Genomic DNA, 144,179 nt, shown 5'->3' with positions numbered 1-144,179 from the left:
GATCAACCTTGCATACTGGGGTTGGTTCTACTCCTTCGGTTGCTGACACTTCTAAATCTGAGAAACCAGCAGTTAAATATGAGCATTGTGGCAAATTATGGCATACTAAGGCCACCTGTTGGAAGATACATGGTAAACCAGCCGACTTTGATGCTAAACGTGCTGCTCGAAAATCGAAAAACAAAGCTAATCATACTGAGGCTGTCACTCCTGCTCCTCCTACTGACACTGGACTGTCCAAGGATGAACTTCAGGCTTTTCGTCGTATGTTACAGGCTTCTGCTACTTCTACTACTTCTACTACAGCCAGTTCTTCCACGCCTCCAGGTTCACATTTAGCCCACTCAGGTGTTTCTTTTGCTGGTCATTGTGCATCGGTAGTCTCCTCTCTCTGGATCATAGACTCCGGTGCCACTGATCATATGACTGGATCCTCCAGCCTCTTTACTCGTTACTCTCCTACATCTGGTAAAAATAAAGTATGGGTGGTTGATGGCTCTCTCTCTTCTATCTCTGGGAAGGGCTCTATCAGTTGCACTCCTTCCTTACCTTTATCCTCTGTTTTACATAGTCCTAAATTTACCACTAATCTTTTTTCCATCAGTAGTCTTACTTGTGATTTAAATTGCAAAGTAATTTTTTTTCCTTCTCACTGTGTGTTTCAGGATCTGGCAACGGGGGCGACAATTGGATGTGGTAAGATGCATGGTGGATTGTACCTGCTCGATAATGGGAGTCCTACTTCACCACCACCTTTGGCTTCTCCTATACATCAAAGTGCGTTAGTTTCTTCTGAACTTCAACAATTGCATAACAGACTAGGTCACCCCCCTTTAGGAACATTATCCCTTTTATTTCCAGCATTAGCTAAAGAATGTCATAGAAACGAATTTTTTTGTGAAGCCTGTGTTTTGGCTAAACAACATTGGTCTACTTATTCCATTTCTAATAAAAGAAGTTCTTCTCCTTTTAATCTTATTCATTCTGATGTTTGGGGTCCTAGCCGGAAACCATCTCTCAAAGGCCATCGTTGGTTTGTTTCTTTTATTGATTGTTATTCTAGGAGTACGTGGGTCTATTTAATGCACAACAAAAGTGAAGTTTTTTCTTGTTTTCAAAATTTTCATAAGATGATTCAAACCCAATACAATGCTACTCTCAAGATATTGCGGAGTGATAATGGTAAAGAATACATGGATGGTCAGTTCCAACACTACCTTGTTGCTCATGGTATACTCCACCAAACCAGTTGTGTCGATACCCCAGCTCAAAATGGTGTGGCTGAAAGGAAAAACTACTACCTCCTTGAGGTGACTCGGGCTCTTATGTTTGCCCATTCTGTCCCTTCCCAATATTGGGGAGATGCTGTCCTGACTGCTGCCTATCTCATCAATAGGCTCCCTACCCGAGTCCTTGACTCTGACACCCCTACTTCTTTACTGCAGGGTTCTTCCTCCTTTGTCGTCCAACCTAAAGTTTTTGGTTGTGTCTGTTATGTTCGGGATACCCGCTCTCCTGGCAAGCTCGAACCCCGTGGGGTCCGTTGTATTTTCTTGGGATATTCTCCATCCCAAAAGGGATATAAGTGTTACCATCCTCCTACACGTTGTACCTTCACCAGTATGGATGTTGTCTTTCATAAAACTCACTCCTATTATCAATCCACACCTCTTCAGGGGGAGACTTTCAGTGAAGATGTGATGGTTGACCTTCCGGTACAGACCCAGACCCAGGCCCAACCACCTATTGTTCTCACCCCTCAACCGACTATTGCTTCCACCCCTCTTCCCTCTGCTGGTGCCCAACAGGATTTTCCCCAGGGGAGAACTTAGACGATGCCTTTGCTGGTCCCCAACAGGATTTTCCCCAGGGGGAGAACTTAGATGATGCTGAAAATCCTATTGGTGACAATTCCCTTCAGGGGGAGATGACTCCAGTCCAACAAACCATTAGGGAATTTCAGAAGAAAATCATCGACTCTAATCTCAAAACCTATTACAAGGGACATTTCAAATACAAGCAGCTCCCATCCACTGCAGCACCAGCACCACCACAGTTGTCGGCCCTGGAACCAGATCAATCGCCAGGTAACAGATCTTCTCCTGATTTACCTATTGCTCATCGTAAAGGTATTTGGGCTTGTACCCAGCTTCCCATTTCTCATGTAGTCTCTTATGACTCCCTTTCTCCATCCTTTCGTACATTTGTCTCTTCTCTTTCTTCTGTTCGTATTCCCCAAAATTGGTAAGAAGCTTTTACAGATGGAAAGTGGAAAGCAGCAATGATGGAAGAAATGCAAGCCTTAAAAAAGAATGATACATGGGAACTTGTGGTTCTTCCTCCAGGAAAGAAACCAGTTGGATGTAAGTGGGTGTTTGTGGTAAAACAGAAGGTAGATGACATTGTGGATCGATACAAAGTACGTTTGGTTGCAAAAGGATTTACTCAGACTTATGGGATCGATTATCAGGAGACTTTTGCACCAGTTGCGAAACTAAACACCGTCAGAGTGCTACTTTCTTGTGCAGTGAATTTGGGCTGGGAGTTACAACAATTAGATGTGAAGAATGCCTTCCTCCATTGAGAACTTGACGAGGAAGTGTATATGGACATTCCACCAGGTTTCTCTTGTGATAAAACTAGCGGAAAGTTTGTAAATTGAAGCGTGCTTTATATGGGTTGAAACAGTCCCCCCGTGCTTGGTTTGGACGATTTCACAAGGCAATGGTCTCTGCGGGTTATAAGCAGAGCAATGCTGATCATACCCTATTGTTGAGATGTGTTACCCGATATTATAAAGGTATTTTTGGTTTTTTATTTATGCTTTATTTATGTACTTTTGAATAAGGGTAGGATTGTAATTTAGGTTGTGATACTGTCCATGTGAACAGTATCCTGAACAGTGTCATGAATAGTATCGTGAACAATGTTTCCCTTTGTAATCTCTTTTATTATTATTATTATAAATAGAGAGCTTGACTGATCTCATTGATCATTCAAGCCATTCACGAAATTCCTGTTTTGTTAACATGGCATCAGAGCCAAATACACTCTGATCTAGGTTTTCAAAACCCACCTCCCTCCCTTTGATTTTTTTCTCCTTCCCTCCATCGAGCTTCTTCCCTTCTTCTTTCTTCCTTTCTTTTGGTTCTTCTCCCATTAGGGCAGCACTACTGAGGTGATCGTAATGATCTAGCTGCTGCCCCAATATACCTCCTTTTTTATGCCTCTTTTTTGGATCGAGTGGAGCTGAAGCACTGTCTGCGATTTGAAGATTCCTATTTTTTTTGGAGATTAGGCCTCTACATTTGTTTCGCCTGCATCTTCTATTGTGGGATCTTTATTTGATATTGTTCTCAGCCCCTATTCACTTCATCAGATTGGTTGAAGACCCCAGCCCCTTATCGATCTCTCTTCTCAGGGGTTTTTTTCAAAACCCTGATATTAATCGATCTTGGGGTTGGGCTGCTGGTTCCTGCTGCATCTGATTGGCTCCCTTGCTGCCTTCATTCAACATCATTCCCAGCCTACATATCTGAGATTTTTTGCTCCAATACAGCCCTTTTCTATTGGGGGTCGATTCCAGAATTTTTTTGGATATTTTTTGGTTGTTTGCTGCTTCATTGAAGATTGGTTACCTGCTGCAATGACTGGTTCAGATTCTTCTTCGGCCTCTTCTAGCATTGATGGCCAGCCCCGGACTGATTTTCTTCCCCTTGCTGCCCCAATCAAACTTGATGGCTCTAACTACCTGAAGTGGTCTCGATCTACCTATTTGACAGTAGCTGGCCGTGGCCTCACTGGCCATCTTCTTGGGACAACAACTAAACCAGTGGAAGAGGGTTCTCAGCTCAACAAGTGGTTATCGAATGATGCGATGGTGATGTCCTACTTGATCCATTCTATGCAAGGGGATATCTGAGACAATTTTCTTCTACTGGACACTGCCCATAGTATCTGAAATGGTGCCAAAGAGACTTATGGTCGCACGGGGAATGATGCACAGGTCTATGAGATTAGAAAGAAGGCTAATGCCACTACTCAACAGGAGCTCTCTGTCTCCAAATACTATGCTGCCCTCAAGAACATGTGGCAGCAATTGGATCATTACTCCGACTATCGTCCTTTCACGCATCGATCCGCTGCCTATCGCAAACACGTTGACAAAATACGTGTCTATGATTTTTTGGCTAGACTAAATATGGAGTTTGATCCTATTCGGGTGCAAGTACTTGGGCAGTCCCCTTTTCCATCCCTAGAGCAGGCCTTTGCCTTGGTTCATAATGAGGAATCTCGTCGGGCTGCTATGCTGCATTCCTCTATTGTTGATCGCTCCGCCTTGCAAGTTACTTCCAGTACTCCTTCTCTTACCACTACTGATGGTGGTACTGCTGTCCCTAAAGGTCCTGTCAAGTGTGAACACTGTAACAGGCTCTATCATACTAAGGCTCAGTGTAGGAAGCTCTATGGGAAGCCTGCTGATTTTGAGGAAAAGAAAGCTAGTGGGAAGTTTAAGCCTAAGGCTCATATGGCTGATTCTCCTACTACTACTGCTGCTGCCCCTTCATCTGACATTGGGCTTACTCAGGATGAGCTCCTAGCTTTCCGTCGCATGCTACAGGCCTCTTCCACTGCCTCCACTACGGCATCTACACCTGCTGCCCCTCCTGGTTCTAATTTTGCCTCAGGTACTCCAGTCAGTAGTCTGTGTGCATCGGCTGTATCCAGTCCTTAGATTATAGATTCCGGTGCCATTGACCACATGACTGGCTCCTCCCATGTATTTCATCTTTATTCTCCATCTCCTGGCAAAGACAATGATCGAGTAGCTAATGGTTCCCTTTCTCCTATTAATGGGAAGGGTTCCATACGCTGCTCACCTACCCTTTCATTAAAATCTGTTTTGCATGTTCCGTCCTTTTCTACCAACCTTCTCTCTATTAGTAGTCTAACTAGAGATCTGAACTGCAAACTGACTTTTTTCCCTTCTCATTGTGTCATACAGGATCTGGAGACGGGGCGCACGATTGGGGGTGGTAAGATGCAGGGTGGTCTCTACTTGACCCGGGTCAGCCTTCCTACTTTGCATTCGGCTTCCTCTCTGACTCATCATTTACATCCACCTCGTCCCCGACCTTCATCTCTAGGCTCGCGACTTGGTCATCCATCCCTTAGTACTTTGTTCCTTTTGTTTCCAAGCTTGATTAAGCATTGTAATAGGAATGAGTTTTTATGTGAGGCTTGTGTTTTGGCCAAACAGACTCGTTCCAGTTATTCTTCCTTAAATAAAAGAAGTGAGTTTCCTTTTGCTTTGGTTCATTCTGATGTGTGGGGCTCTGCCCGTTGTACTTCCCTTTTTGGTCATCGATGGTTTATCTCGTTTCTTGATTGTTATACTCGTGCCACTTGGGCATAGTTGTTATGGCGTCGCCATGGCGTCCTGGCGCTGGAGAAGCCTGCATGGCGACCTACGCCATGGCGTCCTGCTTGATTTCTTCTTCCTATCTCTCTTTCCCTCTTCGATTTCTTCTTCCTGTCTCTCTTTCCCTCTTCGATTTCTTCTTCCTGTCTCTCTGTCTCTGTTTTGCAACTAAGAAGTCGCCAGATTTGATTCCAGGAATTAAATACTCCTTGCTTAGTTGATTTCTATGATGAGTTCTTGCTGGAATTGATAGAACATGATGTGGCGATGCTTTGCTTGAAGGTTTAGACTGGACCGAGAACATGGTATAAAATCTCGCGAAATATCGGCGATATATCGCGATATTTCGTGAATCTCGACATGACCGAGATACGAAACAAGGTCGAATAAAAAAGTACAATAACTGCCGATATATCGAGATATTTCGACGATATATCGTGGAACTCACGTATATATCGCGAGATATCACGATATATCGCGAGATATTGTAAAGCGACAATAGCGTCACATTCAAAATCCTTATAAATTTCATATTTGCAGCTCTTGGTCGATATTTCGACCGAGAGCTGCTGAAAATGAAATTTTCTCTTCTTCCTCCCTTCCAAGCCTCATTAAGCTCCTTGTCACGGAAGACGCTTCGAGGGTCATCTAAGCTCATCATCCAAGCCTATTTTCATTATTTAAGGTAAATTATATTTCTCTAAAACTATTTTTTTTAAAAAACTTTGTACAAATGTTGTTGGATGTTGATGATATTAATATATGTTGACACCGGAGGCCGATCTACATCACGGTGTCGAAATTTTTTCCCATATGTATTTTTTTATTTTTTTCTGGTTTTAAAAATTCATTTTCCTACAACTAAAATAGGAAATAATTAGGGGTAATATGACTTAGATGGTAATGAATTAAATATATGTTAGACACCAATGGCCGATCTACGGCTTCACAAAGGTCGGATTTATTTTTCTCGCTCTTAAATAATTCTTTTAATTTTCGAAAATTAAGAAAAATATATAAAAAATTAAAAAAACAGAAATAAATAAGGAAAAAATATGAGTTTTAAGTTTAAAAAATAATGAAAAAAATATGAAAGTTATTTCTATATGTTTTGAGATGCATTACATGTATATTATGTTTACTAATTCATAGTTTTGTTGTGTTAGGTCAATACTTATATTAACATTATATATAAAAAATTGGTTTTAATTTTGTGAAAAATATAAGGGTTAGGAGAAAAATATTAAATAACTATACAAGTGTATTAGTAATCTAAAAGTGTCAATTGAAGTGCATCTACATTAAGTTTTTTAATTATTTGTGTTACTTACATTGCAAAGAAACAAGTATCATTATGGCGGATCGTGATAGACAACGTGCGAGGGGCAAGCAAAAGGGGGGGAAAGTAGTCAACAAAGGGGGCGGACGGAACAAAGAGAACAGAGGGAACAAGAGAGACCAACCAGCCAAAGATAGGGGTGACATTGCATGGTTACATGGTACTCCCATTGATGGGGATAAGAGAAAATCTATATGTAATTATTGTCACATGCAATTTATGGGAGGTGGGTCCAAGAGACTTAAACAACATCCACCGAGGATCTAAAGATGTTGTAGGTTGTATATGGTCCCCTACAAGTAGCCAGGAGATTGGTGATAGTTTGAGGGGAAGAAAGAAGAGGAAGGGCGACAAGCAAAGGATAAGAGAACAACTTGAGGATACAGTGAGGAGTTCGATGGGAGGAGGAAGACGATACAATGATGATGATGATGACTCCTCCTCCTCCTCGATGATGACATTGCATAGCATCTGATGACATACAAACAAGCAGAGGAGGCTAGGGATTTTAGCGGACTGTTTCAAGGAGTAGAGGAAGTTTTCAAGATGATCACAGAGACAAAGAGTAGGGGGTAGTGGAGGAGCCGGCGAGTTCTGGAGGTCCTAAAACTTTGAATCCTTTTAAAAGATCACAAAGCGAGGGCAACCCCAACACCTCTACCAAGCATCAGCATCACCATCAACATCCGATCCTAAATTGCATAAGAAGAAAGGAAGCAACAACCCAGTAATCAAAGGAGCACGGAAGGGGATGAAGGGATTGGTTAAAGAATCAATAGCTAAGTGGATGCTATACCATACCATCTCAAAGAACATCGCACAAGGCCCCCATTATGATACCAATGATAGATACCATTGCAGGGGGCCAGATTCAAGGGCCCCACCCCTATGAGGTAATGAATGTTTATCTACCTCAACAAAAGAGTGAGATTGATGAGTACATTAGTGAGATGAAGAATATGTGGGAGACATATGGGGTGACTATAATGGCGTATGGATGGACTGGGCCTCTAAGAAAGTCCATCATCAATTTCACGATTTATTGTGATGGGAGGACAGTGTTCCTCAAATGTGGATGCATCCAAAGAGATAAAGGATGCAAAATATATTTACAGATTGTTAAAGGAAGTAGTGGAAAAAGATGTGGGTATTGAGAATGTTGTCCAGATTGTAACAGACAATGGAAGTAACTTCGCGGCCGGTGAGAAGATGATGAACAATAATAAGTACCGGCTCTTCGGACTCCTTGTGCAGCCCATTGCATTGACTTAATGCTAAAAGATATGGGAAAGTTAAAGTTGGTGAAGATCGTGGTTGAAAGTGCAAGACAAGTCACCAACTTTGTATACAACCACTCCTATGCACTCAATCTATCGAGGGAAAAATGTGGGGGTGACTTGGTTAGGCCTGGCATCACAAGATTTGCCACCAACTACATTGCCTCAAAAGCATTGAGACAAAGAAGGCGGTGAGAAGCATGTTTGCTTCGAGGTGGTTTTATGGAAGGGTTCCAAGATCGCAAATGGGAGGGAAGCACAAACAACGATGTCATCCGAGGACTTCTGGACCAAACTAAGCAAAGTGGTGAAAGTTTTAGAGCCGTAATTCAAGTTCTACATGTTGCGACTCGCTCTGAAGGGCCCAACCATGCCAGTCCTATATCTTCAATGGATCGGATGAAAGATAGTGTCTATAGTGTGGGTCCTCGCAGTAGCAAACACTTCTTAGATATCATAAATGCTCATTGGAGAATCAACTTATGCATCCACCGCATAAGGTGGTGAGTAAATTTGTTTTATGTTTACTAATTCATAGATTATTATTTACTAATTACCTATGCATTTGACAATACCTCTATTCTATATGTCATATTTCAAGATACTACTTCAACCCTAAGTATCAATATAACAATAGGCTTGGGTTGGAAACTCAACTTATTGATCTTTGAAAACAAGTAGTGAAGAAGTTGGAGCGGATGGCGCACTACAAGCAATTTGCAACAAATGAAGCTGAGTTCATTTGGAAACTCAACTTATGATGCTTTCAAATAAGTAGTGAAGAAGTACTTACTAATTTTCCACATGGGTATAGATCAAGGTATTTAGGGATGCATTGGGAAGTTTTGGAACGAGGCTGCGATACAAGGCAGAGCACGTGGTGATCTTGGTAATTCTTTTAAGTTTTAAATTACATATGTATTGAAATTTGAAAGTTGAAAGTTGAAACAACATTTGACACATGTCTTTTTTGTTGTAAACTTATAATGCACGATTTGAATGGTGGGTGTTGTATGGGAATCGGCTGAAAACTTAAGAAGAATAGCATTAAAGTCCTTGCCAAACATGTTCTCGCAATCTGGTTGTGAGAGGAGGCTGAGTACCTTTCGCACTCATCCACCTCCAAGTATGGCGCAACAGATTGGGGTCTCAACGTTATCGGCGTAGTGTATGTGCTCTGACTTGAGGCTGAAACCGCAACACATACGCATGGGACATGAGGGACAGAGGGGCACCATTGATCTAGCCTGACATCTTCAAGTTGACTCGACGATGAGGACCCTATTGTGGATTGGGTGAGGATAGAGGTGAGCCAGTCTTGGATGAGGAGGGAGGTAGGCCCGACCCCATGATAACTTCAGATTGGTCGATGTGGACGAGTATATGGCGGCGAGGTCGGATACATGCGAGGAAGCCTCACCATACCATTCCACCATTGGTGTGGCAATGTTGGCCGATGATGAAGATCGTCTAAGTCCTCGAATGATGATGATGGTGATGATGGTGATGGTGGTGGTGATGGTGATCTTGGTGGTGGTGATGTTGGTGGTGGTGATCTTTGGTGAAGAATATGACGGCATGCGAGGCGTTATGTGGTAGGCCAGGAGGCCCAGGATTCGGCACTGTGACCCGCTCCGATTCACTGGAGAGACACGGTTTGATCATGCCACACAGATACGGACCACGGAGCACGTGCCCCGCGCCCCCACTCCTCGAGAGGCCCCTACATACATCAACAGAAGCGTAGGGGTCGGCAAACACAATGCAACCTGATCACATGGACATTGATAACCTATCTAGCTCTGTTGGTGGTTTGAGTATGGGTGATAGGGAGGAGGACCGACCTGACATTGGCGTGCCCCATCTTTTAGCCTTACATGCCACTCCATTGGCATCGGATTATGGTGCATCACAACCTTACGGTGGATATGGATATGGATCATCATCATATGGGCGTTTAGTGGGGTAGGGGACTATGACTACCATCCAGGTCGAGGGGACATACTCGATCATCTTTTTGTAGATAACATCTTTGCATACCCTAGCGGACCTAGATACCAACCTCACTACCATACATGCAGCCAATGCCATCGCCTCTTGTGCGGCGCCAACATCATATCACAATGGATCATCTTCTTCACGGATTTGGATCGATTGGTAACCCTAGTTTATATCCTAGGATAGGTTACCTCTGATCGTGATGATTCCATTTACGTGACACTTGTGGATGACTACACTCGTTTCTTCTCCGATTCTATACCGTGGTCCACATATGTCATTCAAACAGAGAGCAATGGACGTCGACTCGGCGAGGCATGAGTGGGATTGATCCAGGGAGGCACAAGAACTACTATTAGCGCTTTAGCACTTGTAATTTGTAACTTAAGTTGTGATTTCATTAATCTATGTGTATTTAACTATTTATACATTAAGGTCGGCGACGTATGTCAATCAAGGTGCAAGCCCAAAACACCAATTTGAATTCACATTTTTACAATTTTATGGTTTAAATGTGTTTATTAAGCTTAAATAAGGCTGTCCATGAAGTTTCGTGCCTAAATACGGCCAAATACCCCGAGATGGACCCCGAAATATTGCGAGAAAAAATGCAATATTTCGGGAATATTCGCGATATCTCGGATATTTCGGATATCTCGGTAGGCCCGAGATACCGATATATCGCGAGATATAGTACTATGACCGAGAAGAGTTGAAGGAGTTATCTCCTTTGTACTTTGCCTTTTTCCGTCCCAGGTTGAAGATAACCATAAATCCGATCGTGGGTTATTACAAACCTTTATTTTTTCCTTTTTCCTAAAGTACCCTTCTCTTCTTTTATTCCCCTTTATCCATACTTTACACATCCCTCCAAGTTTACCCTTAGTCATTAAATCAAAACCCTTTTATGCCCTTTCTTAGATTCTGCTTAATTACAAGATTGCCATCCTTAAAACTTGAGAAACAATAGAGAAAAAATAAAACATGGCTTGAGTATACATCTATTAAACCATTAAAAATAGAGAAAATAAAAATTAAAACATTGTCGACATGCTCGCAATGGCAACGCCATGGCGGGCGACATGTCGATATATCGACGTGACACCCCTCCACCAACTTGGATCGCCGTGACGCCGTGACGCCGTGACAACTATGCACTTGGGTGTACATGAGCCATAAAAGTGAGGTCTTCCGATGTTTTCAGTTATTTCATCGTATGGTTCAGACCCAATTGAATGCCACCTTGCGCATTTTACGTAGTGATAATGGCGGAAATGTACGTGGAGGGTCGGTTCGACTTTATTTGGTACTGCGTGGTATTGTCCATCGGACTAGTTTGTGTTGACACACTCCCAGAATGGGGTTCTTGAAAGGAAAAATAGACATCTCCTTGAGGTAGCCGGGCCATTATGTTTGCGCGGCGGGTTCCTTCTCACTCTTGGGGTGATGCCATTCTTACCATTGCTTATCTCATCAACAGTGTGCCTACTCGTGTCCTTGATGGTCGTTCCCCCGTTGATCTCCTCCAGGGTTCCTCCTCCTTTGTGGTTCCCCCCAAAGTTTTTGGTTGTGTTTGCTATGTCCGCAATCATCATCCTCATGGGAAATTTGATCCACGGAGCATTCGGTGTATTTTTCTGGGCTATTCTACGACCCAGAAAGGATACAAGTGTTACCATCCACCCTCTTGTCGTACTTTTGTCTCGATGGATATTGTGTTCCATGAGTCCTTGTCATATTATTCCCAGACATCTCTTTAGGGGGAGCAGGATCAGGGTTTTAAAGATGTGTCTGCTATTCTTCCGGCTTCTATTCAGGGGGAGCCCTCTGTAACTTCAGCTCCTATAGTGGCTCCTATTCAGGGGGAGCATAGACCAGTTAGTCAAATCCCTGTTGATAAGGTATATACCCGGGAGCGCACAGGACAAGTTGAGACTACCACCACCACCATACTACCTCCACAATCGTCTGCTCTTGATCCAGATCCAGACCTTACTACATCATCTGGTAAGGATCCTTCCCTTAACTTACCTATCATTGTTCGTAAAGGCGTAAGGTCATGCACCCAACACCCCATCTCCAATGTTGTTTCCTATGATGCTTTATCTCCATCCTATCGTGCATTTGTTTCTTCTCTTTCCTCTGTTTCTATTCCTCAGAAATGGCAGGAGGCGATTGCAGATCCAAAGTGGAAAGTAGCTATGATGGAAGAAATGACGGCCTTACTTAAAAATGAGACATGGGAGCTAGTTGTTCTTCCTTCGGGTAAGAAACCAGTCGGGTGCAAATGGGTATTTGTTGTCAAGCAGAAGCCAGATGGAACAGTGGATAGATATAAAGCTAGGCTTGTGGCCAGAGGCTTCACTCAAACTTATGGGATCGACTACCAGGAGACATTTACCCCTTTTGCGAAGTTGAACACTATCCGGGTCTTACTGTCTTGTGCTGTCAACTTTGGCTGGGATCTACAGCAGTTGGATGTAAAAAATGCCTTCTTCATGGGGAGTTGGAAGAGGAGGTTTATATGGATGTTCCTCCGGGTTTTTCCTCTGATAAGACCTATGGGAAAGTTTATAGGCTCAAAAGGGCACTCTATGGGTTGAAGCAATCTCCACGGGCATGGTTTGGTAGGTTTCATAAAGCCATGGTCTCCTGTGGATACAAACAGAGTTATGTTGATCACACTCTGTTCATCAAGCGAAAGGGAGAAAAGGTCACTCTTCTCATAGTTTATGTTGATGATATAGTTATGACTGGTAATGATACAGATGAAGTTTATCACCTGAAGGCTTTCTTGGGACGGGAATTTGACATAAAAGATCTAGGACAGCTAAGATATTTTCTTGGGATTGAAGTTGCCCGTTCTCCAAAAGGCATCTTTCTCTCCCAGAGAAAGTATGTTCTAGATTTACTATCGAGACTGGTTTGCTTGGTTGTCATCCTTGTGACACTCCCTTGGAAGCTACTACCCGTCTGCAAGAGAAGGATGGTGAACTTTGATAAGGGCGAGATATCAACGATTGGTGGGCAAGCTGATTTATCTCTCCCACACCAGACCAGATATTGCCATTGCTATGAGTCTTGTGACCCAGTTCATGCATGATCCTTATTCTACTCACATGGCTGCTGTTCTTCGTATTCTCCATTACTTGAAGTCAGCTTCAGGAAAGGGGATCCTTTTGTCTCCTCATGACCATCTTCGCATTGAGGCTTACACGATCTTGGACTGGGGTGGTAACCCCGACAGAAATCTACCTCCGGCTATTGTACTTTTGTTGGAGGAAATCTAGTCATATGGTGGAGTAAAAAGCAAAATGTTGTGGCAAGATCTAGTGCTGAAGCTGAATTCCGTGCTATAGCCCAGGGCATATGTGAGTTACTATGGCTTCAGAGTTTACTCCTTGATATCCGTGGTTCTGTTCATCTTCCAGTGATGTTGTACTATGACAACAAAGCAGCAATTAGCATTGCCCACAATTCAATGCAGCATGACCGTACCAAACATGTGGAGATTGATAGACACTTCATCAAGGAGAAGTTAGAAAGTGGGCAGATTTGTATTCCTTTTGTGAAGTCTGGAGATCAACTGGCTGATGTCTTCACTAAAGGGTTGAGTGGGAAGTTGTTTTATCCTAGTCTAGTCAAGTTGGGCATGTGTGATATCTATGCCCCAACTTGAGGGAGAGTGTTGAGATGTGTTACCCGATATTATAAGGGTATTTTTGGTTTTCTATTTATGCTTTATTTATGTACTTTTGAATAAGGGTAGGATTGTAATTTGGGTTGTGACACTGTTCATGTGAACAGTGTCGTGAACAGTGTTTCCCTTTGTAATCTCTTTTATTATTATTATTATTATAAATAGAGAGCTTGACTGATCTCATTGATCATTCAAGCCATTCACGAAATTCCTGTTTTGTTAACACCTGTTTATCAAGAAAAATGGTGGAAAGGTAACCGTCCTAATAGTTTATGTGGATGATATTGTGGTGACCGGGAATAACAATCATGAAATCACCCAGTTGAAGACTTACCTTGGGCAAGAGTTTGAAATAAAGGATCTGAGAAAACTAAAGTACTTTCTAGGGATAGAAGTAGCTCGGTCTTCTAAAGGCATCTTTCTTTCTCAAAGGAAGTACATCCTAGATTTATTGACCGAGACTGGGATGCTAGGGTGTCATCCTTCTGATACACCTATGGATGCTACTACCAGACTTAAAGAAAAGGAGGGAACACTGGTCGACAAAGGTCGTTATCAAAGATTGGTTGGAAAGCTCATTTATCTGTCTCATACAAGACCTGACATAGCAGTATCTGTAAGTATGGTTAGTCAGTTCATGCATGATCCGCATTCCTCTCACATGGATGCTGTTATCCGGATCCTTCGTTAGTTAAAGTCAGCACCGGGAAAATGAATTCTTTTGTCTCCGAATGGCCATCTTCGTGTCGAAGCATATACTGATGCAGATTGGGCTGGTTCCTCTGATAGAAAGTCCATTTCTGGCTATTGCTCATTTGTTGGTGGTAACCTTGTTACATGGCGTAGTAAAAAGCAGAACGTAGTGGCAATGTCTAGTGTTGAAGCTGAGTTTCGTGCTATAGCACAACATATTTGTGAGATGTTATGGCTCAAAAGGTTTATTACAAGATATCGGTTCTCCTGTTCATCTTCCCATGATGCTATATTGTGACAACAAGGCTGCTATTAGCATTGCTCACAACCCTGTTTAGCATGATCGTACCAAGCATGTGGAGGTTGACAGGCATTTTATTAAAGAGTTGGAAGGAGGACTGGTGTGTGTCCCTTTTGTGCAATCTGCGGACCAGCTTGCTGATGTGTTCACTAAAGGCTTAAGTGGGAAGGTTTTTCATCCTATTCTTATCAAGTTGGGCATGGTTGATATTTATGCTCCAACTTGAGGGGGAGTGTTAAAATAGGCTACTTTATCCGATAGGGGTAATTTAGTCCTTTATTTTTGTTAGTTTTATCTTTTAGTTTTATTTCTTTTTCTGTATTTTTTCCCTCAGCCGATCTCTATTTGGGATTCCTAGTTGGAATAGGAATTCCTAATAGGAATAGGCAAGGGGGGCATTCTACTTTCATAATGAGTAGTTGTAATTCTGATTATTATAAATAAAGGGGCTGGGTGATCGATTTTGATCATTCAAGCATTCAAACACACGGCTGTTTAATTTTTATGCCTATTTACTACAATGGCTGAATTATAAGGTCCAAAGTTGGGGATTAAGGGGTTACATGAAATTATTATTTTATTTTATTGGTTCCATGTTGGTGATAGTTGGATAGGGATTTATCTTAAATTTTATTCTTAAGTTGTTAGTCTTCAAGTTCATTTAGGAAATTTAGAGTTTTTAGCTGTCTACTTAGGAAAGTCTTTGTAATTGAGTTAATCTTGGAGATTTTCTTTTATTTATTTCCTTATAAATATGTAACCAATCCCCCCCCCCCCCCCCAAACGGCATGTGATTTTGGAATAAAATAGAATTTTTTTTTTGATAAAGCTGTGTGTGAGCCTCCCCACGATCTCTTCTCTCTCCTCTCTTCCCCCACGGTTGATCTTTTCTCCTTCATCTTTGCGATCTTCTTTTTCTCCCTTTTCCCTGCGGTAATTTTCTGGTAGGTTATCAGATCTAAATCTTTCCCTTCAATCTTTTAAGCAAGCCTACCTCCAGCAGATCCATATATCGATCTGCATGAACTTGCTATTACAGCCACAAATCTGGCCATAGATCCGTATGAGAGGTTTGTGCTCTTGCAAGAACTTAAAGCAGTGCAAGAGTGTCTTAACGAGTGTTGGTGACTTTCGCAACTAAGCTGAAGTCAGTTGTTGCCCATGCTAGAAAATATTAACAAAGTCTCAGATTATTATTAGATAAGTGAAAATGCTTGATCTGCTTGAGGACCTCAATTGGCCTTTTTCATTTGTCAATTTCAATATTGATTTGAGTGATGTAATGATAATGCATGGTTAGCACAAACAAAACTTCCATGAAAAAGAAAAAGGAAAGAAGAATGAAAAAAAAGATAAATTTTTTTCATCATGTACAGCAATTCCTTCAGAGAGAATTATGAACCAATGCTGATCAGAAATAATGGCGCTCTATTTTCCTGGTTTTCATCAGCTATTTTGGGCAGGTCTTCTTTTTCCATTGGAAAATTGTTCCCCAACTTCTCAAATTATTTTCTTTTCTTGATTATAACTGCTCCCCCCCCCCCCCTTTGATTCCTTGATCAAAACTTTAGTGTTAACTTACCAATTTAATTGTTTTGTATTTTTGAGAAGCATTTGCAGATGGGAACACCATATCAGTACTGCCTCCAAAATTTTTGCCCGTTGATGAATTTCATGTGAATGAAAGAGTTGAGGTTTCAGGTGGGGAATTTCAGAAAGATGTGCACCAAGTCACTCTTACATCCCTACAAGGAGCAGTGGGATTTGCAGGAGACCAATCTGATAGGGGTATGTACCGTGATTCCCTAGCAATTCTTCAATGGGATAGTTCAATTTGCACACACACTTATTTTCCCAACTCTCAGTATCAACAAACAATTAAAAAGCCTTCTGTTTTATTGATACGATAAATACTGTGTGTTAGATTTGATGGTGGAAACCCAAAAATGCAGCTGAAAATTTGGATTGGGTATCTCTTGCATCCGAAATCATCGTACAAAAAAAAAAATTAATCAGGAAGGGAAACGGGTTACCTTAGAACCACAATTGTAGTTCCTCCTCCTGATAATAGCTCTTGCACACCCGAGGCCCTAGCAACACCAAGAATCGATGCCTTCAGTGCTAAACGGATTCAAACTCCAAGAGGGACACACTTAACCTCTCTCTTTTAGAGTTTCACAAACCCTAACTCACACACACAAGGAGTAGGAGAGAGATCAAAACATTGGGGGGTGGGAGGAGACTACTAAAATCGTGGGTTGCCTCCTCTCCACTTCTCTTTATAAAACCCACTAATTAGGGTTTCTTACATAGAGTATCATTGGGATTTCCAATCCCTACATGCCAAGTGTCCTATTCCTAGATTGCTACTAAAGGGAGGGAAGAGGTAGAATAAAAAAGTGATATTTATCTAACATAATTATCCCACTATATCTTTAATCTAATTAAAGATATTATTAGATAATTTTTTTTAAAAGGGCGTACCTAGTGCACGAGGCTCCCGCCACTGCGGGTCTGGGGGGGATCATAATGTACGCAGTCTTACCCTTGCTTTCGCAGAGAGGCTGTTTCCAGAGTCCAGATTCGAACCGAGCAACCTTTACCATTGCACCAAGGCCTGTCCTCTTATTAGATAATTTAATACCATTTGAAAAAAATTAATACTGTTTACTCCACTAAAATGTAGATATTCACAATTAATCTAAGTAATTGCAAATTAACCCCTCTACCAAACAACATCACATAGTGAATTATAGGGCATGTAATTTAATTACTGCCAAACCCTAGTTCACATGTCCATATTGTTGAATAATGTACACCAGAATACCGTGGGAATATTCTGGTCTTTTTGAGGTTTTATTTTATGTTTAATGTATTGCCTAATGAAGTCGGCTAAGCTAGGGGTAATTCTGTCTTTAGGATGTAATTCTGAATTTATAAATACAAAGGCTTGCTTGGTCGATTAGATCATTCAAGCATTCTCATTCTAATAGTTTCGGTTAACATGGCAGCAGAGCCAATTCTCTGATTTAGGTTATACAAAACCTGTTTTCTCCATCACTTCCACCTTCCTTTCTCTCTTCTTGGTTCTCTACATCCTTCAAGGGCAGCACTAATGAGGTGATCATATTATGATCTAGATGCTGCCCTCCATCCCACCTCACCGTAGATGATCTGATTTTTTTTTCCCGATAGCTGCTGCCTTCTATCTTCTGCGATTTTTTGGACTGCTTCCATTTTTTTTTTTTTGAAAATCAACCCTATCAGCTTGGGAGGTTGATTGTTCACTTTGGAGCTCCACTAGCAGGCTTCGGACAACATCGATCAAGGTTCTTCATCAACAATTGAAGATTTTTCAAGTTGCAGCTCATTTCCTACATCGATCTCAACTGTTAGGGTTTTGAAAACCCGGACACCATATCGATCTTAGGGTTTCAGCCATCTGATTGCAGAATTTTTTTGAGGGAAGCTTTTCCTCTCCTATTGGTGCACTTGACCTCAATTACAGCCCATTCTATTGAAGTTTTTTGAAGATATTATGTTTCCCATATTTCTGATCGATTCTGCCCATATCGATCTGATTTTCTGTTTCTTTAATTGGCTGGCTGCTTTGGTACCTCGATTACCTCATGATGTCTGATCTTACCATGGCTACTTCTGGAGGTGATGATCAGTCTAGGACTGAGTTTCTCCCTTATGCTGCTGCTATTAAATTGGATGGTACCAATTATTTAATGTGGGCCAGATCTCTCTCCTTGACTATGGCTGGAAGAGGACTTACTGGCCATCTTACTGGCACCTCTACACAGCCTCCTGATGAGGGTCCCCTTCAGGCTCGATGGATTGCTAATGATGCTATGGTCATGTCATTCTTGTTGAACTCCATGCAACCTGATCTCTTTAGTCAGTATCTCCTCCTTGAAACAGCTACACAAATATGGACTGTTGCCAAGGAAACCTATGGACAATTGGGGAAGGATGCCCAAGTTTGTGAGATCCGTAAGACACTCCATGCCACTGCTCAGAAGGAGTTATCTGTCTCCAAGTATTATGCTGCCCTCAAGAGCTTATGGCAACAATTGGATTACTACTCTCGTTTCCAGCCCTCTACCGCTGGATATTGCTGCCTATCGCAAATATGTGGACCAGATTCGTATTTATGATTTTTTAGCTCGTCTTAATGCTGAATACGATCCAATTCGTGTTCAAGTTCTTGGTCGGATACCTTTCCCAACATTGGAGCAAGCCTTTGCTTTTGTTCACACTGAGGAGACCCGTCGGGCTGCCATGTTGTTCTCTCCTACGGTTGAGAGATGAGCTTTTCAAGCTGCTGATTCCAGCCCTATTCCTCCATCTAAGGGTACTGCTTTGGCCACTTCGGCAAAAGAGCCTGTTAAGTGTGACCATTGCAACATACTATACCACACTAAAGCTAATTGTTGGAAACTACATGGGAAGCCTACTGATTTTGAGGCCAAACTTGCTCGTGCTAAAACTAAAAACAAGGCTAATCACACTGAAAGTGTAGCTACAGCCCCCACTGCTGAACATAGTCTCTCCCAGGAAGAATTACAGGCTTTCAGGCATATGTTACAGACTTCCGTTGCCTCTACTACATCTCTTCCTGTCGGTTGCTCCACTCCATCAGGTTCCCACTTTACCCATTCAAGTATTTTTTTTGCTGGTCACTGTGCATCGGTTGTCTCCACTCCATGGATCATAGACTCCGGTGCCACTGATCACATGACAGGTTCTTCTAGCCTTTTTAATACCTATTCCCCTACTTCTGGCAAGGATAAGGTCAAAGTAGCTGATAGCTCCCTTTCATCAGTTTCCGAAAAAGGATTCATTAGCTGCTCCCCTTCTCTTACCTTGTCCTCTGTTTTGCATATTCCCAATTTCACTACTAATCTTCTCTCTATTAGTAGCCTTACAAAAAATCTGAATTGCAAAGTGATTTTTTTTCCCACTCATTGTGTTTTTCAAGAACTGGAATCGGGGAAGACGATTGGATAGGGTAAAGTGCATGGTGGATTGTACCTGCTTGATGATGGACTTCTTCCTCCAGGAGCATTACCTTCCCAACTAAGTCAAACTTCTTCTTTCTCCTCTGCACTACACCAATGGCATTCTAGATTAGGCCAACCCCCTTAGGAAATTTATGCCATTTATTTCCAGATTTGGTTAAACATTGTAATAAGGAAGATTTTTTTTTGTGAGGTTTGTGTAGACTTGTTTAACTTATCCTATTTCTAATAAAAGAAGTTCTTCTTTATTTCACTTGGTTCATTCTGATGTGTGGGGTCCTAGCCGTAAAGTTTTTATCTCTGGTCTTCGGTGGTTTGTCACATTCATAGACTGTTATTCCAGATCCACTTGGGTCTATCTGATGCACACAAAAAATGAGGTTTTTTCCTGTTTTCAGCATTTTCATAAGATGATTCAAACCCAATTTAATGCCACTCTCAAAGTCTTAAGAAGCTACAATGGGACAGAGTATATGGAAGGTCAGTTCCAAAAATACCTTGCTGCCCATGGGATTTTACATTAGACCAGTTATGTTGATACTCCAGCCCAAAATGGTGTGGCTGAGAGGAAAAATCGCCATCTCTTGGAGGTGGCTAGAGCACTTATGTTTGCTCGAAATGTTCCATCTTTTTATTGGGGGGATGTTGTCCTTACTGCAGCCTATTTAATTAATAGGCTGCCCACTCAGGTTCTTGGCTCCAAGTCCCCCTGTTGAGCTATTACATGGCTCTTCTTCCTTTATTGCTCCCCCTAAGGTGTTTGGCTATGTTTGTTATGCTAGGAATACGAAATCCTCTAGTAAACTTGAGCCCCGTGGTCTCTGCTGCATTTTCTTAGGTTACTCTGCTACCCAAAAGGGGTACAAGTGCTATTATCCTATTGCCCGACGTACCATGGTCAGTAGGGATGTGGTCTTTCATGAGACTCTCTCCTATTATTCGTTCCCACCTCTTCAAGGGGAGAGTTCTAGTGAAGATGTGTTGACCATAGACCCCCCTTAGAGATGTTCATGATGAGTCTGCTCTTGTTCCTCCCTCTTCTGTCCCTATACAAGGGGAGGTTCCTGCTCTTGTCCCTTCCTCTTCTTCAGGGGGAGATGTTCCTACACAGGGGGAGATTATCGAAATTCCTACTCAGGGAGAGATCACTCCAGTCCAGAAAACCATTGGTGAATTTCAGAGGAGGATTGATGCCTCAAATTTGAAGGTTTATGCAAAGAGCAGAACCAGACACAAGCAACTTCAATCCACTATGACACAAGTATCCATCCAGTTGCCAACTCCGGATCCAGAACGGCAGAATCTACTTCCCGACCTGGTAATACTTCTTCTCTTGACCTACCTATTACTGTTCGCCTAGGTGTTAGGGCTTGCACTTAGCACCCTATATCTCATGTTGTTTCTTATGAATCTCTTTCTCCATCTTTTCATGCTTTTGTTTCTTCTATTTCTTCTGTTCGTATTCCTCAAAATTGGTAGGAAGCTCTTTTAGATGGAAAGTGGAAGGCGGCAATGATGAAAGAAATGGAAGCCTTGAAAAAAAAAATGACACATGGGAGCTTGTGATTCTTCCTCCAGGGAAAAGGACTGTTGGATGCAAGTGGGTGTTTATGGTGAAACAGAAGGTGAATGGCATTGTGGATAGATATAAGGCACAACTCGTGGCAAAAGGGTTTACTTAGACATATGGGATCAATTACCAGGAGACATTTGCCCCGGTTGCAAAGTTGAATACTGTTTGAGTTTTGTTATCTTGTGCAGTCAATCTTGGATGGGATTTACAACAGCTGGATGTGAAAAATGCTTTTCTCAATGGAGAACTTGATGAGGAGGTGTATATGGACACATTGTACATAAGCCACATTCAAGCAATTCCACACAAAATCTTCTCTCTCTCTCTCTCTCTCTCTCTCTAACTTCATTTGATCCCACTGGAAGAGGATTCTCGTAATATGTTATTTGTTCTTGTACCACTTATTTTGGTTTGATTAATCAGATTGCTTATATCATATTACATGTTGAACTGTTCCATCAAGCTGGTTCCCGCACCACCTAAGCCAACTAAACTCAACAAAGACTTAAGCCAACTAATTGGGGACAGCTACATGGATCCTGTTTTGCCTAAACTCTATTTAAGGCCATGTATTGTTGTCCTGGTATACCCTCCAGGGAAAGAAGGAAAGGGAGGGAGACCGGGAGAGTATGTTGACATTTTATATCAATTGACTAAAGGAACATAGTGAAGGGGAGCAATGTTGTATGCTATGCTTTCCAAGTCTCATCTTTGTAATTCTATAACTAATATTTTCCTTCCTCCATTCCTTATTCTATATCATAATCTAAAAATAAGCATTATTTTTTTTTTGTGCCACTTCTGTTCAAAAGCTATAATCTTAGATTGAATATCTTGATTTACCTCCCAACCCTAAAAGGAAACAAAAGATCAATCCTTAATATCATGATGCAGGAGATGCTGTTGCTGTATGCATAGTGTTGTTGATCTATATTGATTATATGCCTCCCTAAAAAGGAAAAAAATATTGATATATCTTATATAATGTTGCAGGAGATAATGTTGCAGTATGTATTCAAGCTGATCGAGATATGCATGATGTTGTTGATTCAGCAGTACCTGGAAGAGCTCATGAATGGGATGTCTTAAAAAGCATTATATATGGTGGTTTAATTGAATCAATTACAAGCCTGGGTGTTGTATCTTCTGCTGCTGCTAGTGACGCTACCACATGTATGTATTTCAAAAGAATTTGTTCAACTTCAAACAAAATCAGATTGATTCCATTAAAGCTTCTAATCAACTTTAAGGCTATGAATTTGAGATGTGTATAGGATCCACTTGTTATTGTGCATTACATTATTATTGTTATTATTAGCGTTAGTATTATTACTATTACTATTATTATTATTATTATTATTATTATTATTCATCACAAGTAAATCTGGAAGGTTTTTTCTGAAACGTACTAAATGAAGACACTTCGAGTAATAGTGTTCCGAAAGACTGCAGTACCCATCAAGACACCACATGTCATAGATATATATGAAAGATTACGGTGTCTGAAGTAAAAGAAGCTTTAAGAAGGAAACTAGGCAAGCAACACAGCCCAGATAAGGTCCCAATAGAAGAGTGGAAGAGCTTAGGAATCTATGGTTTATCTTGGGTAATCAAGTTGTTTAATAAGATTATGAGCATAAGAAAAAATGCCAAATGAATGGAGGAGAAGCATAGCGGTTCCAATTTACAAAAATAAAGATGATATTCAGAGTTGTAATAATATAGAACCATAAAACTAATGACTCATACTATGAAATTATGGGAGAGGGTTATTGAAACCCACCTGAGACAAGAAACTACTATTATGGAGAACCAATTTGGTTTTTTTCCAGAAAGATCCACGATAGAAGCTATTTACTTAGGAAACTCATGGAAAGATTTAGAGATTGCAAGAAGGATCTCCATATGGCCTTTATTGACCTAGAAAAATCTTATGACAGAGTCCTTAGAGAGTCAGTCTGGCAAGTTCTAGAGAAGAGAAGTGTTTCAAATAAATATGTGGACATAAATAAAGATATGTATAATGGTGCGGTGACAATTGTAAGAACTGGGGGGGTCATGGTAGTGAATTCCCAATTAAAATTGGGTTTACATCAAGGATCAGATTTAAGCCCTTATTTGTTTGCGCTCATCATGGATGATTTAACCAACGACATTCAAGATGAGGTTCCTTGATATATGCTCTCTGCTGAAGATTATGTTTTGGTTGATGAGACAAAAGTAGGGATTAATGCCAAGTTGGAGTTATAGAGATCAACCTTGGAATCAAAAGGTTTTAAGAGAAGTAGAACTAAGACGGAGTATGTGGTGTGTAACTTTGATAACACTAAGACTGATAATGAGGTGATGAAAATTGATGAGATGGAGATTTCGCAAAGTGATTATTTTAGGTATCTGAGTTCAATCATTAGTAAAGAGGGTGATATAGAGGATGATGTTTCATAGAGAATTAAAATAGGATGGATGAAGTGGGGAGGTGCGTCTAGAGTGTTGTGTGATCGGCGTATTCCATTAAAACATAAAGGAAAATTTTATAGGATAGTCATACGAGGGGCTATGATGTATGGTCCGGAATGTTGGATAGTTAAAAACATCATATACATAAACATAGCGTGGCGAAAATGAGGATGTTGAGATGGATGGTTGGGAAAACTAGGAAGGATAAATGATGCAGATTCATCATCGAAATGGGCTTATTTCTTTAGAAATAAGTCTAGGGTTGGGATACATATATGTTGGGTCTTTGATCCCCAAGGGTTTTCTATGTAATAGGCCACTTTAATGAGCCTAAACTAGGGGTACATAGGTTGCATATAGGATTAGCCCAATACTTTGTTTATTTTTCATGTTTTAGTGTTTTAAATTGAACCGGTTGAACCACTGGTCCAATTTAAGTGAAATGTTCCTATTGGCTGATAGGGTCTTATATCCTATTGGTTACTTAGGAATCTTCTTAGTTTAAGGTTTTAATTGGTTTTAAGTTGTTTTAATTAGTTTTTAATTTCAGTCTTACCCTTTCATGATTTATGAAGGAGGGATTTAGATTGTTATAGGATTTGGACTATAGCCATATTATAAAATAAAAGAAATCATGAGAGGCTCCCCACAGTTCAGATTAATTATTTTCAGTCATGTTTGCATGCCATTGCTGCTGCTGCTGCTCTGCTCCTTGGTGAGTGTGCCTAGTGGATCTCAAGGTGAAGGGATTGGTGGACTCCGATCAACCCCTTGCATCTGTTAAGATTGGGAGGTCTTGTTCAAGCTCATCTTCAAGCTGCCATTGAAGAACCTGCAATTCCAGTAAGTTGATTAATGTTTTCAGTCATTCCCTTCTTCTCCTAATCCTCTACAGCCTACCCTACATTCGCCCCTTTTATTTTATTTGAATTCCTTAAACTCTAGAAATTATCATCTTCCCCATAATCCCCATCAATTCATATAAACCCTAGACCTTCATTAAGTTGTTCAGCTCAATTCCCCCATTAGTTTACCTTCAAAATTCAACCACAGCTCCTACACATCAACCCTTCCACTCGACCTGAACCCTAGGCCCATCCTCCCCTCAAAAACCCTAATTCCCCCCCCCCCCTTCACCTCCATTAGAATCCAAACCCTAAATTACAGATCAACCACTTCCAGCCCTCATCTAAACATCAAACTTTGGCCGAGTGACCTCCTCTGCCATTGGGAAACTCGACCTGAATCCCTGCCCATAACTCCAACTCTAAACCCTGAAATTCACCACATTCATCTTCCCCCAAAACCCTAACCCTAATTTTCTGATTTTGTAAATCTTCACTCAAAGCTCACCCAACCTACATCATTAGGCTTCTAAAAACCTGCCGAGCTTTACTAAATAAGATCCCACCCCATTACCCTAAGTATAACCCTAGTTTTGTCCTAATTTCCTCAAATCTGCCTCAATCGGCTAGTTGTTTTAGGAAGGTCCTGGTTATTGGCTCCTAGTGGATTTGTCATCTATCTAGGACTACATTAATAAAGTAAAGTATGATCATATTAGAGCTGATTTGGGAGTAGTTCCGATACATGATAAGCTATGAGAAAGTCGTTTGAGGTGGCATGGTCATGTTCAACGGAGGCCTTTGGATGCCCCAGTACGGAGGAGTGATTTGATCCAAATTGAAAGAACTAAAAGAGCCAGGGGCAGACCTAAAATGATCTTAAGAGAAATGGCGAGGAGACATGCATAGGGCTATGTATCAAGTATGGCCTCGAATAGAGCTGATTGGAGGGCAAGAATCCATGTAGCCGACCCCATTTAATTGGGATAAGGCTGAGTTGTTATTGTTGTTGTTTATTAATGTATGTCATGAGTCTAGATTCAATGTTTCTCGTTTGTGTTAGGATAGGGATGAGTCACATCCACCCAACATACCTTATTTGTTCTCTTTTCTCATCTATAAATAAAGTGGGCCTCTGTCACCTCTTGACCAACCAAATCATTATGATATTCAACTTGGTGTCAGAGCCCAAAACCGTAGAGAGGTTTTTTATTTTTACACCCCCAGAAGGATCACCATCACTAGTTCTCGAGACTCTGGCCTCTCCGGTCAAGCATGGTTAACTGAACATGCACCAACGCATCGCACCACTTGTGACTCTCTAACATCACCACGAACCATTGTTGATCGATGCATGTCGCACCACCACCTACAGCCTGCTACCGCTAGTCACCGCTATGCCTCTTAGGCCTCCTCGCTGGCATCGCCAGCCCTTGTCGGCCCCTACCAATCCACCACTGGTGTCAGCAGCCTTGTTGCCCTCCTTCTGGCCCTATGCCCTTGCCGCTCACCCATGAGGCCTCCAGGCCCCTTTCCACTCACCTGCGAGGCCCCAGGCCCCTCGTCGCTCATCCGCTGGGCCACCCAAGGCCTGTACCTCGATCGCTAAGGTCACCTAGGCCTTTACCGATCTTCTGTTAGGTCCTCCTAGGCCCTCAGCCTCACCATTGCTCTCCTAAGCCCTATTACTTGCTACCAGGTTACCACCTTCCCTCATATGGTCTCCAGCGCCCTCGCACCACTTCTACTTCTATGATACGATAGTCACCACATTGCTTCTCTTTATTTTCTCACATATACTTTCAACACCCTATCATTTTGCTTGAGATTCCGACTCTATGGCGGAAAGTAGCAATACTATCCCCTTGGGAGGTCTTGGGGGTAGTGAGGTAAGTTGTGTTGGGACTCATGGCCATAAATCATCCCTCCAGCTGGGACCAACAAAATTGAACGGGTCTAATTTCCTTGCCTGGTCAAGGGCATATTGGTTGACCATTCGTGGAAATCATTTTTTGGGGTACCTGACGGGTAATACCCCTATACCAACGGAAGGCACTGCCAAAAATATATGGCTAGCTAATGATACATTGATTATGTCATTTTTGCTCAATTCCATGGAGCCTCATATCAATGCCAGTTTCATTCTTATGAATTTGCAAAGGAGTTATGGGATGCAGTACAACAGATATGTGCACAGACCAGTAACTATGCACAAATCTATGAGCTCTGCCGACAAGTTCATGATACTGCTTAGAAGGGTTTGTCTCTTACATCTTATTATGTTGCTCTGAATGCTCTATGGCAACAACTGGATTTTTATCACCATGTTCCCATGGCATGTACTTCTGATGCCACTACTTTTCAGAAAGAGCGTGAAATGGAACGGGTCTATGATTTTCTTACTGGCCTAAATCTAGAGTACGACCAGATTCACGTTCAGATTCTTGGCAAGGATACATTTCCCACCCTCCTGGTTTAGTACTTGCTTCAACATGAAGACCGCCACCATTCTGTTATGATGCCACCTGTTGTGTGGCCTCGCTCAGCCCTGGTTTCTACACTTGCAAATGGGGAGCCTTTTGCTCCTAAGGCAACTTCTAGTACTAGAGAACCAGTCAAATGTGACTATCGCCGCAAACCCCAGCATACCCATAAGACATTTTAGAAACTATATTGTCGCCCTAAAGGGGGTCATGGTGGGAAACAGTGTTATACTCGGTACCAGACACATCTCACTGAGCCTACTGATACTTCTCAGATTGGACTGCTTGTTCCTGCATCCGTGTTTACAACACCCTTCTCTTCAGATCAGTTACTGGCACTTCAGCGCATGATGTCTCAGCTTGGGACCACTCTTTCTGTGCCTAGCCCTACCTCTACTTCCAATCTTGTCCAGTTAGGTATTTTTCATGTCTCCTCTGGTTCTAGTCCTTCCTAGCTCTTGATCTTGGAGCCTCTGATCATATGGTCCTTCAACCTCTTTTGTTCATACCTACCTAGTTTGGGTAAGGACAAGTTTTGTGTGGCAGATGGATCTTTATCCTCCATTTCTAGTAAAGGTTCTATGAAATGTTCTCTCAATATATCCTTGTCATCTGTTTTACATGTACCTAACCTATTTGCCAACTTGCTCTCTATTTTCCGTCCGTCTCACAGTTGAAATTAATTGTGTCTCATTTTATTGTACCCACTGTCTTTCTAGGATCTGGTGAAGGGAGCAACGATTGGCTATGGTAAGGTGCGAGACGGCCTGTACTACTTAGTTCCGGATCCTCCTATTGACTCTCTACTCATACCCTTTGGGCTGATAGTGTTCTACAGCAAATACATTGTTGACACCAATGGCTTGCTCATCCTTCATTCCGTACTTTAAGTTTAATGTTTCCTGCTTTAATAAAGGGTTGTAGTCCAGACACCCTTCATTGTGAAACCTGTGAGTTAGCTAAACATACCTGCACTTCATATTCTTCAAGTTCTAATAAAAGTGACATTCCATTTTCTGTTATTCACTCAGATGTATTGGGACCCTTTCGCATTGTCTCTAGATATGGTTTTAAGTGGTTTATTTCTTTCATTGATAACTGTACTCGTTTAACTTGGGTTTATCTTCATCGCAATAAATCTGAAACTTTTACCTGCATTTGTTCCTTTCACACCATAATCCGGACCTAGTGTAGTGCCCAGGTCTGGATTCTTCGTTATGATAACGGAACCAAATATATTGACAATCATTTTCATTAATATCTTGATGAGCTGGGCATCCTCTTCCAAACTTCCTGTGTTTGTACTCCGGGACAAAATTGAATTCCTAAGCGGAAGAATCGTCATCTACTTGATGTTACTCGTTCCCTTCTCTTTATAATGAATGTTTTGAAGTATTATTAGGGCGATGTTGTCATCACTGCGGCCTATCTTATAAACGGAGTTCCTTTCAGCGTTCTGGACTTTAAAACCCATGGGAGTTTTCTTCTGGATCCTTCCTTGGCTTCTCATCTTTCTCTTCAAGTGTGGGTGTGTTTGTTATGCTCACAACTCCATACCCTCCCGATCCAAACTTGAGCCCAGGGCTTTCCGTTGTATCTTCCTTGGGTACTTTGGCCCCCATAAGGGTTACAAATGCTATCATTCTCCCTCCCATATTCTATTTTTTTGCCATGGATGTTACATTCCATGAATCTGAACCTTACTATCATTCATCTCTTAAGGGGAGAGTATATTGCCAGATACTCCTCCAGGCCTTTTTGTCGATACTGTTTGTATTGAGGGGAAGAGAGCACAAGCAAATAACAGTGAAGGGTGATACTTGGAAAAAGGACTTACTTACTTTCTCCAGCGCAACGACCACACAAAACAGCCCACGACTGACCTACCATGCCAACGGTACTCCCTGATCTTGATCCACCTCCTTCACCTCATTCAGGTAATACTAATTCTTCCACTGGTACTAATGCCTTTGACATTCCTATTGCTATTAAGAGAAGAGTTAGAGCATATACTAAACATCCCATTTCTAACTTTATTTCCCATGAATCCTTGTCCCCATCCTATCAGGCCCGTGTTTCCTCCATATCCTCTATTTTTATTCCACTAGGCTGGAAAGATATATGACTAATCCCAATTGGAACGACGTTATGATAGACGAAATGCAGGCTCTTAAAAAGAATGGCACTTTGGAACTTTTTCCCTATATAGAAGGGAAGAAGCTAGTAGGATGTAAGTGGGAGTACATTGTGAAGCATAAGGCTGATGGAACCATTGAGAGGTACAAAGCAAGGTTGGTTGTCAAGGGCTTTACACAAACCTATGGCATTGACTATCAGGATACTTTCACCCTTGTTGCGAAAATGAACTCAGGTCGTGCTCTACTATCGTGTGCTGCCAATCTAGGTTGGAATCTCTAGTAGTTAGATGTCAAGAATGTCTTCCTTAATGGCGACTTGGAAGAGGAAGTATAAATGGACGTTCAGGTTTTGAAGCATCATCCATAGCTGGGAAGGTGTGCCGGTTAAGGAAATCTCTCTATGGCGTAAAATAATATCCACTGGCATGGTTTGGACGATTTTTGAGGGCTATGCAGAAATTTGGCTACAAACAAAGTCAAGCTGATCACACTTTGTTCATCAAACATGGAGATGATAAGGTCACTTCTCTCATTGTATATATTAATGATATAGTAGTGAGTCTAGTGACACGTAGTGATGAGGCAAAAATCTCTAAGATAAAGGCCTAATTAGCAAAAGAACTCGAGATTAAGGATTTGGGACCTCTCCGATATTTCCTTGGAATAGAAGTCACTCGATCGAACAGGGGCATCTTTATTTCCCAGAGAAAGTATGTCCTAGATCTTCTCAGTGAGACAGGAAGGCTTGGATGTAAGCCAGCTGACTCTCCTATTGAAATCAATCATCATCTCAGCAGCAAGGGTGGTGGTCCAGTATATAGAGAGAGAGTTATCAGAGATTAGTTGGGAGGTTGATATGCCTCTCTCATACTTGGCCAGATATTGCATATGCAGTGGGGATTGCCATTCAATTCTTACACAATCCACAGACTGCACATCTCGAGGCAGTATACAGAATTCTGAGATACTTAGAGTCAGCCCCTGGAAAAGGCCTCTTATTTTCCAACAATGGCAATCTAAAGTTGGAAGCTTTTACGGATGCTGATTGGGCTGGTTCTATTGATGATCGCCATTCTACATCAAGGTATCGTACTTTCCTTGGAGGGAATCTAGTCACCTAGAGAAGCAAGAAGCAACCAGTAGTGTCTAGATCAAATGCTGAAGCAGAGTATTGGGCAATCGCACAGGAAGTCTATGAGCTCGTATTGCTCAAGGTATTACTCAGTAATTTGGGAGTAACTATTGCAGAACCTATGAGCTGTATTGTGATAACAAGGCAGCAATTAGCATAGCTCACAATGCGGTTCAGCATGACAGGACCAAACATATTGAAATTAACCAACACTTCATCAAGGAGAAACTCGAACAAGGCACCATTTGTATTACTTTAGTTACCTCGGCAAATCAGTTAGCTGATGTGTTCACAAAGGGTTTGCATTGTAAGGTGTTTCATTCAATTGTATGCAAGTTGGGCATGAGAGACATATATGCACCAACTTGAGGGGGACTGTTAATGTATGTCATGAGTCTAGGTTCAATGTATCTCGTGTGTATTACAATAAGGATGAGTCATATCCACCTAACAAATCTTATTTGTTTTCTTTTCTCATCTATGAATAAAGTGGGCCTCTATCGACTCTTGACAAAACAAATCATTCTGATATTCAATTTTGTATCACAAGTAAATCTATAAAAAAGAACAATATAGTAGTACAGGCGTACAGCAGCAGTCTTCTATGAGGGAATCAGCTCAAAGAGCTAACCTGCAACATTATGACACCATTCTTGAGCAATACACGACTTCCAAAGGAATAATATTCCCAATACATATTAGGGTATTTCTGGTACTAATCCTTGGTGGGTCTGGGCTTTGCCTTTAGCATTGGTGCTCTTTGCTTGTTACTGTACCAACTTGTTATCTATAGGCTTGTAATTGTAGGATTCTCCCCCTCTCCACCCCTAGTGCAGGGAATCCCCAACCAAGATTAAAAATAAACTTTTAGTCAAGTTACTAACACAATAATGTCTTTGTGTAATTCAGTACATTCATGTACAATATAAGATCTTAATTCATAAGGGGGAATCCGAATTTAAGTTTCTACTTGTGAGTTGACAGTGTTATCTGAGAAATGTCATGGATAATTTTTATGCTTTTTGAAATAGTGGATTGCTTTTGTAACTGCATTTTTTTTTCAGTTCTACATGATGGGAAGGTAAAGTGGGTCAGTAGTTACTTTCTCAACTCAAAAAAAATAAAATAAAAAGGATCTTTTTCTATTCTTCTTTTTGGATTGTACTAATTATAAAAATTAGAAGGTTTACATTGATGATCCAAATAGAAGGGGCTTTTGGATATGTGTTGTGGTTGCACCCCAACCAACAACTGCTGTGTATGCTCCAAGAATGCTCCAAATTTTGTATCTTTTCAAAATTGGTGTTCCAATGTTTCAATTCTGCTTGGTGCACCCTCGATGATCTGGTAACTATGGTTTGAAGGATATTGTGGACTTCGACTGATGCATTGAGTTCCCAGTTGTTGATTATATTTGTTGACTATGCTGCAATTTATTTGATTAATTTAAAATGAGGTGGTCTCACCAATAAAATCCTGTCAAATGTAGAATAATAAATAACATATAGAGTGAGAAGATATATCAAAGTGAATGCCAATGGTGAAATTATTTGCTCATCAATTGAGCCTTCTGTGCAAAACCTTATTGTTCCAAAATTCTTAGTCATTTAGAAATATTATGTTTCTGTTTATCTGTTACTGTGTGATTGCTTGATATTATGTTTCCACAAGGATGTGTCACCTTCTAAAGAAACTGAAGTCCAGAGCTCTATTGATCACAGATATGTATCAGAAATATCTATACAACAGATTGTCCAGTAATTATTTCTTGTATATGGATATTTTGTTTATCGATACCTATGATATCTGCTGTTCTACAAGTTTCATAAGATCTTTCTTTTTCATTTTGATTGAATCCATATTTTTCCATTACCCAAGTTTATATCTATAATTTTGTTTAGACTACTTTTTTTCTTAAATTATCCTCATTTTGTGATTTCACAGTGAATATTGTAATTCTGGGATTGGCAAATCTGATGAGTGGACTCGTCATCATTTTGCACAATGTGAGTAATTTTCCATTGTCAGCAATATTGCTTTATATGAACTACTGGAAATCTATTACGTAGGAATAAAGGAATATCTAAGATGCAGCATGTGATGGCCACCCAATATGCACTTTGTAGAAAACCTCAGTAAGTTTAGAGAGGAGAAAAGAGAGAAGAGAAGATGGAAGAAGAATAGATTGTAATGCTTGAGTGATCTGATCGATCAGGCAAGCTCTTTATTTATAATAAAGAGAAAAATACAAAGGGGACAGAATTACCCCTACACTAGCCGACTCTATAAGAGGAGCAGGCTAAACCTAATAACATAACAAATAAACAACCTAAAAGGACTAGAATACCCCCACGGTATTCTGGTGTACATATTCCAACACTCCCCCTCAAGTTGGCGCATATAAAGCACTAATGCCCAACTTGAACAAAATAGGAAGAAACAGAGTTGCAGCAGAGTCCAGCTTGACACAATGGCGGATGGATGAAGCTGCCAAATAATCTTGGACATAGTAAATCTTCAAGAACTAGAGAGAATTGATCTTCAAAACTTGGAGACTTGATCAGCAAACCGGGACAGGATTGTTCTGCAAAGCCTGGGAAGGGTCGATCTTCAAAATTGAGAGAAGCACCGATCTTAATAAAGGCAGAAAAAAGGGCAGACACAATCTTCCAAAAAAGGCAACTTTCATCGATTTTCAATAACTGTTTAGTAATGAATCTCGGATCTTCACAATAACATATAATCTTGAAGATAAATAAATAGGGCAGCAAACATTGGAAAAACCTTAGTCAACCCAACTATAAATCCTCAAATAGGCAACCAAACAAGATCCCAAAAATATCTTCAAAACTTCAATCTCCCCCTCATGGCAAATTCAACCCAGTAACAAGAGATACCCAATGGCAATGATGAAAAAAACTGATCTTCAATGTTTTGCACAAATGTTCTGCGATGTCTACAAGGTTCTGCAATGTCTGCAAGTTTTTGCAAGTTCTGCAATGTTCAGCAATGGAATATTCAATCTCCCCCTCACGTGTAGTGGTACACGCGGACAAATAAAGGAGATGATATGCGGAATAATGGCAAAACTGTAATTTTTCAGAATTTTCCAAAGGTGCTATAGGTAATTAAAAAAGGAAGGAATGGCAAATTATAATTTACCAGAAATGTCCAAAGGTGTTATGGGTAAATACCAAAGGTTTGGGATTTGAAGGGAATTAGAAATATTGAAAGGAGACGGAGTTGGAAAAAAAGGTTGGCATGGCTGTAATTTGGTTGAAATCCACTTTTAAACACAATCCAGGCCAAAGGGCAAACTGGTAATAAATCAGAATTTACAAGGGTCAATTAGATAGTCAAATAGGGGAATGGTAGAATTGCAATTAAATTGAAATCCAATTATGCAAGCAATGGCATTCTAGTAAATAACCAGAATGTGCATGTTGTAATATAGATGAAAACTAATTGCAAATACCACCCAAGGCAAAAGGGTAATTTTGGAATTGAAAGTCATCAAAGGATGTGAGGGCTTTAATACTAAAAGGAGGAACAAATTTGTAAAGAGGGCTTAAGAGATTATCTGGTAAAAAGGGAAGAACCAAATTCGTCTCCCACCTCCTACGATAAACAGAACCCAGCGACAACGTTGCCACATCGGGCCAAGTCAGGGGAAGATCGGCAGCGGGTCGCAAAGAACCATCTAAGCAGTAGCAGGGGATAATCAATTCAGCAGACGCCATCAGCAAAAAAACCCAGAGATTATTTTACCAGATCCTTCAATTCAGAAAATAGACTCAGCAAGGCAGGTTGACAATTGCACATCGATATGAGCAAATAGCAGCAACACTTAGACTCAGCAGTTGCAGCAACAAAATTCCAGCAAAGGATCGATACCACCAGAAGTTAATAGCCAACAGCAGAGAACGAGAGCCCATTCAGCAACTTACGAAACCCAACCACAACTCCAAACTCTCCTCCTCGCAACCGAGAAAAAGAACAGACGGTGATCTGCAACCAGACGGAAATTGCAGCAGAGAACTACGTAACCGCGAACATCAGCAAAAAAGACCATCTAATCTCCTCCGATAACAACAGGATAGCAATCAGGTTTCCAATAGACATCAGGTGTCCAATCGAAGAACCAAGAACAAGAGACTAGGGTTTTATAACCCAGAAACAGATCTTCAAAAACAAGAGAAAGCCGTTTTGAGTAAAAAAAGTACAGCAGCGGCAGCCAGAGGCGGAAAAGAAGGGAATTCGAAGAATCAACAGCGGCAACTGGATTCAGCAATAAAAGAGATATTCAAAGTATTAGGCAGAACAAATGACTGTGGAAGATTAAACAAAAAAAAAGGATAAAGATTAAATGGGCAGGAAACCCCAGTTCTTCTTTTCTTTCTATGAACTAGGGTTTCTCCATAAATCGGAGAATTTTGAAACGACTCTCAAAACTGCAAACCAAGAAGAGAATTAATCACTAGTTACAACAGCTCTGATACCATGTAGAAAACCTAGGACCTGTAACTAGTAACTTTAGAGAGGAGAAAAGAGAGAAGAGAAGATGGAAGAAGAATAGATTGTAATGCTTGAGTGATGTGATCGATCAGGCAAGCTCTTTATTTATAATAGAGAGAAAAATACAAAAGGGACAGAATTACCCCTACACTAGCCGACTCTATAAGAGGAGCAGGCTAAACCTAATAACATAACAAATAAACAACCTAAAAGGACCAGAATACCCCCATGGTATTCTGGTGTACATATTCCAACACACTTAATGCAGGAACAAAATAGAGCTGCATAGCCCTGAGAAGCAACAATATAGGCGTTATAAAGGAAGAGATGACCCATAAAAGATAGATGTTCATAAAAGAATTAACAAATCTGATGGGCCTGACAAGACGTGTCTCTAAAAACAACCTGCCTCTGTCATTCTTATCACTTCTAAATATTTTTTTATGAAACTAAATAAATATTATGGAACACAGGCCATGAGACAATATATTTCCGTTGCTTAGTCTAGGATCCTAGTAGCAATGATAAAATCTGAGACACTGCAGATTCCGAGACAGATTGACTGATCAAGCCCAAAGCAGGTCAATCTTTATCAGAATGCCAGTAGAATCGGCCAGTATTGGATGGATTGGTGCTGGCCAATCCTGAGACGGATCAGCCAATATGGCCGACCAAATCTCAAGATTTAAATCCTTGCTCAAAGCACCAAGGTATGGTGTGGTCTAAAAATGAGCAGGAAAGTAAAGGGGAACAACTTGTTTATAATAAATTTTCCTTTCTTCACCCAGAAGAGGGAAAATGGCAGGTCCAGGAGCTGAAGAATAGAAATTCTTTTGGTATCTCTTATAATGTTAATTAACTGGATATGCGCCCATCATCAAGAATACAAACTAACATGGTGTTCCTTTCTTCATTTTGGATATAGTTGTCTCTAAAGGATTTTTGTCTGGCATGATTCCAGTTTTCTGCATAATTATTTCTGAATATGATTCCAGATTAAGGAACTGAAGAATGATTTCAATGAAACCACCAGTCAAGAAAATTCAATTATTGATCGATACGAAGAAACACTTGGAAGGAGAGAGAATTTCCGATTGCATGCAATAGTTGCAGTGCTATCATACATTATATTTGGATTATTACCACCTGTTACATACGGCTTTTCTTTCCGTAAGAGCGATGATGAGTTATACAAGCTCATTATGTGTGGTGCAGCTTCTCTTGTGTGCATTATTCTACTTGCAATAGGGAAGGCCCATGTTCGGAGGCCACCAAGGTCTTATGTCAAGACAGTACTTTACTATTTGCTCATGGGGTTGACAGCCTCAGGCCTTTGTTATGCGGTAGGTTTGCTGATCAAGAGACTCCTAGAGAATTCAGGTTGGTTTGAAAGCCTTTCAGCTCCTTCCACTGCATTTCTGGAGAACAGATCAATCAGGTCTGGATGGACATTGACATCTTATTGATGAAAACAAGTATAGGGAATATAAGTTGTTGGAACATCAGAGTTATCACATAATGTACAAGACACAGCTAATTGTGGCAATGACCATGGTCAAAAGCCAGTAGTTTCATGTAAAAGCTTCTTTTTCTTGTAGCCATGCATGCATGTATAATGAAGAAGGCTTTGTCCATGACTGAGAAACTATGCTTCAATTTTTCCTCGGTAACTTTGTTCTTTTTGTTATTTTCTAGTGACATGTGAACTCAATTTATGGTTGACACTTAAAGAGACTACATTACACAACACCTGCATGTCAGTGAAACTAGGTTGGAGATTCCTATTCTGAAAGGGTTCATTAATGGCATCAATTCTGGATGGTAAATACCCTCCAAATTCCTCTGTTTTCCAATTTAAATGCCCTACATCGTATGCAACCTCATGCTTATAGTCTGGAAAATTCCTGAATGGTAGTTAGATCAGTAAATTTTTGGAGTGACCAGTGGATTCCATCCCTTGATCATTAACAAATCTTGTGCTATAGTTCTGCTTGAACATTGTATACATTGGGTGAGTGGTGCAATAAGTTTTTGAGCATATGGAAGTGCCATGAAATGTAAACCTTCCCTCAGTCCTTACCAAACCAAGAGGTCCAAGATTTAAAAAATACACCTACCTACCATCTCATGATGTAGAGACCAGGTCGCATTCATGGTTTACACTGAAATCAATAGAAGATGCATCTAGTTAAAAAGATATCGATGGGGATGGATATGGAAAAATAGAACTCCTGAGGTACTACTCCTGCTACATAATGAGTTTTTTCTTTTGAAATGTGTCCAAAATGAGCTGGCATTTTTTTTTTTAAATTTCTGTGCATCATCTACATTCCAATAGAACATATCCAATAATATTGTGTATTTGCTTGGAAGTTTTGGAAAAATTCTGTGTTGGGTGTTAATACCCTGTTCTTTGAGATATTACTCAACATATGATGTGTTCATTTGTCTTTGCAAAAGGACATTTCCAAATGTCACCAGGCATTTATATAGGTGAATTGTTATTGTCACGAAGGTCTGTTATTTATCTAAATGTCACAATGCATCTATTCTGCCTCATGGAGAGATGAAATGTCCATTTTGACTGTTGGATAGAAAGAACATAGTCTAGATTAGCCATATGTCAAATTTCAAAGTCTAATTGCATCAAATACCCTCTTTTGTATTAGCACACATTCCTTTGTACCAATACTCTAGACATTATTGTGCGTTCTCCCAACTTTAAATGAATGGAAACAGATGGTTTAATGAAGCTTCTTTTTTTTTTTTTTTGGTGGTAAACATTTACTAAAGCTTCCCAACAGATAGGACTACTTATCTTAGCCGTGGAAACTCCTGAATACTCTAATGGATGTAGCTAACATGCAACTTGGTTTACATGTCAGAGATACTTTCTTCCTTCTTTAATACTTGTTTTATAGTTTACTGTAACTACCAAACTAGAGGTGTCAATCGGTTGGTTCGGTCTGGTTTCAATCTGGCTGAATTGGTCTTTGGCCAATACTGGGCCAAACTGATTATGAGACACAAGTTGATCCATTGAAGCCTATTGGCTATGATCTTAGCAATAAATTTGTAGAGCATATTGTGTAAGACTATTGCTCTATAATCACTGAATGCCATAATTATTTTAGAGTTAGGAGCAAGGCATATGGAAGTAGAGTTTACTGACTTGGCATATAGGCATGAGAGAAGAACTACTGTATAGCAACAATAAGATCAGAGCCAATGAATTCCCAAGCTGACTTGTAGAAGTATTGAAGCCATTGGGACCAGGAGCCTTGCATCCTTAGAAGCGAAGACTGCTGCTTTGATCTCCTCAATTAAAACCTTTGCCACCAAGGCACCCTTCTGGAAATCAAATAGGGTACAACCCACAAGCAAAGAAAACTGATGCACTCTTCCTCCCAATGAGTAGTCCCAAAAAGTCTAGTAAAAGACTGGGCAATCTGGTGGGGCTCTGTAGTAAGACCATCCTCTCTAACCACTTCAAGAATGTTGCTTCGGTCCTATCTGCAATTGATTTGACTTGTGGAAGAACCCATTGTTCCCATCGTCAAGTTGTAACCAATTAAGTCTGGATTTCTACTTTAGAATTGATTCCTCCACCCTCAAGGCCTCCACATAAGCTGCCTTAGCATCTTTTTCTTCCATTGAAAATGAACATGGTAAAGGTCAAGGGAGAGAGTCTTTGAATAAAGAGGAAATGATCTGCAGATTTCTTGACTCTCATGCACTGTCACTACACACATTTGTATTCCAAACTTTAAATAATTTTTTCACATTCTTCAACTTGGTTGCAGAGCCGGTGAGGGGGTCCATATGGGGTGGAGGGACAGGTTCACCTCAACCTTGAGCAACTAATGTCTTGTAGTCTTGTCAATCCAAGCATCAAAGAACTTGGAAGGGTTTGGGCCTGAAGTCCAAATCAACCAAGATTGATAGTCTAATGGGGGAATATCAAATATGACAGGGCTGAGGAATTCAGCTTCTATTGACAAAAGCTCTATCAAGTTTACAACAGATCCTGTTGGAAGTGGGGAATGCCCGAGAAAATTTTACATCCCCGCATTAAGAAACATTTCATCAACCAAGGTTTGATCAAATTCATATATTGGGGTTAGGGTTACCTCAAAACCCACAAATGCAGATTCTTCGAAGGATTGTAGCACTTGAACTAGCTACTCAGCACGGGCAACAGGGATCAATGCAATAGAGATGCTTTTCCCGAATTAGGATTTCAGAAACCTAACTCTCAAACCTAAGAGAGAGGAGAGAGAAGAATAGGAGGACGAGAGATGTCACATAGTGATGTATTGTATCTCTCCCCTTCCCCCCCCCCCCCCCCAAGCTACATAGATTGCCATCTAACAATCTCTCATGCTGAGTGTACCAGCCAGTAGTGTGATCCTATAGGGTGTTTTCCCATTGAGGTTGCACAAAGTGAATGTAACTCATCTATAGTAATTAACAACAAGTGCAACAACGATTGAAAATAACATGCAAACCCCTCAGTGATAGAAAACATAACATTTAACTTCCTCCACTTTAACATCGTTATCCTCCGCTGTCCGCTGCCCGAACAACACCTGTTGTCTCCTCACATGGGGGCAAAATGACGACTTAACCTCCCTACCGAAGCACACTGCCCAAGGGAGATTAAGTCGTCATTTTGCGCCTCATGTGAGGAGACAACACTGTGCTGTTCGGGCAGCGAACAGCAAAGGATAAAAATTCCATAATGGATTTTTAAGTATGGAAAATACAACCTCTAAAACTGCAATCTATCGAAACAGCCAAGATAAAGAATCTCGATCATTGATTGGACATAAACATTTTTAAAATATTTTTAAATATGATTAATTAATAATAATAACACTTAAGAATGAATTAATTTTGATGAAACATTTAAAAAATTTTAAGAATGTTTTATTGGGTTTATCTGCTATGTTGACAACTTGACATTGTCATTTCACCAGATCACATTGCTGGCAGAAATAAGTAGTTCAGGAATTACCCATAAATCATGAAATAATAAAAATTAAAGAAATTTCTGGAAGAAAAAATTGCATCGGATCGGATTCATGCACTGTTAAATAATTAATTTAAATAGCATTTAGCCCTGACTAGTCTCAATGCATTCAAGTTTACATGGAACAAAAAACCCTCCTATGTCCTTGAGCCTTCAATAGTGCCAAAATGTTTGAATTTTTTCTTCTTTTTACTTTTTCTTGACAAGATATTTTTGGATGATGTCATTATTCTCTAGGTTCCGTTTGTCGCCATGTAAAAAAGGCACGGAAGAAAAAAATTTCTGTAAAATTTGATTTTCCAATATTTACAAAAAAAATAAAATAACATTACATGGAAGAACATTTTCTTGTAAAATATCTTTTTTACAAGATATTTGCCCAATCTTTTTTATCTCCCTTTGATGAGCTTTAATGGTGTTAAATCGAGAATTAGTTGTAAGCGAGTTCTTCAAATCCAGCATTAATGATGTCGGATTCACTCATATTAAGCAGGGTTCATCCATCTAGGGCACTTCGAAGTATCATTGAATCTGCTGGTTTTTTTTTGGTTTTTTTTCATTGGGTTACAATTCTGATCAGGTTTTCTTCTGTATAAATTTCAAAAGAATCTAGAAAGAAATTCAACATGCAAAGTCACTCTTCTACAATATTTCCAAAAACTGGAAATATCAAAGATCACCTAGCCTAGCTCCAAATAAGTAAATCAACAAATAACTGGCCAAAAGAATCTTCATACATTCTCACCAGACGCAAATCAATTCCATAAAGCTATACTTAGAAGGCAAGTAAAGAAAAGAAAAACATAATAAGGCAAAAGTCACGATGAAACTAATGATTAGTATGTGTCTTTCTCTCTCTTTGTTTTAAAAGAAAATTTTCAAAATTTTTCTTTCATTTCTTTTCTTCCACACATAGCCCAAGGAAATCTGTAAAAGGAACTGGGTAGTCAAACAGTATGGTCAAATTCTCATGCTTCCGTGACATCCATGTTCAGTTAAGATTGACAATTCTTGACCTAAATCAATCCCACAGCCAGCCTTCAGATTATTTGATGTAATATATGCATCGCATACCCATACCCCCAACAACTTCTTTCCATTGATTGAGAACATTCAGTATAAGGATCTTAATAAACACGACGGATACGTTGGGTTAGTATGCATCAGCTCAACAACAATGTGACACAATCAATGGCAAAGCACAAAGGTGCAATACAGCTTAAAGAAAGTTTCTTAACCAATGCAACAGATGCTTTTGGTCCCCTGCAGGAGTGTACCTGAACAGGTAGAATAAGAGTCCGACAAAGAACAGTAGATAGAAAGAACTCACAAACATCGATACATGATAAATTCAAATATGCTTGAATTGATGTTTCACTCTACATGAGTACCAAGCATAGTTGTCACGTCGTCATGGCGATTCAAGTCAGTGGAGGGGTGTCATGTCGATATATCGACATGTTGCTCGCCATGGCGTTGCCATGGCGATCATGTTGACCATGTTTTATTTTTTTATTTTCTCTATTTTTAATGTTTTAATAAATGTATACTCAAGCCATGTTTTATTTTTTCTCTATTGTTTCTCAAGTTTTAAGGATGGCAATCTTGTAATTAAGCAGAATCTAAGAAAGGGTATAAAAGGGTTTTGATTTAATGACCAAGGGTAAACTTGGAGGGATGTGTAAAGTATGGACAAAGGGGAATAAAAGAAGAGAAGGGTACTTTAGGAAAAAGGCAAAAATAAGGGTTTGTAATAACCTACGATCGGATTATGGATTTATGGTTGTCTTCAACCTTACGACCTCAGCCTGGGACGGAAAACAGCGTAGCACGAAGGAGATAACTCCTTCAACTCTTCTTAGTCCAGTCTAAACCTTCAGGCGAAGCATCGCCACATCATGTTCTAACAATTCTAGCAAGAACTCATCAGATAAATCAACTAAACAAAGAGTATTTAATTCCTGGAATCAGATCTGGTGACTTCTTAGTTGCAAAACAGAGACAGAGAGACGGGAAGAAGAAATCGAAGAGGGAAAGAAGAAATAAAGAAGAAATCAAAGAGGGAAAGAGAGACAGGAAGAAGAAATCGAAGAGGGATGCAATGGCGTAGGTCGACATGCATGCTTCTCCAACGCCAGGATGCCATGGCGACGCCACGACAACTATGGTACCAAGCTGTACTTCATTGTTGGCATACTTTTCCAGAGAATAACTCTTTCTTGATCATGGGGAGGGGGGTGCGTCATCATGTAACATAGGCTCCAGAAAATGAGCATGGACCCTTAAGTTTAGTAGTTTACAATTTAATTAAAATGCAAGAAACTTACTGCAGTTCTCGAAGAATGATACAATGAGAGAGATACATAAAAATGAAAAGGTCTGATAACATTCACCATCAAAATAAACCAAAAATGCAATATACATCACCTCCAAAGCAGAAAGAGTGGGAGGAGCAGAGTTCTCCGAACCCATAGAGGAGATAATTAGCTAAGGAAAACCTGGACTTCTCTCTTCTCAGCCACTTCTGGATATGATGAGGGTATGTCTCTCCATTTTGTCGAACCAACCCTACTAAATGGTGTTCCTACTGCATCTTGTTCAAAGGAGATTTTCTCTGAAGATATTGCAAACCGGAAATCATCAGTTGTAGGCCATTTCTTGGGACGCCAGCCTTCTTTCGAAGCAGTTAAATTGGCCTTATCCAAGGTATGGAAACTCTCTAGTTTACTGGAGTTCTTTCTCCTTATTTAAATTTAGTCTTGAAGAAGATATGGTGAAAGTTCTTGAAGGAGGACCATGGCATGGTCACAAGAAAACTTTAATCGTTCCACCTTGGAGTCCTTCAATTTATCTGCAGAAAATGGATCTTAGATCCTTACATGTTTGGATTTGTCTCCCAAACCAGGCCCTTCACCTTTGGTCTGCCAAGGCTTTGAGTGTTATCTGCAATACTATCAGGAGGCCACTTTTCATAGACCGAAAAACCAGAATGAACAGTTGGCATTCGCTAGAGTATGTAGATCGTCCAGCCAGTCATGAACCCACCCATCCCATCCCCATATCTATGGAAAGAGAGGATACCATCATGCAAGAAGTCAGATATGAATGGTTGCCACCACGTTGCTCGGAATGCCTCACTTTTGGACACTCCTCTACTCATTGTGCAACTTCAAGAAAGGAGTGAAAGGTTAAATCTAGTGGTTCAGTAGTTGATTGCGGAGCACCACCAAATTTGGTGGCCATAGGTGATAAAACACCAGCGATGGTGGCTGCAAGCAATTGCAACAGGGATGAAGGAATAGGGAAATTTTCCATTCAAATTCATAATTCAAAATCCAACTCTAGTTCAGGAGAATCTCAATAAGGATTTCTGACTTGGAAGGCAAAACCATCAAGATCAGCTACAAACATGCAGCTCCAAGGAAGAAATCTCGTGAATGGGAATCGGTATGATAAGCTAGAGGGAATTGAGGAAGATATGCCAGCTGGGGGGGAGGGATATTATATTGGATAATGTTTGTGCTCAACAAGAGGGTATGGCGGATAGTGCTGTGACCACATCAGGCTGCAGAATAGACGAGTATTATATCACAAGAAGAAATTGGGGGATCCAATTCGGTGGAAGGTCAAAAAGGTGGCCTAGTGGAGTTGAATATAAAAATGTTGATGGGCCCTTGTATCCCCTAGCTTCTAAGCATGGAGGTATTATGGAGGATAATATTGAAGAGACAAATTACAATCCTACTTCCCATTTTAATGGGATTATGGCTGGGCTACCTCTAGTTTTTGAGATGCATGGAGCCAACTGTTATAAATACACTGAAAAGTGGGTGTCAGGATCAATCTCAAATACAGAAGAAAGTGGGTACTTTTTTTTTTTTTTAAACCCGAATTTTACCTGGGACCCGGGCCAGCCCCTAAAGGTTTATTGATAATCCACGAGAACAATAAAGAATACATGGGGGGGACATAGCACCTTACCCCAACCCATAGAGCCAACACACTCAAGTCCTTACTGTCACTCCTTCCCCCCAACAAGGGGAGCAAGACATAAGTGCTATTTCCTGAGAATCGGCAGTCCAGCCTTGTCCTCTCGAAGAATATCCTGGAGCATCCCGGAAGGGAGACAGCCCCGATGCAAGATGTTAGACGACCCAGAGTCGCAAGCAAGGTTTGCCAAACAATCAGCCGCCCTATTGCTTTCTCGAAACGCAAAGGTCACAAAAGCCCGGGCATAAGAAAACAGCTCCAGCACCTCCCGGAACCAATACCATCCCTTCCACAAGGAACACCTTTTTTGGTTAACCATTCTGACTATGGACTCGGAATCCGAGTTAACCACCATGTCGAAAATACCTAAGCCCTGGCAGAGAGCCAGACCATCCCTCAATGCTCTGAGCTCAGCTATCGAGTTAGTACAGGCACCATAAAGTTTGAAAAGGCCGCTAGGACGACACCGTTCGAGTCCCGATGACCCCTCCATGCCCTCCAAGGGACAATAGCTGAGCTAGTACAGGCACCATAAAGTTTGAAAAGGCCGCCAGGACGACACCGTTCGAGTCCCTGATGACCCCTCCATGCCCTCCAAAGCCCAAATTGTCCCTACAAGCACCATCCACATTGAGTTTTACCGAAGTGAAGGGAGGACACCAATAAACTGGCAAAGGGTGTGCCAGCTTGGGTGTAGGGGCCAAAAGCCCAAAACACTAACAACCTGTCTCTTATTGACCCCAACCGTCCAACCCTGGAGAGTAGCTGAACCTCCTTTACCCAGGTTTTGATGCGTTCCACTATTGAACCAGCAGTGCAGGAGAAAAAAGAGAAATCAATGATCAGGGTTTTGAACCTACAGTTCCACATTCTGTCCATCATAGCACTTCCAACTCTGGTTTTCCAAATCCTAATCGGCCCCCTGCTAAGGGGAAGAAGAAAAATAAGAAATCTTCTGCTTCTATGATCTACTCTGATGTGAGCCTGGAAGTTGTGTGAGGGAGACTTTATTACGCATCTTTCCCCCATCCTGAGTCTGGAATAGGCCCTCAGTGTAAGGCTGATAATTCTTTTGTTGCTTCTTCAGAGGAGCTTTCGGAGTCTGTACTAAATGATGCCATCATGGATCCAATCTTGGAATCTCCTTTCCTTTGCATTCCTGATTGGCAGCCTTATTCTTCAGCCTGCCTTCTGCATGACTCAAATGCACCTTCGAAGCATCTTAAAAAAGATGATGATTCTGATGCCCATTACATCTATACTTATAGGAGAAGTTTCCGCTTAAGATTTACGCCGTACTTACTACCTTAGCTCCAAGGAATGGGAAACTTAATCTGTGATTGACCATATCCCTTCCCTGATTTTGATGTTTCATCCATTTGAAGATCGTTCTCTTTCTTTTGTTTGGGATTTTCCCTTGTCTAGCCAATGTGGCTGAAGTTTTGCTTTTGTTTTCTTTTCTTCAATATAATTTAAATCATTCACCAAAAAAAAGGGTCCACAAGAATCCATCCTCAACATTGAGAAACCATTAAGAAAGAAAGGAAAAAGTAAACCAATGAAAAGATATATTGAAAATAATTTGAAAGTCTAAGGGCTGATTTGGTATGATATCAATTTCAATTTCGGATTGATTTCACGAAATAGTCAACAATTAAATCATTGGTTAAGAAATTGAAATTGTTTTGGTTGCATCAATCTGAAATATTTCAAGAATAAGAAATCCATTTGATAGTTCAATTTCTGAGAATAGATTCTCTGTATTTCTTTGGTAGAAGGTGGTGTCGGTGGTGGTGGGGATGGGGCAGGGGGTGCTGGTGGTAGTGGTGGCGGCGGTGATGGTGATGGTGGTTGCGTGGTGGTAGTGGTGGTGGTGACTGCGGCAGCAGTGGTGGCAAAATAGAGTGGTATTGTTTTTATTTCTTTTTAAACATACCAAATGATACATTTACCCCCGTTAATAACACATGCTCATTAAAGTGGAGCACAGAATAGACTTGAAATTGATTTCAATTTCAATATTGAAACAGGTCCTCAGCTATTTCACTATTTCAGATGAAATTGATTTTGATTTCTCGTAAATAAGATGAACAAATCATACTAAACACCCTAATTTCAATTTATGACTCCATGAAATTGAAATAGAAATCATACCAAAAACAGCCCTAACTTGATTTAATTCTCAAAATTTTATTTTTTCTTCTTTAAAAGAGCATTTATAAGTATGCTCTACATATAGCTAATTCCTCTGATCTGAATCCTTTGAAAAAAAATACAATACAGAATCAGACAAGAGACTTTCTGCTGAACTAAAAAAGTTACTCAAATTTTTATTTCTACTTCCTCATGTCACTATGCCTGGAAGTCAGTTTCATGCGTTCATCTGGCTGAACTGCATGGTTATGCACTTGCTGATTATCCATCCAGTGGCAGCACATATGGGTGTTCATAAAATCACGTCAAGATTTAACATTTCCAAAACAATTGGAGGAACTTTTGGAGACTCAAAACCATTTACCACCAGTCTCTACATCTAACAAAATTGGTACAGTGATGCAACAACACACACCCAGGACTGGTGAACAAATAAAACATGTCACTAGGTGCTGAGCTAAGGAAAAATAGCTTGCAAAATGGAAATATATCCAACAACCACTGTAAATAACAACAGAATATATGAAATATTCCTCTAATGAAAGAGATGCAGAAGCAACAATTACTACCCATATTATAAAATAAAATGATCAATGTACTGCCATTATTCTTTCTGAGACCCTAACCAAGATGTCTACTGAAATAGATTTCCAAGTCTAATACAACAAACAGATTCTCATTTTTATCTATATCAAATGCCATCTACTTAATCAAACAAAGTTCCAAGTCCATGCCCAACAGAGGGAAATATCAACTGGACACACTCGTTCCAACATACAACAACTCAGCCTTATCTCAACTACATGGATCCTAATCTCCAATCAGCTCTATGCAAAGCCATACAAGATTCCAGTCCTAAGCTATACATGTCTTTCCTCACCACTTCTCCTATGGTTATGTTAGGCCTACCTCTAGCTCTTTTAGCACCTTCAATTTGAAATAAATCACTTCTCCGCACTGGAGCATTCTAAGGCCTACGTTGCACCTGTCCATGCCACCTCAGACGAGTTTCTCGCAACTCCCAGGTCTGACTAATTTGTTCATTAATTATTTTATCTTTTCTAGTTTTACCATTCATTCACCCCAACATCCTCATTTCAGCCACATTAAATTTGTTTAAATATTTTTTCTTTACTGCTCCACATTCAGCCCCATATGTCATTGCTGGTCGTATAACTGCTCTATAAAATTTCCCTTTGAACTTTGAAGGGATATGTCGATAACACAGCACTCTAGATACACCCCTCCATTTCATCCACCTTATTCTAATTCTTAGTATAATATCACCCCTATTTCTCCTTCTTTATCCATGATTAAACCTAGGTATCGAAAGTCATTACTTTGTGGTGACTCCTTATCATAAATTTTCACCACCCCACTCTCAATCCTATTGTTACTAAAGTTACACATCATATACTCAATAAAGACCATATGAAGATCTTTCTTATATGCTCTAAATCTTTCCATTAGTCTCTTAAGAAAATAAATAGCTTCGGTGGTTGATCTCCCTAGCATAAAACCAAATTGGTTATCCGGAACCTTAGTTACTTGTCTCAGACACACTTCAATTACTTTCTCTCATAATTTCATAGAATGGTTCATGAGTTTAATTCCTCTACAATTATTACAGCTTTGAATATCACCTTTATTTTTATAAATCGGTACCACAATGCTTCTTCCCCATTCATCCTACATTTTTCTTGTGCTCAAAATCTTATTAAACAACTTATTTAGCCACAATAAATCCACAAATTCCTACACTCTTCCAAACCTCTATTGGTATACCATCTATGCCTACTACTTTACCTATTCATCATTTTTAAGGCTTCTTTTACTTCAGCCACCCTAATTCCTCAATAATCAACCAGGAAAGTAATAAAATTTACCTGAAACTAACCCAGGTGGTAGCAGAGAAATCAGGCTTTATCTCAGGCTAATAACTCACAGCATGAAGCACGGTTGGGAATGAGATTCTAGGGATCAGATTAACTAGGGCAGAGTATTCTTCGCCCAAAGTTTCAGACTAAACAGATTTATCATGAGTGAGATCGATCACTTCTTTCTCAGTTCAGTTTGGTAGACAGTTGCAGAAAGAAAAAAAAAACAGAATAATACTAAGAAAGGAAGGAGAAGATTAAGAAACACAAAGGAATAAGAAAGCACAGAAGAAGAAGAGCGTCAGGAGATGGGAAAGGATATCAAACCTGAAAACAATATCTCAGACCTGGTTTGAGTGAAGAAGACGGAAGAAAGAACACCAGAAAGTTCGCACAGCAGCCCAAAAAAAAATGCACTTCAATCTATTCAATCCATTCTCCAAGATGAAATTACATTCCGATATAGAAAAGAGAGGGAAAAAACTCCTATATATATATAAAGAGAGAGAGAGAGAGAGCAAACTAGTTAATATATTATTGTTTCGTGTAGTTCCTCACATCACTCAATTGTTTTGGTATGATTCACTACACACATGTACATTGCTGAACCATAGCAATCTACTTCCCACACACCATTGCTGTGGTCATTGATCGAGATAGCTTAAACACTGGACCATCTCTGAGAAGGAACAAACACCAAAATTTATATTGACTCCACTAGTCCACTTTTAAGCTTCCAGTCTGCAAGTTTTTCACAGGTATCAAACTAGAATTCGCTTTCAGTGTATTCTATACTTTCTCATAAATCTAGAAGGAAAAAGTACTAAATAAAATTTCATGTACCTCATCATTCAAGCTTTATAATGCATGCTATTTGATGCATCCCGTAACCCCACAAACTGCTGTGCGCTGACAATAGAGTAAGAACTAAATTGTTGACCTCTCATTTTGATGCAGCTGCTCAATCTGTTTTAATAGTTCAAGACATCCATCAGGCTCATCTCTCTTCAACAGGAATTCTATATTTGGTGAAAGTGCAATGCCATTCTCAACGTTATGTTTTAAGATGTCAGAAATCAGTTTTTGTGCCTCTTGAACCTTCCCTTGGTTACGAAGTCCATCAATCAAAGGATTGTATGATGACAACGGTGGTGTACAACCACTGCCAAGAATTTGATGTAAGATTTCAAGGCAATAATCAAATTTGCACTCCCTACAGTAGTGTTCAATAAGATACGAACAAACAGCTTTGTCAGGAAAAAGACCACGTTTCAACATATCTCGGGTAAGACAATCGGCTTCGGCAATTCTTCCTTCCTTACAAAAGCCTATAATAATAATATTATACATATCTGCAGTAAGCCCACCACATTTCTCAAGCTTATCTCTAAGTTTAAAAGCATTGTCTATGTCAATTCCCCTAAAGACTTGATTGGAGAACCAATCATCATCTTTCTCTTTCAAAACTAATGACTCACTATCAAAATCGGGGTTGGGACTTGCTGCGTTTACCTCAACACCCTTGCTTGACGAATGCTGCCCCTTCAACAGTGCGTAATAGATATTACAATTGGGCTGCCATCCATCTTTGATCATGACACCTAGAATGTCAAACGCACGGTCCAATCTTCCAGCCTTAAGATGTGCTTTCACTAATACAGTGTATGTCACACGATTTGGAAGCACTCCAGAACTAGCCATACCAAACAGAAACATCTCTGCTTCATCCATTCTTCCATTTTTGCAAAGACCATCAATCAAAACAGTATAAGTATAGACATTTGGATGGCATTCAGCCTGCTTCATAAGCTCCAACACTTTGAAAGAAGAGGCAATATCACCAGCATGACAATGTCCATTAATCACAATGGTGTAAGTGACTACTGAAGGAACTAAACCATACTTAAGCATTTTCCCAAACATTGCATGTTCTTCAAGCAGCATGTTTTGTTTGCTGAGAGCATCAAGAAATGAATTGAAAGTGTGAAAAGTTGGTGGACAGCTGTTCTTGACCATTTCTTTGAGAATCATAAATGCAGTCGCTATTTTACCTATCTTGCAATACCTGTCAATTAGGACAGTATATGTCACTTCATCAGGATGTATTCCCTTCTTTGTCATTATACATAAAAGCCCATTTGCTAGCTCCAATTTTCCTTGTTTGCATAACTCAAAAATAAGAGCAGTGAAAGTAAAACTATCAGGTCCAAGGCCAACTGATTTCATTGAATTAAATATATTAAAAGCCATATCGAGATGACCTTCCCTACAGAACCCATCAACAAGAATGTTGTAGGTTACTGTATTGGGCATCAACCCATTATCAATTACGCTTGTCAATAGCAACAATGCTTTGTGGGGCATATGAATTCTGCACAATCCTTCAATGAGCTGATTATAAGTTCGGATGTTAGGCTTGCAATTCCTTTTCTCCATCATATTAAGAAGTTCAAAGGCTGACACAACCCGACCTTCTTTGCAGTAACCATTGATCAGTGCGTTGAAGGTTACTGCACTAGGAAATACGCCATCTTCTAGCATCCTTTTAAACATCTCTGTGGCTCCATCAAGTTTTCCAACTCTGCATAATATATCAATCAATATGGTATAAGTGTGAAAGTTTGGTTTACATCCTCTTCCAGTCATCTCATCAAACAAACTTAAAGCCTTATAAATTGAACCATTATCACACATTGCCTTGATAAGGATGGTGTAAGTATGAATAGTTGGTGCAAAGCCCTTTTTCATCATTTCTTGCTGCAATTGAAAAGCTTCTCCAATCATACCTGCTTCACACAGGCCATATATCAGTATTGAGTAAGTAACAGAATTGGCACTACAACCTTCGTCCTTAGACATCAGCTCAAATACCCGAAATGCTTCAGGAAGATCATTTTGCCTGCAATTTCCCAATACTAAGGAAGTATAAACATGAGTATCAAGATCAAATCCAAGCCTCAAAACCCTAGAAAAGAACATTTCAGCAGCTTGTACAAACCCACTCTTGCAAAGTGCATTGATCATGGTCTTGTAAACAATAAAATCAGGAACAAACCCATCAACCAACATTCTTGAATAAGTAGAAAATGCTGGGACGCCCATACTCAACTTAGCTAAGGTCATCAAGAGTGTGCTATAACAAGGATAGTTTAGCCGAAACCCCATCTTACGCATATCATCAAGTGCACGCATTAGCTTAACAATCTCCTCTTCTCCATTACCACAACCATTAAGTGTTGAAATTATCGCCTTTTGTGCAATAGAAAACAGATTAGCTGAAACTAATGATTTCAATAAGCTGATCCTGTTCTCCAAATCATAGCAATAAGTGGATTGCTTGCAGACCCACTTGAAAAACCGAACTGCGAGTTCAACATTAGCCCCTTGAAGCTCTATAACCTTGGAAGCTACATCAGGACTTAAATGAGAAACCAATGACTTCAAAAACTTGTTATCTTCCCATTTTGATTGGCCAATCAAACTAGAAATTTGATATGAAACGTCATTTACTGTTTCTGAGCTACTTCCGCTGGCCCGAAGTGGAACACAATAGGATGAAAGCATAAAAGAAGGCACCGTAGCATATGAAGTTCTTAATACAACGCAAACGATTGATGCAAATCAACGTGAAGACACAGGAAGAGAAGAACATAGAAGAGATTAATAAGACCCAAAAAGGGACCAAAACCCATAAAATTATTTCCATGTAAAACAAGAAAATGAAATATTTCAGCTGGAATACAAAAAGAGTTTTAAAGACTTACAAGGGTTTCCTCCGCAAGATTTCTAATCTGGAAATATAATGCATCCCCAAGTCTTCCTCTTTGAAGATCACATAATGAAGTAGCGACTTCGCTGAAGTTCAATCAGACCCAGGTTTTGAAGGACTCTGCTTCTCACCCCAATGCCCCTCATCGTCCCTTTCAGCAAGTCACGAACACTAAGTGAGCAAGCCCAACAATCGGGTTTGCAGAATTTCCAGAGCATGACTTTAAGAGCATAAAACATGGGTTTCATGTATTGAAAAATCAAGCAGAACAGAGGTTAAAAGCAGGTAATAAAAACCGACGGCGATGTCTGATACCAGTAAACTGAAGTAGCTGTAACGAACCATCACTGTAGACTATAGACCATTCCCACCCATCAAATTCAAAACGCTCCGCTTGCTTGCAAGGGAAATTAAATGGAGGGAAGTGAAAATTTTTAAATCGAAAAGTGAAATTTTTGTTGTTTAGCAAAACAAACTAAGAATTACTTAAAACAAAAATTCGTTAGTATCATCCCCAATAAATCTACATGCCTGAAGGTCATTCTGAAGCCGTAGAAATATAATTATATAATAGTCCTAGTTTCTTGAACAAGGGGGAATAGAGGGGCTTGCAAGAATCGCCTTGGGGCGTCCTGAAAAAATCAACCTTTATATGGAGTCAAAAGATGGTCATTTTCAAGTGTCCCAAGGCGGTTATGTGTCTGGAAGTGGTCGCCACGCTAAGCACAGACCGGGTAGTATTCTTTCTCCCTTAAACAAAATATGTACATCCAATATTAGCATTAATGACAAAACATCTAATAAAATCCAAAACTAATCTAATGGCCATCCTCCTAGTGCCCTTGCATTAACCATTGCATCTAAAAATGAAATTTTGGTAATCCTTATTTAACATGATTGTATAAATTATTTTAATTTCCTACCGTATTTAGTAACAATATTTTTTAGATGTAATTTTTATTTTATTTTATTTTTGGATATATACGAAGTAAAATGAATTTTTATAGCTAAATTATAAAATAAATTGGAGTTAGCTATATAATCATGTGAGGTAATGATTACAAATATTTATTTTTTAAGTTTTAAAACTTCCTTCCCTTCCCTTCAATTTCCCTTGCTACCAATCAAAAGAATCAACTCTTTTAATAAGGAGTATACAATAGATTTCACCAAACATAAGTGTTGGAATAGAGGGTGCCAAATTAAATTGTTAACCATTCCAGAAGGAACTTGGGACTACATGTTGCACCATAAGCGTAGTACCTATAAGGAAATCAGTCAGTACTAGATCACGCTAGTGAGTACAGGCTGGTCAGTAATCCCTCGAACAACACTTACACAAGATATGCAACGGAAGAATGCACTCTCCAGTCAATAGGGTTCAAAATCCTAACTCACAAAAAGGAAAAGAATGAGAGAGTGATGCATGGGACTAGAGAAAAAGACCCACTAATTTCTTATGGAGCACCCTTTTCTCCTCCCTAAGATTTATTTATAGATTTAGGATTGCAAAACCATGTTACCACTCAACTTGCCAAGTGTGGGATCCTACTCAACTATCTTTATATGACATTATCTATAGTTCTCAAATAAGATAATTACAAAAAATAATAGCTTAAGTGGATATAGCATTTTAGTCTCGTAGTGATAGTTTCCTTATAATTTAGTCCCTCCACTTGACAATATCACATAATATCTGTAACCATCTCCATTTTTGCGCCCCAAAGCAAGTGTGATTAGGGGCAAAAATGGTCTTCATGAGTTGTACAACATCCAAAATCTAATGTACTCATAATTTGAAATTGTAGAGTTTGGACCTAGCAGAAAATACCGGTGCAAACAAAAGAAGCTTCAGTTCAAAATTCAGACTCTGAACCCGTGCAGAGAGAAGTATCTTCAGTTCCTTCGCTCTCCTTGTTGCTAGAACTTCATTCTTTTGTACTCCTTGGTGGTAGAACTTCATTAGGTTCTTTCGTACTCCTTGGTGGTAGAACATTCATTCGATATCATAGGCCAGCAGAAACATATTGGTGCAAATATAAGAAGCCTAATTCTTTTGTGTTCCTTGCTGCTAGAACTTCATTCGATAACATAGCAGTGGCCAAAATCCGGTAGTTGGAGGAGAAAGGTGTTTGAGTTGAGGCATAAGGAATGAATCTAATGGTATAGTGGATCGGATTGCAGTGAGGTGTTATTTTCAATCCTAGGGAAGATGGTGAGTCGTCTTTTCTTTTAACAAAAAAAGGGTAGTATTGTAGAAAATTTGGGCACATGAAGAGGGAGTGTTTGAAATAAGGAGAGAAGAAATCACATTCTTCCAAAGTTATGGTTATTGTTTCATGTGATGAAAGAATTTTAGATTCTGAAAATTCTTTTCATGTTTACTCTAAGAAAGAATTTTTTTGACAAGTTCCAAGAGATCAAAGGAAGTGTGTCACTTAGTAATGGATCTATTTGTACGTGATATCAAGGGTATGAGACTGATGAAGATAAGAATGTTTGATGGAGCAATTCGTACTCTTGGTGATGTGAAGCATGTTTTAGAAATGCATAGAAATCTAATCTTCATTGGTCGATTGGACTCCATGGGATTTAAGACTTCAATTGTTGATGGAGTAATGAAGGTCTCACGTGGATGTGTACTTATGATGAAAGGAGAAGAATGTAAAAGCTTATATCAATTGTTGGGAGTACAACAGCTAACGGTATTTTCATTACCCCAATGACTGAATGTAAACGAAGTGCACGAGTTGGAAGGAACATGTGTAAGGTTTCTTTTGTTGATAATATAGAAAAATGATCGATGGCATTTCAATTTTTCAACATCTTCAAGGTGGAGATTGTTAGGGTTGGTGGATTTTATCTAGACTGGCAGATAGATTGGTTCAATGATCTAGTCGGGTTGTTCATTAGAGTGGAAGATTGGTGTCTCTAACTAGGTTGAGCCTTTGAAGAGAATGGAAGTTGTTGGTGATTAAAGTCATTAAGCTAGGTGAATTTTTTTAAGAGACTTTGGAAGAAGTGTGTAGTGGGTTTTCTTTAAGGAAAGAGAAAGTAACAAGATAGAGGACACTATAGAGAAGTGAGAAGCTAAGGGTGTAAGACACCAGGAGAGAGAGAGAGAGAGAGAGAAAGGGTGTCCAGAGTTGTATTGTTTTTCTTCTCCTGTTCTTAGTGGAAGATTGTGAGAGAGAGAGTGTGTGATCAAGTAAGAAAGGGAAGAGAGAAAGGGGTGTACAAAGTTATATTGTTTTTCTTCTCTTGTTCTTAGTAGAAGATTGTCTCACTCCGTGGATGTAAGCGGTATTGTTAAACAACATAAATCTTTTGTCACTTATTTATGCTTATTTTTCTTTTTTGTGCTCGTTGATCCTACACATATGCTCTTGTGTGGTGCATACGAATTCATAAGGTGCTCACTTCAAAAAGAGAGTCGTTTCCACCCCAACATGGTGAACAATGTTTTTAAGTTTTTCACTTCTCTTATTTCGTTTAATGTCTATATTTTGTATCTCTTCATTAAACATTTCAACTTGTTTCCGGATAATGTTTGTGTCTTTCAAGGACACCCAAGTTTCCCTTTTAACTCATTGATTGCAAGAGAAATAAAAGAAAGGGAAGGAAAATCAAATCAAATCATAATAACTAAATTAAAAGCTTTTGTAACTATTACTTAACATGATATCTCAGGCCTTCATTCTCAATTATTCACAACTTTGCCAAGAAGCTTTCGGACTTGATCCATGGTACACAATGGTTTTTTCTCAGTGCTTCTTCCAATTATGTGAAAACTATCATTTGCCCCTCTCAAACCTTACAGTAGTGAGAGTCTCGTGCACTGGGTTGCTCTTTTTTATCTTTAATTCGGCAATGGATATCACCTACCTCATGAGAATGTTGCAGACAAATGCATTAGGCAATTATCTCAATCTAATATGTTCTCTAGTTTAAACCTTTTATCCTCTATTAATTGGAATATAACCAATTGTTATAGAAAAGTAAATTTAGTAGTGGAATCTTTTCGAAAAAATGCTATGCGGTTAAGGAATTCTTATTTTTGGGATGGCCATCCGGAATTTGTATCAACTAACATATCTTGGAATGCTCAAGAGTAACCTAGGTTTCGGTTTGATAGTTGATCTTTGGATCTTTTAAACTTCAGTTCTTTCAGAAAAAAAGAAGAAAAAAAAAACCAATCTTTGAACCACCTACCTTATCATTCGTATCAAAAGGAAACTGTCTAATTGGAAATGCAACCTTTTATCACAGGCAGGACGAACGGTACTAATCAAATCTATTCTTAACTCCATTCCCACGTTCCAAATGTCTTGTTTTCTCTTTCCTAAATCCTTGTGTTCCACTCTTGATTCTATCAGTGCATCATTTTGGACAGGATCCTTAGAAAAGAAACGAACATTATGTCCTATTTATGGTCCAAAATCTATCAACCTAAATGGCGAACTCGGAATTAGATCAAGCTATACTCATAATAGAGCCCTCCTCTTCAAATTAGTACGGTGTTTCCTAATCCAACCTGACGATCTTTAGTCTCATATCTTACGGGCCAAATATGCCCGAAATAGGCCTCTTTTGAACCCTTCCATTCCACTACTTAAAAGGATCTCGGACTTGGAACAGCTTACGAACGATTTGGCCCAACTTGTTGTCAATTCTTTGTCAACGGATTGATGATGGGAACTCAACAAACATTTGGAACGATCCTTGGCTTCCAAGCTTATAATCCCACCACATACCACCGAATATTTCCTTTCAACAAAATCTGCTACAACGCACTTAAGCATCTCAATAGGCTAACCCTATCCCCAAGAAAAATTATTATGGAAAAAAATTTGGAATTTACCCTTGCATCCAAATTTTTTTTTTTTTTAAATAAAATTCTTTGGAAAGTTCTTGTTGGGGTTCTCACTAGTCACTACCAAAATTAAAATAAAAGCTTTCAAGAATATTGATGATTAGTGCCCATTGTGCTCTCTCTAGAAGTCAAAACTGAGTGGCATATACAACTCTCATGTTCCTTATCCAAAAGGATATGGGCAGAAGGTTCTTTAGGCATCAAAACTGACTACCTTCAAGGTTCTAGCCTTAAAAGACCCTACTTGTTCCCCCCCCCCCCCCCCCCCAAAACACTATCACCACACCACCACCACCATCATTCTACCTCAATCTTGATACCAAGGACAAAGCAAATACTGAATTTTTTTTATAGCAGTTTTGAACCAACCACAATGGCAAGCAGATGGGGTTATGTACTTATTTCTAACCAACAATTTATTGCAACATTCTATAAACTTTGGCAATACAAGAAGTTCACAAGAAGCTGAGGTCCGGGGACTCGCAATTTATTTTCCCTGCTCACAACTTAGCTTATAGGGCCAGACTTTTTAAGGACAGTAGCTAAAAGACTGGTGGTTTTTCTTTTCATCTGGGTATGCCTGGAGATTAAACATGTACATCACTTTTTTAATTAATCTATTATTTGCTTACCTTTAACCAAAAAAAAAAAAAAAAAGGGTACTACTTTTACACTTTAAGTCTAATAACAATTAAAGCATGATAATAGACAATAAATATGGTAGCTCATGTTCTAACATTCCATGTATCCACTAACCAGCAAAGAAGCCTATGGTTTTGTCAACTCCCTAGTGGATCACTAGAAATCAATGCAGAAGGAAATGCTTCCAGCCGATCCATCATGACAGAAATAAAGATTTCCACCAATGTGGACAAGCAATAACTAGATGTATGGACAATGTGTCAGTTTGATCTGTACTCTATGGTTGTGCTAAATTGATTGATATGGATAGAATGGGTCAATAAACACTGTTCAGATCAAACAGCTCTAACCTGTATTTTCTCACCTTTGGGTCAAATACTGACCCAACCTGAAGGAGACCCCGGTACCAGATCAAGAAATCCAACCGCCCACATCCAGTTTGAGGTTCAACACATTGCGTCAAACATGTAAGATATGGATATTCGATCAAACACATGAGGGGATAGTAATTATCATGTCACTATTTCAAAGAGTGAGAACTACATATAGTATCAAACAAATATCAAAGGTAATGAAAACAACAAACTGCTGCAAAGTCAGAAAAGGCTTACAATGAAATCCACAAGAAAAGTGTTTCCATTGAATATTCTTGACTGAAAGGAATAAATTATCAGCAAAAGGCCCCAATAGACAAAATGACTATAAAATAAATACTACAGATCATGATGGACAATTAAAGCTCAATTCTCATAATCTCAAATAGCTATGGCATGAGATGGAAGATTGGCCTTGCGCCAGGCCCAATAGTTTGACCTCATTGGATCTAGAGTTTCCAACACAGAACAAACTTTTATTGCCAAGTTTGAATCAGTTGAATCTGAATTTGAATTGGTCAAACCTTCAACTACACTTTTTAACTCTTCACTTGGCTGGAGACCATGGCAGAGTATATCCAACAGCAGGCTCAAGGCAAAAGTGTTGCCTCGAATACTTAGAACCTTCAGACAGAGAGAAGACACTTGAGAGTCACTGACTAATAGTTCATTGTCACCTTTGTATAAGCCTCGAAGGTATCTCCATGGACTTTCATTATCAGGGTTCGATAGAATGACTTCAACAGTGTATCTTACTTCAGACTCTCTCATGGCTGGCAAGCCTCCCAAAAGAGGAGATCTTGTTATGACAAAATATCTCTGTTAAAAAACACCAATTAGTCTAAGCTCATCAAAAATTGTGTTCAAATGTGTGAAACTGATTTTGTTTACAAGTAGATAAGAGGATCTCCCAAACACATAGGATTAAATCTTCTACTCATTAGTTTTTAAAGATTCCAATAGTTCATCATCAAACATCATGTCATCACAATAATGAATTAATGATAACAGATAATAGAACTTATGCATAAAATTTTAGCACTCGCACACATTCGGGATAGGCTTTTTCCAGAATGACAGAAAATGGAATGAAATGATCTTATTTTTTATGGGGTAGCCAAACATCATCAAGATAATGGCCAGAACATCCATGTCTAATAGACACCAAGATCTATAATAAAGCACAACTTACATGTAGCACATATGCAGGTAAGTAAACCTCTTTTGGTAGAGAGCCTAGAGGTTTCATGCTGAAAATGGGTCTGACAAGATGGCAATGCTGTAACTCTTTTATTAAGTGCTGATAGTGTTTTTATTATGATCAACACTAAGCATGCAAGAGATCCAATAGATGAAATCCAAACATTTTAAACAGCTAAAGCAATGTGCAAATCAGGTGCCGACTGCTGAGGAAACTGCACAAACCGTGCACATGCCACAAATACTACTTCACCCTTGGTACACTTTTTAACATCTATCAAGCAGGGGCCTCACATTTCTTCCATACCTGATTCCACGCTGAATTGTTATAAACATCTTCTTCGAGGAGCTGTAGACAATAATCAAGCTCATCTTCCCACCCACCTAAGGCCTGAAGAACCCACTGCATGCAACACATTCTTTGTTAGTCCGCAGTTCCACTTTAATGTAATTTAAGCTAAGATCCATGGATTCTCATATCGAAAGAAACACTTCTTTTATTCTCAAGTAAATTGCTCAAAGAATCTGACACGGTTGAGTCAATGAAATTGTTTTACATCTCATCTATCAAATCTTTTACAAATGAAAGTCATATACATGGATCCATGGAATCAACAATAACAATAATACTGATTATAATATAATAAAAATGCTGTACGAATAAGAACAAGAATAATAACGATGCTGACAATACTATACCTGGCCATGCATTAAAAAAATAGTGTTTGGATTTTAAGACCACTGAAATCAGTTGAACAGTGCCTCATATTCTAATTTTTATTTCTATTTCCATGCAGATCTTTAAAAAATTGCAATATACTGGATTGTTTAGAACATTCAGTCAAATAATTTTGGCGAAGGTAAAACAAAGTATAACCAATGTACTAAAACTCATGAAAATCTCGGTTTTACCCAAGGTCGAGATGAGATGGCATACGAAACGAGAAAGTGCAATATCTCGTCTAGATCTCGACCCAAACTCCTTTATATGAATGCTAAAACTTGAGATCTCAGTGGGAAATCTTGGTATACAGACACCTATCTATGCAAACCTTGGGATACAGACACTTATTTAGGCCTAATATCATTTAAGTAATTATTCATAAATAAGCAAATACCCCCTATTTGAATCCAATAAAACTAGTTAAAAAATCAACTTCCAAAAGGGGGGGAAAAAAAAGTCAAAACCCCCCAGTTCAAGAACAAAAACTGGATTTTCGGCAGTAGATGCAATTTTCAACTTTCTAATGCTGGGGTTTTTCTCAAATTTAAAAATTCCATAAATCTTAATATGGTAAAACATTGCTAAAAACCAAAAGTGCGGCAAAATATTCATTTGTTTTGATGTCCAAAAAAACATTTTCATTCAGAGTGATTTTGACAACATTCGAGCACACCAAATTAAGTTTGACCGGTACATAACTCCTTTAATACAAATCAGATTTAAGCAATCTTGGACTTGTTGGAAAGCTTTATATGATAAACCTAATTTGACTGATTTGAATGTAAGTTCAGCAACTATGACTTTGAATTTGTTCTTGGTTACGCTAATTATATTCTAACCCTTATTTTGAGCCTTTGTAACTTGGTTGAGCTTTAATTCTTCCTAATTGAAGCTCAATTGAGTTCATATGTGCTTATCATCATACTAATAATCTTCCCCCCTGTTCTATCACTCTAATTTGGCGTTTGGGGCAAAACCACCTGAGTTTTTTACTCAAATTCGAGCACTGCAGCAACCACCAGATGGTCAAGCTAGGCTCACTGCAGTCGTCTGGTCCCTGTGTGCTTGACCATCCGATTCCTCCCTGCTAAACTCTGTTTTGCTGATTAGGGTCTGGGCTTCTTGGGGTTTAACCATTTAGTCTTTTAAGCTAATAAACACTATTTTCCTTAGAGATTAACACTACGGTGAGGCCTCACGAGGGTGGACTTTGGGAATTGTTTGCGGGAACTCTCACGTATTTGAAGGTGAGTGGGAAATGATTTCTTTTTATGGAGTGTTTATTTATTTTATATTATGTATGAAACATATGTTGAAACATGCATCATGTGTGATATGATTCATATATTTGCATTGGCATAATGATCTTGGGTTTGATAGTGAGAAGCATTGAATGTGATTGTGATTTAGAGATGAGCATGGGATGGTTATGCATAGAAAACCATTTATATTGATCATTGTATGAGGGTTGGTATGGCTTTGTATGGGCATCGATCATACCTTCAATCATGCGCATTACATCATGATTAGAATGCATATGGCTAGAGCATACCTACACTACACCCCTTACCAACAAGGGGAAAGGTGTTGGTAACCGATAGTGATACCGACGGAATTGTGCACTATTCTTGAACTCAGATGGCAGACGGAGTTGCTCGTACCTGAGGGAGAGCTAGGGTTAACATAGGGGTTTTGTCGGGCAAGACGTACACGTGTCTAGCAGGCTTCCATTGCAACAGAAGTTGTTGTAGTATATGACTTAACATGAAACTTAGGCATTATGCTTGTTAGGCATTGTTGATGATGTTAATATCAAATCACGCATAAATTATGGACTATATGTGTTTGTTTGTGTGATTCCACTCATTGGGCTCATGGAGCTCACTGCTCAATATATCTCTCTTTTAGATATGACAGGTAGTGTGGCGATGATGGATGTGGACCCTTCATCCTAGTTTGTTGTCGAGCAAGAAGCAAACATTGGAGGAGCTGAGCAGGATGAGCACGGTGATGCATGTGCCTGTGTCAGTTGTGCCTTCAGTGGCTATGGTTTGATGTAGTTGACGTTGGATATGTTAACACAATCTCTTTTATGTAAATATTCATCTTGTAATATTATGTAGATATAATGGATGTTAAGTTTGAAGAACTGTATGGTACATAGACTCTACCATTATAACATAGAACTCAATTAATGATGTTTATATTATAGTATTAATCTTCCGTTGCGTTACTTTGATTCTCTTAATGATTACTTGAATATTAACTGTGAGGTAGGCCACAGAACTGAGATCCTGGTGGTTTTGGGAATTTCAGTGGACATTTAGTCACATAAAAGCTTTCCAACAAGTCCAAGATTGCTTAAATCTGATTTATATTGAAGGAGTTATGTACCGGTCAAACTTAATTTGGTGTGCACGAATGCTGTCAAAATCACTTTGAATGAAAATATTTTTTTGGACATCAAAACAAATGAATATTTTACTGCACTTTTGGTTTTTAACAATGTTTTACCATATTAAGATTGATGGAATTTTTAGATTTGAGAAAAACCCTAGCATTAGAAAGTTGAAAATTGCATCTACCGTCGAAAATCCAGTTTTTGTTCTTGAACTCGGGGGTTGACTTTTTTTCCTTTTGGAATTTATTTTTTATTTTTAATGGATTCAAATAGGGGGGGTTTTCTTATTTATGAATAATATCTTAAGTAAATGAAATACAAATACAAAAACATTTACTTCAATGATGTTAGGCATAATAAGTGTTTGTCCTGAGTCTGTCCTGGTTTTTGGCATAAGTGTCTGTCTTAGTTTCCCACTAAGTGAAACTCCTATTTGGACTTTGTTTTTTACAAAATCTGATCGTGCCATTGTATTTAAATGGCCTAGAATAGGCAGAGTACCAAGTTTCAGACCCAAACTAGGTCTAAAACCCATCGAACCCAGGTTTCGAGTTGAAAAAAAATGCTCCAACTCGATCAAGATCTCGAGATATCTCGAGTCAACTCGGTTTTTCCCAAGGTCGAAACCTGGTTGAGTTCCGAGTGTTAGTTCTTTGAGTGTAACTGATACCTTGATAGCATGACACACTAAAGGAGTAATATCCCGGCATAATGGAGGAATTAATTTAAAGCCCAACCTGTTATGTAATACTCATGTCAAAATAAAGGGTAATTTGGACTTTTCACAACCTGTCACAAATTGTGAACCGGCGGCCAACTGAAGATCTTGAGTTTTGATCCGCGATCATTGGATGTTCGAGGTGAGATGATCTATCTATAAATTTCGTATTTATTTTTCGGTTGATGTAATATCAAATTCATAGTTGGCTTGATGGTTGTCTTCGCATGAGGTTTTAAAGAGGTCTAAGTATTGATTCTTGAGGGTAGCAAATAAGGTTATTTTATTTCTTTTGCTTTGGGAAGCATGGTGGGCCCCACTTGATAACTACCTTGTGAGAGGAGGACTCAAATTAGGAGTGTTCATCACGTACAAGAAGAGGGGGAAATTCCTTGTGAATTTGGGGAAGTTGAGATAAAATAGGTAAGGATTTCAAAATCATAGGGAGTGGTGTTAAATAAGTAAATAAATAGATAAATAAGGAAAAATAGAGATATAGAAGGGATTAAAATCGTGGGGGTTAGGAGAAAGAAATTAATTTAAAAAGGGACTCCTACCCTAGAGGGAATTAGAGGAATAATAGGGAAATCCTTTTAAGCCAACCGTGGGCACGCATAACCTGCCGCTCCACGCCTTGAGGGGAAAACCAGAGAAGAACGAGAAAGAGAGGAAAAGAGAGAGGTCGTGGAAGAGAGAGAAGGGGAAAAAGAAGAAGATCAAGGAGGGGATTTACCTTTTTCTCCATCGATTTCTCAAGCTTGGAAGATTCCTTCAAGCTTAGGCAGTGTGACTTTGAAGAAACTGGATTTGCTGTTAAAGACCGTATACCTAAAGGGGTTAAGATATTATTTTGATTTCTTCAAACGTGTAAGTGCACTTTATGATTCCATGCTTGTATTCTTAATTCCTCTTCGATCCTCTATTTGATTTATTCTTCAATGATCTATGCTCTATTTGATTTGACCTCCAATGAATCTGTGTCTATTTGATCTGGTCTCTAATGATCCATACTCTCTAATCGATTCATTCTATGATGATCCATGTCCCCTATTCGATGGTGTTACAGTATAATTTATTATGAACTTTTATTGGATCCATGATAAATTACTAAATTTTTTATTTGATATATGATGATCTATTCCTATCAAAATGCTGATTTTATGTGGATACATCTTAAGCCAACCTATGAGCTATTCTAATCGTAATTCGGTTGATTTGGGGAGCCTATCTTTTGGTTATTTACCATAGTGATTTTATATGGTGAATATAACATGTCATGATTTAAATTCCTATAACAATATTAGTATCGTGACGTATTTTCACGCATGTGTTTAAAGGGAGAATTCTTATGAAATTATATTGCATGTTATTTTGTGAGTTGGGGGTTATGTTCTCCTACATTTGGATTAAAAAAAAAAAAAGAAATTATTGATTTACACCTAATGGTAATGACATGTTGTTTAAGGTTTATTACGTTACAAGCCGTATCACGTTATGGGGCACCATGTCATGATCCTAAAGGATATATATTGATAGCCATAAGAATTGGCATTGGTGGAACCTAGAAATGGTTAAAGGCTGTATCACATTACGGGGCCATATTTCATGTTTACCAAGAATTAATTGGAAATGTTCAAGAGAAAATTATTTTATAGCATGACCTCATCTTTGTTTATGATCTACTATTTCGTTATTACCATGATTTCTATCTAATCTCGACTGCTGCTATTCCTCAATTAGTGTCTCTAATTTGGAATACTCGAATGGTTATTATGTCGTGTACTTGCTAAGCTTTTGGAAGCTTATCCCTTACAAATTTCAGATAATGAGCCCTTAGAACCTGAAATCACACTTGGTGGATGGGCGACCAAAGAGGAGGAGCCACATGATGATAATGATGGACCTTACTATATTTTTTGTTAGAGGATATCAGTGATTTTATTAGGTTTGAAATTTCAGGAATATGAATTAATTTGAGACTTTTTGGGAAGATTTGTAATAAGGTGTTAGTTTAAAATTTTAAAGATGACTGTAACAAGGTAGATGTTGTTGGATTATTTAAAGACTTCTGTTGTGTTTTTATGAATGGTTATGATTAGATACGCTGCTACTAAAATTTGAAGCTATGACGATTTTTATTTGGTTCACGCTCCGGTTCCTTTTCGCTAAGACTATCGATCTTGTGGACCGTAAACAACCTAAACTCCTAGACGGATTTGGGGGCGTTACAAAAGGGCACTCTGACCATTCACCAGTTCTAATTAATTAATATTTTTAAGATGATGAAGTCTTCCAAGTACAGAGGTAACACCCTTGGCATGGTTGAAAGGCCTCTAGCTATTGACAGCGGAGACCCCCGAATTGAATCCCACCTCATTTGGGGGGTTTCAATTGGGAGGATAATGCAGTGCTAATTCTGATCAGTGAAGATCCAGTGGGAGATCAGTTTGCGGCAAGATTGTGGTTAAAAGGAATAAGAACCAGATTAGGAGAAAAACTAATAACAGAAAAACACAATTCAGATTTGGCTGAAATCCTGGTCGAGAGGAATGTTCTAAGGATGGAACAGTTCTGCAAAGTATAGTAATGATATGACGGTCAGATGCTCACTGATGGAGTAGTCCTACTGAAAATAGGTTACTTAAAAACTGAAGAATCGCAGAACTGATTCAGGGCTTCAAACCAGATTTTAGGAAACCAATAATGAGCAATTTATATGTAAGCAGAAACCAGTACTCGGAACTAGAATATCAATTTCAGAAAGCAGAGATTTGAAGAATCATGCTCAAAATAAGATTCTGAAAATCGATGGCAGAACTGAGCATAAACAGAAACTGAATCCATAACAGTATTTCTGAAATCAATTCTAAAAAACCAAATCAAATACAGAAATTTTTGAAGAATAACTGATTTCAGAATTGAAAGTGAATTTAGGGTTTTTTTTTTAATTTATAAAAAAAAAAAAAAAAAAAAAAAAAAAGAACTGAAACTAGAATAGAAAAGATATGATCAAGGATTTAAGTCTCGGTCCGTATCGTATCGTCTCGGCCGATACGTCTCGGTATCGGTCGTGGTCGATACGATACAGGCCGAGACGTATCTTTTTTTTTTAAAATGCAAATGTCTCGACTGTATCGAGACGTATCGACCGAGACATACTGATACGATATGATACGATCGATACGTATCGATACAGTCGAGAGTTTTTAAAAAAGATTATTTTATTATAGTTAAAAAACGAAATGTATCGAGACGTATCGAGTCGTCTCGATATGTATCGACCGATACATATCGAGACGACTCGATACGTATCGTTAACTTAAAAAACACATGGTCATTTCATTCTTTTCACCTAAAACTCGATTTCTAGCAGTCCTGGCGGAAAAAAGGTCTTCCCAGCTTTGAGAAACCCTTCCAAAAACACATTTAAACTTGTTTTTTGGGTAAGATTTCTTGAGGGCTATCAATTCTTTGCCAAAAACGAACTTAGAGGAGCTGAAATCACATCATTTGGTGGATCTAACAGCCCACATTCGAATTCAAAAGCTGTTCTTGAAGGGTTAGGTAAGTTTTTTGAAAAAAACTTGAATCTTTTGCTTTAATCTTTGATTATTGGTATGAATCAAAGAGAATATGTTAAACAAACATAGAAATTGCATTCTTTGTATGCATTTACAAAGATTTGGTTTCAAATCCATGTTTCTTTGACCATTTTTACCCAAAACCGAAAATTCCTTCTTTAAAATGAAATTTTTTTTTTTTCTTCTTAACTTTAAAACAAATGGTAATGTTTATAAGATATGGAGTACATTATGTATAGTGTATTTTCATGTATATTTTGATCATTTTCATGCGTTTCTACACCGATCGATACGTATCTCCGATACAATACGATACGTCTCTTAAAATCGCCTGACCGATACGATACCCGATACCGATACTTAAATCCTTGGATATGATCGATAGTTGTCATGGCGTTGGAGAGGGCCCAGACGAAAGGCGCCCGCATAGGCAACCAAGGAGCCTGAAACGACGCCTTGACAACTATGACATGATAAGGAATCACCACCTGATCTGCAGGGCTGGAATCACCACCAGTATCCCAATCTTGGAATCACCATCAGGGAGCCTATTGAATTACCACAGCAGGGAGCATTCTGAATCAACAGAACCAAAGGAAAAGGCCAAACTTTATTCATCAAATTTGTGTACAAGGCATAGCCCTTACCTATGCTTAAATAGAAAACTCAAAATAGTAATCAAACTAGGCCCAAAACCCCTCCACCCAATAGCTTACTTTGGAGAAAGTCTACCATTGCTACTAAAACTCAGCTATAATAAAGGAAAACAGCTTAAAACAAGGCTAGACTCATCAAGACCTAATCCAACCCAAATACAAAACTTTAATAACAATTAAAAAAACGAAGGACTCTAACTACACTTATAAAGTAAATCTCGTATTCATTCCTTTTTTTTTTTTTTTTTTTAACCCGAACTTAACTGGGACCCAGGGCAGCCCCTAGAATTTTATTAATCAATCAAAAGAATCAAAGAATACAAGGAGGGGACATCCCGCCTTACCCCTTTCCCGACACTTAACCACTCCGGTACACCCTCATTGAACTGACCCATACAAGCAAAAGAATAACCTGCTAGAACCTGAAAACCGGCAACCCAGCCTTGTCTTCCCTAATGATACTTGCAAAGCTCCCCCCAGGCAGGCTGTCCTGGAAGTAGGTGAGTGAAGCGCTTGTATCACAAGCTTTTCTGGCCAGCCAATCTGCCGCTTTGTTGCTTTCCCGAAAGGCAAAGGACACTGTGGCCCACGTCTGAATGACCAGTGCCAAAACCTCCTGGAACCAGTACCAGCCTTTCCATAAGTTACATCTCTTGAGGTTGACCATACTTACAGTAGTAGCCGAGTCAGAATTTACAACCACGTCTGCAAATCCTAGCTCCTGGCATAATTTCAAGCCATCCCTTAACGCTCTGAGCTCTGCTATGGCATTAGTGCACTCTCCATAGAAATTTGCAAAGGCTGCCAGCACCATACCTGAATGGTCCCTAATCACCCCTCCTCCCGCACCAATCCCCGGGTTTCCTTTACAAGCTCCGTCAACATTTAGTTTCACGGACCGCAAAGGGGAACGCCAATAGATTGGAAGGGGCTGTTTCATCCTTGCCCGAGGGGCCACACGGCCAAAGCACTGAAGAATTAAGGTATCCCTAGGGGACTCCAATCCACCAACCTTGGGGGGAAACTGCACCTCCCTTATCCATCCCTTGATACACTCAATGATGGAGGCAGCACTACATCGTTTCTCCTCATGCCTTCTGTTATTCCTCTCTTTCCAAAGTTCCCAGACAATCAGCGCCGGCAATATGCCAATGATGTAGCCACTGCGGCTCTTGCAGCTCCCTGCGCCATGCCAGAATAAAATCCGACTTCTGACATCCTGTGTGGGCAAATAAGGGATGTCCAAAAGCCGTGAAAAATACTCCCAAACCTTCGTTGCCGTTCTGCCAGCGCCCAAACAGTGGTCCGCAGTTTCCCTCCTTGGCTGTCCACAACAATTGCATCTAGATGCTAAGGGGATGCCAAGGGCCATAAGAGCATCATCGATGGAATTTTACCCACAAGGAGCTGCCAAGCAAAAAACCCCACCTTCAAAGGCACCAACTGATTCCAGATCCATTTAGCAAAGGATCTTTCAGAGTCCCTCTGCCTGACTTCATTCCATGCTGATCTAGAGGAGAAACGGCCATCACACACCCGAGTCCAAATCAACAAATCATCCCTGTTAGAGAGTGTAAAGTCTCCTGACCTGATGCTGTCCCTGATTGCCTCTGAATCGATGAGGCTTAGGATTTCCTCCTTCCAGTTCCCCTCATCATTAACCGCATCTTTAACACACAGGTTCACATCCACAAGCAAACCGTTATCCACGAAGTCTATAAGAGGGCCAACTCCCTCCCAGTTATCCAGCCAGAATGAGTTATTGCCAACCCCAATCAACCACCTGGACCTCTCCATAACAAACCCCTTGAACTCCATGGTGCTACGCCAGGATTTAGATCCAGTCCCAACCCGCCCTGCCAAGGTGACATGCAAATTTTTGAAATACTTAGCCCTGAAAAATTCACTCCACAGTGTATGCTCTGACAAAACCTTCCAAAACCCTTTCAACCTGAGAGCAGTCCCCACATCCTGTAGCAGTCGAACACCAAGTCCCCCCTCCGCCATAGGCATACAAACCTTCTTCCAGCTTACCCAGTGTCTGCGGTTGCCCCATTCAGAGCTGCCCCAAAGGAAGCCAGCAAAGATCTTGTACAGACTGCGCAAGACCGCTTTCGGAGGGTCCAAAGTGGCCAAAACATGAATTGGCATGGAAGAGAGTACATGCTTCACGAGCGTAACACGACCCCCAGAGGACAGCAACCTACCCTTCCACCCCGCCACTTTACTTCTGATCTTCCCTACCAGCCCATCAAAAAGATTTATCTTCATTCTTCCCGCACATAGGGGGGCTCCAAGGTAAGTGATAGGAAGGGACTTCCTGGGGAACCCAGTTACCACCCCGACCATATGTGTTGCAGCCATCGAAGCTTTGTTGCCGAGTACATAACAGCTCTTCTGCCTATTAACCAGCTGGCCAGAGAACCCTTCATACTTGGTGATGAAGCCCATAATCTGCTTAAGCGATCTCTTCAATCCCCTGGAAAAAATAATGGTGTCATCCGCAAAGAGGCTATGTCAGATTCCTGGACATCCCCTCGGAAGCCTATAGTAGGCCGCCAGGCCATCAACAAACAATCCTTTTAAACCCATGCTAAGCACCTCCTCTGCTAGAACAAACAGTGCGAGAGAGAGGGGGTCTCCCTGTCACACCCCCCTGGAAGATTTAAAGAAACCCAACTGTTTGCCACCCAAAACAACTGAAAACCAGCAGTTCTCGACCCTCTTCTTAATCAGAGAAATCCACGCCTCACTAAAGCCAAACCTTTCCAAGACAAGCCAGAGGAACTCCCACTCCAAGCGGTCATAAGCCTTGGCCATATCCAGCTTAAGAATCACATTGCCACCCCTTGCCTTTCGGTTCAAGTCTTGAACCATCTCCTGGACAATGGCAATGTTGTCATGTATGCATCGTCCCTGCACAAAAGCACCCTGCTCCTCTGCCACCAAAGACGGAAGTAGCCCTGCCAGTCTAGTGGTAATGATCTTTGCCAGGATCTTGTAGGAGAAGTTACACAAGCTAATAAGCCGAAAGTCTGCCATCACCTCCGGATTCTCCTTCTTAGGGATGAGCACCAGATTGGCTGACGTAAAGCTTCTTGGGAGGGCCCCGCCTGAGAAAAATCCCAAACAGCCTCCCACACATCATGCCCCACTAACTCCCAACAGGCCGAGAAGAAAATCCCAGAGAAGCCGTCAGGGCCGTCTGACCTTCACTAAGGAATGGAAGAATTTCGTGTTTCGGTCCCCCTCCTTCAACCAGGTTGCCCGTGACTTTTGCCTCCAGAAAATTTCCTCTTGCAGCAGAAACCCCTGAAGAGCCTCCCTGGCTGCTTGCAAAGCCCCCCTAGCCTCTTCACTGTTGCACTGATCCGATTCTGCCTCTGCCCTGCTAACACAGTCCTCTACATCCCTGACCCTCTGATGGATGTTGCCAAACACCTCTTTATTCCAATGACGCAATGCACCGCGAAGACCATTTAGCTTTAGATACAAAGCACAAAGCGGAGAACCCACAACCAGCTTTTCCCACTGGCTCTTGACAAATTCCATAAAATTCGGATGTAACAGCCACATCTGCTGGAACTTAAAGGACGAAAAACCTTGGTCACCACTGACTGCAAAGGATACCCCAATAGGGGCATGATCTGAACAAGTCCGGTTAAAGTGAGTGACCTCAGTCCGTAGGTAAGTCCCAGCCCACTCTGCATTAACAAAAAAGCGATCCAACCTAGCCAAAACCCTTCTGGTACCCTCCTGGTTATTTAACCAAGTGAAAATACTGCCAGAGTAACCCGCATCCAAGAGTCCAGCCCCACTAACAAAGCTGCCAAACTCCTCAAGGGAGTGAGAACAAGCAGGGCGACCCCCTGCTTTTTCCATCAGGGCAGCCACCACATTAAAATCGCCCCCCACCGCCCACGGCTCATCAATAGATCTGGAAAAAGCCTCCAAGCTAGACCACAATTCCCTCCTCTCAGCTGCCGTGCACAAACCATGCACAAAGGAAATGAAAAAGCTTCCCACCCCTGCATCAACACACCGAAGAGTGACATACTGGTTGTGCTCCTCCACCGCTGTTACCTGCACTGACTCCCTCCAAAAAATCCACAATCTGTCCAGGGTATGCAGGGAATCCAGCCCAATCCTTCTCATAACCTTCTGCCCCTTAGTCTTCTGTGCTTTAGGTTCTGCATTTGCAACAACGTCAATCTTATGCTAACTCACTAAAGCTTTCAGCCGCCTTGAGGTTGGCTTGTTTCCTATTCCTCGAGCATTCCAAAACAAACAATTCATTAGGAAACAGTTTGGAGTGGCTCTATCGATCCCATGGATCTTGTGATACGCTGGCTTGGCTCCACCCTGGCTGGCCTACCCCGCCTTGTCTTCCTGTTGTAAACCTTTGCCGCCCTGAGCAGCATAGCACGAGTAGATACCTGCCGTGTTCGTCTCTCTGCCCTCGCCCCCGAAGGCTGCCTATTTTCCTCCCCCAGCCTTTCAACTGTTCGTCGAACTCTGCTTTCGATCACAGCGTTGAATCTTCAAAAACTTTCCAACAGGGCCTCTCGGTCCAAGGTGGGAACAGGCAACTCGACCACCGGGGAATCGTCCCTGGTTCGCCTAGACGGATCCCTGTGTCGAAAGAAAACCGCAGAGTGCTCCTCCACAGATTGCGAACAACCTCCACTAGCAGCTGACCCCCTGGGCACCCATTCAGATTCACCTTCACGCACCCCTAAATCCTCCTGAGAATGCAAATCAAACCCCAAGTCACTGCCCAAATCGCACTGCCCATTATTCACGCCAACTCCAGCCACAACGATTGGAGCCTCCTCTAAGGAAGGAGCTCCCACGGCAAAAGGTTGAACCCCCGTCATCCCCTCCGGCACCGGCAGCGCAACATTCCCTGCTGCCAATCCTTCCTCGATCACCCGTGGCTCTCCAATGGTAGGGACACTCACCGGAAGCTCTCGACGATCCTCCTCAACACCGCCCGTCGCACCCTCCCTGGCCGTTGCACAAGCACCAGGTTGCCTCCATCGGCCAGACCGTTTATGGGCTCCTTGTCACTAGGCAGTCATCGACAGCCTCCTCTCCTCACCTCGAGAAGTTCCTTCCCCAGACGGAACACAAACTCCATTGCTGCCCCTGTTGCCAGTCTGAGCATGGAGCGCTGGAACTTCCACACGTCGTTCCCGCAAGCTCGCAGTGACATCCGGCTGAGTTGCAGGCCCTGTTGCCGATCGAGCTTTCCTGCAAACTTCCTTCACATGGCCCAACTCTGAACACCTAGCGCAGTACACAGGCAGCTTCTCGTAGACCACCCTCTAGTAGAAACCCTCAGCTCCACACCCAATGCAAACCTTTGATGGCAGCTCACCCCTGCGATCAACCTCCATGCAGAATCTAGCCTCAACTGTCCTTGTAACAGCAGCAGTCGCGCCATCTACCTTCAAGAGCTTCCCTATTGCACCAGCGATTGAAGCCAGGAAATTACCCTGGTAAAGATTAATGGGCAAGCCCGGCATCGAGACCCACACAGGAACCAGGGGTGACTCCCAACCAGAAACGAACGCAGACGACCACTTCAGGAACCGAAAGAGAAACCCCTGAATACACACTTGCTCCTTCACCCATACCTTCACGAAGTCTGCCATCGCCGAGAAACGCAGTAAGACATGACGCCTGTCCAATGTCGAGACCACGACATTACCCTGTACAAATAGATTCTTATGGAGGAAAGCCTTAATCGCGTGCAGCGAAGGTCTTCCATGACTGCATTTGGCGATCAGCGTGGTCGAAAAAGCCTGCTCTAAGAGATCGATTTCCTCCTTCAAGAAGAACACTGCAGGCTCTCCATAGAAAGACGATGGCTGCTTCACCGAGATGTCCACTTAGGACTTTGCAGAAAAAGAAGGGGCCAACGAACGAGACACCACTGTCGCAAAAGAGGGAGCAGCCCCACCCGAGGCGACCCCACGAAGAGGAGGATCAGGTAGGTGCTCCTCCCGAGGAGGGGGACCCTCCATTACGCAGTTCGCAAAACTCCAAACCCTAGCCTTCACCACCATAGCCTAACGTGCACTCCCCTCACTCTCGCCTGACACGAACTTTTTTGAAAACCCCTCTCGTATTCATTCCTCCTACCCATATTTTAAGCCCATTAAAGTGGACTATAACAAAGAAACCCCTTGGACCAAAGGCCCAACATGTATAGAACCCAACCCACTAAAATAAGCCCATTTCTGTGTTTTATCTGCATCTGAGAAAGGGTCTTATGGGTTGGGTGGGAATTACCCTTGTACCAAAAATCTGCCAACTGCTATAGAAACAAGAGCTTTTGAGAGTCAACATTCATTAGCTGAATGTATGCCTGAAACTGAATCGCAGGCTTCCCTGCCATATATCAATCAATAGAAGTCTACTATAGAAACAAATCAATTTAACTATATAGCCTTAATACATCAATTAAATCGGAAGACTGCATAACCATAACCAAGTCCCAATTTTGCAGGGTTTCAGGAGGGATAGATTAGAATTGGTCCCAACTTAGGAATTTTTTTTTCCCAATGTGTCCCCTCAGACTTGAACCCTCGTCTTCAGAACGGTAGTCCCAAATTTTTACCATTGCACCTAGCAACAACCCTAATAAGTGGACAGGCCTCACACCAAAAAATTAAAAATAAATGACAAGCTGATGCAGTAATGCTTTCTTGGACCGGCACAAACCCATTTGGAAGCCCAGACCAAGAGAAACCAGGTCAAAATCTGGTTTTGGTTCAGTAGGATTTTTAGGCATTAATTTGGGTTGATCAGGTGATCTTTTATTTTATTCTATTTTATATTTGGGAAGTAGATACGTTGGAGTCCTGTTTTAGTGTTAGTTTCCTCATTGATTTCTAACTCTATAATTAGGAGTTTTTATCTTTATGCATGTAACATGTAACCCTACGATGGGGATTAGAGATTGAATATTGAATGAAATTTGAGTTAAGGTTTCCTCTCACGGTTGACAGTTGTGTGACTGTTACATTCTTCCCTCTTCTATTTCTTTCTCCCACCTTCCTCCCATCTCAGGTACATTCTGTTCTCTTATTCCTTTATTCTTTCTCCCCGCCTCTTATATTTTGGTTTCTCTTACCTCCTATTTCCCCTGCTGTGGTAGTATTGTGGGTTGATAAAAGGATAGTTAGAACTTGGTGGATCCTTCAAGATTTGGACTGATTTTTTGGGGTTTGCTTCCATACTCTAGGGCGACCTAAACCCTAGTTCTTTAGCCCCTCTCAATATCATTGCTGCAAAACCCAAGCCTGAAACCACCGCTGGTTTTGTTCCTACCACCAACTCTTGATTTCAGAACTAACCATTTGATTGCTGGTAGATTTCTGGGATTGATTTTTGTAAATCAATAGGGCTTGGTGTTGAATTTTGTACTAAAATATCAGATCTATTGGGCCTCTTAAGGAAGAGATCTCTCATTTGAAGCAGGTGCTCCCTTCCGCTGGACTGTTTCATGAGGTTGAAGAAGATATGTTCTTCTAATTCCTCGTAAGGGCAATAATTATTAAATTCACAAAAAGAACCCTGTTTCTTTGAGTTTGTTTCTATTTTATTCCATCTCTATCTTAAATTCCAGAATTGTTCTCTTCCCTTCAGAAGTTAAATTCCTGATTTGTCCCCTATTCTATTACCTTCCTCTTAAGAGCCCTACTCGTCTCCAAATTACAGGACAGAATTTAGTGAGCGGTAACAAATCTTTCAATGGATTGCTTTTTTCACTTCGTTCGCCATCAAAAAGCCTATGGTACCAGTTCATAATTTCATATTTGGTCACCCGAAGCATACAACGCTTACAGTGCCTTTTTTTTTTTTTTTTTCAAAACTCGTTATATCCTCTGGCTGACAAATGTTTCTTCGAGTTTGTTTCTATTTTATTCCATCTCTATCTTAAATTCCAGAATTGTTCTCTTCCCTTCAGAGTTAATTCCTTATTTGTCCCCTATTCTATTACCTTCCTGATGCAGATACATCACCAAAAGAGTCTTATTTTGATGGGAATAAGTCTAGGGTTAAGTTATATACATGTTGGGCCTTTTGGTCCCATGGGTTTTCAATGTAATAGAACACTTTTATAGACCTAAAGTAGGGGTACATAGGTTGCATACGGGATTATCTTCTATACTAGGTTTATTTTCATATTTTAGTGTTTTAAATTGAACCGGTGATTCAATTTAAGTGACTTAAGTCACTTTTTTTTTTATTTAATGTACTTATGTTTTTCTTTGGGTCCACAGCTCCCATGAATTAGTCAAGGGAGGTGATATTAGAGTTAGCTGGCTAGGAGTATTTACACTCATAGGCTGCATAGGAATTGGGCCTTTGGCCACTATAAATAAAGGAATTCGGTGGAGAGGTTTCTCACCTCTGAATTTTGAAAAATCTCTCTCTTTTGAGCTGCTGCTCTACAACTTGTTCTTCATTGCTGAAGATTGTCTTGTGTGTGATCAAGACTGGTGGGATTAGTGTTTGATCCAATCGATACCTTGCAGTCTGAAACCCGGGTGGTTCTTTTGAAGCTCTCCTTCAAGTTACTTGAAGATTTCATCCTCAAACAAGCTGCTGCAAAGAGTAATCTGCAACTACAGTAAGTTTGAGACATCCCCATCCCCATCCTTCTTCTAATCCTTTACAACCCCAAACCTAGCTTTCCTCCTTATTATTTTCAAGTTTCTCATACCCTAAATTCCCCACAGACCTAACCAGCCATCAAAACTTCAACCACAACACCCCCTGCCCATAAGGAGAACTCGATCTCCCTTGCTGCCCTTTCCAATCACTGAAATCCTAATTTCCCCCATCTCAAATCAATTCCCAAAAACCCTAAAACTACCATAGATCAAACCCACCATCAGAAATAGCCCAAACTTGGACCAAATCTCTTTCTCACTCCTAGGGAAACTCGATCCAAAGCCCTTCCCCAAATTCTCATCATAAACCTTAGATTCCCCTATTTTACTCTTTTCAAAAACCCGAAACCCTAACCCTATATATTGTTGTTAATTCAAATCAGCATATTTCCATCCATCAAATCATCTAAGGACCTTCATTGTTAGACTCCCCTATACTTACCTAACCTAACCCTAACATCAAACCCTAACCCTAATTTCACAAAACCCTATTTTGACCTAGCTGATTTACCTGTTCATAACAGATCCTGATTGATTGGCTCCTGGTTGGTCTCATAGTTGTCAAGGCGCCGCCTAGGCTTCCAGGCGGATCTCTAGGGGCCTAGGCGACTACCGCCATAGTGTAGGGCACCTTGCACTAGCTTAATTGGTATCAGACCAGGTTCTAGCATTTATTTATGCCAAATAACATTTACGTAAATGTTTTTATATTTGTATTAGATATTATTCATAAATAAGCAAATACACCCATATTTGAATCCAATAAAAATAGTTAAAAAACTAAATTCCAAAAGGATAAAAAGTCAAACCCCCAATTCAAGAACAAAAAACTGGATTTTTGGCGGTAGGTGAAATTTTCAACTTTCTAATGCTGAGTTTTTTCTCAGATTTAAAAATTCCATAAATCTCAATATGATAAAACATTGCTAAAAACCCAAATTGCGGTAAAATATTCATTTGTTTTGATATTTAATAAAATATTTCCATTCAAAGCGATTTTGACAGCATTTACGCACACCAAATAAGGTTTGACCGAAACATAACTCCTTCAATATAAATCAGATTTAAGCAATCTTGGATTTGTTGGAAAGCTGGTTTTGTGTTCTACATAATACAAAAAGTCTCATGTAAAAATAAAATCATTTGATCAGTCAAAATTCTTAGAGAACAATAACATTTCTCTAAATCGAGAGCAGTTTAATTACTTATTGATAAAATCATATTTTCTAAGAATAGTATAAACCAAATGTATGTTTTGATTGTTTCAAACTTCCATTAGCTTGCTTCTTCAGTTCTGTTGTCTCCTAGTTCTATATTGATTTTTTATGACTTGATGTGGCTTACTGTTGATTTTTTATGATATAAGGCACATATTGTAGCATACTAAATATGTTATAAAAGAGGGGAAATAAAAATAACACGCCTTGTCGCCTAAACGCTTAGGCACCCCTCCACCGCCTTAGGTCGCCTTGCCGCCTTGACAACTATGGTTGGTCTCCTACCAATCTAGGACTACATTACTTCCTTTGAAGGGCCTGACTTGTTTCAAAATTACAGAATTACCATTACTTTTAATTTTTGAGTAGTATATCACTTGGGCATGGTACTAAAACTTAGAACTCGACCCCTTGGAAAACCGAGTTGACTCGAGATATCTCAAGATCTCGGTCGAGTTGGTGCATTTCCAACTCGAAACCTGGTTTCAGTGGGTTTTAGACCTAGTTTGGGTCTGAAACTTGGTACTCAGTTTATTTTAGGCAATTTAAACACAATGGTACTATCAGATTTTGCAAAAACAAAGTCCAAATAGGAGTTTCACTTCGAACCTTAAGTTGGTAGGCGACGACGTACTAAAATACCCTACTCTACACATAATTTAGTAATAGAAAGCAATCAAAGCATTCAATTAATGTAAAACAACTTAAATAAGCATGAGAAATGTTAAAGTGTACAATACATCAATCTGTTTAACAATGTCACATAAAATGTGATTGATTAATGAATTCAGTCCCAACAAAATCCACATAGAATTCCCATGTCATAGTGTTGTTGTAATTTTGCACATAGTTTGCCACAGCATTCATATAAATGTTGTCATCAACATATTCCAAGTCCCCTATCCTAGAGTATAGAAGACGCGGTTACCATGAGGCGTTGAAATTCGGAGGTAAAATAAGCTCACAGCCGTCACAGGGGAAGAAAAGAGGTTCTGGATGGAACTCGATCGAGAAATCTCGAGTTCTGTCGAGTTACGATACTTTTAAAAGGATAAGATGGATCAAGATCTGGGTCGACCCGAGACTCGACCAAGATATTGCACTTTTCGAACTCGTATTAAGTCTTGTCTCGACCTCACAGAAAACCGAGAACTCGATCGAGATCTCGCAAGTTTTAGAACTATGCACTTGGGTAGGCCCATAACGACCTACAGTCAGAAATTTTGAATCCCATGTTGCATTAATTGGTATTAGAGCCTAACATGGCCATGGGTGCCTATATTTTTCAAGACCAGAGATAGTTTGCCCAATGGAAGAACTGCTTTTTTTATTCATAGATGAACGGTGAACTGAGAATTCTGTTTCATGTCTGTGGTGGAGATGTTATCTAAGACAAATGAGATCAACATTAAATCTAAAGGTGATGTTTTCATCGAATTTTTAATTACTCAATATTTCAATGGTGCTTCTTGTGAGTTATTTGAGTGTCTTCTAAATGTATTATTAAAGTTGGCCGACAGTTGTTGGAAGCATGAAAAGTTGTAGTCAATCGTGATAGAAATTTGTGTATCCTAAAGCCTTGCCATATATGACAAATGATTGTTTTTCAAAGACTGATTGGAAGTATGATCAAAGACAAAAAAGACAACGCCAGTAATACAGACACAAGAATAACAGATAATAACGGCAGAGGAAGACGAAAGATTGTGGTTCATGAAGTGGGTAAAACCCTCTTGTGAAGAACATGAGGTTGTGGGTAATACAACAAGACTCTACTGCAACGATGGATGTTCTACCTATTGGGTTGGTTATTCCCCATATATTTCAAGAGGATGTGCCATCAATTCCTCATCATCTAAACCTAGTTTGTGAAAAGAGTGTGGAGCATGAGAAGTGCTTCCCAACTCTCCTATTCATGCCCTTCCACTAAACTCGAGGGCGATTTTATCTCAATACCGGGGGAATTGATGCAGTAGCACTTTCTTAAACCGACAGAAACCCGATTAGAAGCCCAGACCAAGACGAACCGGATCCAAATCTGGTTTTCGTCCAGTAGGAAATTTAGGCATTAATTTTGTTTGAGTATGCATTCTTTTGTTTCCTTTTTAATTCTGTTCTATATTGGGGAAGTAGATACGTAGAATTACTGTTTTTGTGTTAGTTTTTAAATTGATTTACAACTCCATAATTAGGAGTTTTAACTTTATATATGAATGGAACCTACCCTAATGGGATTAGAAATTGAATATTGAACAAAATTTGAGTTTGTGTTTTAACTCTCACGACTGGGAACTGCGTGACTCTTCTGTTTTTCCTTCGTCCATTATTCCTTTTTCCCACCTTCCTCCTAACTCATGGACATTCTGTTCTCTTATTCATTTATTCTTTCTTCCTGATTCTTAAATTTTATTTGCTGTTACCCTCCTATTTTCCATGTTGTGGCAGTATCGTGGGTTGATAAAAGGATCGTTAGAACCCAGTGGATCCTTCAAGGTTTGGACAGATATTTTTGAGGTTTGCTTCCATACTCTAGGACGACCTAAACCCTACGTCTTTAGCCTTTATCAATATCTCTGCTGTGAAACCCAAGCCTGAAACCACTGTTGGATTTGTTCCTACCGCCAGCTCTTGATTTCAACGTAGTTCTCACGGCGTCTAGGTGACCCAAGGCATTGGAGGGGATCTGAACATAAGGCGACACCAACAAGGCGCCTAAACCCCCGCCTAGGCGACCAACGTGCCTGGACATCTAGGCATTGCCTACACAACTATAGATTTCAGACTTAAATCATTCAATTGCTGGTTGATTTCTGGGATTGATTTTTGTTAAATCAATAGGGCTTGGTGTTCCAATTCAGTACCTAAAATATCAGATCTATTGGACCTCTTAAGGAGGAGATCTCTCATTTGAAGCAGGTTCTCCCTTCCGCTGGACTGTGTCATGAGGTTGACAAAGATATGTTCTTCTAATTCCTCATAAGGGCAATAATTATTAAATTCCCCAAAAAAACCCTGTTTCTTGAGTTTGTTTCTATTTTATTCTATCTCTATCTTAAATTTCAGAATTCTTCTCTTCCCTTCAGCTTTAATTCCTGATTTGTCCCCTATGCTATTACCTCAGTCTTACGGACCTGATTTTCTCAAAATTACAAAATTGCCATTACTTTTAATTTTTTAGCAGTTTATCACTTGTGTGGGCCCATAGTGACCTACAGTCAGGATTCTGAACCCCGGGTTGTATGATCTATGTAGCAACAACCAGCGCATACTCTTGGGTCATCAATCAGCAGGGAGCGACATAAATTATTTATATGAAGTACGGTTTAATACTTCTCAACCGATGGAAGTAACCTAAGAATGCACGACACACTGAAGGAATCTGCCCATTCAGCAGCTCTAACGCAAGCAATTTTTCTTTAATATATTTTATCATGATAAAGCTTGGCAAGTGCTATGGAAACAAGGACTCTGAAAAGTCAACACCAATTGGTCGAGTGTATTCTTGAAACCATAGTTGTCACGGCGGTTAGGCGACCCAAGGCGTTGGAGAGGGTAAAAAATCATGGCGACACCAAGTAGGCAACCAAGGCGTCCAAGGCACCCAAGTCGACCAAAGCGCCTGGACGCCTTGACAACTATGCTTGAAACTGAATCGTATGTACTCCCTGCCATACAATGACCAATAGGAGCCTACTACACACAAAAAATGGACTTAAAGACAGTCTTTAATAGACCAATTAACAGGAATGACTTGGCACCCAAAAGATAAAAATAAATGACGGGCTACTTTGTACCATATCTATTTAACAGGAATGGCTTGGCACTCAAAAGTTTACTCTTCAGTTATGTAGTATTAGATATATGAAGGGATCATTTTTAACATACTTACATACCTGCCTATGAGACCAGGCATGATAATTTTTGGCATCAAGTGAAAGAATTTTCCTCGTGAACTTGAGCTCCATGCTTCTAGCTTCAGTTCCCAATTTCTCTGCAACCCACCGCCTATGATGCCTACAGAAATCTAATCATAAAAGGTTAACACATCTATTAAATGTTCTTTTTATTGCTACCAATTATTACTTTGTAATTGAGCAGATTGGCGACTATCCAATTAAGCAGTTCAAAAGAGAAAAATTGACTGGAGGCAAAAAGTTGCTTAATGATGCTAAAGATGCCAATGTAGGGGGGATCAGAAATTCTTGGATTATCTTATTTGAATGAGTCTGCCCCCATATGCTACATTCAGGAGTTACCTGCTACTTGAATGATCTCAATTGACAAGGATTATAGGTGCAAAACTACACAGAATATATATTAATTTTTTTTGCTCTAGTCAATTTTTGAGACATCTCTTCTAGTTCTGATCAGTTCGCTTCCAAACTTTACAGTTCGTGTTCCATTACATTCTTCATTGATACGGGTCACGAGATCATAGTTCAATCCATATATTCATATTCCATAACCGTGCCTGAAATCATTCCAATCGCACCCTGCTAGATAAGGAAGTGATGCAGGCAAAATATGGTGGACCCCCCCCCCTAATGAGGACATCAGCCCCATTCCCAAAGACTTTCGAAAAGTCTACCAACAGAGACTGCGCAAACAACTTCAGTTCGGATTGGGTTCACTTTGGATGGATGGAGATTTCGTTCGTGATAGGTTGTGGTGCTGATTTGGAGTACCCTTTTGCTGGTCCATGTTAGTTATTATTATAATTTTTGGTTCATATGTATTTTCGGTTCAGGCCCATTGGGTTCAGTTCCTTTTATTTTTGTTGAGTCAAGGCTGTCGGGCTTCTAGGCCTATTGATATGTTCCACCAATGGAGACCAACAGCCTAACTGTTGGTGTTTCCTTTTTCTTTGTTGTTTGGTCTTCCCAAGTGGAGATCAACAGTCTTTTTATTTCTTTGCTCTCTTTATAAGAGTTGTACAGGCCATTCGGCCAAGTATGATGAAGATGATGATGAAGATGATGATGAAGCTGATGCATGAAGATGAATTGAGTTTATTTGTTGCGTTTGTGCACTCCTCCTCTCCCTCCCCCCCCCCCCCCCCCCCCTCCCCTCTGATTTCTTCTCAGATTTCCCCTCTCCTATTCTGTCCCCCATTATCCGGTATCAGAGCCGAAGGATCCCATCTTCTTCCTTTCCCTGTGATCTCTCCTCCCCATTCTATTCTTCTTCCTTCCTTTTTCTTCTCTATCCCCTCTTTCCTGTTACAGTTTTGCAGTACAGTGAAGAAAAACAAAAAAAAAATCAGTCCTGCTGTCATACAAGATCAGTCCCTGATTTATTAAAACTCGAGGACAAGTTTTTTTAAGAGGGGGAAAGTTGATGCAGGCGAAATATGGTGGACCCCCCCCCCTAATGAGGACATCAGCCCCATTCCCAAAGACTTTCGAAAAGTCTACCAACAGAGACTGCGCAAACAACTTCAGCTTGGATTGGATTCACTTTTGATGGATGGAGATTTCTTTCATGATAGGTTATGGTGCTGATTTGGAGTACCCTTTTGCTGGCCCATGTTAGTTTCTATTATAATTTTTGGTTCATATGTATTTTCGGTTCAGGCCCACTTGGGTTCAGTTTCTTTTATTTTTGTTGAGTCAAAGCTGTTGGGCTGCTAGGCCTATTGATATGCTCCACCAATGGAGACCAACAGCCTAACTGTTGGTGTTTCCTTTTTCTTTGTTGTTTGGTCTTCCCAAGTGGAGATCAACAGTCTTTTTATTTCTTTACTCTCTTTATAAGAGCTGTACAGGCCATTCGGCCAAGTATGATGAAGATGATGATGAAGATAATGAATGAAGATGAATTGAGTTTATGAGTTGTGCTTGTGCACTCCTCCCCCCCCCCCCCCCTTTCTTCTACTTCTTCTCAAGGTTTCTTCTCTTCTTCTTCTTCTTCTTCTTCTTCTTCTTCTTCTCACGGTCACTTCTCTTCCCCCCCTCCCCTTTGATTTCTTCTCAGATTTCCCCTCTCCTATTCTGTCCCCCATTAGGAAGATTTCTGTGAAACTTTGCAGATCACTTGGATGTCATTTAGGAAAACCCGACTTGAATTCTGCAGCCATCTGATTAATATTTTTGGAGTCATTAGTTTTCTCCCTCTGAGTGACATTACAGCCCTGTCCGGTTCTGACCCTTGTGACCAACAAGCCCTCTTCTTACGTTGCTGAATTATGGTTCTTCAGCCTTAGTTATGCATTAACCCATGCCTGCCCCCATTGTGATTCTCCATCCTCATTCCAGCTACACCATTACCACATCGTCTTCCCCACCTCTGAAATTAAGGTTTATTATACTTTCTAAATACACATCTGATTCCCACTGTTGGAAAAAATGCTAGCTGTATTATGCAGGGCCATAAGATCCAGCCTGCAGGTTGTGGGCCTAAAGACAGAATATAGGAATAACCCAAGTGAAGATTCCAGCTTGTAGGCTGACCAATCTCAGATCTGATTCTCTAAATCTAATGATTCAGATTTTGACAATATTGAAGATAATCCAAATAAGTGATCAATGGATATGAGAGATAGAATTTGGAAGATCCCGATCTAATATAAAGAAGATAATTTAGACAAATGGGTGAAGAAGAAAGGGGGACTTAAGATAGAAAATGAGAAGAGGGAAATGGGAAAGAAAAGATATCGAAGAAGAAGAAAGAGAAGAGGGAAATGAACTAACACAGTGGGGGAGGAGAGAGAAAAGAAGCCAATTTAGGCAGCAGCCATGACCAATCAATTTTCATTCATTCAAGTCAAATTTGGAGAGTGTGGGAGTAGGTTACATATAACTAGAAAAAAGAAATCCCAAAGAAAATCAATTACCTACATAATAGCCTCTTGGGTCTGGAGAAAGATTTTGAAGCTCTACCCTCTTGCTTATGGAGCCGTTACTTCCCTGATTGATGATGGTGCCTCTACTCGCCTTTGGCTTGACCATTGCACCTGAGGGGTGTTTTCCTCCTCTCAGTCGGAGCCAGAACCATTTACAGTATGGGCTTTAGTAAGGATTTATTGGTTATGGATATTCTTCATCATGGTGATTGGGCTCCTCCACCCTCTATCTCCCTCCTGTTGACCACAATCTGAAACGCACTTCCTTCCGTCCCCAGAAGAGGCCCATTGGTTCTGGAGATATTGTTGTTTGGTTCCCTTTTTCTTCTGACCTCTTCAGTTCCAAGTCGGTATGGGACCTCAGAAGAGCTCATGAACCTTTGTCTCCTTGGCACAAGTTGGTTTGATTTAAGGATCACATTCCCCACCACAGCTTCACTGTTTGGCGGGCCTTCTCCAACTGCTTCCCAACGCAATCCTTCCTCATTCACGGCAAATCCCTACCTCCCCATCCTGTTGCCTTTGTTGGAATGCTATTGGAGATGTCAATCATCTCTTCTTTGATTGCCCTTTCTCCTCTTCAGTTTGGAAAGGGCTTCTGGCGAAGTGTTGGCCTTCGAGTAGATTCTGTCCTTTCCAAGGGAATGGATTTGGGCGGACTTGACTTGTGCTGGGAAGACTATCTGTGATGTGGTGGTCAAGCCTGCCTTTGAGGCTACCATCTATCATATTTGGATGGAGCGCAACCTCAGAAAATGGACTCCACTCTAGATCTTTCCAACAAGTTTGGGACTTTATAGCTTTTGAAGTCCATAGTAAGGTCCCCTTCAACCCCTCCAAATGTGCTAACACCCCCAAGGAACAGGCTTATTGCTGTCTCCTGGGGCCTCCCTCTCTCCTTGCTTCAGCCCCCCTACCTCCTATCTGAGGATTGGGGCTGATTCTATGTTGCTTTGTCTCTCTCTTATTTTGTTATTCTTTTCCCCTGTTCTCTGGGGCTCCTTGTATCATTCTCTCCTTTTGGTAATGAATTATTTATTCACCCAAGAAAGAAAAAAAAACTCTAGACAGCTAGCTTTCAAGCTAAGGACTCCAACATAGAAAGCAATTTAGACTAACATTCCTAAATTGCAGCTCACGTATGGACTATGAAGGCTCAATTTTTAAAATAAATTAAAGACAATTCCCAGACTCCACGTGAACTACTACAAGACCCTTCTAACAGCTAGATCAACTCCAAACTTTTAAATAACAAAACAAAACTATAATTCTGCCCTTATTAAAATGAGAAAATGAAAATCATACCCCTGATTACAAAAAATCAGACTACAAATTAGAATGAATCTAAGTCACCCAATTTGGATCTTGGAGTGCCTTTGTGTTACTCCATTGAGCTGATCTGAAGATATCATTGATGTATGCATATAATGTTCTTGTGCAAAACAGCCACCCACATCTTATCACAATGGGTCCATCTTTCCTCTTCACAATGAATATGTGATACTGATTGTCTGTTACAGGGGACACCTCACCATGCCCTGCATGTCCTCAATCTCCTCTCAGGGTTTCTGCAAAATTTGGATAAAACTAATTCTCTCAAATGTCAACTCGTCCACCAGATACCCTTTTTAGATTTCTAAAAGAATTTTTGCAAACTCTTTCTGTTGCATGGTCACTCACCATCAGATCACAGGTATAAAGTTTATGTGAAGATACCCAAATATATTCAAAATATATGCATTGGGACCTATCCTAAACACATCTTGCAATCAACAATATTTTCAGCATGTTCCACCTTATAATTATTGGGAAAATCACAAGATTCCCTTCCTCATGCTCACGTTACAGTAATTGATTTCTCAAATGCAACTGGAGTTTATCATGTTTCAGTATGTGTGATGCAAATTCATCACCGAAATAGGCTTGTTTTATTCGGAATAAGTCTAGGGTTGGGTTATGTTGGTTGAACCATGGGTCAGAGAGAGGGAATAAAATAATGGAATGACTTGTATTAATGAGAGAAAGGCCCCTCTATTTATAATAGAGAGGAAGTTACAAATAATAGAAGCTAGGCGATGTGGGACTAAAACCCACATAGCCGACATAAGCTAATAACACTTAATAACATAAAATTAACCCCAAAAGGACCGGAATACCCCCACGGTATTCTGGTGTACATTATTCTAATACTCCCCTCACGCTGGATTATACAAATATGAAAGAAGGAAGATCCAGCCTGAACTAAAGAAAAAAAACTCTCTACTAAAGAAAAAAACTCTCTCCATAACAATGCTAACACTCCCCCTCAAGTTGGCGCATACAAGGTACTAATGCGCAACTTGAATAAAACGGGAAAAATAAGTTGTAGCAGAATCCAGCTTCAGAATGAATGCAGCTCCCAAATAGACCTTCAAGAACTTGAAAAAAAAATAGACCTTCAAACTTGGACAGACTTGATCAGCAAAAAAGGCATCTCTCACCAATCTTTGTCCAATAATGAATCTCTGAAATATAATCTTGAAGATAAGTAACTAGGGTAGCCGTCAGATGAGTCAAGCAGCAGTAAAAATCAAGCAGCGGAAAAGATCAACCCAATTTGTAGAACCTCATATAGGCAGGCAACAACCAAACATCTTCAAAAATAACCAAACATCTTCAAAACTTTTAACATCAGCCTCCCCCTTAACCAATAACAAAGTAGATACCCTTTGGCAATGGTGAAACCTCTGACCTTCTATGTTTTGCACCAAGTGTCCCTGCATGTTCTGCTCTCTGCAATGGTTGCAGGTATACTGTATATAATCCCCCCCTCACGTGGAGTGCACGTGGACATACGAGAGATGATTGTAGAGATAGTGCAAAACATAACAGTCCAGAGTTTGCCAATGGCTGCCAAGTATAATGGAAAAAGAAGAAAAGGCAAACAAGAGAATACCATGATCTTCCAAAGTGTTTATGGGGAATGCCAAGGTATGTTTCGAGAGGTGGTGAAGGAAAAATAGCAGTGGGATTATGAAGGAGTAGTAAATTATGCAACATAAAGTTCCAACCATCTTCCATCGATCAAACAAACACTTTTGATGGAAACCCCTGCAGGGGAGAAACTCCCAACTCCAATGGGCAAATCTGAAAAGTATACCGATCTGATTTGAAGTAAGGAAATGCTCCATCTTTCAAGGCCTGATCAATCTTCAAACAGGGAGGAGCAATTGTGCGAAAAACTCCAAGGTAGAAACTCCCACATGCTAAACAGTACTAACGAAGATATCCGGACAGCAGCTGAATGAAGAAGCTTCAACAAAAACTGGATCAGATCTGAATTAGTAACAATGTTAGGATTCAAGCTCCAAAGTATGCTGGATTTAAACCAGAAAGGCTCCACATAACTGAATAGGTTCGTAGGGGTAGCCAATAACCGTAGAACACACTGTTGTAGTCCCAAAGAAGCTGATCTCCAGGGTAGCAGATTCGAGTCTTCCATAACGAAAGAAATTCGATCTCCAATAAGAGGAAACTCAATCATAATCATAGGGCAGCAGTATGCCACTTGAAGGCAGCAGTAACACATCAACCAGTCATGCTGATGGAAGCCAATCAATAATACCAGCCAGATAGGTAGTAAAGCTCAAAATAACCAACAAAGACAAGATAAATAACCAGACAAATCCGTAGGCAGTTGAAGCAGCCCTCCATAGAGGAATAAGTAAGTGAAATAGGGTATAAATTAAAGAAACCAAGCCAACAGAATGAATTGTAATTTTTACTAAAAAAAACCTGATGAATGATGCTGAATAATGGGCTGAATACTCCTCTGATGTTTATAAAACTCTCCTCAAAAAAATCAACAATAGTGGACTGCGATCGATTATAGCCAGGGTTTTTTACAAAAACCCTGAAAGTGAATATCGATTGTAGGGAAGGGGGCTTCAACAAAAGTGAGGATGACTTGTCAAAGGTGCAGGCTTATTGTAATACAGGCTGACCTCAACTGCTGGAATGGATCTCCAGTTCAAATGAACAATCTTCTTGGTAATTGAGACTTGATCTTCATGTGGGAGAAATACCAAAAATCGCAGAAAAAGAGGGCAGCAGCTATGTTGTGCAGTAGACCTTCTTCAAGTCATAAATAGTTGAAGTAGAATGTCCTTCTTGATGGTAGAAACACCAACAAAAAACTCCAATAGCAGTAGGTAACCCTAACCCAAAAAATCGATTAATGTTAGGGTTTTGAAAAACCCTGAAAAATAGAGATCGATTGGGGTAAGGGGTCTTCAAACACTTGGAAAGAGGCAAATACTGAGGTTGAGTGGTCTCTGTAGGTGGAGTAATCATCCCTCAAAAGGCAGCAAGAACTCAAACTGGTAATCCTAATATCGATTTGAGTTAGGGTGTCAACAGGGAACCATAAAAGGCAAGATGTAAAGATTCTGCTGTAGGGACAGATCCAGCCATCAGATTATGTTCAAACTGAGGTCGATTAGGGCTTGGATTAGTTGGGAATTATCCCTTAAATTAGCTGCATCTGACAAAGGGAAACCCCAAAATCGATTAGAGCCAGGGTTTTGAAAAACCCTAACAAGGTGAAATCAATTTGGGGATCTAGGCTGGAAAAAATAACAATTGATGGAGATAAAGAAAAAGGGAAGTTAGGTTTAGGAATAGGGTAGAATAGGGCTGGAAAAAGGCTGCATAGGGTGTTCCTAAATTAGAGGATCAGGTTTATAGAGATCTGATCTCAAAGAAGGGGAACTCCAAATCGCAGATGAGGCTTCCAGTAGGGTTTTTTAATAAAAAACGATAAAAGAGAAAGGGGGGCAGCACTAAATCATCGATATTATGTCTACCTCATTAGTGCTGCCCTTGTTTTTGGGCTGAAAGGGAGAAGAACTGGAGCAGGAAAAAATGAGAAGGGAGAAGAGGAGGAGAGATCGATTAGAGGAAAAGAAGGGAGAAAATAGGGTTTTTTCTTCTCTCTAACCTAGATCAAACCAGCTCTGATACCATGTTGGTTGAACCGTGGGTCAGAGAGAGGGAATAAAATAATGGAATGACTTGTATTAATGAGATAAAGGCCCCTCCATTTATAATAGAGGGGAAGTTACAAATAATAGAAGCTAGGCGATGTGGGACTAAAACCCACATAGCTGACATAAGCTAATAGCACTTAATAACATAAAATTAACCCCAAAAGGACCAGAATACCCCCATGGTATTCTGGTGTACATTATTCTAACAAGTTATATACATGTTGGGCCTTTGATCCCATGGGTTTTCTATGTAATAGGCTACTTTTATGGGCCTAAAATATGGGTAATTAGGTTACATATGGGATTCCTTACTTAGTTTTATTTTTATGTAATTAGTGGTCATGTGATCACTTAAGTGATCATGTGACTTGGTTAAGTGGTCATGTGACAACTTAAGTTGGGCTAGATTAGGACTCTATAAGTCCAGCCATGTTTTGAGTCTATTTCCTTTAGTATTTTAGTTTCCTAATTAGTTTAGGTTACCTAATAAGTCAAGGATTGGGTTAGGCCTTTCCTTTTTAGTGTAGAAGTGTATTTTTGAGTCTTTTATATAAGGTTGTAAGGGGGTTGGGGAGCATGGAGACGAATTTTGATATTAATGAAAAGCTTTTGCTGCTCTTCTTCTCCATTGAAGATTTTTGTCTTGTGTTTGATCAAGGCTGGTGGGATCGGTGTTTGATCTGATTGACACCTTGCGGTGGGAAGCCCAGGTGGTTCGTTGGTGGGATTGGTATTTGATCCAATCGACAGTGAAGCCCGGGTGGTTCTTTTGAAGCTTTCTTTTGGTGTTCTTCATGCAAGATTCAATTTTTATTCAAGTTTCTCCGTTCAAACAAGCTGCTGCTAAGGATTCTCTGCAACAATAGTAAGTTTGAATCATCCCCATCCCCATCCCCTTCTTCTCCTAATCCCCTACAACCCCAACCCTAGCTTTCCCCCTTGTTATTTTCAAGTTTCCCATATCCTAAATTCCCCACAGACCTAACCATCCATCCATTCAGCCCCATACTTGGACTGAACATCCCTCTCTATCCCCTAGACAGTAGACACTCGATCCAAAGCTGGTCCAATTCTGACCAGCAAAAACCCTAGATTCCATTATCTTCCTCTTTCCCAAAACCCCAAACCCTAAACCTAAATTGCTGCCTATTCAAGTTTACATACTTCCCTCCATCAAAACATCTCAGGACCTTCACTGATAGACTCCCCTACATCAACTTGACATAACCCACACATCAAACCCTAACCCTAATTTCACCATAAACACCTATTTTAGCCTAGCCAATTTAGTGTTCATAGCAGACCCTGGTTCACTGGCTTCTAGTTGGTCTCCTACCAATCTAGGACTACATTAATGTGGCCTGCAAATAATCAAGTTCAAAGTGTGCTTCGCTAGGATAAACAATGAACCAACTACACCTCACAGTAGTGAGTATTAATAGGCAGCCATCAAGAGTCCTCACTGTTTCTCCATTGGTCATTTGTATGCATACTCATCCTATGACCAGAATAAGGAGTCCAAAGGGGAAAAAAATATTCCACACATATAGCTCTACAGATTCTACGAATAGCCAATGTAAAATCTGAGATCATGGGGATATACATGTGTCATGGCTGAGATTACGAATAGGCATGATGTTTGTTTATGGGATATCATCAAGAAGAGAAGACATTGCCCATCCATGATCTCAGTAGATAGAGCAGCGATTTTTACCTGGTTCCTGTGAAATTTTATTCCTTTCTTAGGAATCTCTCTCTCTTACCTATATGTTCCCTAAGAATAAAAACATAGATGAGATAGGAAGCTACAATGACTCACCATATCTGATAGTTTTTGGAGTTACTCTTGGCAATGTTTTCAATGAAATCCAATTCCTCATGAAGGTCAGTATTAAGTGTCTCAAGTATAAGACGCCTGAAATGCCACACCTAGAGAAAAGAAAGAAGAGCTTATACCAGTCAGCACTAAGAAAGCATGGAACAATGCATGACAATCCTGTAGCAATCATTGTGAAAGGGCCTAGAGGGATGCTGCTGTGAAATCCCTCCTAGAAGAGTATGCATAGAGTATGCAGCCAGTACTTTTAACTTTATTGAAGCTAACAGGTTAATGAAATTGCCTACTAATCAAAAAGAAACACACTATCCAGAGTTGAATTTCTTCATGGACAGAATACGCATGCATTTCTTGGAATTTAGCTATATAATCAATTTTTCAATTTCGATGTCACTCTAATACATTCATTTCTTATGCACAAACAAGAAAGCTTAAAAGAAGGGTCAATCTCCCTCCGCTGCAGTGATGGCAGTATTATTTTTTATTTTTTGAGTAGTTGCCCTTATCATTATGATGCAGTCTACCACAGGTTAGACAAAGATTTCTTTAAACTACTTTGTGCTTTGCTCTAACTGAAAATATTTCTCCCTAAAACTAATCAGAACCTAATGGACCAAAACTGACCTGTTGAATCAGAGGCGTAGTTCGAGAACTCCGAGATCTCGCCGAGTTTCTCGGTTTTTGGAAAAGCCGAGACGAGACTGCCTACGAATCTCAAAAGTGCAATATCTCAGCGAGATCTCGGATCTCGATTGGATCTCGGTTTTGACCCATTATTTTGACCCACCTACCACTTAAATACCTTACCTAATTGGACAAAACTCGACATATCTCGGCGAGATCTCGGGTCCAGATCTCAGGTTGACCCAAAGTTGAGGCTTCGAGTTGAAGAAAAAAAAATGCACCAACTCAGCGAGATCTCGGACTTGTCTCGGTTTTTCCAAGAGTCGAGTTGGTACCGAGACCCGAGTTTTAGTACCTTGATCAGAGATGGATGACTGAGCAGATCAGAATGACCAGATAAGAAATACATTTTGGCCAGTTGAATAATGGCACACTATAATTTTGAAAATCCAAACATTAATAATGACTGTTGATATTGTACATTGAATACTACAGCATGCTTCTAATTTCTGAGTGTTATGTAAACATTATTTAATTCCGACATGCCAGATAATATAGGTAGGATTAGTTAGACACTTCCCTTGTAGATTTCTCTTGTGTCCACGTGTCATGTCGGATAATTGTGTGGACACAGCTGGAAAGGGTCTGATGGTAAAACAAAAACAATAAAAGGACAGAAAACCTGCTCCTCATGATAACAGTCTATAATGATTTTAAAGGTGAATGACTGTCTATCTCCAGCTTTGTTGCACATGATCAAACCAGAGCGCATAAGCAAGCCCAGCTCTAATTGGCTCCTATAATCCTATCAATAAATTCTAGAGGGCCAATTAAATTTCCAGAACAATGTCCCAGAATTGCTTAGAATTTAAGTTTGTCATTAAATTTTATCACAACTATAAGAATTCCTGCAAAATCTAAGTAGCAAAAATAAGGATTTCTGTTGGATTTTGCAGGAAAGTTAACTAGTTACCAATCAGAGAATAAGAAATCAATTAGAAATCTGCACATTTCATCCTCTCCCATCCTTCCACTCAACCAAACAGGGAATAAGAAATCGATGTAGTATCAAAGTTTCTGATGTAGATCAAAGAAAGAAAAATTTTCGGATTTGGGTATGGTTCAGTTATTTTGGTCAAATTGAGCCTGTGGTTCAGTAACTTAGACCCAAATTTAAGTCCCCAATGGGTTATATGGGTCATGGACTAGGTGATTTTGAGTTTTGTATTGCAATGGACCCATTCTATAAGCCCAAAATAGAAGAGACTTGAATCCTACACGAAAATAGGGATTGGTTTCTATTTTCAGACTTTCAGTTTTAAATAGATACTACTTAGATCTTAGGATATCTTACCTTCTATTTAAGTTTCTTATTGTACAAGGATGAAGATAAGTCGAACTAAGACGGAATATATGGTGTGTAACTTATTGGTGAGAGGGAGATCCCACAAAGTGATTATTTTAGATATCTGGGATCAATCATAAATAAGGAAGATGACTTAGAGAATAACGTTGCCTAGAAGATTAAAATAGGGTAGATGAAGTGGAAAGGTACGTCAGAAGTACTGTGTGATCAGCATATTCCTTTAAAGCTTAAAGGAAGTTTTCATAAGACTGTCATTTGACCAGCTATGACGTATGGTACGAAATGCTGGGCTGTTAAGAAGTGTCGTATAAATAAACTATGAGTAGCGGAGATGAGGATGTTGAGATGGATGTCTGGGAAAATTAGAAAGGATAAAGTAAGGAATGACCATATTAGAGCTGGGTTGGGAGTAGCTCCAATCCATGATAAGCTTAGAGAGAGTAATATGAGGTGGCATGGCCATGTTCAACGGAGGCCTTCGGATACCCCAGTACGGAGAAGTGACTTGATTCAAATTGAGGGAACCAAAAGAGCCATGGCAGGCCTAAAATAACCATAGGAGAAGTGGTGAGGAAAGACATGCTTAGCTTAAGCCTCGTATCATGTATGACTTTGAATAGAGCTGATTGGAGAGCAAGGATCCATGTGGCTGACCTCTTTAGTGGCGAGGAAAGACATGCTTAGCTTATGCTTAGCCCCCACTATAAGTGTGGGCCTCTTTTAGAGCACTCCAAGCACCTACATATTGCAAGGGCCATTGTGCCTATACCTGCAATTTGAAATGATTAATGAAGCTTTGGTTCTTATGCTAAGTTGATGTGTGATGCAGTTGACTGAGGTGTTATACCTTAGGTGAGTGAAAGACTGGCCAAGGCCATAGGTGAGAAGCCTTGGTCATATTCCCCCCCCCCCACTTCTCCATTTTCTCTTCTCCATTTTCTCTTCTTCCTAGTTTCGATTTTACTGGACCTGCAACAAGCTTCACTTCAAGATACCGAGACCATCTTTGTTCTTTGTTATTGTTGCTGGCAATCCACAGAAGACTGCTCCATCGATTCTTAAAGAAGGCTGGTATTGCAGAGATTCAAAATCAACCCCGCGGCAGCCTTGTTTGGAGTTCAACTGCAGCAACATTCAAGTTCCTACAACTCAAGAACTATACATCAAACTTTGGAAGGGGTTACTCTACTTATACTCTACTTTGATGGTACTTTCAAGTCTATCTATTGGCTGGTTAAATCTGTGGCTGTAAGTTTCTATTTTTCTCCGTAGAGTTACTGATCATGTTCTTACTCCATTACTCCCTACCCAGCCATCATCTGTGGCTTACCTTTTGAAGTGTTCAAGAGATCCTACCATCCTACCTTTGACAATAGTTTGAGCCCCATCTGAGGTGGCTGTTGGCTAATCCTATTGGTTGATCTATAGATGCTATTTTGGGGATGGTTCTGTAATTTTTACTCTGGCCATCAGTTGTAACTGTGATTTTAAGGTATTCTGACCTAAGGGTCACAGATTTTCAATTAGTTCCTGATTCTGACAGAAGTAGTAGCCATACTCGGTAACTCCACTGTAGGCACCAATCTGACCCTTAGATTGTGTTTATATTATGTGGCCTTATTACCAGTACATATCCCTACTGTTGACCCAGTTTTTAGCCCTATCATCACCCTCATTACTGCTGTTAATCAAGGGTGAACTGCTGTACAGCCTGTACTGCAGTGCATTCGATCCTACCATTGGGGGTTAGGGTTGTAACCTTGCTGTTTAGTGACCCTAGTCCCATCAGACCCCCAAGAAGAGAATAAAACTCCACAACAAAAAGTCAATCCAACCTGCAAGGCTTCCATTTTGTAAAATTTTCACTTCAGAATTTGCATAATTGGGCCTCTTATTTCACTAGAGTAATAAATAAGTCATGCAAATTCAAACACCCAGAAAAAAAATAACTTTAGAGTTGTATGAAGCAAGAACAGGTAAAATGAGGCGAGAAAAAAGTTCCTCTTCTACTCGTTCAGTTGTCGAGTTGATTCAGTGAGTTACCGTGTAATTCCCGGCGTTCATGGCAATAGCCTCCCAAGTGAGACGCAGAGATCGAGGGGTTCTCTCGTCAGCAAGATAAACAGCTCGGAAGTAATCCATGGTTTCCTTGAAATCTTCATGGTAAGCGATGGGTACGACTGGGTTGGGGCCGTCGTCTTGAGGGACTGGCTTGATGTCAGACCATTCGGGTCTCTGGCTGAATGGGATCCTCTCATCTTCATCTGAATCCATGGAGCCTGATCAGAAGTGATCTGGGATTTCGATAAAGGCCTTGTTGAGATAAGATCTCCTTCGAGGGGTTTACATAAGATTTTGAGGAAGAAAGCTCAAAAGCGTTTAAAATGCAATCAATCCAGGATTATTTATTTTGTTTCATAATCCTTTATTGGGTTTGGAATTTGGATGTAAACTTTACTTTATCCAAGAACTGTTAGGGAGCTAATTACATGTATCGCATCTATGGTCACATGAAGGGATTCGGCTCCTCTCCTGCCAGCCCAGTGCTCAGGGAGTGCCCGGTGAGGCATCCAACAGCATTGGGCTACTGGGCACGCGAGGATGTGTTCCTGTGTGGGGCTCGGCGTGCATCCCCGCACGCAGCAGTCCAACGCCGTTGGATGTCTCACTGGGCACTCCCTGGGTGTTGGGCTCGCAAGAGAGGAACCCGATCCCACATGATGATGCACATTATTAACAATATCAAATCTATCAGATGGACCCAAAATCTTGGCCATTTGATCGATAGAATTCCATTGCATTTAATCCATTCATTTTTATTTTTTGGGTAAAGGTTTAGCCACCATCCTAGGGTTCACAGAACCCTATAGGGTTTTGGTATGTTTCCAAACTACCCCCATACCTTCTCGCGCACATCGAGAAACCACGGTGAAATGGATTCACATTCACCGTGGTTGAAGGAAAACTCGGTCCAACAATGAATGTCATTTATGTTATCATATAGGATCTATGAGTAGGTTGAAGAGACCTCTAACAAGCCTTGGAGGACCAAACCCACATATGTGGCAAAATACAGGGATGATTTGTGGCTAAGGGTAAGAGGCCAACCAAGATTGGATGTAGCTGGTTTTCCACGAAATCTATTTCAGTAGAGCGTAAGATGTCGATGGCTCGAGGTAGAGCACTCAATGGGCTAGGGGCCAAGGCCATGTTTTGGGTTACATTTGAATTTTCTTCGATTAACCTTGTATCGGATCCCACTTATAGTACTTAGGCAGCATTTGATATGTATTCTTGGAATGCATTCTAAGTTGATTTCGCATTATTAGATGATAAAAATAGTCAATTCCAATTGATTCTGATGGAATTAGAATCCATCAATCGAAGTTGATTTTGTTGTCAATTCCACTTAGTTAAACAATGAATCTAAGAGAGGAGGGAGGGAGATTGAGTTCAAATTTCCAAGGCCCATGGAGCAAGGATTTTAAAATCGGAATTGGGGTCAAATCAGTCCCAAAAACCTTAGAATTGGCCCCTTAGATTTAAAACCCATAAATCTGGTCCCAAAAACCCTAGAATCGGCCGCTCCAAAATAGCCCAAATCAAGATCGGTCATGGCCGATTCCAATCCAAATCAAATCCGCCAATTGGATCGATCCTATTTTGATTTTTAAAACCGTGCCATGGAGGGATTTTTATTTTTTTTTTTTATTTTTTATTTTTTTGACAAATTGTACTTTATTAAGGAATATTAACAGAAGTGGGGGAAGAAAACCCCATTACAGTCAAGACTAAGATGGTTTGACAAAAATGAGGGAGGGGAGATGTTCCAGATGATAAACATCTTAGTAATAATAACAAAAGAAGCAAGGTTATCTGCCACATTATTTCCTTCTCGCAAAGTATGGAAGATAGAATTTCACCAAAAAAAAAGCATGGAGGATAGAAATATTCTGAATTTGAGCAAGGAGATCGAAGCAGTCAACAATTATATACTTAGTATGCCAAGAAAATGAAGCATTCTTAGAGGGAGAAATTCATATTTGTACCAAAGAGGTAAGACTTAGGTGCATTTGAGAAATGAATGGTTTGCATCAACTTGATTTTGAGAACAAAAGGGGCATACATCTGGAACCATAATACCTCTTGAGTTCAAAAGTTGAGGAAGGGGCATCCTGTCATGGAAATTTTCCAAAGAAGAAATCAAACTTTTGGGGTTTTAGAAAGATGCTAGAGCTTCAACTAAATTGGATTTCTATCCGTATTTGCAATGGGAAACAAGATGTGATCTGTTGATAAAACAAAGAAGTTGGTTGAAGATGTTGGAGCCCAAATAATATTATCATCTTGACATATACTTGAGAAAGGGATAGAAAGGATAGTCTCACCTATATTAGGGGACCACCATAAAGAAGTAACAGGGGCAATCCAAATCATGGAATTAAGAATAATAATGTCAACTACTCGAGTAAGAGCAAGGAAATGAATAGGGGAGGGGGCTGACAAAGGAATTACCCTAGAAATCCTATAATCGAACCATGGATTAACAAAGAAACCTATTCCAATTTGATAAAAAAAATCCCTTTTAAAGAGAGACTTACATCTAGAAATAGATTGTGTCACACCCCGGCCCGGTTAATAAGGTCATGGTGTGACCGGATGCCAACTGACACCCAATCAACCTCCAGGATCACAAGTGCAGTACTCCCATCCACAGTTTATCATAACACAGCAAATCAAACGCAACGGAAGATAATAAGTAATAATGATAACAACAATAAATAACGAGATCTGAGTGATAAACTTGATATTTATATAGATTGAAACTTGTATTACATCTATACAGTCCTCACAAAAGTAATACAAGTCAGAAGTATAAACAGCCACTATAAGCTTCACTATACAAAAATAATGTATAAACACAAAAGATATTAGCCTGCTCCATCGGGCCAGATCATAGGGGCGCGCACGCATCGCATATGCAACACACATCATGTACTTCAAACTCCTGCACTGCACGACCCTCATCGGTGTGGAAGTCCGCAGCAGCATCAAGTCCAATTCCTGGTTTCTCAGAACCAGCCATACCATCAGAAAAAGAGGGATCCATAGGGGTGAGCTCCACTGAACCCAGTAAGGAAAAACATGCAAGCAGATGCAAATAGTCCATGATGCATGTTCTAAATTAAGCATGCAACTAGCAATAGATCTAGGTCTCATGAGGTTTAAGTGTTACTGTAGTAGGTATGATATTTTCAGTCCCAGAAACACAAATTAAACATCGGTCACCCGAGAATACCACTCTACTACGGTGAAGACCCGTCAGTTCCGGAATGTACACATCAGACCCCGGCGGACCCTCGATGCTAACCCTACTGTTTGTTCCCATTTTGGTAGTACTCTTCAGACTTAGGATAGTGAATGGCATTTCGGAATTACCCTTTAGACCTGTCACAGGTTATCCAACACCTCACCCCTGTTGGCAAAGGTCGTAGCACTAGGTTTATGATAGCCTAACCATATGCATTTCTAATATGGATGACCTATGAAGCAGTAGATAGTATAGTAAGCAGTTCAAGCATCATCTGTCAAACACATCAATATATATCACAGTGACAATTATGCAAATGCAGTATGAAATGATAACCTATTATCATGCATTCATCTAATGCAAAAGAAAGCTACAACACTACATGACTAATAATCCTATATTTATGCATGTCAATGGCAGCCAGCATAAACAGCAAATTAAGTAAAGAAACACTCTCAAAATAAGTAAAAAACCCCTTACCTGAAGTTGGATGACTGTATAAGTCCGAAGATGATACAACTCCACAAAAAACCTCACCTAACAGTCCTAACAGGTAGTAAATCGCATAAATTAGACACTACATAGATCTAGGAATAAGCCCAAACCATCTAGGATCCAAGCTAGGACAATAGGGGTCAATCGGATTCAGAACTGCCCTGAATCCGATCGACCGAAGGGGTCACCAGCCTGAATTTGGTGGGTAAAACAGTAGCTGATTTTTTAGGTCTAACACATGGATCTTGCCATACATGGAACCTAATCCCCCAAATTAATTTAGGAAAACCTAGGGTATTGCCATGGGGTCATTTTGACCTAATTACATGTATGATCAAGCCAAGGGTTCCAATCATAGAAGATAATGAAAGGATTCTTACAACCCTTATGAACATGGCAGATCATCATAGAAAGAGGGCAAATGGGCACAAGGGGTTGGAGGTGATGCCCAATTGTGTTGGATTAACCCAATTGAGTTAGGGTTTAGGGCCTTTATAGGTCAACCTATCTAATTACAAGAAGGTTGGGTTGATTGAGTCATAAGCTCAAATGGAAATCAAAGAAGAAAAGAGGAATGGGAAATTCCAGAATTTGGATGAGCCATCTACCTTGGGTTGATGTGTAGAAAGTAGTAGCACACCACCAATGATCCCCTCCCAAGCTCCCAACTTCAATTGCCAAGAGATTTTACAAGCCCTAGATTCTTCTTCCCTTCCTCCTCTTTCACTTCTTCTCTTCCTTAGAGTAGAACCGAATTTTGCTTGAGTTGGAAATGAACATCTAAAGCTAAGGACAACTTATATATGAAGGGATAACTAAAGGCTGTTTGGTTTAGCCTTAAGAAAATCAGTTTTTAGAATTAGTTTTTGTAAACTAATTAAACCAGAATTTTCAGCCTAAAATCCCATGTTTAAGTCATGGGTTAGACATACCGTGACATAATTGAGGCCCTAGGCAAGTTGGCACACAGGCAGCCCCGGACCACAGAGAATGTGGATCCCACAAGAGAAAATTTACGTCTCAGTCCCCCATAACACTATTAAAACTTCAGTCTTATATGTAAAAACAAGTTCTTATCTAAACTAGGCCTATGAGATTGTGAGGTTCTGCATATGCTCAATCCAGCATGTTTGACATATGAAGCGTATATGCTAGGACTCGGCAAGTTCTTCGGATTCAATGATGGCTAACTGTGTTGGCTCCCCGAAATCCTCCATAGGTGAGTCAACGGATTGATCCGAATCCACAATCGATGCAACCCACAACATAGAGGTAAGCATGGACATTGAACCAGAACCTAAAATCATACAAGTTCGAAAGGTTCAAATTAGAGGTGGGTCTCACAGATTGCCACCCCAAGATGTTGTTGGAAGACATGCAAATTGGAGGAAGCAGCACCTAGGAAAGTATTTCGCTTTCATTACTCGACCCCAGAAATAAAGATTTAAGTGTAGAAGTTCTCAAGCCTTTTTACATAATAGAGCTGAGTTCATATGGCTTGAGAGCTTTAGGTTTACCCCCCCCCCCCCACACATTTGGAAGTACAAATAGACCTCCAACTGATCGTAGGAACCAATTTATCATCTCCATTAGTCCAAAAGAAAGAATGGTCAGCAACATGTAATTTGGTATGTATGGATGTTGGCAATTGGAAGCATGACATATAATATTGTGGTAGAGCCGAAAGAGTAGCTTGAATCAAAGTATATCTACCAACTATACTAATGAATCTTGATTTTCCAGTGCCTAAGCCAAAAATTAACTGTTGAAAGCAATTCAAAGCAATGATCTTTAGATAACCTCCTACTTGAGAAGGGGATTCCAAGGTAGAAATCTAATCGAGACGTACAAGAAATGTGGAAATGCTCGAAGAGTTGACGTTTCAGTAGATTATTAACATTTGGACTGAACTCGGCCTTTGATTTGTTGCTCTGAATAAAAACAATCTTGCGCTAATATGTATTTAAAAGTTTTGGCCTCTCTCATGTAGGCTTTCCCAAATAGAATTAAGTCGTCAGCGAAAGATAATGAGAAATAGGTCCACAAGCACGAACAATTCGAACTCCGTGAAGATGTTTCATAGTCTGAACTCTATTAAGATGGGAGGAGAAAACTTATGAACATAGAATAAAAAGATAAGGCAATAATGAGTCTCCTTATTGCAACCCTCTTTTAGGTTCAAAGGGAATTAAAGGAGAACCATTATAAAGCTCAACAAAAGATGTTGACTTCACACTAAACATAATTCATTCAATCCAATCATAAGCCTTGTGCATATCAATAGTAATGGATATAAAGTTAGTCTTCCCCTTCTTTTTGAAAAGATAATGAAGAAGTTCATAGTAAATGAGGACATGATCTTGAATGTGCTGTATACCTTTAATGGGATCTTTATCCCTTCCAGTTCTCTGCTCGACCAACTGGAATGACCACCCTACCCCTACCCAAACACTCGGCCCGAGTGGGATCCCCCGCACCCCTACTAGAGGAATTGGGGAACTGGGCCGGGCAGGGAACTGCAGGAGATACTTTTCCGCTTTAATGAAACCATTTTGGTCTAAACATATAAGGAAAGAGACTATATACCTATATGGCTATATGTTGTATGGGAAACAGTTTTCTGTCTGGGAGTGTGGCGTACGCCAGCACTCCTATGTGTCTATCTCTCTCCAACTTAAAACAAGGGGGCAGAGGTGTCTTTTCACATAGGGAGGGGAGAGATAGATTCATAGGAGTGCTGGCGTAGGCCACACTCCCGGATAGAGATCTTTTTCCCATGTTTGTATATATGGAGTAGAGAGTAGAGAGTAGAGAGTAGAGAGTTCTCTATGTATACAGGGGTGCGCTATGTTTTAGCATGCGCACACCTGCAGCAATTCCTCCCGAGAGAGAGAGAGAGAGAGAGAGAGAGAGAGAGATGGGTTACTGGGGTGGTGACCACAAGGAGATAGGAGGACAGCAACAACAAAAACAACACAGGTGTGGTGGAAAAAGAAAGACGGAGAAGATTAGGCTTCTACTTTACCTCTCTCCTCGTCATGAACTAAAACTGATAACTCTTCTGCTCACCCAAGAGCTCCCCAGCCTTTCTACACCCAACCCATCATCATCATCACAGCACCAAGCCAAGCAAGGCAAAGTTACCTGGTTCTTAACGCAAGTAACATCCTCTCTCTCCTTTTTTTTAACCCTTCTTCTGGGTCCCTTGATTTTTCGGTTTGTCGCTTCGAAGACGTTTAGGGTTTCGTGATCATCGCCTCCATTGACAAGGTAAAGCCTCTGTCTTTTTATATTTTCATCTCTCCCTCTCTGTTGTTTTGATTCCGCTGACTGTTGGATGGATTGATGAGATGCGTTTCTCTTTCTTTTATTATTTTTCTGTAAATATTTGTTTTTTCCTTCGATTTCTGCTTTCCTTTTGATGTGTGATGTGGTTGTGATCCAATCTTCATCTTTGTTTCTTGGGTTCTTCTGTGCTTTCGTTGCTTGATGGTTTGATCGAAGCGTATTTATCTGTTTGGGGGTTTAATTGGAGGTTGAGTTTCTCATCCTGGCACTCCATTAGCGTCCAACTATGTCCATCGCTAGGACGTTTCTCTGCGTTAGGTTTCTGTTTTCCTTTGATCTCTGGGTTGTCCGGCTATTTTATCTTTTCGTGTCACTTCGTTTCTTTGGGCTCTGTTCATCGTTTACGTCTATGCTCGTTGGGTCAGTGCCCTGTTCCTCCCAAATGACTTTGAGTTATTTGGTGTTTGTTTTTCGATAATCGATCATTTCTGTTGTCTGTCTTTTATCGTTCCTGAAGCTTTGTGCTCTTGTTTGTGGCTTTTTTCCAGTACTGCGTGATGTAAAATTTGAGACAAGAACTTACCTTCGATATCTTTGTGAATGTTGGTTCGATTTGCTTCTCTTCCTACTGTTATTGCAGTATATTGGCAATATTGCTTCTGTTTGACTAAGAGGTTTAATTCAATATATTAACTAACCTTTTCCATCACTTTCCGCTAGCCTTTTCAGACTTTCTGGACTACTAGGTTTCTTGGGTTTCCTTCCTCATTTTTGGAGGAGCAAGAACTATCTTCCCTTGGTGCAGGTTCATTCTTTCCTCCCATGGAAAGCTTCGGTGGCTCTAGTTTTGATGGTGTTGGAAGCACTGTAAGGAAGAAGAGGAGTAACACATTCCGCCGTCCTCGGCCTGATTCACAACCTTTTCCAGATACTCATGATCATTCACCATTGTCATCTACACCACCCTCAGACAATGTTAGCAAAGTCTCCAGTGATGAGAACACTGGTTATGATGCAAGTTCTCGGAAGAAAGAGTTCAATCTGAACCAGTGTACACGGATGTCATCTAGCAGTAAAGATGATGGTGAAACGGCCTGTAAAAAGATTAGGAAGGACGAATATGATAGATTTTATGGCAATGGCAGTTCAAAAGGTAGTAATGATAATGGGCGAAGTGGGTCAGATTCCAAACGTTGCAGTGAAGGCGTTCTTGCTCCTGCTAATTGGAAAAGCACAAACAAGGTGAAGGAAAGCTCTGAACTGCAGTCAAGAAAGACAGATAGTTATATTGGCAGTGGAAAGAATGGGGAGAGTCGTAATTCAGGGGGAGTATGTTCAGATGGAATAGGAAATGAAAGCAAGTTTAAAAAGGTAAAGCTCAAGGTAGGTGGAGTTACCTGTACGATTCATGCAAAATCAACATCAGATGTTGCCTCCGGTGGTGGGTCTTCTTCTGTTAAGTCTTCTCGTTCTTCAGATGCCCCTCGGCCAAGGCAAAAACTGATTCTTCAGGTACTTACTCGATATCTTTTCAAATTATACAGTAGTGGTTATTAGAATAAGAGGAAATGTTTCCAATGGGGGAGCATGGCCCTTATGTGTGTGGGACCAATGAGAGAACACGCAGAAGCATCAGGTGGGTGGTCATTTTCGCTTTTCATGGGGGTGGGGTGGTCATTTTGCCCCCTCTATTGTCTGGGTTTGTCCAGTACACTTCCCCTCAGGAAACATTTCTCCTTGCTCCTTAGAATAAATATAGTGTTCTTGGGGCATATGCAATGGAGTCAGGGGTGACCAAGGGATCTGTCTTGGATCTTTCCTTGTCCCAAATTTATCCAGCCAGATGTTTCTATTATTTGATAAGTGGATTGTCCCAGATGTAACTGATTAGGAGTCTTTACCAAAAAAAAAACACTCATTAGGAGTCTTGAACACAGTGTGTTTATATTGAGTTGAGGGGGGTTGAGGAATAAATCTCAGAGTATTGATACCTGTAATGTTGCCACAGTGATTTTGACTATAAAATATTAATAAATAAGGAGAGGGTTTTCTAAGCAAGTGGCATAGAGGATTGTATTTTGAGGTGGGTGTGACGGAACATTTTCATACATGGGAGGGCAGTGAGGTCACTTCATGTGAGGAGGAGATATAGAGAGAGATGGTGTTGGTGTACCCTTTCCTGTCAGAGAACTTTTTGCCTAACAAATAGTTGAAATCCTTTTGGTTTCTTTATCTGTATATATAAATTGGTTGCAGGACAATTCAGATGATGATAACTCCCCTCCTCCGGAAAAGGCAAGCGGATTTCAAGGAGTCCCATGGACAAATTTCTCGAGAGGTGGTTTTAATCTTGGGAAAAGGGAGGATTCTTCCAAAGGCAAAATGTATGAAGACTCTGGGAAGCGAACAGACAAATTTGAGCCAGTTCGTAAGAGCAAGAGGGTTCCCAAGAGGCGTGTTTTGGATGATGCATTTGACGATAGTGATGGAGATGAGGAGATCCGCTACCTTGAGCGACTCAAAACCTCCAAGTCTGCCACAGGCTATGGTGCTGAATATGAAGACGATGATGATGAAGGAAGCAGGAAACAGAGAAGAATTTTGAAGGTTTCAAAGAGTAGGATTGTTGATGGTGAATATGATGAGGATATGGAAGAATATGGTTCATCAAGGTCAGGAAAAGATGGTCAGAAGAAATCAAGATCGGATAGGGTGTCTGAGGATACAGATTATTTTGAAGAAGAAGAACCAGCATCAGATGGTGAGCCTGAAGCTAAGCGGAAGAAACCGAGAAAAGAATCTGTCGATACATTGATGGAAAGCAAGAAGGAAATTTCCCTAACGACACGCCAACGAGCCCTCCAGACTGGAAAAGATGTTTCTTCCGGGACTGGAGCAAATCTGATTGAGTTTCCAAATGGGCTCCCCCCTGCCCCACCAAGAAGTGAGCATTCTTTTCTCATATTATTGCAATTCTGAAGTAAGTATATTTGTTGGATTTCCATTAGAATTTTCTGTTCCTTATTTTTTTGTTCTCCTCCCTCTTTCTCCCTTGATATAACAGAGCAAAAGGAGAAGCTTTCAGAAGTGGAGCAGCAACTGAAGAAAGCTGAGGCTGCTCAAAGACGTAGAATGCAAGTAGAAAAGGCTGCTAGAGAATCGGAGGTCTGCCTTTTATAATCTATTTTTGCTCGTTGTTTGAAAACAATTGAATCGTCTAATTTTCTTGTTGGATTCTTTCAGGCTGAGGCAATCAGGAAGATTCTAGGCCAGGACTCCAATAGGAAGAGGCGGGAGGACAAGAATAAGCGGCGGCGGGATGAATTGGCACAGGTACCAAGTAATAAATGAGCATTTTTGCAGCAACTGAGAGTCAAACTTCTTTTGTTCCTGTTATTTGACTAGAGAACCAATATGGGGTTTCATACAGGAGAAAGCTGCCAACGCAATGACGCTTGCACCAAGTACTGTTAAATGGGTCATTGGCCCTACTGGGACAGTAGTTACCTTCCCTAAAGATGTAGGACTACCAAGCATATTTGACACCAAATCAAGCAGGTTCATATCCATTCCATTCTCTTTCAAAGCCAAAATTTATATTATGAGACATTGAACACCAAACCAAACTTTTTTGTGTCCGCTGATGGTTTAATTGGTCATTGCTGTGGATTTTCAGTTACCCCCCTCCGCGTGAGAAGTGTGCTGGGCCATCGTGTAGTAATACTTACAAGTACCGGGATTCCAAGTCAAAACTACCACTTTGCAGTCTCCAATGCTACAAGGCCATACATGAAACCATGCACTCTGTAGCTAGTTGTTGATGTGCCCAACAATCTGTGGAGTGTAGGTGGTAACTCCTGCAAATTGTTGTTTCTAACTTCTGTAACTATATTATTATTAGAGCAGTTGCAATGATGCTTGATGTCAATGCAGAGATTCATTTGCTGTAAGATACGGCAGAATATCATTGTGCCATGTGGACAAATGATGTGCCAATGTTGAGTGTTGTATAGAGGACATTTTTTTTATTAGCCATGTGTTAATGTCATATAGAAATTTAATCAAATACCTACTGTGTTGGTATGCATCCTAATGTATGTATACTCCTCATTTTCCTGCATTTCTCAGTCTTGAAATTTTCAGCGCCTTATTTTGTCACTTGGCGAACCCTGTTTGGGGTGATATTTGGTATATGTAAGCAGGGAACTTTAGGGTTTATTTGCCGACAAAAATTGAGACCCATCTGATCTTCCACATATGGCAAATATTTGGGTTATGCAGGAACCATTTCCTAGGTGGACCTTCTAAGAACCAAATGCTTAGTTTTTGTAATGGTTTGTTTATAACTAAAATTTTGTGGAGAGATTTCCACCCAAAAAAAAAAAAAATCTTGTGGAAAGAATCATTGTGCTTCAATTAGGAGGCTTAGGTGGTTTGGGCATTGGATTTTAGACATGTTAGGGAAGGAGTATATGCGTTTTGGCATTCTTTGGCATTCTTTACCTTCCGCCACCACCAAATTTCCCAAACCCCTCCACCAACCCTTTTTTAGTTTTTTTCTCATCTAGGCATAGCTCCCATAAGTTTCTAAATCTACTTACTCTGTAGGTTTTGCAGCAACTCATGATTGGTTCCTCTATGGTTGGAAGATAAGAAGAAATAGAGTGAATACAAGATTTGATTCCAATACCTGAGCTGTGACGAAAAGAGTACTTGGAGAATTAGGTCATCTGCAAGTAAAAGCTATGATGATTGGTTTTACATTGGGTTTTTTTTTTTTTTTTGGGGGGGGGGGGGTGAGGTGGTGGTGTGTGATTGGGAGTTCGAGTCTCTAAAGCCATAAAATTTAAATGATTTATATCTTTTCTTACTGGATTTGCATAAAGATGGCTTCTTTATTCCATAATAAGCACTCAGGCACCATCTCTGAGACCAGGATGCATGCTATCTATATACACAAACGTCTGCCCTTTGTTTTACATTACTTTATATACCTGCAACCATTCTTATAGACTAAATGGGAAAAATGGTTTTCTTTTGTTTAGGATCCGTCAGTTTCTAGATAGGAAGCATTTGAAAGGAAAATTATTAAGCAAAATCTTTTTCTTTTCCCTCAAATTCTACCTGGAAATAAACAGAACCTCACATTCACACTTTCGCTGCAAAAGATTGTCTTGAGATTTGTATTTAGTACCCAACTGGATACATCATCTTCCACTGCAAAATGAGAGCATAGTGCTAACAGCTAGCAACTTATCTCCTCCCTCTCTGGTCTTTCTTCAAAATTTCAAACAGATGTACTGACTTTGTAGTGTTTGGAATGGCTTGCCACACTTGGTATAGGAAAACTTTTGGGTTCCACTTGGAATTTGAAAACAAGTGAATGACATGCATAGCGACCTATTAATCCTTACTGTGTTCTGTATTTGCTATTTCTGTTCGTGGGTTCCTCATGAAATAGTGCAACTATAAGGTAAAAGGCTTACCAAGTGAATGCAGTTTGTCACTAAGCAATCAAAACATGCATAAATGAACGCTGTTCTATGGACTTTATCCGGTGCTTGCATTGCAACAAAAATCCTCTTGAAGACAGGCACAGAAGCTGAAAGTGTAGCAATACTACCTGAACTAGGACTTACCCAAGAACTGAACCACAGAAATACTTTTCAATAAAGGTTTCCTTTATTGCGACATACTCTATAGGCAACTCGTCAGTTTACACTTGAACTTTTCCTTGCTCTGGCACTGTAACTGGCACTGATTGACCAGCTTCATCGCCTTCTCATTCCCATAGCTTCGCGGATGACGACTGCTGACTGTCTTCATTTCATTCTTTGACTGCTATGAGCTTGAGGCAGAGTCGGCTGAAGGTAGAAGGAGAAGAAGAGATTTTACAATGCCCTAATGCTACCAGAACTAGGACTTACCCAAGAACTGAACCACAGAAATACTTTTCAATTCAATGGGAAATACAATAGTACTATCCATGAACAAGCAGGAAGATATGAATTTGGATCTCCTGCCATGCAGGTAACTACCCCAACCTATCTCATACCGTCCATGGGGTGCAAGAGTGGGACAGGAAGATATGAATTTGGATCTCCTCCCCTGAAGGTAACCACCCAGTCCCACACCCCATGGCTGGTGTGAGATGGTTTGGGGTGGTTACCTGCAGGGGAGGAGATCTGAACTTGGAAGATATTGCTTGAAATCAAGGTAGTCTTATTTCAGAAATTAAACTTGCTGGAATGGGATTTAAGTCTTTATTTACTTTCTTTATTTCATAGTAGTGGATTCTACACAGGTTTCTATTTTAAGAGTTGTTTCTCGTTGAGAGTTCAACTCCTAGTTGGTTAAGTCCGTTTAGTTTAGTTGCAGTTTTGCAATTTAAATCGTTGTAATGGAGACAGTAGACATATCTGAAGTTTTGAAATATAGATTGCTTTTCTGCAACTTCCGTTTTATCTCTCGCGTCCAGCTTGAACAATATCAAGTTACCATTTCCATGCTACATCAGAAAATAGGGCAGCAAAAAAATGTTAAAATCTTCAGTAATGTCAAACCTGTAGAGCCAGTGGCAGCTACCAAATCTAGCTTAAAGATGTACTTGCTTCCATATATCAGAGGGCTTTGCTTAATGGTTTAGCAAAAGAAGTGGCTTTCTCAGAAAATCAAAAACATAGGAATCCTCCTCTAGATTTGTTATATTAGTTCCCCTCCCCCCGCTCCTTTTTTTTTACAAACCATGTTAGTGTTCCTTTCCCCCCCCCTATTTCCTCCCCACAATATACAATTATCCAAAAAAAATTATATAAACAGAAGACCTAAATATATTGAACATAAGGGAGAAGAAAGGCTCCCAAGGAAAGAAGCAAGAGGTGGAGCATATCAGCATGTTGCCTGATTGTTATGGAGGGGAATGTTTTGAATGGAGGAAATGCAAAATTTGACTGAGTCAATGATTCTTTCACTGAGCCATTGGACTCAACATGCCATATCCGGAGCAGTACTTCAGTTGTAGTTTTCTGAGAATCTCAGCGTACTTGCCATCAGTAGAGAATACTTCACACCATATCTTCTGCATGTCTGTTTTGGCAGTCAATGCAAACACGTTAGACTGAGAACCAACATATGAACACCTTGCATGAAATGTGGGTTCAGTACACTCAGGCACAAACTCTTGTTGCATACATTCTTCACAGAGGAAGGAGACTTTTACAAAATCTAATTATTAGAAATAGTTTTCCACAAAAGCTCTAAATATCCCAATTTTCTACTTCTGCAAACTAAGCAGTCAGATCATTCCATTTTGAAGTATCACCATATCAAAACAAAGCTATGGGGAAATTCAAAAAGGGCAAAAAAAATCATCCTGGTGGGAATAAGTTCAGCCTAGGTACGTCAAATCATTAAAGGGAAGAAGTCCAGAGACTGATTCTCACCATACTTCAAAGTTCAACCAAAGCATATAACATATCTCCTTGTAGGATTTCTATTAACAGTGTGGGGGAATCATTATGAAAAACATTGCAGGGAGCCTATTGTTCCTTGTGTAATTTATCACAATTGTATTTTCATCCTTTTCTTTAATTTTATTTCATTGCTCTCTCCAATAGGTGCTTGAGAAGTTCTGAAAACACCAATGCATTTTTACGACAAATTAACTCCTGCTTGGAAGTACTGTCACATGGATTCTTCCCCCGCCCCCCCAACAAAAAAAAAAGTGTTTTCCTCCCAGTTTTTGTAAACTAATGTTGTTTAGGGTGTTTATCATTTTGATATGGAACATAGAATTTGATTTATATACATTTGTCAGTCGGACACACAAAAAGGCAATCTACAGTTCTCCCAGAAAAAGTTATAATGCAACCAAGTAAGCATACCAGCCCTGTCTGAGGCAGAGAGACACATGATGATCATGTCAAATCGTGCCACTTTGATCAAGTTATTCAAAAATTGGACTGCAAGCTCAGTTTCGGTCCTGTAATAGGACTAAAAATCAAACCTTGAGGAAATACATAATGCTCCGGAAAGAATAATCAGAAGAAGAAATCCTCCACTTACATGAAAAAGGTGGCTATACACCTTATGATATCAATCAGTATCGGAGCAGACAGTGTATTTTTGAACAATTGTGGCAAGGTCATTGGTGATACACCCTAACCAAACCAAAACAATAATAAGTAGTAAAAATTTTGGAAAAGGAAATATAACATAAGGTGCAGGACAGACAATCCTAAAAGTGTGTGCTTATTTATGCTAAAACAGGATAATCCAATCAAAACAGAACCTGTTGGATAATTTAACCCCCCCCCCCCCCTACACACACAAAAAACCAGTTTGCTCAAGATGGTCTACACTTTTTTTGGCGAGCCAAATGAAATAAGGGAGTTGAATGGGAAACAAAATGATTCAATGTTTACAATAACACAATTGTTTGAAATTGCTGCCTCAAAAGATTCCCTACCAATATAAGGCCCAACCCCATGGATGTGTTCATATGCATGCAGGTAGAGTAGCAGAAGGTACTGTAATAATACCAGAGCTTAGTAACCAGCACCAAAGATGGAGAAGATGAAGTGGAGAGAAAGAGGGGCTAGAGTGCAATGGAAAGGAATACTTTCTATCGCACACTAGCCAACTAATATATATTAATCCAATCACCTACTCTTAGAAGGAATCTACTAAGAGTGGAAGTACAGTTACAAAGTAAATAACCAACGTACTAAGCCCACGTACATAAGGGAACAATAAGGAAATAAAGGAATAAAGATTAAAGATAAAGACCACTAACTCGCTAAGCAAGCTATTAGACAGAATAATCCCACGGTACACTGGTCCATGGAAGTCCATGGACCAGCACCCACGATACACACTTTAACAGGTACCAAAATCCTTTTGTTCTGGGATGTTAAAAGTGTACATCTGGAGTTTACTGAACCATGTAGATGGCCAACATGCCCATTCTGATCATTGGAAAAACAGGGTACCACATGTCAAAACCACTTTCAAAAAAGTTTTTAAAACAATCATTCAAAGCATTATTCTGACACGTGGAATAAGTTATCTCTACCAAACCTTCCCACATTAGTACAGTGTTTCATACGCATGTCCCCAAAATTTGAGCACCGATTTAACTGCCACAAGGCAGATAAAAGACCATCATGGGCTGCTTTACCTAGTTAACCAGTCAAGGAAGCCTTTCCTCAATGGGTAATAGGTGGGTTATATCTGCCATGGCAGCTGCTGCAGTCAAGGACAGAAAGAGTATTATTGCCAAACCTTCAACAAACGAGCCTGTAGTGCACGATCACCAGATAGCCCTCTCCACGAAATCTCAAACTGGTATGCCGACTTCGGTGGTGTAATGTTTTTGGCAGCTCCAGCCACGGCTCGAGAAGCTGCTCTTGAAGCAAGTTCTTGCACTGACATCCTGAACTGTTATTTGGGGCCAATAGCAAAGCTTCTATGTTAAAGTTAGAGGACATTGTAGAATGAAACAAGAAGAAAGAAATAACACATAATTCCAGAGCCCAAAATGGCTTTGAAGGAGAAATTTTGTTAAATTACAAAAAATGGACTATTGCCATAGAAGCAGAAATTTCGGGGGGGGGGGTGGTGGGGGACAGGCCATAACGTTTTTTACTTGTACAAAGTAAAGTTTTTTAGATAGTAGACACCATTGGAGAAGGGTTGCACACTATCAAATTTTAATTTTGAATCCAACATTAGGGTAGCAGTTACTTATTTGCCACTTTGTGTGTTTTTTCCTTCTGGTTTGGGGGTGGGGGGACCTCTAAACACTCAACTGCAATAGGTGAACTTTCAGGTTCACCCAAATTTCAAAACTTTCCATGTGGCAGACATGGATAGCTGTGTGTAGGTCTATGATTAGATGTGATATAGAACATCAAACCCATCTCAGTATCTCACTGGTCAAGTTTCACCCTAAAAAAAGCAAGGGAAGTTCCTAAAATAAAAAAATTGCCATAGTGCTACAATGGCATTCTCATATATCTAGTGTCACTTGGCCGAAATGGATTTCCTCCAGCCGTGGCTACCTGGGCCCCACCTGTGAAATGACCAGTCCACCCCTGTTTTTGGGGTGGTTTCATAGCGCTGGACCATCCAGCTCCCGCCACACGGCTAGAGGAGTGCCAGATCCTCACTTGGCACTAACTTTTGTTGCACTTCCGTGTACTTGTCTGTGGCTGAAATTCTACTAGTGAGATTGGTGTGAGGTCTTCTATCACATGAACTCACTCCTTTTTTCATTATAATAAAAATAAAACGAAGGGCCGCTAGATGGTCAACCATGGTTCAAATATGGAAAAATACATGACCTCTACAGGAAGGAAAGATCTTGTGGTAAAACCTTAGCACTCTCCGCTGTGGAACTTAGGCTCACATGTTCTTGAGATCCATCAGGTTCTTGTCCCTCACTGCTGCTTCCATTCCTCATAGTTATATCAGGAGCTTTCACATTTTTCTCCTGCAATTGGGATTCTGACACTTCAATTATATATAGAATATTGTTCCAACATCATCAAATAGGTGAGTTTACTTATGTTTCTCAGAATACTATTGTCCAACCAATTCAAGTTTAACCAACCCATATATAGCCTGTACGTGGTTATTTGGCATAGGACCATAATGCTGAAACTAATGCCATGGAGAGGGAATGACCTGAGGAATACATTAATTTTTAGGGTCTGCAAAAACCCTTTTGATGAAAAAAACTACCGGCCATGAGAAATTCCACCTTAAATCTGAAATATATCATGCAGGGCCCCAGGCCTGGCATTTGTTAAATTCATCAATCGCCAATCCACACCTGCCCGAGCTGCAGACCCTACACACTGTTATTTTTGATAGGCCACACACAAAATGTTCTACAATTTTTTTGTTCTTTATTCCACAACATGCAAGTCCAAGTGGGACTTAAAGGCTTTGCCAAAGGAATATCAAAATTATTTTGTCACCTTGTTGTGATCCAATTCAATCTTTTGAGAGGTATTAGAGACCAAATGACCACTCCAAAGATCCCCTTTGACTTCAACTTGTGGTGCCCCTTGAATGGAGTTTTTTACCACTGTAGCAGCCTTCTTGAGAATATCCTGGACAGGATATTCCAAAAGATCAGCTCCATAGCAAATACTATTGATCACCATCAAAGTTTAATCAACAGAGCATTGGTTCAAGAAATTAACTTGGAAATTCTAGCATGTCCAGCACTAATAGAAAGCACAAAAATTTCACAAATGTGCTATCTGTTGAAAGTTGAAATAGAAGTTATAAGACGTTCACATATTGAGTTAATATCCTTTATGAATTTTTCAGGATGTAGTGTAAAATGGCCCTATAATCGGTGGTGTCTCTTACAAAGCAACTTCTTGCCTAGGTTTCAAATATTTAGCATCACCACAAATCAAACGTCGAGAATACCATAGACAGAAATAAAATATATGCTTCTTCCCAAGGACAAATGGCAGACATGAAAAAACAAACATCTAGATCTATGATGGCTGCCACATAGGAAAAAGGAGCTCCAGTTCCATGTAAACAATACGCAAGAAAGGAATACTACCCTAAAACAAATTGTCAAAAAGTTTCTCCCAGCTGATATTATCCTCCCTGCTGTATGTAGTGTTGAAAAACAAAGGATACAATAAGATTAAACCATGATGTTTTCAATTGGAACACTTTCAGTACCAAACAAATCAACAGATACAGCACATTAATACAAAAAGTACTGGACAATAAATAAAAGGATCAATAAGGAGGAGGCTTAGTCAAGATCCTCAATCAGCAAAGCAGCTTTCCATACTCTTGTAGATTGGATCAGGATTTTGGCGGTGACACTAGATAGAAGGGTGCAAAAAAGAAGCATGAAATAGGGGAAAAGGCTATTTAAACTACGCAAGTTGCACATACGCTTTGTTCAAATGAAGTTAACCCCACTCCCACAATGTTTCTTTTGGGTATTGCAAACATCCATATCTTAGACATCAATAATTTATCAATTTGTATCATCCAACCAAAGGGCTACATCTTAGACAAGCCATAATGAAAGCTTTCACTAATAAGACCACCATGATCATAGATTTATCGTTTAATACTCAAAGATTAAATAATTACCTTACATTAACAACATAATGAATTATCAAAGGGTCCAAATCATATTTCTTTCCCCCCCTTTTTGTGAAACCCGCAGTAAATTTGAACTTTTGGAACCTATGTGATTTCAGGTTCTGGTTCTGTGCCTATGCTAGCCTCAATGCTATGGGCAGCAACACATCAACTTCCTGTGTCTGGCATACTTTATTGATAGCTTGCAAAACCTTACTCTATCCTAGACCGGCTTGTAGGTGACAAACCCTTCTTGTATATTTATATATAGTAATCTTTATTTAAATAGTATAGAGGGGCACAATAGTAATTTATCTTTGTGGGACCCACATCCCAGTGAAGGATTCAGCTTCCCATAGTCTACCCTAGCTGACCTTCCTATTTATGTCATATGACATTACATATTTGACTTAAATATAGGCTGATTAAGTAATTAATTCTATAAAAATCAGTTTAGGAAAATGTTTCTTTAAAACTAATTCTAATTTGACTAAGGCAAACATGCCTTAGTTAGACTTTACTATATAAATACAAAAATTAGTTTAACTATTCATTTCTTATCTAAAAACTAAGACAAATCGACTCAGCCTTAGAACCTTGGAGAAAGAAGAGGAAGATAGGAGAAAAGAGAAGAAGAAAGAAAGAAAAGGAAGGCCTAAAGCTTGGAATTTGGAATTGGAACTCGGAAACCTCCATTAAAGGAACTTTGGAGCTTACCAACAAGATTGCTATCTTCACTCCCAACTGTTGTATCAGGTAAGCCATGATGTTACTGCTGTATTTTCCTTCTTCTTCTCCATTCTCTTATCTTCAATTAGATCTTAAACCCAATTCAGCCCTCAAACCATAGATTGGGTGAAATTGGACCAAAACCCTTAATTTTTTCTTGAATTTGAACCTGTTATGATTCTGGTTATGTGATAACCTGAATATTACCTTATTGTCTTTCAATTACAGCTGAATCATACAACCTATTAAACCCTAGAATGGTAGATTAGGTTAATTTGACCAATTTCCCAAATTAGTTATAGGTTTTGAATTAAATCAACCTAATTATGTTGACCCACCTTAAATTGGGTCTAAATTATGAATTCGGGTCCATGCATGTGAGGATCCATGCATTTGGAACAAAAGCCCCAATTTTGACTTGGCAGCCGGATGGAGTTGCTGGCCTAGGGGCGGTCATCTGGCCCTCTGGCAGTCTACATCCGGCTGCCCCTTTTTATGTGTTTGTTGGGCTGTTTTCTTAGGGTTTGACCTAGACTACTACCCTAACTAATATATGATGTTTCGATGTCTAATTAGGACTGTTTTACTCCATTTTTTGTGAGGATTACTTAGGCCTTTGGGTTTCTATCTGACTAAGATTATTAACTATCTCAGGTAAGGGGATTTTGACTTTAATTTCGGCGTGTTTGTGATAATTAATTTTGGTTTATTATGATTGGCATGTCATGCATCATATTAATAACACTGATCATGTACTTTTGTTAGCTTTAACTTCTTTGAATTAGATGTGCATGATTTTAGGTTGCATTTCCATATTGCATTTTGCATATATTACTTGATTCTTGGAATTTGTTATGATGATGATGTTGTTGGACAGAATTGCTGTATTATCTATTATGATTCATATGTCATCATGATAGTATGCATATGGTTAGGATTGGCATGAACCCGTGCTACGACCGTTATCAACAGGGGTTGAGGTGTTGGATAACCCATGGTAAGTCCTAAGGATAAATTCCGGAATGCCATTCACTGTCCCATGTTAGCGTGTGTACTCCGCTGTGGGAACAAATAGTAAGGTTAGTCATTGGGGGTCTGCTGGGGTCCGATGTGTTCATTCCGGAACTGGCGGGTCTTCACTGTAGTAGAATGGTTTCGCTCGGGTGACCAACGTCTGGTTATGTGTTTCCGGGACCGAGGCTGGCATTCTATTACAGTAACACTTATACCTCATGAGACTTAATACTGTTGTTAGAAGTATTCTTAGCTCTAGGTCATTCATCATGGACTATTTGCACTTGCTTGTGTGTTTCCCTTGCTGGGCTCAGTGGAGCCTACCCCTGTGGATATCCTTATTTTTCAGATGACAAGGTTACTTTTGGTGGTGGATGGGCGGCGCTGGAGTATGAAGTGCACGATGCTTCGTGCGCACGTGACGATTGCGCATTCTCTTAATCTTGGCCTGACAGTCCAGGCTATCTCCCCACTCTTTTGTGTTTATAACATTTTGTATAGTTATATTATGGTTCTTGTATAGTTTTACCTTGTGGTACTTTTGAGAACTATATAGTTGTATCACAAGCTTTATCCTTTATATAAATGAAATATCACTTAGACTTCTCTTATTACTGATGTTACCTCTATTATTTAAATTATTTCCGCTGCCTCTGATTACTGTATTTGTGAGATATGTTTGTAAATATGGTACTGCACTTGCGATCCTGGGGGATTGGTTGGATGTCAGAGACATCCAGTCACACTTGACCCCTATGAACCGGGCCGGGGTGTGACACTTTTGGTGGGGAAGAGCCCAACAAAGAGATGACAATCAGATCGTATGGAAGGAGGAGATGACCCGCCAACTGGAAGATGGTCTGCTGCATTTTTCCCCAGTCACTGGAGGGTTGGAGTTTATATATCCATTGACCTCCGAAAGAGCATGCTTTATTAGGATCCTTAACAGGTAAGAACTTGCAATTGGAGGATGTCATGAAGAGACGAAGGATTAATATCGCTTGTATCCAAGAGACTAGATGGAAGGGAAACAAAGCTAAGATGTTGGATGACTTCAAACTTTGGTATTCAGGAGACCACAGTAACAAAAGTAGTGTGGGCATAATAGTGGACAAAGATCTAAAGAATGACGTAGTACAGGTCAAAAGACTGGGCACCAGGATTATGGCCATCAAACTAGTATTGGAGAAAGAGATTGTCAATATTATTTAAGCTTATGCACCCCAAGTAGGACTGGATGAAAGTAGTAAGCGCCTTTTTCTGAAAACTCATGATGATCTAATGCAGGGTTTTGGCCAAGATGAATCAATTATCATTGGAGGGGACTTCAACGGATACAGGAGTGACCGTAGAGGTTATGAAGGAGTCCATGGAGGTTTTGGTATCAGGGAGAGGAACGAGGAAGGGACCTCAATCCTAGACTTTGCGGTAGCTTATGATCTTCCCATTGTGAACACCCTCTTTGACAAAAACAGAAGAGCACTTAGTTACCTATAAAAGTGGGAACCATGCCAGCCAAATAGACTTCTTCCTTACAAGAAGGACAAATAGAACGTTGTATACGGACTGTAAGGTCATCCCTGGGGGGAGCTTAACCACCCAACATAGACTGGTGATCCTGGATATGTACCTCAGTGTATAGAAGAGTAGAGAAAGGAACCTAAGTACCCTAAGATAAGGTGGTGGAAATTAACGGGGGAGTCTCTAAGGACTTTTACTGATATTGTGGTCAAACAAGGAAAATGGAACTTTGAGGGAGACACTAATGTGATGTGGAACAAGACGATGACATGTATTAAGAGGGCAGCCAAAGATGTGCTAGGGGAAGCAAAGGGTAGTCGTCAGGCCCCTAGGGAGACTTGGTGGTGGAATGATGAGGTCTAAGCAGCCATTAAGACCAAGAAAGAGTGTTTTAAGACTTGGCAAAGGACTAGAGAAAAAGATGATAAAAAGAAATATAATGATGCAAGAAACGAAGCTAGGAAGATTGTGGGGTTGGCTAGGGCGAAGAAATATGAGGATCTTTATACCAACCTAAACACTAAAGAAGGATAAAAAGCTATTGATAAGATAGCTAAGATCAGAGAAAGGAAGAGTAGAGATTTTGATCAGGTGAGGTCCATCAAGAGTGTTGGTGAGAGATGAGGACATTGTGAAGAGATGGGATGAGTATATCTGTGACCTACTAAATAGAGATAGGTCGAGTAGAAATGACCCAGATGATTACAGTTTTCAGCAAGACGCCACACGTCATAGACACGTAAGAAAGATTAGTGTGGCGAAAATTAAAGAAGCCTTAAGAAAGACAAAAGCAGGCAAGACTCCAGGCCCAGACGAGATTCCAATAGAAGTGTGGAAAACCCCGGAGACTGTGGGGTTTCTTGGTCGACTAATCTATTTAACAGAATTTTGAACACAAGGAAGATGCCAGATGAATAGCGGAGAAGCATTCTAGTCCCAATCTACAAAAATAAAAGTGATATCCAAAGTTGCAACAACTATAGAAGTATTAAGCTTATGAGTCACACTATGAAACTATGGGAGAAGGTTATTGAAACCCGTTTAAGAAGAGAGACTCATATCTTGGTAAACCAGTTCGGCTTTATGGCAGGTAGATCCACGACAGAAGCTATCTACGTATTAAGGAGGCTCATGGAAAGATATAGAGAAAGCAAGAAGGATCTCCATATGGTCTCTATTGACTTAGAAAAAGCTTATGATCGAGTTTCTAGAGATTTAATCCAGCGTGTCCTAGTGAGAAGAGGAGTTTCTAGCAAATATGTGGATGTTATTAAAGACATGTATGAGGGCGTGGTGACTAGTGTGAGATCTGTGGGAGATCATGGAAGAATTCCCAATTACGATTGGGTTCCACCAAGGATCAGCCTTAAGCCCTTATCTTTTTGCGCTTATCATAGACGATTTAATTAAGAGCATTCAAAACGAGATCTCGTGATGTATGCTCTTCGCTGATGATATCGTTTTGGTGGATGAGACGAACGAAGGAATTAACTCTAAGTTAGAGCTTTGGAGGTCAACATTGGAAACAAGCGGCTTTAAGATTAATAGAACAAAGACGGAGTATATGATGTGTAATTTTAGTCACACTCTGATGGATACTGATATGGTTCGAATTGAGGATAGAGAGATACCACAAAGTGACTATTTTAGATATCTAGGAGCAATCATAAGTAAAGAAGGTGGCATAGAGGATGATGTTTCCCAGAGAATTAAAGTGGGATGGATGAAGTGGAGAGGTACGTCTGGAGCAAGGTTCGAAAACTCGGGTCTCGGAGCCATCTCGGCCCAGCCAAAAACTGAGTTGGGCCAAGATCTCGCCGAGTTTGTGCACTTTTTTTTTATTTTCCGACTCGGAAGCCCATCTCGGTGGGTTTTAGACCTCTTTTGGGTCTGAAAATTGGTATACAGCCTATTTTAGGCCATTTAAACACAATGGCATTATCAGATTTTGCAAAAACTTTGTCCAAATAGGACTTTTACATCGGACCCTTGGTTGGTAGGAGAAGACGTATTAAAATAGCATACTATATACATTAATGACATAATTTATGTATATAGGACTCAAACAAAACATTCAATTAATAGGAAAACAACTTAATAAGCATTACAAATGTTAAAGTGAATAAGTGATACATCAAATTGCTCAAGCTTAACAATGTTACAAGTTACAACTATCATCACATAAAATTAGATTGAATCACATATTCATTCCCCATTTGTCCCACATAATCTTCCCATGACATATTGTTGCTCCACTGTTGCAACAACATTCATATAAGAGTTCTCATCCACATATGCCAAGACCCCTATCCTAGGGTATAGCTGTTCCACAGTGGCGTTAGACCGTTACTGTGAAGGTTCATATCCACTGCTTATGCTACTGTCATATTGAGGAATGTATGGGACTGGGAATGTGGACCCAATGCCAGACTCACTGCTTTGATAGTCATACGTATGTGTTGACTGGCCAAACTGGCCATAGGCACTATATTCAGAACCGGTGCTCTACTGGCCATAATCATAGTGATGATGAGGTTGATATGATTGCCACGACTGATGCTCACTACCAGTATCCATAGTCATGCTTCCAAAACTTGCTAGCATGGTGTTCATACTCGTGTCATCATACTGAGGTTGATTGTGTTTGCGACCCGTCCTTCTCTTGTACGTTTTTCTGTGGCCACTATGGTCTTGATCTTGTGTGGCATGTGTAAACTGAGACTCACCTGTGAAACGCACAGGGTCCTCCTGGGTTCCCACTTCATGCTGGTATTGCTCGCGCATCCCCTCATGACGATCATCATAATAACTACCACTCTACATGCCACCACCACCACTACCACCAGCATCACCACTGATAGCATCATCACCACCAGCAGGATCATCACCATCACCATCACCATCATCATCATCATCATCAGGAACAGTTCCTGTTGCATCCTCAAAAGGTCTCGGTGACTGAGAATGTGCACGCCCCTTTTGCGACATATAATCGTCAACATCTGTACCTGTTACGGACGCAATGGTGGAGTCGAGCCTACCTCCAAGCTCATCCATCTCTGATGCACCACGATCCCTCACCCACTGGAATAGGGGATCCTCATCATCATCAGAGTCCTCCTGAAATATGTTGGCTAGCTCGATGGGATCTTTGTCATTGTTCTCAAATTCTTCACGTATGTGCCTCATCCTTAGTCTCATATTATAATGCACATACACCAGCTGCTCCAGTCGTTGACTACCCAATCTGTTTCGCCTCTTTGAGCATATCAATTCGAATGTACTCCAATTGCGCTCGCACCCAGAGGATGAACAAGTTTGTGAGAGCACTTTGATTGCTACCTTCCTCAGGTTGGGTGAACTTGTACCATAAAGCACCCACCAGTTAGCTGCGTTATAAACATAGAATATTAAGAATATGTGCATTTTAAAAGGATAAAATTATAATTCATAAATGTAATGTCATGCCAAATTGCCACCTACCAGGGTCTGACTTCTGTCTACCCATTACTGCAGCTTTTCGACTGAAACTTGCTGAGGCCTCTCTGAAGAATTTGATCTATTTTCATTTTAAATTTCAATCATTTACTAACTACCAAAATACCAAAGTCCATAGTCTCACCTCATCATTGCAGTCGGATTGTGTCTTGGGATTGACCTCCAACTTCTCAATAACAGTTTCAACTGCCAGTAACAAATCCGTGTCCAGTCCAAGATTATGGGAGTACTGGTACTACTTTGGATTCAAATAGTATGCTAGTAAAGGGGAAATCACAAATATAAGTTGTTAGTGACTTAATACTTTCGAGTTTTGAATATGTAAATGTAAAAACTCATAAAAAGTGTAAAGTATGTTGAAATGTTGAACTCACCAGCTTTATGCAAGGGATGACTCACGTGCTTCTCCCATCGCTCATCAATGATGTTAATGTATGAGCGAGTACTTCGGGGTATTGCAGCTCGGACCATTTCCTTCATCTTCTGCAGGGCAGCATATATGTGGGGCAAGGTAGGCTTCTTCTCCGTGTCAACCATCCTTAGTACTGCCACCACTGGCTCTAATATGGCAACAACTTTATACAAGTCCTTCTAAAATTGATCACTTGCAATGGTCTGTTGTGCTGCCTTCCCTTCTTCTGTCCTAGAACTTGGCCAACTAAACCATTGGTCACTTGCAAACATTGACCTCAGACCTACCACTTTCGTCTGAATGCTCTTCAATGCAATGTAATTGGTGGCAAATCGAGTGACACCAGGCCTCACTAAATCCCCTTGCATTTTTCCCTCATCATGGCTAAAACATAACCATGGTTATACACAAAGGTGGTCACTTGCCTTGCCCTATTGACCACACCAGCCACCAAAGTTTTTTTCCCCATGTCCTTCAGCATTAAATCAATAGAATGGGTTGCACATGGAGTCCAAAAGAGGCGGATCCTCTTACTCTTCTTGTTCATCAATTTCTCTCAAGCCTTATTAAAATTAGAACCGTTATCCGTCACAATTTGGATAACGTTCTTTGCTTATATATCTTCCTCCACCACTTGCTTCAGTAGCTTATACAAGTATGATGCATCCTTGACATGCTTTGATGCATCAACAGACTTCAAGAAGACAGTCTTCCCATTACAACTCACCATGAAATTTATAATGGACTGTCTAGTAGGTCCAGTCCAACCATCAGCCATAAGAGTAACCTCATATGTGTCCCACCTTGGCTTCAGACCCTCTGTGTACTCTTTCAACTCCTCTACCTCTTGAGGCAAATATACATTATTCAACTCATATGGTGTAGGCCCCTTCCATCCTGGGCCAGCCCTCCCTGCAACGTCAAGGAATGCATTATAATATGTTCCTTGTGCTACATTAACTAGAATGCCATTGTATAGCATGAACTTGCTGAAGGCTTTGCGTGCTTCCTCTTGTTTACCACCAAACACTTGCGGGATGGTTGGCTGAAAGGCATCTTGTTGCCTAAAGGTAGATGGATCCTACTCAAAAATGGTATCTTGGGAACGTGCTCGTAGTCGGGCTTAGGGCTGTGGGATATCTCTTATGCCAGTGCTTCTCCTCCTCTCATCTTGTTGCACTGGTGCAACTGAGCCAGATCCATCAGCTCCTCTTGCTTACTCATATGCTCTTATATACTCAAAATGAAAATTTTGCCTACTCTCTGTCAAAGTCTTCTGATAAATCCTCCATTCAGCTTCTGATTTGAACTCACCAGGTGTAGGCTTATATTCAATATCATCTCCTACTCCTCCACGGATCTCTACAGCAGGCCTCTCTAAAACTACCTCATCAAAAGCTATTTGTTGTCTTTCCCTCTCATCTTTCTTTGTTCGTACTCCTCTCAAGTTTTGTGCCATTGCCAGTTTCACTTGGCTCGGAGCATTTCGGAATTTGGTAACATCCTTGCCCAGACCAGACCAATGTTCCTTTAACCTAGTTGCTCCTCCAGAATTTAGAATCTTTCCACAGTAGTTACACTTTGACTTCTTTTTGTCCTTAGACATCGGGACTCCATGTAGCCATGCTATATCCCCCATTGTGTAAGAAATATCTTATTTTTTACACTGTTACATAAAAAAACATGTATTAGTAACTATTACAGACTTAAAGTAAGGTATTAAACACTTAAAGTATTGTATTCATAACTATTGAACATAATATGAAGGTACTAGAACAATCAAATACCTATCTCTTATTTATTCCCTAACCCTAGTATTTATTTCTAAATTAAAAATAATATTTACAATTTTTATTAAAAATAATTATACCTTCAAATATAAAATATTATAACATAATGATGTATTTGACATCATTTGAAGTTAGACATTATGTACAAATGTTGTGCATAATTTTCCAACAAAAACAGGTATTTTTTCTTAATTTTATATATTTTTTAACTATTTTAATAATATTATTATTAAAACTGAAAAAAAATATTTTTTTTAAAGGGTGAAAAAAAAATGACTCCAAGAGGCTGTAGAGCATGCAAACTTGTCTAACATATATCAAAATCACATCCAAACAATAAGTATTTATCCTACTTTTTTTTATTTCTGTTTTGAAAAAATTTATTTATTTTTCCAAAAATTATAATAAAAAATATAATAACCCAAAAAAATTCAACCTCCATCAAGTGATAGATCGGCCAAAGTTGTGTAACATAACTCAAAATCACATGAATCTACCAAGATTTCATCAAATTTTTTTGAAAAAAATAGATTTAGGGAAAATAGGTTACCTTTCAAAAATCCTTCAAAAACTTGATCAATCTTGCAAAAGTGAGCTTCAATCTTCAGTTTGGCAGCAAAATCAGCTTCCAAAGCTTTAAATCCAAGCAAAAAATAAAAAAGGGAAGAGAAGAGAGAGCAAAATAGAGTAAACACCCCCTCTTGACAGAATCTCGCAGAGTTCTGTCGAGATGGGGTGTTTAGATAAGTTAAATGGGTCATTTTGGCCCAAGCCCATACCCGGGCCGGCGAGATTTTGAATTTTTTGTTCCTGTTTTTAACATAAATTAGAGACCCAATCGAAACGAGATATAGCCGAGATCTCGGCGAGAAAGTGTAGTTTTGTCTCTCGTAGGTCATCTCGACTCGGAAAATCGAAAAACCGAGAATCTCGGCGAGATCTCGCGAGATTTCGGACTATGGTCTAGAGTGCTGTGTGATCGACGTATTCCTTTAAAGCTTAAAGGAAAGTTCTATAGAATTGTGGTACTGATAAGCTTTGTGTAGCAGAGATGAGGATGTTAAGATGGATGTGTGGTAAAACAAGGAAGGATAAAGTACAGAACGAACGTATTAGAACGGATGTGGGAGTCGCCCCGATCAGTGACAAGCTCCGAGAGCTGCTTAAGGTGGTTTGGTCATATTCAACGGAGGCCTAGGGACGCCCCAGTAAGGAGGAGTGATATGATCCCGATTGAAAAGGAGCTAGGGGCAGGCCTAAAAAGACCATAAGAGAAGTGGTGAGGAAGGACATGCATAACCTAGGTCTTGTACCTAGTATGACTTCGGACAGGGCCTATTGGAGGGCAAGGATCCAGATCACAGACCCCATTTAGCTGAGATTCTCCTATCATGCTGGGTTAGGCTTCTTTCCTCTCACTATCTTTCATCTTTCACTTGTCATTTTCCACTTTCCATTTTGTATCTAGTGTCATATTGCATCTTTCCTCAGTTTCCATTTCTTCTTTCATATTGCATCCCCTGTTAGAACTTAGTTTTCTTTTGTTGTGTTTGGATCCATGTAGCAAACCCCATTAAGTTGGGATAAGGCTGAGTTTGTTGTTGTATTTTTGGTAACGTGTTTTTTTTTTCTGATAATCAGTCTAATACAATATTATGGATTAGAAACAAGTAGTTAGACAAACCAAGCCAATTACGACTTACTATGTGTAGCAAGAGCTTAGCTAGACAAGCAATTGATGTAAGGATTTGAATTCAATGATCAAGGACCCCAACTTGGAATCCACCTTAAAAAAATGGAGGGACAAAGAGACAGACAAAGACAGACAGAGAGAGAAAGATGAGGTAGGAAAGGAAGGGAGGGAGGACTATATTTAGTTGGTTTTTGATATGCTTAAAGGGATGTATTCTCTCTCCAGCAAACCACCCTTTCATCGATTTTAGACATCGAAGTGGAGAATTCATTCATAACAAGCCAATTCAAATTATTATCCCAAGCCAAGGAATTTAGGAAATGCATGATCTAGTAAAAAATGGACTTCTAGAGGCTAAGATTTGGGTACCCATGTTATTTTAATGTCAAATATTTAATCAATAATACTGAACATTTTATTGCCTCATGGCCATGGAATACTGTTATACCATGCAATAAACCAAAATGTACAAGCAACACACATTGCAGATCCATAATCCCCCACAAATGACTAACATCAGGGCATAGTTCCATGTTCTTTTGACATCATTATGATAAATATTTTCTGTTCCTCGTTAAAAAAGTTGGGAAAGAATGGTTGGGAACTTGGGAAGACAAGTGTTTGGTCTAACCGAAATCTATTGCCAGTTTGCCACTACGAAGCCAACACTTTAACCAAATACATTATACATCCATGTGCAAAAAGTTTGATATGGCAGATAGAAGGAAATAGAATACACAAAAAAATCCAAAATGCATCATTGGTTCAGTGTTCACCAAACATAAAAGAAACTAAGAACATCAACATCTTCAATATGCCACTAATACCATGGGTAACAAATACAACAAGGTAGTATCATACAAATGATGAGGGAAATACACAATTGACTTCCAAGTGATCGACTTATTTAGCAAACCTCTTCATTTCATACACAATATCAATACTCAGTAGACTGCACTACGCCACCTCCTCAAGGAAGCTAGATGATTAAAATGAGGGCCTAAATGGTTAAAAGTGGAGGTACATGCAACACATATACAGGAAAAATCCCACCTTCATTTCTATAGGGGCACAAGCACCAGCATCAAGTGCTTACAAGTTCCTAACCATCTGTTATAATATCAAGAGTTAACAACCAGACTAGAGGAAAAAGAAAAGGAGGAGAAAACACAAATCCCGAGAGAGAATGGGACCTACGTTAGAATAGAATGTTCTCACACATGTCAGCTACTTTGTATTTATAATTAAAAAAAGGACTTTTGGACAGAACCGCCCCTACACCAAACCAACATAATGAAAACAAACTAAAATAAGACATCAAAAAGACCTATCTGCCCCTCAACTTACATTTCAACACTCCCCCGTCAAGCTGGAGTATATATATCACCCATGCTCAGCTTGTTACAACAAGACTGAAAACTAGGGGCAAACAAGGACTTGGTAAACACATCAGCAATTTGATCGGATGAAGTGACAAACAGTGTCTCAATCAGTTTCTTCAAGACTGCACTGCGAACGAAGTGACAATCCACGTCAATATGCTTAGCCCTCTCATGAAAGAAAGGGTAACTAGCAATGTAGATGGCTGCCTGGTTGTCATAAAACATCTTCATAGGAGTCGGAACTGGAAACCCCATCTCAAGTAGGAGAGATCTAACCCACATCAACTCTGCAGTAGTATGAGCTATAGCTCTATACTCTGCTTCAGCACTGGATCTGGCAACAGTTGTCTGTTTCTTGCTTCGCCATGTAACCAAATTTCCTCCAACGGACGTACAATACCCTGTGGTAGACCGACGATCACTAGACGAACCTGCCCAATCTGCATCAGAATAGGCAACAAGCTCAATGAGTCTATTGGGACTATGAACAAGCCCCTTCCTCGGAGCACCCTTCAAATGCCAAAGAACCGGAATAGCGGCATCCCAATGAGACTTACAAGGGGATTGCATGAACTGACAGAGAACCCCAATTGCATAAGATATATTCGGTCTAGTGACAGTCAAGTATAAAAGTTTTCCAACTAAGCTTTTGTAGGAGTGAACATCCTTAAAACACTCACCATCATCAGTGCCAAATCTTTTATTTGGATCCCTAGGAATTCTACTGGTTTTGCAGCAAGCATACCAGTTTCAGTCAAAAGATCCAAAACACACTTTTTTGGTGACAGGCTGATCCTCTTTTTGCTTCTGATGACCCCAATCCCAAGAAAATAATGAAGTTGGCCCAAGTCTTTAGTCTGAAAATGCTGTTGTAAGTAATCTTTCACCTCCCTGATCTCACTCTCATCATTTCCTGACACAATGATGTCATCTACATAGACAACAAGAACAACCAACTTCTCTCCTTGGCGACGAACAACCACAGAATGGTCTAAGAAACACTGGGAAAAACCAAAGTCAGTCACAATGGAACTAAATTTCTCAAACCATGCCCGAGGAGATTGTTTCAGCCCATAAATGGCCTTATGCAGCCTACATACACGTCCACTATTCTCCCCTTGAGCAACATACCCTGAAGGTTGCTCCATATAGACCTCTTCAAGTAACTCACCATACAGGAAAGCATTTTAATGTCCAACTGATATAAGGGCCAATCAAAATTCACAGCCATAGAGATAATGAGACAAACAGAATTCAGCCTAGTCATAGGAGAAAAGTTCTCAAAATAATCCACACCATAGGTTTGGGAATATCCCTTAGCAATTAGACGGGCTTTTAGCCACTCAACAGACCCATCAAAATGATACTTAATAGTATACACCCAACGACACTTGACCAAGTCTTTACCAGGAGGTAAATCCATAAACTCCTATGTATGTCGAGTCAGTAAGGCATCCATTTTCGCATCCATGGCTTTCTTCCAACCAGAGAAAGCAAGAGCCTCAGTATGGGTGCGAGGAATGGTATAGGCAGACAGGGAAGTAGCAAGACTATGAGAGCAGGATGGAAGGCGAGACAAAGAAACAAATTTTTCAATGGAATAAGTAACCAGAGATTTTTTAGTGCATTAATGCTTACCTTTCCGAGTGGCAATAGGTAAGTCATCAGGATCCAAATCAGCTGGTAAGTCAAAAAAAGCAGGTAAACTTGGATCTCCACCAGAAGTTGAGGAAGGTACAGGAAGCGATGTAGATGGACCAGCATTATCTGTATCGAGCTGCCCAATGTGCCTCTTGCGCCTATACACCTGTAGTAGAGAAGTAGACATAGGAACAATAGCCGGAATGGGAGGAGGGTCAGACACAGCTAACGGATCACTAGACACAGTGGGCTGACCCGAAAAATAAGATGTACCTTTAAAGAAGGTGACATCCGCACTAACAAACTGCCTCCGAGTTAGAGGGTCATAACACCTATATCCTTTCTGGGTCCTAGAGTAACCCGGGAAGATGCATTTGGTTGACCGAGGACCTAATTTATCATCAGGAGATGAATGTTATGAATAAAACAATGTTAACAAACACGCCCAAAAACTCTAGGAGGCAAGGTGAAAATCGATATTCTAGGAAATAAAATAGAAAAAGGAGATTTATCTGCAAGGACAGATGAAGGCATTCAATTAATAAAAAAAAAGCAATAAGAACTGCATCACACCAAAAATGTTTGGGCACCTGCATATGCAACATGAGAGCCCGGGCAACCTCAAGTAAATGTCTATTATTTCGTTCCGCTACCCCATTTTGTTGAGTATAGCAACAACCAGTTTGATGAATCATTCGGTTAGCAACACAAAAAGAAAATATCTCATTTTGAACAAACTCCTAAGCATTATTAAACCGAAATTTTTAATAAAAGCATTAAACTTGGTCTTTATTTCATTGCAAAAACTTTAAAATACATGTAGAAATTCAGACCTATCCTTTAAAAGATACAGCCATATAGTTCTAGAATGGTCATCTACAAAAGTGACAAAATATAAAAAATCATGTCTATTATTTGCACGACAAGGACCCCACACATCGGAATACACTAATGAAAATAAGGACGGACTACGGGACATAGTACTTTATGGATAAGTAGCACGATGATGCTTACCCAACTCGCAGCCCTCACACTTTAACATATCTAAAGATTTAAACTACGGAAACAAAACCTTTAATCAAGACAAAGATAAATGGCCTAGCCTACAAGGCCATTGGAAAGGGAACACTCCACCAACAGTAGTAGCTGTAGACAGAGTAGCACCATTCAGATAATACAGCCCATTCTTCTCACACCCTCCACCAATCGTCTTCCTCGTGTGAAGATCCTGAAAAATACAGTGAGAAGAGAAGAATGTCATTGAGCAGTTCAAATTTTTGGTAAGTTGGCTAACTGAAAGAAGACTTAAGGGAAATTGAGGAACATGTAATACAGAAGCAAGAGAAATATTGGAATTAAGACAAACAATGCCATGCCTAATAACAGGGGTGGAGGAACCATTGGCCACAATAACAGGAGTGTGAGAATTAGATGAAATAGAACTAAAAACAGATGACTTACCAGTCATGTGAGCGGAAGCCTCCGAATCAATGATCCAAGGTGTGGAAGTGGTGGGAAAAAAAAAGCAGGTGTACCTACAGGAGCCAGTGTGGCAATGAAAGTAGATGCCCCAGTAGTGGAAGTGGATGACTAGAGACTCTTTATACGGCGCATCAGCTGATGAATCTCATCACGAAGGTTGGTAGATGAATCTCCCACGGCTGAACCAGGTTTAGTATCACTCGGAGCAACTAGATCAGAACCATCTTCAGGGGCTGCATGATTGGGCAAGTTTTGAGCCCATTCTGGTTTCCCATGCTTGGACTAGCATGTCTCAACAGTGTGATTTGTCTTCCTATAATATGAACACAGCCGGGCAGCCTTATTTATATGTTGTCCACCTGAACCACAACCACCAAAACCACATCCTCCCTCTGAACCACGGCCCCTGGTAGTAGTAAAAGCTGAATTCTCCTTGGGGTTAGTGTCAGGCTCGGAACTAGGGGAAATTATGAGCTGCAATCTAAAGTATCATTCAAAGTAGGAACAGATTCACCAGCAAGTAGATGCCTCTTTACAGTCTTCAGACTTAGATTCAAACCAGCCAAGAATTTGGAGACAAAAAATTCGTTTCTTTGGGCCTTCAACTTCTCAATATCAGTAGTGAGTGGCTGGAACATATTTAATTCTTTAACCATGCCCTTAAAGGCACTATAATACTCTTGGAGAGATTTGTCAGATTGTTGGAATTGAAACAGCTTCTCATAGAGGTCATAAATCTGTGTCATACTCTTCTCTTGAGAGTAGGTCTCCTTCAAGTCATCCCGCACTCCCTTTGCGGTGGTGTGAAACATGACATTGGCAGCAATATCCGACTCCATGTTGTTCCATAACCAAATTAAGATAATGGCATTCTCCTTCACCCAGGTATGTAGTCCCTAGAATCGAATGGAGGAGGATCAGAGGTAATATAACTAAGTTTATCCTTAGCCATAATGTAGACACGGACAGCTTGTGCCCAAAGTAAATAGTTGGAATTCCCCTTCAGTTTTATAGAGGCGATCTGGACATTTACATTATCATTGGCGGTCTTCGAATCAGCCATATTAGACACACTCCAAGAACTTATAAGAGAACAAGTAAAATCCCAGGGCAGCAATCGACTTTAAAGAGAGTGAAGGAAATAGCAGCAAAAGAACCAGCTTCAAGGATAAAAGAATATGTAATCTGCAGTAGAAAGAAATAAGAACCAACCAGCAGCAAATCCACAGCCAAAGGAGCCAGCCAAAAAAATCGATAACTGGTCTTATGGGAAGAAGATCAAGTCCTTCAAACAAGCCCCATAACCAGCATATTGCAGTTGCAATTGAGCACCAGAAGCGACCTTCATCGTAGAACATCATAGAGTTGCAGACCTCCATCGTAGAACTCCAAAAAAAAAAATCCCAGAAGAGATTAATATTTATCAGGGACTTATTCTGAAATCAAAACTTGTAATCCCGAGTGTGGTTGATGTAGACGTCCAATCAGCAAATAATAGTAGGTATCTATGCAGTAAAAACACTCCATTAATTTATCGAAAGGAGTGGATTTAAACCATGGTAAGAGCAGCTATGGGTGGCTGCACACCACAAGAAGAAATCTGAAAAAGAAGATCAAAAGAGAATCGTTGAAAGCAGTCCAATCTGATTAGAAATCTCTGATACCACGTTATAATATCAAGAGTTCACAACCAGACTAGAGGAAGAAGAAAAGGAAGAGAAAACACACATCCCAAAAGAGAATGGGACCTGCGTTAGAACAGAATGTTCTCACGCAGGTCAGCTACTTTGTATTTATAATTAAAAAAAGACTTTTGGACAGAACTGCCCCTACACCAAACCGACATAATAAAAACAAACTAAAATAAGACATCAAAAAGACCTATCTGCCCCTAGACTGATATTTCAACACCATCCAAACCGTCGCATTATTATAAATAATCATAAGAGAAAATGGTGAAAATTTCAAAAGGTAAAATGGACAATTAGACTGAACCAGCCTTGGGATCCCCCAATCAAACGTCAGGGCTCATCTCCCTCACAGAACACCATACAGGGACCTTCAAGAAAGCAAAGATAAACATTGGATGTTATTAATGAAGATACTTGCAGAAATTCTCACCCTCTCATACAATCCTTTTGCCTCATTATACTGCTTCTTTAGCTCTTGGTTGTGGGGTTCCAGCCTCAGCGCAAACTCAGAATCTGTGGTTAGATAATCATATCAGATCATGTAAATTCATAATCATAACAATAATTAGAATTCTCCATGACACTAGCTAAGTTGTACAAAAAGTAAGTTTTTTTTTCTTTTTAATAATGGAACACATTAGATTTTGAAATCAGGAAAAAAAGATTCAGGTCTTGATATACCTTCCATGGATGCTTTATACTTCCCAAGTTCTTTTCGGGCTGTTGCACGCCTTGAATATGCTTTTACATAGCGGTCATCTAGATTTAAGGCTTCCGAACAGTCACTCTCAGCCTCTACAAATCTATAAAAAGGGCCAAAAAGAATTATGTTAAAGTCATAAGTCAACTGAAAGTTAATGGGAGGGGGGGGGAGAGAATTTTAAAATTTAACATCTAAGGTAAACAAAGGGCAAAACGGAGAGAAATAGAGGATAAAAAGAAAATAACTTTTCCAGAGGGTAAAAAATCTTGTACAACTTACTTTTGCACAATAAGATAGGGTCATAAAAATTCTGATTTGTGAAAGTAAAAACACATATAATAGAGTAGGTAAACACATCAGAAAGTACAACTAGCCTTTTCATTTTGAGGCAGGCCATGGCTCTGTTTGCAAAAGCAACAGCTGTAGGTGACAATGCAATGCTTCTCGAATAGCAATCAATTGCTTCTTTGAACTTCTTCTGCTTGAAATACTCATTGCCCTGTGAAAGGGGACAAAATGGCAAACCTTAGCCAATAGATAGGCTTACCCATTCATAACAAAACAAATCAACAGATTATATACAATACCAATTCCTTCTCCGAAGCTGCATCTGGAGAATTTTCTTCAGCCAAAAAGCCACTTGACATATGACTCATCGCACCAAAGTTCCTTGAAAAGTCATATCCGTGTGCATTATTTCTCAAATAATCCTCTGGTAAGATTTTGCCTGAGAGCTCTTGATCTCCGCCAAACTTTCCAGTATCCTGAGATGAAGACACCTTCATAAATGTTCATTAAAAAACATGAGTAATAAATCATCCACACAAAAAGTACTAGTAGTAGATGAGTAAAATGCTAAGTAAACCCACTAAAACTTTATAATAGCAGTATAAAGATTCAGAGTTTGGATGAGGAACTCAATTGAACGTCAATATTTAGTGAAATTTAAACCTGTGTTTTTCAATTAGCTTTGTCTCACAGATGACACAAATTCCAGTTAGAAAGTTGACTAGGCAATGTAGGCGTGCTTCACACTTTCCCTCAGTGTAAGAAAGCCCATAAAATAATAGAAACTACTGTTAGAAGAACCGAAATTGTACACCTAATATTTTGTATGAGTTGATTCTTTCGTTATTCCCAGCGATCTCGTAAGAGATATAAGTTGATGAAGATTAATTATCAAAACCAATGCAAACTGGGACATCTGGATTAACAGAACTTTGGTTCATGACAAACCACCATAACCAACTAATCAAGAATCAAGTTTGGAAATAAATTATTTGAAATCATAAGATGAGGGAAAATGAATTTGAAATAAGAATCCACTATGCTTGAAAAGTAATGACCACAAAAGTATATACCGTTGAGAAGCAAACACAGCTTTAATTACATACTGTTGCAAATATATGTGCAACTTTTTAGATTTAAGAAACATTTTATTCAACTTTCTTTCGCATTCGAATCAATAAAAATAATTTCTTATTACTTATTTCTATTAGTATTTTTTTCCTTTTTTGAAAATCATAGTTCTTCCGGTCTTGGAAATTGTTCTTAAATAGAGTCCATTTTGGGGAGGGAGTAGGATGCACAAGCATGAAATGAAGAGTTAAACCATAGGACTATAGTTTCATATCTTCCAACAAGATTCAGGTTATCTCTTTTGGGTTTTATTTTGACCTTTAGGTCTATTTTGTCACTTTTCTCCAGGTCAAGCTTTTTGGAGGCCATCACTTGTTCGTTTGGTGTGATTTTGGAACCCATTTAAAAGAGGCCTATTCATTTAACTTTCTAAAGAGATGAATGACTTCCGCGGTCAAGCTGCCTTGAATATAAGTCAGAGGGTATTGGACTGTGGTGGCATTTTTATTGTTCAGTCAATAGGAAGATTTAGTTAAATTTTGGCATTGGTATTTGTTTAAGTCAATGGGAAGATTTAGTTAAGCTTGGGATCCACTCTTTGGAGTTTCTAAATTCATAATTGGGTCAATATGCCTAAGTCTCAATTTCAAAATTAAGAATGCGAGTCTTGAGTCCAAATTGTAGCTCATATAGTTATCAGTCATTTCTCTTCTACTTCTATTATTGTATAGTGGATTCTCTTCTTAGTTCATAATCAAGAAATCAAAGGGAAGTTGGAATCTTGGCCCACTTCTCCTGGGACACTTCCCTCCCCTCCTATATTGGCAATGCCCAAAAGTATTTTCCTCAAGGGATATCCACCTTGATACTCATAATCCCACTGAAACAAGCAGGACAAACAAAATAAATAAATAAATAAATAAGAGTTGGAATGGGTTAGTTAGAGTTAGAATCTTCAAATTAGGGGTCAGGCTACTACAAAAGAATAGTGGGTTATAGTAATTGAAGACAACGAGCATAATGAACATGGAAAATTTAGGTGAAGTATATGGGTTACCACTTTTCTCTCTCCCTGAGCTTGAGTTTTCAACTTCTTGTCTTTCTCTTTGAACGAAAGCTCCCAATCTTGCAAGTTGTTCAAAAACCCTTGGAAATCCTGAGGGAGAAATGCAGGAAGTGGTGAGTCACTAACGCCACAATCACTTAAGAAAATTACAAATTTGGTGGATTTGAAGTCTAAACACATTGTTGTTTGCGTTAAAAAAGATAATCAATTTCTGCAGTTCCAACATATCATTTCACAAAATACATCAGCTTTCACCGCATGAGGGTTTTTATTTCCAGGAACCCATGTTATGAATTCACTCTGATATACATGTTATATTAGGCTTTATCATTATCGTATATCAAACTCTATACAGTGTAACTGAACTATATTGATCTGAGAATCAAACATGGAATCGAATGGAGAAGAAATAATGGATAACGATAGCATACCGGCACTGGATCACGATTGTGCTTGGTGGGAACCCTGGCCATGATTTTCCGGAAGTGTGGAATGGCAAACGAAATGAAATCTGAAAACTGGAATTCGATTTTTGGTCTTCCTGGGCGTACAAACTAAAATGTGGGCGCGAATTCCATGTTTCGATGTTTTCTAGCGGGGTCGAAGTCGCCCGTCACTGGACCAGCATTTTCCGTCAATTTAAAATGGGACGGTTTTTGTTCTCTATTGTTTTTTATTTACAAAAAATAGATTAAATCATATACTTCGACCCCGTCATTGGACAAGCATTTTCCGTCAATTTAAAATGGGACGGGGTTTCTTCCCTATTGTTTTTTATTTACAAAAAATAGATTAAATCATATAGTATCATAATATGAATCATATTATCATACTATTATATAAGTGTATGAACTCATGTTTCGTAGATACTTTTTCACTTGACTGACTTACCCTTTCTTACTTATTTAAATGCCACATTTCGTTAACTAACTCTTTTTCTTTTAGTTTACATTTTTATGAATTATTGGTACCTTTTTATTTAATTTTAATTATTATATTCAAATATTTTCTCTCCACTTCTTATACTCTCGATCTTTGGAAAATTATCCTCTCCAATTCTCTGTAGTTTGGTAGTGGGGCAATGCTAATGTGGATGTCCAACACGTGGCTGTTTGGACATCCAACGATCTGATCTCATTGACTATGTTGAGTTCAAACCGTTGGATATCCGAACTGCCACGTATCAAACATCTATACTAGTACTGCTATACTGCCGAGCTATAGGGAATTGGAGAGGATAATAATCCCTCGATCCTTACTCCTTTCTCTTCCTCGCGGCTTTTCTCTCACTCTCTTCTTCCCATTCCTTCACGCCTCTCCTCGTCCCATCTTAGCCCCCTTGGTCGCTTGTCGCTTGGTTAGTGCAGCTCAACAATTTGCCTTCGTATCTCTCCATAATCATCTCATCGGTGCACCTTAAATATCAAGCCATATGTCTGATTGAAGAAGCCTCAAATTGCCAGCAGTAATTCTGATTTCTTCTCTTTTCTTTTTAATTGAATCACAGCTTTAGACCAAGACTCTGTTATTCGCCCTATAATTTGATTAGTTGCTATGATTCTGATCCAGAGAAGCCTCAATCGCAAGTTGTAGGTTTGATTGCTTCTCTTTTATTTGTAATTAAATCATAGCTCTAGATCGTGACTATTATTTGCCCTATAATTTGATTCCTGATTTGAGGCTTTTTCAGTAGAGTTGCTTTGATGCTTCTCATTCGCAAGTTGTAGGTTTGATTGCTTCTCTTTTATTTGTAATTGAATCATAGCTCTAGATCGTGACTATTATTTGCCCTATAATTTGATTCCTGATTTGAGGCTTCTTCAGTAGAGTTGCTTTGATGCTTCCCTAGATCGTGACTATTATTTTTCCTATGATTTTATTCTTGATTTGAGGCTTCTTCAGTAGAGTTGCTTTGATGCTTCTCTTTTTATTTGCCATAGGTTCTTGGGACCTATGCAAATTTATTTAAACGTACATGATGTATGATTGCTAACTTATTCAGGAGAGTTTTTGTTTATATCCTACCATATGGGATCCCCGTTACCGCTATTGTTTGCTTCTTCTTTTTTTTTTTCTATCTAATTTGAGATTTATCGAGTGTGATTGATTCCTTTGCAGAAACGCCAGCTTTGTTAAATCCATTGAGTAAGAAATCTATGCAATTTTCTTTTTTGAATTATTTACTTCGACTTATTCTTCTCCGACTCATGTAGTGTTATTTCTTCACTTGAGTAGAGCAACTGCAAGAGAATTTTAGTTTCTGAATAGTGTCTACAAGTCACGTTGAGCTCATAGTACGATATATCAAATGCAGGGTTGTTTGCATGTTATAGAAACAAGGTGTTCCCATTCAGTGAGCTAATAATTGCTTCTCTGACCCAGCATATAAATGTTAGAAATGGACAAATGGTACTTTTGTTTCAATTCACATGTATTTTAAGGCTTTGCATCTGTTAAAATTTTAATTTTTCTGTTGGCATTGCAATTGGGTGTAGAAAATAAATGGCATGGCTCAACTAAAGGGAACTCAATTTGGCAAAGATGATTTGGATTATGTTCTTGGGATTGGAGGCTTTGAGTTGGACAGGTTTTATTTTTCTGCCTTTACTGTTGCCATGATTTTGTGGTGACATTTGCTAAGGAATGAAAAACATTATTCTATTATACATGTTGATTTGAATATATTCCGAGGACTTCTAAACCCATTACCGTATTTTATGCCTTTTCATTGAAATCCAATTTCTTTAATATTGCTAATTGCTCAACAAATATTTCATCCAGTTTGGATCCTATATGTTTGTGTGATGCATAGGAGTTAGAATTGCAGAAATTTACGCAATTGCATGTGTTTTATATTTTGATGCCACTATGTGTTTCAGTTATTGTATCCGAAAATTTATTCTTCAAAAAACTATTCTCTGTCAATGGTTTGAGGGACTGTGTTTGCTCAATCTCTTATTTCTTTAGCCTAGAAGATCTTCTAGGCGTAAATTTTGAATAGCATGTTGCTTTTATGGGTCTACATGTAGCATTGTCCTTGAATGGATTTGTTTAGGTTAGCAGTTGAACCACTGAAATGATGGAAGGATGATTCCTTTCTATTGCTTGGTCCATTATTATTGATTCTGAATGATTTAATGTATGGTACCTTTTGGTCTTTTTCATTCATTTGTTCATCTTTCCTTGGAGCTTATCGGTATATATGGATGCTGATAACTAACATTATAGGAAAGTTACCAAGATTGAGAGTACAGTTAATGCAGAGGACTCAAAGGAAGATCATGAAGATCATACAAGTCATGATCATGATCATGAGCATAAACACAATAAGTACTATATGATTTGAAATGACCATCATCATCATGAACATGAGCATAAACACAATAAGTACTATATGATTTGAAATGTTCATTATATGTTTGAGGGGTATCTTGTATTGTAAATTATCTAATCAAAATTTTTAATAATCTCAACCTTTCTTTCATACTGGTAAGTGGTAGATTTTGGTTTGATTTGTTTTCAGATGAATAAGAGTCATTGATTTTGCTTTTATTTCTCTTGGAATGTGTTAGACTTTTAATGTTCTTGCAATTAGAAGAACATTTTTAACCTTTGCAAGACTTGGTGACCACTTTGAAGACTACAAGCTAGCTCGCAACTTTGAGAGAAGACATTGAGTATGTTGTGACTTGTCTGGCTGTACCTTAGTTGTGCACGCTCTCCACCTTTGATTCTTTTGCTACAAAGGTGAGTCTTCTTCACTTTATTTATTATTAACCTCATTATAGTGTTGATTTCCTGCATTTGCTTCAAGTCTTATAGCTTTATTGGTCACAAAAGTTTCTTCCATATACTTGACTGGCAGATTAGTTAATGCTCACATGATATTTTGGCATCGATTTGTGTATAGACTGAAATTTAAAGTTTTCATTTTAAAACATCGCCAATTTATAATGTTGAATCAACTGTAATTGGCATTAAAGTTCTCTGCAATGTTTTATTTAGGTTTTTTGTTAGAAAATTTTTAACTACAGAATGTTGTTGAATGAAAGAAATCTTGATCTGCATCTAGGATTTGTCTCGTGGTACGGGCCTGCTACTCCTTGCTGAAATGAGCTTATTTGGTTACCTTGCCAAAGTAGTTGTAAAGGTTGTTGAAGATCATTCAAATGTTGTAATTGAATTCATCTACGTCAATCCAACATCATCACAATGGTGGCCAGTAGATCCAATAAGTATCCTTGGTATCCATGCGTTCATATGATCACTAGAGGTGATGCACTGGCCGGGCTAGCAATACAACATACCTTATTATGTAAGTTCTTTTCATTGTTGACACTTTGTCATTTCCTTGATGAGACTATATAGTTAGTTGAAATAATGAGTCGGGGATTTATTTATTTATTTATTTTTTTTGGGGGGGGGGGTTATACCAACCGTCAAAATCTATTACTCTTGCTCTCTTTCGGATATTGTTAAGAGTGGGGCAGCTAGAAATCAGTAGTTATACATGTTGATGTTGTGGAGGCAAGTTCAATGTTGATTTGAAACTTGTGAACATAGAAGCATATTCAGCATTTGGTATCTATATTCTGGTATGGATCTCTTGTTGTTTAATTAGAATTCACATCTTTTATCAACATACCCATTCATTTCTCCCTTTTTCAGCAGAAAGGAAGTCCTTACTTGGCCATCTATCTTTGGGAATTCATGTGTGCTCTATCCATTGTGATGATGACCCTCTTTATCCTATAGTAATTGCTCCACTTTTCAACAAGTTTATCCGTGACTAATGATCTATACCTCCGACCTATTTAGCTAAGTGATAAGACTAGAAATTTTATTAATAGCTGATCTCAGTTAACCTCTTTGTTAGATTTCTTATATTGCTACTTGCGCTTATTTAATTATAATAGAACCAATCTATAGGACTTGAAAATCATGGTGGCAGGAAATCAATATGAATTTTTTTGGTGGATGAGTTTGAGTAGGAAATCAATATCAGTTTTTGATTTCATGAGTATTGTTGTTTAGTTCATTTCTATTCTATATGATTGGATAGACTCCATCTGTTCATTTCTATCAAAAAGATATTGAATAGAGAGATTTTATGATTGTTGCCCTGTTCAAGAGGTTGTATGTTGCTGGAACTAACCATTTGAAAATATAATTTTAGAATAAAATACAAGCATATTAGGGTGCTAGATACCATAAAGTAAGGACAAGTGAGTACATACCATGGATATTGTCATTCTGTTTTTTCAGGCTTACAATGCTTTGAAATTTGAATCTTCACTGAAATTTCGAAAATTCAATGGGTATTCTCTTTGAAGCAAAGTTTGTAGCAACATCTCATGGTTACTTGTAAATTCCAAACTCTATTTGATGGGTCTTTAGCTCTAATTGGTAGAGCACTTGAAACATGAGCATGTCTCAAGCATGTTTCAATGGGATAGTGGTTCGAATCCACTAAGACCTTTTTTGCAACAAGACAATTTTAAATTCAGCTCTATTTTGTTCAATAATCTGTTTTGACTTTGGAGGCATATACATTTCCTTAAACATAAAAGTTCTTCAGTTGAAACTACTAGACATCTTTCAAACACTCCCTACTCTATTTTCTTGTTACTAAAGTTTAGAACTTGCCACTTGGACTGTGTAATAGTTTTAATAGTAATTTAGTACAAATGTTTATATTTTCCCAAATTGTGTAGATGTAATGACATTTTCATAATTACCATTAATGGCATTTTTTTTTTTGTAATTTTTGGTTATGGTGTCTTGGATGGTAATGACATTTACAAAATTATTTGGGTTAATTATGATGATAATGATATTTCTATAAATATTGGCAACAGTGTTGAGAAATTGTTCTAGAACAGGTTTTACCAAATGCCCTTTTTGTTCTTTTTATATTCTGGAAACAATTCTGGAACAAGTTTACCAAACACTAATCTAGAGCCAAATAATACAGTTTTAAAAAAATAATAATAATAATAAAAAATAAAATAAAAAAGAGAAAAAGATGGTTCTGCCAAAGAGTAATGTTCTTAGAATAGAAACTTTACTAAACGTAGCCTTAACTCTCCCTACCTCCCCTAATCGTCATTCTCTCTTGGATTCTCCCTCACGTTCCTTCTCTCTCAAAATCTCTTGTTCTCTCTATGATCTACCCTCGCTTGTTTCTCTATTGCCCCAACATATGGCCACACGTGCACGTTTACTAGTAAGAGCTAAAGATATGTCCACAATGTTTCTTTGAAGTATAAAAGTATGCCTATTATCCAAGGGATATTGAGTTAGTTTCTTAATAAAAGTTAAAATGGTAGTATGATGGGTAATGGAAGTGGAAATTCCTAATAGTTTATCTGGGATCTTTAATTTTGTGATTTAAATTGGCTACATGCTCACGACCCCTGGCGATGCTATGGATCTTTGATGCCAAAAGTTGACATGTGTCCAAAAACCTTGTAGCTATCAAAATAAAGTGTCCTTTTAAAACAGGCCATATGTCCAACCAGATTTGTTTAAGAGTGAATTAGAAGACTTTGCATAGATCAAAATAGGGTACTGTAATATAGGCATAGAGTTAATAATAGAGTGTGGAGAGCAATCAGACATATCATGTTTAAGTAAATTAAAGGGAATAAAAGGGGAAGGGAGGTAAATGTTTCAACCAACTAGAGATATTGCGAAGAACCCAAAAAGGATCCGGCTTAGCATGTCCGTGAAGCATCTTGTTCCTAAGATGTCAAATAACATAACAAGTAATAATAAAAACTGATAAGAACCATTTAAGGGAGAGTTTATCAAAATGTCAATTGAATAGTGGTGATGCAAAGCTGTTCTAACAAAGGGTGGGAGAGACGCTCAATTCTTAATCCCAGAGGACCTGCAACCCAAATACACTTAGACTAGTCACATGAAAGGAAAATGTGTCATATGGATTCAACACAAGATCTACAAAATACACAATGTGGATCGATCTGTATTCACTTCGAAAGTGTTGCTTTGACTATGAGTCCTGCATGTAACACACACCAAAAAAACATCTTAAATTTTAGATGAATAGAAAGTTTCCAAAGAAAACGCCACCAAACTTAAGTCTTAGAGACTTTAGAAGGGCATTTAGATGTAAGTAAAAAATATGCAACTAATTTGCAAAGAAGCTACCATCTTTGGTTAATAAGCACCTCTAGCTGTCAGCATCATTAGATATTGATACATTACTAATCGAATCCACAAAATGTAAGGAAGAGAAGGAGGAAACGAGGAAAAACTCCATTGGCATCTATTACAAACTTACTAATAAGCTCTTTGGTATCACATCCATGCGAGAGAGGGGTAAGACAATTCTCAGGAATAGAAGGGACCCATGGATCCTCTAGAAAAATGATGTTCTTTCATCTCCTATAGTGCAAACGACTATTTGAGGGTAGGTAGGATCTGAGCTATGCTATTCCAAGGCCATGATGCTTCTATTTTTTCCATTACCTTAGGGTCAAAAACAGATTGATGAGGGAAGTATTTAGCTTTAAGCACATTAGCCCAAAGAGCATTGGTATTGTTGAATAATCTCCATCCAAGTTTGAGAATAAGGGTCTTGTTATGGATATTCACCTAGCGAATACCCAACCCCCCTCGGGAGATAGGAGTACATCTAAGTATCTCATGCAATGAAATATACCTTTTTACCTGACCTTGTATTACCATTCCAAAAGTTGAGGCAACTAGAATCAACGCCCTTGCAAATTTTGAGGGGAAATAGAAAACATGACAGTAGATATCCTGGAATTGATGCCAGAACAGATTGTATAAGAATTTTACACCCTGCAAAGGAAAGCTGATTAGTTTTCCAATAAGTCATTATATTCCTCTTTCTTCTTAACACAGTCAAAAATATAGTGGACTATATCGTTCTAGCACAGACGAACCATCGAATCCACAAGGTAATAGAATCTCTAATTCCAGTGAGGAAGAAGAGAAAATACACGACTTTTGATTAGAAAATGTAGGATAACCTTATAGAAGTTCCAAAGACACCTTTCATAGGTAGGTCAACTCGCAGAAGGCAAAAAACGTAAGAAAATTGGAAACTATAAAAAACCATAAATCGCGCAACTAACTTCGCAGGCCTGGAAAACCTCTAAAATGGATGATTTGTGGTTGTGATTCGCAGCCCTGGAAAACCCTAAATAGAGCATTGGTTGATGTTTTCGAACTAGGGTTGTGGCTCCCGTAACTCCACCCTAGTCAAAAGTTAGGGTCCCGACAGTGACCCCGAGAAAATCAATATTTTCGTCCGGACCATGTGACCTTCTACCAATCCAAACGATCCAAAAATTCGTTTGAGATGTCCTTTACATCAATTTTGATAACCAAACCCAAATCCTTTACTTTTGAACGAGAATGAAAAAGCTTAGTGCCTAGATAGATAGAGTTATTAGGCATTTCTTTCATACCTATCAAGGTACATAAAGATCTCTTCTCCGAAACTGGGACGTTCTTACTAAAACAAAGGTCACTTTTACTCAAGTTATTTTCTATCCTTAAAGGTCTTAAAAGAGATCTAAAACAACTTTAATAGTAAAAATATCATCCACAATAGCTCTGCAAAAAATGAAAGTGTCATCCGCAAAGAGTATATGTGAAATTTCAGGAGCTGATCTAACCACTTTAATGCCTCTAAAAAAACCTAGATCTCCATATATTGTCAACAATCATGATAATACTTCCATAGCCGAAATAAACAAATAAGGGCTTAAGGGGCAACCTTGCCGAATGTCCCTAGATAGCTTAAAGTATTTAAATGAGTTACCATCCATTTTAATGGAAAATGACGGGGAGAAAATGAGATTGTAAATAAGGTTACCCCATTCAACCCCAAATCCTAGGAAGTCAAAACTGATCTGATAAGTCCCTACTCCAAATGGTCATAGACCTTATCCATATCAAGCTTTATGGCAACATAGCCTCCTTTCTCCTTCTACTATTGTACTTATAAAGGGAAAATGGTTCCTGTAGGGAGCGTGGTGTTTGCGCCCAAACACATGGGGGACATTGATCTCTCCACTTGATGCTTCCACATGTACTCTCATTGACCCTTATGCATGCAAGGGCCATTCTCCCCCACAGGATACATTTAATGGGAAAATGAGTTCAAATTTCAGGTGTTATACAGCCCATTTGATCTGGTTTCAATCAAGGCTAAATCGGACTTGGGCTAATAATGGGCAAAATCAAAGCCTTGGGGCATCCAAATTTATTTTCTTTACTATCTCATTAATTGAAGAAAGGAGAGGGTTCCCCATGATGTCAATGTGGGGAAGAATCTGCATGCCACATCACTGGTTGTCCTAAAAAAAGTATCATCCACATGGGACAGACATATTCAGAGCAAGATGGAGAAAATAACAATAAAAAAAAACCAAGAAAGTGAGGAATTGCACTCTGGCATTGTGAGGAGTTTTCCCCTAAAAGGTAATATAGATGATGTTTTTTGTCTGGGAGCGTAGCATTAGTGCCTCCCAGTCTCTCTCTCTCTCTCTATGTAATTACATTTTTGTCCCTTGTTGGGGAGGAAAGAGATAGACTTAGGAGGTGCTAGTGTGTGCTATGCTCCTAATGGAGAACTCAATCCCAATGAAATATTATCTCTGTAAGACCCCTCCCTAAAAAATGTCAATAGACCTTGATCTATAAATTTCCCACTCATTCAATATATATATAATTTGTTCGAATGTTAGGTAGATCCGGGATCCTCTTGATGGGCCTCCCATCAAATTCTATGGTTTTATCTCAAAGCGCATGACTCATTATTTATGGGTCTTTTCTTTTATATATTTCTTTATTAGGTTTTCTTTCCTGTCACTATGTGTAGTGAAAATTTTAACTTTACCATGACTTTCTTATCCCCAGTTTTCACGCATGTTATTCTAATAAGAAGGGTTCATATAATAATTTCACAATTAATAATACCTCACCAAATCTCTACCCCCATCTCCAGTTCCCCTCCCTCTTTGGCTTCGGGATCCCCTCCCCGTCCCTATCCCTCCTACAATTCTCTTCGATCATGTTTCAAGGACTGTTGTAGGTGGGAACATCAGAGACTCTGGTGCCAGATTTCCTCCTTGAATCTCTCCACATCAAACGTGACCTTATAAAAGGATAATGAGGGTATCATTTATCTGCTAATGCAAGGACCAAATATTAGTCCTTTCAGACTCTATAAAGTGAAATCCATGATCGCATCATATATACTGGCCTTCACCTATATGGGTCCATACAATGGCAGCAAACGGGAGACCCAATGCTTCCATTTCATCTGGGAACATCTCTGGACTTTTGGAGGCTATTTGTAGGGTCTTTAAGTGATGACTTCAGAAAGAAGACAAACTATAGGAATCCAATTCCTCTTGTCGCCCCACTATGGAAATTGATTCCTCTTTTAATTCTTTTACCACTGCCATTGTGACATGAAGGCTT

The 144,179-nt window shown here is 39.7% G+C and overlaps 5 protein-coding genes across 6 annotated transcripts in view; 2 read left to right on the top strand and 3 right to left on the bottom strand.

Annotated features, from left to right (window-relative positions):
* LOC122666925 (membrane protein of ER body-like protein) overlaps positions 1-36,465 on the top strand; it is a 46,707-nt gene extending 10,242 nt beyond the window's left edge. Inside the window, exons 5-7 of the mRNA XM_043863038.1 lie at positions 22,324-22,503; positions 32,330-32,391; positions 35,896-36,465. Coding sequence (XP_043718973.1) covers positions 22,324-22,503; positions 32,330-32,391; positions 35,896-36,366 — 713 coding nt within the window. The 3' untranslated portion in view covers positions 36,367-36,465. The remainder of the gene's footprint in view (positions 1-22,323; positions 22,504-32,329; positions 32,392-35,895) is intronic.
* Positions 36,466-48,726: 12,261 nt separating this feature from the next.
* LOC122667208 (pentatricopeptide repeat-containing protein At3g07290, mitochondrial) lies at positions 48,727-51,976 on the bottom strand. Its single transcript, XM_043863448.1, has 2 exons — positions 51,718-51,976; positions 48,727-51,545 (listed from the first exon to the last, which is right to left on the bottom strand). Exons 1-2 carry the CDS (start codon positions 51,759-51,761, stop codon positions 48,881-48,883), a joined length of 2,709 nt encoding a protein of 902 aa, XP_043719383.1. The 5' UTR covers positions 51,762-51,976; the 3' UTR covers positions 48,727-48,880.
* Positions 51,977-52,802: 826 nt separating this feature from the next.
* Positions 52,803-94,857, bottom strand: LOC122667210 (protein farnesyltransferase/geranylgeranyltransferase type-1 subunit alpha). Its single transcript, XM_043863452.1, has 6 exons — positions 94,534-94,857; positions 90,483-90,592; positions 80,689-80,809; positions 59,119-59,214; positions 57,979-58,430; positions 52,803-52,832 (listed from the first exon to the last, which is right to left on the bottom strand). Exons 1-5 carry the CDS (start codon positions 94,762-94,764, stop codon positions 57,993-57,995), a joined length of 996 nt encoding a protein of 331 aa, XP_043719387.1. The 5' UTR covers positions 94,765-94,857; the 3' UTR covers positions 52,803-52,832; positions 57,979-57,992.
* Positions 94,858-101,445: 6,588 nt separating this feature from the next.
* On the top strand, positions 101,446-105,414 carry LOC122667209. Of its 2 annotated transcripts, none has more exons than XM_043863451.1 (7): positions 101,446-101,566; positions 102,314-103,096; positions 103,841-104,528; positions 104,649-104,749; positions 104,828-104,917; positions 105,015-105,142; positions 105,261-105,414. In XM_043863451.1, the coding sequence occupies exons 2-7, from the start codon at positions 102,407-102,409 to the stop codon at positions 105,403-105,405; spliced, it is 1,842 nt and encodes a 613-aa protein (XP_043719386.1). In that variant the 5' UTR covers positions 101,446-101,566; positions 102,314-102,406; the 3' UTR covers positions 105,406-105,414. The 2 variants fall into 2 exon arrangements, with proteins under 2 accessions (XP_043719386.1, XP_043719385.1); XM_043863450.1 differs by having other exon boundaries at positions 102,305-103,096.
* Positions 105,415-108,375: 2,961 nt separating this feature from the next.
* LOC122670081 (RNA polymerase II-associated protein 3-like) lies at positions 108,376-134,298 on the bottom strand. Its single transcript, XM_043867044.1, has 12 exons — positions 134,126-134,298; positions 133,686-133,784; positions 131,857-132,048; positions 131,644-131,768; positions 131,248-131,369; positions 130,997-131,079; positions 112,567-112,701; positions 111,960-112,076; positions 110,867-111,025; positions 109,649-109,743; positions 109,468-109,565; positions 108,376-108,670 (listed from the first exon to the last, which is right to left on the bottom strand). The coding sequence occupies exons 1-12, from the start codon at positions 134,165-134,167 to the stop codon at positions 108,552-108,554; spliced, it is 1,386 nt and encodes a 461-aa protein (XP_043722979.1). The 5' UTR covers positions 134,168-134,298; the 3' UTR covers positions 108,376-108,551.
* Between the last annotated feature and the right edge of the window lie 9,881 nt (positions 134,299-144,179).

The sequence above is a fragment of the Telopea speciosissima genome, chromosome 7 (genome assembly GCF_018873765.1).
Source record: "Telopea speciosissima isolate NSW1024214 ecotype Mountain lineage chromosome 7, Tspe_v1, whole genome shotgun sequence".
NCBI classification, from domain to species: Eukaryota; Viridiplantae; Streptophyta; class Magnoliopsida; order Proteales; family Proteaceae; genus Telopea; species Telopea speciosissima.
This window is presented reverse-complemented; position numbering and strand designations above follow the sequence as displayed.

Coding starts and splice junctions, on each gene's coding strand:
- LOC122667210 (XM_043863452.1), bottom strand. CDS start 94,764: ATGGATTCAGATGAAGATGAGAGGATCCCATTCAGCCAGAGACCCGAA. Junction 90,593..94,533: donor TGAACGCCGGGAATTACACG/GTAACTCACTGA, acceptor TCTTTTCTCTAG/GTGTGGCATTTCAGGCGTCT. Junction 59,215..80,688: donor ATGCCTGGTCTCATAGGCAG/GTATGTAAGTAT, acceptor TGTTGCATGCAG/TGGGTTCTTCAGGCCTTAGG.
- LOC122670081 (XM_043867044.1), bottom strand. CDS start 134,167: ATGGCCAGGGTTCCCACCAAGCACAATCGTGATCCAGTGCCG. Junction 131,370..131,643: donor GCCTGCCTCAAAATGAAAAG/GCTAGTTGTACT, acceptor CCCTTTTTATAG/ATTTGTAGAGGCTGAGAGTG. Junction 112,702..130,996: donor CAAAAGGATTGTATGAGAGG/GTGAGAATTTCT, acceptor TATCCTGTCCAG/GATATTCTCAAGAAGGCTGC.
- LOC122667208 (XM_043863448.1), bottom strand. CDS start 51,761: ATGCATTATATTTCCAGATTAGAAATCTTGCGGAGGAAACCCTT. Junction 51,546..51,717: donor ATCTTGCGGAGGAAACCCTT/GTAAGTCTTTAA, acceptor CGTTGTATTAAG/AACTTCATATGCTACGGTGC.
- LOC122667209 (XM_043863451.1), top strand. CDS start 102,407: ATGGAAAGCTTCGGTGGCTCTAGTTTTGATGGTGTTGGAAGCACTGTA. Junction 104,750..104,827: donor AGGCTGCTAGAGAATCGGAG/GTCTGCCTTTTA, acceptor GGATTCTTTCAG/GCTGAGGCAATCAGGAAGAT. Junction 104,918..105,014: donor GGCGGGATGAATTGGCACAG/GTACCAAGTAAT, acceptor GGTTTCATACAG/GAGAAAGCTGCCAACGCAAT.